The sequence below is a fragment of the Cavia porcellus genome, unplaced genomic scaffold, assembly GCF_034190915.1.
Source record: "Cavia porcellus strain 051 isolate PalLab524CR breed Dunkin Hartley unplaced genomic scaffold, mCavPor4.1 scaffold_6, whole genome shotgun sequence".
NCBI lineage: Eukaryota > Metazoa > Chordata > Mammalia > Rodentia > Caviidae > Cavia > Cavia porcellus.
The window spans coordinates 95876893-96013668 of NW_026947489.1; the positions used below are offsets into that span (position 1 = coordinate 95876893).

The 136776-nt window shown below is 52.8% G+C and overlaps 6 protein-coding genes, 1 long non-coding RNA gene and 1 pseudogene across 40 annotated transcripts; 5 read left to right on the forward strand and 3 right to left on the reverse strand.

Moving 5' to 3' along the window:
* Positions 1-229: 229 nt before the first annotated feature.
* On the reverse strand, positions 230-11712 carry Plcd3 (phospholipase C delta 3). 20 transcript variants are annotated; one of them, XM_003465667.5, is made up of 14 exons: positions 11374-11702; positions 6135-6296; positions 5841-6069; positions 5602-5731; positions 4970-5198; positions 4669-4870; positions 4437-4581; positions 3820-3972; positions 3220-3526; positions 2832-2948; positions 2313-2479; positions 2039-2174; positions 1812-1961; positions 1222-1721 (listed from the first exon to the last, which is right to left on the reverse strand). In XM_003465667.5, exons 1-14 carry the CDS (start codon positions 11513-11515, stop codon positions 1633-1635), a joined length of 2358 nt encoding a protein of 785 aa, XP_003465715.1. In that variant the 5' UTR covers positions 11516-11702; the 3' UTR covers positions 1222-1632. The 20 variants fall into 20 exon arrangements, 16 of the variants coding, with proteins under 16 accessions (XP_063107819.1, XP_003465715.1, XP_063107815.1 ...); XM_063251745.1 differs by adding an exon at positions 8191-8239 and having other exon boundaries at positions 1222-1961; positions 2832-2990; positions 4368-4581; positions 11374-11496; XM_063251738.1 differs by having other exon boundaries at positions 1222-1961; positions 2832-2990; positions 4368-4581; positions 11374-11712.
* Positions 11713-12112: 400 nt separating this feature from the next.
* Positions 12113-19888, forward strand: Acbd4 (acyl-CoA binding domain containing 4). Of its 2 annotated transcripts, XM_023563299.2 has the most exons (9): positions 12113-13005; positions 13153-13273; positions 13345-13429; positions 13643-13763; positions 13883-13954; positions 14147-14362; positions 14956-15095; positions 17744-17864; positions 18392-19888. In XM_023563299.2, exons 1-8 carry the CDS (start codon positions 12807-12809, stop codon positions 17852-17854), a joined length of 1065 nt encoding a protein of 354 aa, XP_023419067.1. In that variant the 5' UTR covers positions 12113-12806; the 3' UTR covers positions 17855-17864; positions 18392-19888. The 2 variants fall into 2 exon arrangements, with proteins under 2 accessions (XP_023419067.1, XP_023419066.1); XM_023563298.2 differs by having other exon boundaries at positions 12114-13005; positions 17744-19888.
* A 1252-nt stretch (positions 19889-21140) lies between these two features.
* Positions 21141-22912, forward strand: Hexim1 (HEXIM P-TEFb complex subunit 1). Its single transcript, XM_063251758.1, has one exon. It carries the CDS (start codon positions 21731-21733, stop codon positions 22637-22639), a length of 909 nt encoding a protein of 302 aa, XP_063107828.1. The 5' UTR covers positions 21141-21730; the 3' UTR covers positions 22640-22912.
* A 12932-nt stretch (positions 22913-35844) lies between these two features.
* On the forward strand, positions 35845-35963 carry LOC111755610 (5S ribosomal RNA; annotated as a pseudogene).
* Positions 35964-52226: 16263 nt separating this feature from the next.
* Positions 52227-69714, forward strand: Fmnl1 (formin like 1). 7 transcript variants are annotated; one of them, XR_010048381.1, is made up of 28 exons: positions 52227-52459; positions 58206-58289; positions 59301-59414; positions 59914-59987; positions 60181-60264; positions 60460-60588; positions 60753-60770; positions 61765-61873; positions 62168-62244; positions 62349-62442; positions 62971-63045; positions 63157-63267; positions 64040-64189; positions 64501-64602; positions 64725-64965; positions 65404-65775; positions 65887-66011; positions 66312-66514; positions 66722-66956; positions 67048-67116; positions 67744-67824; positions 67892-68021; positions 68150-68313; positions 68443-68544; positions 68663-68758; positions 68888-69008; positions 69139-69305; positions 69403-69714. XR_010048381.1 is itself a non-coding variant. In XM_063251728.1 (27 exons), exons 1-27 carry the CDS (start codon positions 52349-52351, stop codon positions 69504-69506), a joined length of 3387 nt encoding a protein of 1128 aa, XP_063107798.1. In that variant the 5' UTR covers positions 52227-52348; the 3' UTR covers positions 69507-69714. The 7 variants fall into 7 exon arrangements, 5 of the variants coding, with proteins under 5 accessions (XP_063107798.1, XP_063107799.1, XP_063107801.1 ...); XM_063251728.1 differs by lacking the exon at positions 69139-69305 and having other exon boundaries at positions 68876-69008; XR_010048380.1 differs by lacking the exon at positions 60753-60770 and having other exon boundaries at positions 52228-52459.
* A 1881-nt stretch (positions 69715-71595) lies between these two features.
* On the reverse strand, positions 71596-80175 carry Spata32 (spermatogenesis associated 32). 4 transcript variants are annotated; one of them, XM_063251754.1, is made up of 5 exons: positions 79861-80175; positions 75810-75864; positions 75029-75071; positions 73923-74797; positions 71596-73521 (listed from the first exon to the last, which is right to left on the reverse strand). In XM_063251754.1, exons 1-5 carry the CDS (start codon positions 79877-79879, stop codon positions 73437-73439), a joined length of 1077 nt encoding a protein of 358 aa, XP_063107824.1. In that variant the 5' UTR covers positions 79880-80175; the 3' UTR covers positions 71596-73436. The 4 variants fall into 4 exon arrangements, with proteins under 4 accessions (XP_063107824.1, XP_063107823.1, XP_063107826.1 ...); XM_063251753.1 differs by having other exon boundaries at positions 73923-74800; XM_063251756.1 differs by having other exon boundaries at positions 75029-75163.
* A 151-nt stretch (positions 80176-80326) lies between these two features.
* On the reverse strand, positions 80327-119289 carry Map3k14 (mitogen-activated protein kinase kinase kinase 14). 5 transcript variants are annotated; one of them, XM_063251733.1, is made up of 17 exons: positions 119171-119263; positions 102024-102194; positions 96840-97111; positions 95961-96030; positions 94278-94488; positions 93593-94207; positions 92269-92406; positions 87462-87591; positions 87205-87336; positions 86746-86850; positions 85133-85296; positions 84635-84785; positions 83300-83629; positions 83048-83151; positions 82627-82849; positions 81775-81875; positions 80327-81546 (listed from the first exon to the last, which is right to left on the reverse strand). In XM_063251733.1, exons 3-17 carry the CDS (start codon positions 97090-97092, stop codon positions 81382-81384), a joined length of 2892 nt encoding a protein of 963 aa, XP_063107803.1. In that variant the 5' UTR covers positions 97093-97111; positions 102024-102194; positions 119171-119263; the 3' UTR covers positions 80327-81381. The 5 variants fall into 5 exon arrangements, with proteins under 5 accessions (XP_063107803.1, XP_003465779.1, XP_063107802.1 ...); XM_003465731.4 differs by lacking the exon at positions 102024-102194 and having other exon boundaries at positions 82627-82771; positions 119171-119289; XM_063251732.1 differs by lacking the exon at positions 102024-102194 and having other exon boundaries at positions 119171-119289.
* LOC134476572 (uncharacterized) lies at positions 111664-113954 on the forward strand. Its single transcript, XR_010048386.1, has 2 exons — positions 111664-112423; positions 112640-113954. It is a non-coding gene; the product is annotated as an uncharacterized LOC134476572 (long non-coding RNA).
* Positions 119290-136776: the final 17487 nt, after the last annotated feature.

Consider the following 136776-nt stretch of genomic DNA (forward strand, 5'->3'; position numbering starts at 1 on the left):
CTACAGTTGCCATCTGGGAGGTGGCACCAGGCCTAGAGAGGGACAGGCTTGTCTAGGGCCTAGAACGGAGGAGACCAAGACTCAGCTTTGCCAGGCAGGCGGCACCTCTGGAGCCAGTGGTGCCAGCCCATCCGGTGCTCTTGGCCACACCCAGGAGCAGTAGACCTTGCTGTCTGGGAGGCTTTCGTGCTGGAATCCATCCATTTCCAGGGTCAAGAGGAAATACCAATTTGTTCTACTCAGTACTTCGCGGTTTTTAATAAAGGCAACAGCTGGACAAGCCCTGCCCCAGCATCCTCTGGTTAGCAGGTGAGTGGGATAGGTGGGGCCTGTCCCCTCTCTCCCGGGACTCTCCCTTGGTGCAGACGCCCTCCATGGGCCTCACAGCTCCTGACAGGTGTGGGCACCATGCAGGCTGATCTGCCAGACACCACACCCTTGAGCCATAGGACACTTTTTGGGTTTTTAGATTTGCTTTTCTTTTTGCATCCCGGGGATGAAGCCCAGGGCCTCACCCAGCCATGCCCAGCTTCCTGGCGTGCTTCTTAGCCAGAAGATTGCTGGGCCCCTGTGGTTCCACTTGGAACCCCCAGTTGTTGTCCTTGGATCTTCTGGCTGCCTGGACCCAGGATCTCTTACAACTCTCATGGCAGTGCCTCCACGCCCTGCAGGGAACCTGGGCCAGAGCTGCACAGAGCACTCTACTCTACCCCTGACACGCACTTTGCCTCACCACCAGGATGTGCAGGCTGGCAGAACCCAAGGAGGACTCAGGATGGGCCTGGCCAACCCTGTGCACATCCAGCAGGACTGGGCCGGCCCATCGGACAGACATCAGGGTTCTGGAACTCTTGAGCACAACAGCCCACTCCCACTCCCAGAGGAGGCTGTTACTTCCTACACAGGAGACTGGGGCTGGTGCCAGGCCTAGCCCAGCTCTGTGGAAACCTGTCCAGTGCTGGCACTGTTCCTAGGGGACCTGAAATGCCAAGTGTTGTCCCTGGAGTCTCTTCAGACTGGTGTGGTCATGCTGTGCTTCCAGGGCTGGGATGGCAAGGCTGGTGGGAAGTAAAAATGGTGTCCTTGAGGTTCCCTTGGAGGTTTTCCCTCCAGGCTACCATGAGACCTTGTAAACTGGTGTCCCCAGCCTAGAAGTTAGAGCAGGTTCAGGGCCAGCCCTAGGAAGAGGCTTCCCCACCCCCAGTCTCAGAGGCACGGGGCGGGGGGGAATAATTAGGCTCCTTTATTGTCAGAATAGATGCTTCTCTGTGGCTTCCCAGGGAAGCTGGGAACCAGCTGGGACCCAGCTGCCACCCCGTGGCCAGGTCTCCAGCTCTACTTGGTGTGCAGGGTGAGCATGAGGGACCAAAGGGCTTGGTACTCCACCAAGATGGGTATGGTGGAGGCCAGGGCGGCTCTGCAGGAACCAGGCTCTCACGGATGTCAGCCTTCAGGCTCTGGGCTGCAGCAGGCCCTGTGTAAGGCACCATGTGGCGTGGGGCTGGGCACAGGGTGTTGCAGCCCAACCACCAGACAGCAGCTGACCAAGCGCCAGGTGCCAGACTAGGGGAGGACCAGGCTTGATTCTGGACATGGCCTGGAGCCCCAGAACCCTGGTAGGGTCTTCAGCCCTCAGGAGTGCTGAATGCAGATGTGGACGAAGAGTGTGGCAGGGGACAGCGGGGCCCCGTCCTTGGAGAGCAGGTGGATGTGGCGGTACCCTGTGGGGCCAACCAGGGTCAGGTCCTCAGTCGTGGCTCCAGTCCGGGCCAGCAGGCAGCTAGGGATGGGGAGCCCGCCCACCTGCCCACCTTGCTTCAGGCTGCTGAAGGGCAGCGTGAACTGGCCCACGAAGTCATTGGGGGAGGCCATGTCGTAGTCCTCCACCACAAAGCGCACCAGGGCCAGGTCTGGGGCCCGCAGCTGGAACTGCAGGGTCTGCCCCCAGTGTGGGTTGAAGCCTAGTGTGGGTGCACAGTCAGGGGGGCCACACTCCCCACCCCCCGCCTCTCCTACTGCTCGCCAGGCTGATGCCCACCGTTGTTGAGCACGTAGCTGGTCTCTTTGCGTGCACAGTCCGCCGGGACTCCATGGATCTCTACACGCACCAGGGGGTCCACAATGGAGCTGGGCTTCTCAGCATTCAGCTTGGGCAGCTGCTGGGCAGTGAGCACCTGGGGGAGGTGGGCAGTTCTGGTCTGCAGCCATGCCCAAATCTGTCCCCTGCAGACACGAATGTCCAGGCCATCCCTGTTCCCTTGTCCTCCACTTAGACCAGTGTGCTTCCCAGAGCAGCCTGAACCCTTGCCAACCTGGACTGTCAACGTGGTGCTGGGGGGCCCTGGGCACCGTGGGTCAAACATTGTGTCTGGCTGCCTCAAGCAGCTGGGCTTCAGGATGTAGCCACACCGCCCGTTGACCAGGAAGCGGCCTGCGTTGAGGTCCATCTCGTAGCCTGGTGTCTGGAAGTTCAGGGCCACTGTGGGCAGTATAGTGAAGTATGACCGTTGGTGGCCACTCCCCAAGGGCCCTTGCTGCTTCACCTGTACCTTCTTCCTTGGGTCCCTCAGGCTGCAGAAGCCCATGGGGCTGAACCACGGTCTGGGGCATCCCTGACCTGACTGTCCCCTCCTGCTGGCCTACTGTCCCAGGGACTTCCTGCTCAGCACCCAGAGGGGCTGGCTGTGGCTGTGCCGACTGGCACAGTTGACTTGCTGGTGCGGGTGGCAAAGTAGCCTGGGCCAACTTCCCCAGCTGTATGATGGAACTACAGAGGCATCTTCCTCCTTTGGGTTCCCACCCAGGCCCAGGGCACCCCAGCCCTGGCTCACCTAGCTGACAGCCTGCGTTCCACATCTCCTGAGGGTTATAGTTGGTGGAGTTGACCCGCAGCCCCAGTGGGTACACGCGGGTCAGTTGGCGGGCATTGTGCCGGACGAAGCTGTTCCCTGTGGCAGAATTGAGCAGGGCTGGAATGGGCCAGTGGCCTCCTGGGGACAAGGACTGAAGGGACTCACCAAGAAGACCAGGCACCCTCCGTGTATCCCAGCCCCATGCTGCTTCCTGCACACAGGTCACCTTTTCCTCCAATGGGAACCCCACCCTCGTCTGCCAGCTGCTTCCTTCAGCTCCTCTGGGTTCCCTCCACCTACCCCACCCCTCTCTCCACAGAGTCCCCTCCACACCTGGTGCCCACCGTGCCCAGCGCCCAGTTCCTACCCGCCTCCCACAGCAGCTTCCTTGCTCTGCGCTCGCTGAGAGAGCCGACCTGGTAGGGCTGGGCTGGGCCAGGGCCAGGGTGCAGGGTCTTCAGGCGGGTGGCACAGCAGTACACGACCAGGGCCGAAAGCTCCGGGGAGACCTGGCCGGCCTGGGGCCTAGCCTCTGGGAGGGTCCTCTGTCGTGCAGCCCTTATGGCCTCCCCATCCTCCTCTTCTTCGTCCTCCCTGTCGGACAGAGGGCGACCGTCCTCGCCCTGCATGGCTGGCAGCTTCCTTCCCTTCACCAGCACCCGGCCCTTCAGCTGCTGTGGAGGCCAATAGGGATAGGTAAAGCCTGCCCCTCCACAGCCTTCAGTCAGTCATTCAACCCCCCCACCCCGGGTAGGGAGAGTGTTGGGGAGGGGTCAGAAGGAGAGATGGGGTACAGGTGCCCAGCAGAGAGGAGAGGGTCCCCCAGAGCTTGGAAGGACCTGAAAGTCCTTAGAGGCCTTGAGTGCCAGGTCAAAGGGGCTCACTATGGGAATGGAGAGCCAGGAGCACTGAGGGACAGATGGGAAGCCCCTTGGACCCTCTGTCCCCAGGCACCAGGAAGCGTCACCTCTGGAGATGGCAGCTCCTTGGGGTTCTGGGTGTCTAGCACCTCTGTCACCAGCATGTCCCCCAGGATGGTCCGCAGGTGGTGAGCCATGACAGCTTGCTGCTGCAGCCCGCAGTGGTTCTCGAGGGACAAGATGACAGGGTAGGGGGACAGCTGCAGGGGAGGCCAGTGCTCAGGACAAGCCCCTGGGTGAGCGGCCACACAGGGACTATGAGAGTCTTATTCACTTAGGTACAGCGCTGGGGACTTAACCAAGGGCCTAGCTCAGCACTGCATCTCCAGCCCCTTTTATTTACTTTCTAAATGTTTGAGACAAGGTCTCCATAAGTTCCCCTCCATAAGTTGCAATCCTCCTGCGTCAGCCTCTCAGGAACTGGCATTACAGGCTGTGCACCTGTGCCTGGTTAGCAATGCTGCGTGTTGTGTGTTAATGACATGGCCTGTGTTGGCTGCACATGCCTGGTCATCTTGGGGGCAGTGATGTCCTGACACCTGGACGGAAGTATAATTTACACAGATGCCACGCTAAGCTCTCAAGATGAACATGCCTTGCCCGCCCGTGGGAGCAGCGCCATCCAGAAGGCTGAAGGCTGTGGCTGTGTGTGAGTCGGGCTCACCATGAAGGCGTGGTCATGCACAACCTGGACCACGTCTCGGAAAAGGATCTTGGAGGTGAGCGTGTGGCCATGGTAGACGACAGGCTCGCCGCCCGGGCCCTCCCAACAATCCAGCTCCACGCAGCGGCAGCCCTGGGTGAAGGCCCTGCACATGGGTAGATGGATGGGTGAGGAGTCGGGACACAGCACAGGCAGCCCATCCCACACTTGGGGTCCCTCGGAGGTGCAGTACCTTATATATGCCTCCGTGCTGCTTAGGCCACCAATCTGGGAGTCAGTCAGGTAGGTATTGTGAGAAGAGGAGATGAAGTAATGTGACAGGGGCTGGCCCATGTCCTGGAACACCGTGGCATGTGTGTGGTCCAGGGCGGCCCCCTCGGGTGACAGTAGATACATCATGAAACCATCCAGGGTCATCAGCTCATGGCTCTTGGCTACGGGAAGGCCAGAGAGGTGTGTAGGCTCGTGGCCTGGCCCGTCCTGAGGCCCCATGGGGTTCCCTGAAACCCCCTGCCCACTCTGTGCCTGCCCACCTGTCTCATGCAGCTCGTAGGTCTGGATGAGCTGTTGTGCGTGTGCCAGCGTGGCACCTGCTTCGCCCTGCACCTCCAGGAACTCCAGCAGCTCGGGGGCACTCAGTACCAGGTCCTCCCCTGAGAACTGGTGGAAGAGCTCCTCTAGCTCAGGTCGCTTCAGCAACTGCCGCACAAACTCCTCAATCTCGGGGCCCTCTAGCCTCTCATCATTGGACCGGTCACACTCCTGGGGTATGGGGAGACATTGGGGGATACCCTGGGAGACAGCCCCACTGACACCTCAAGGCCCACTGCAGCTGGACACCCCTTTTCCACCCTGTCTCTCAGAGGTGAATGCAGGGTTAGGATTCCAGGCAGTCTGTCTGGTCAGCACTGCAGTGTGTCCTGAGAACCTGGATGCAGGTGGGAAGCGTGACCCCTGGGCCAGTGGGAGCCCCATGCATCTCCTGAGTGTGCCGTCACAGCTGACCAGCAAGCAGTGGATGAGGTCACACTTGTGCACAACCAGCGCTTCTGTGGCCAGGCTCACGCTGGTCACGCACTTGGCGTCCATAGGGTCTGTGCCCTGCCCAGGCCGAGGCCTCAGGAAAGAAAGGTCACTCAAGGCCTGGCTGGGCAGCGAGGCTCACCTTGAAGAGCCGGTAGGCATACATGTCGTCCATGTCCACATTGACCATGCGCAGCAGGCCCTTGATCTCCTTGAAGCTCATCTTGCTGTCCTGGTTGGAGTCCGCACGGTGCAGGTAGGAGTGGATCCAAGTGTAGGTGCTCAGGAAGGGGCTGCACAGCATGTGCCCTCCCCACCCTGCCCCACCCCGTCCCACGGCAAGTGGGTGATGGGTGTGCCTCTGCAGGTCTGGAAGGATATTGATCCAGGTGCTCACGCTGGCTCATGGCCTTCAGCCGTGCCCGAAGCTTCTCCAGGCCCCGAACCCAGCACTGTGCCTCCTCTACCGAATGGGCCACCAGGTCCAGGTTTTTGCGGTGGCCTCGGAAAGTGATGGTCAGGCAGCGTGCGGGTGGGAAGGCAGTCCCAAAGCGCTGCAGGCCCTCGGACTGGTGACCCTGGCGTATGGACTCGATGTGCTGCACGAGGACTAAGGGGGGGTTAGGGTCACCCCTGCCCCTCCCCGCCCCCACCCAGTCTGCCCATACTGCTCACAGCTGTGCCGAGAGGGTGCGTGGGGGAAGCGCCGCTGGAACCACACACTAAGCCCGTCCTCCTGCAGCCGGTACAGCCGCTCCTTCTGCCAGGTGCGTGAGCGGATCTCGCACAGCCGTGAGCCTCGCAGCATGGCGAGCACGTCCTTGTCCTCTGTGAGGCCTGTGCAAAGTGGGACACTAGCACCCAGAACCCGGGTCCCGCAGGGCTGTCCTGGCCATCCTGGGGCCAGCGGGCACGCCTCTGTGTCCATGGTCCCCAGCCAGACCAGAACCCAACAGTGAGCCTTTGCCCTCGACAACCCTCTGATGCTGGGTCTGGCTTCATGGCCTCCAGGTCCCTGCCCCTCAACTGTAAACTCTGATCCAGGAAATCCTAGCTAAAGCCCCAGGCTTTTGCTACCGCCCACTCACAACATGTGCAGGGTCCACCTCTTCCAGATGAGTCCCTTAAACCATCGCAACTCTGCCTCCTCCGTTAAGTCTTCCTCAGTTTGTTCTCAGTGGGGGCTCTTCCTCCCTGATAGCCAATGGCACTTTTTGCTTTCATCAAGAAGCCATGCCAGGTATGGTGGCACACACCTGTAACCCTAATACCCTTATTGGAAGCAGGAGGACTGCCACGAGTTCCAGGTCAGCCTTGCTACACAGTGAGTTTAGGGCCAGCCTGAAGTACATAGTGAGACCCTGTCACAACAAAGCAAAACAGAACAGCATTTGGGCACAGTGCTGCATGCCTATCATACTAGCAGTCTTGGAGGCTGAGGCAGGAAGATCACAAGCTCAACACAGCCTGGTCAATTTAGTGACTTAGCAAGACCCTGTCTCAAAATAAAAATCAAGAGGAGGTGGTGCTGGCATGCAGGTCTTCATGAAGGCCCTTTATATAACTCTCAGTAGCAAAGACACAGAAGCAACAGGAGGCCAAGGCAGGAGGATGGTGAGTTCAAGACCCTGACTCAAAATATAAAAGGCCAGGGGTGTAGCTCAGTGGTAGAGTGCTTCTCTACTCTAACCTAGTCCTGAGATTTGCATCCTGAGTTCAAGGCAAAGCCTTGGGCTCAGGATTCTGTCTTAGCTGTGCTAGGAGTCACATATGGGGGCCAGGGTGCTCACCTGGCAGCTGTGGGTGGGGATTGGCATCTGCGTGCTGCTCCTGTGTTTTGTTTTGTTTTTGAGACATGGTCTCACTCAGTAGCTGGCCTGGAACTTACAATCCTCCTGCCTCAGCCTCCTGAGTGCTGAGATCACAGGTGTGTGCCACCATGCCTGGCCAGGGGTATTTTAGATTGTGGCTTTGATAGTGGACACAATCAGAGTCTCAAGGGCAGGAAAAGAACCACACCCCTTGGGGGTCTGTGGTCACTGCTGGAGCCAGGACTGGTTGCTGGCTCAGGCCCAGGGAGGTGGAGCCCCTCTGTCCCAGCAGGAGGGGGTGAGGCTGGATCCTGGTGAGACCTAGGCTCTGCAACCTGCCCCTGCATACTGGGTCACCCTGTTCCATGCCTGCTGTGTGGAGGCCCGGCATGAGAGACCGGAAATGGAGGTGAGTCATTGTGGGTCTGAGTCCTACCTTGGGCAAACATGTGCAGAGAGGGCAGGGGCCACATTCCACCCTCATCCTTGCCATAGCCCCCTCCCCCAGCCTTGCCCCACCCCAAGGGCTGCATGCTGCTAGGTGGCAAGGGCTGAGCTCCCCCAGGCCAGTGGCAACAGGGGGGTTCTGCACTGCACGACAAGCAGGGAAGCTGCTCCTTCCTGCTCACCCTGTGTAGGGGTTGGGGTTGGCCTGCACAGCCACCCCCCAGCAAGTGGGGGAACCCCAAGGGCAGCCAGCCAGGAAACAGGGACCAAGAGGGCCCCATGGGAGGATAGGATGGCAAGGTGTGAATTTCCACGGCAGGCACATCCAGGTGTGGGGAGGGAAACCAAGCCATGCTAACCCAGGAAGCACCAAGGAACTCCAAGAAGCCAGACCCTGAATGAATCCCATGGGATGAGGCACAGCCTAGTGTAGAAGCAGGCCAGACACTGCCAGGCGAGAGGGGGTCGCATACCTGCTCCTGGGACTGGGTCAATTTTGAAAATAGGTAAGGTAATGGCTGCCTACAGGGTAAAATAAATAAATATATATATATATATATATATATATATATATATATTTTTTTTTTTTTTTTTTTTTTTGGTACCAGGGATCGAACTCACGACCGCCTGCTTGTAAGGCAGGTGCTTATGCCACTGAGCTAAATCCCCAGCCCCCTACAGGGTAAAATAGTAGGGCTAGTGAACACCACAGAACAGTCAGAGCCGGGCGTAGTTGTGCATGCCTGTCATCCCCGAACTCAAGGGGCTAAGGCAGGAGGGTCACAGAGTTTGAAGACCACCTAGGCTACAAAGTGACTTTAAGCCAGCCAGAACTGCATAGTAAAACCTTGTCTCAAAAAGATAATTCTGAGTTTGATCCCTGGTACTGATAAAATAGAAAAAGACAAAAAAAAAAAAAAAAAAAGATAATACATTTGTTTAAAAGGTGAGAATGGCCAGTTTTATGTTGTTTTTGTGGTACTGAGGATCAAATCCAGGGCCTTTGTAATGGGCTACAGTCCCAGTTTTATGTTGCATTTCAAAGTATGGTCTTGGCAAACTGTTAAATTGCTAGGCGGGTCAAGGCCAGCCTCAACTGCATAGCAAGACCCTGTCTCAAAAAAAAAAAAAAAAAAAAATTGCCCAGGCAGGGCTCAGATTTGTGATCTTCCTGGCTCAGCCTCCCAGAATGCCAGGATTTCAGGGTGCCATCTCACCCAGCCCAGGATTATTTTTTTTTTTGTCTTTTTCATTTTTTATTGGTACCAGGGATCGAACTCACGACCGCCTGCTTGTAAGGCAGGTGCTTATGCCGCTGAGCTAAATCCCCAGCCCCCCAGCCCAGGATTATTTACCACAATTTAAACATGTAATGATATACCAGAAATCACTGTATGTTATGTTTTGTTTTTCGGTACTGGGGATCAAACTCATGACCTCACACTTACCAAGCAAGCTCTTGAGCTGCTGAGCTAAACCCCTGGCCCCACTGTATACTTTAAATGAATGAATAGCATTGTAGGTGAATTAGTATCTCAAAGGCACTTCAGGGTACACAAGGTGGCCACAGGGTGGCAGGGGCATCTGGGCTAGTGGGATGGGGACAGGGACTGGGCAGGGCTGTGTAACAGAGGAGCAGGTACATAGGGCTGCTGCTGAGCAGAGGGGACGCTGGAGCATTCCTGGTGGTCAGGCCCACAGGGTGCCAGGGAAGCCAGTCTCCCCCAAAGCCATCATGGTAGGCAGCAGCAACACCAGGTTCCTGAAGCCACTATGTGCAGGCTGTGGGGCACACTCAGCCCCACAGTCCACAAGGCTCCTAGTGCCAGATGGGCCATAGGGTCAGGGTGTACGGAGCAGGGCACACACCCCAGTGGGCTCAGGGTCCCTCTGAGGGCCTGGGCTGTGCTCCACCGGGCTGGGGCATTGCTCAAAGGCCGGGTCCGCCCCTGCTCCCCCAAGATACAGACAGACTGGAGAGATTCAAACTTACCTGGGCTTTCTGTATCACATTTGGACCCCAAGGCTGCCAGGGCTCCCTAGCTGAGAACTCTCCCTTCCCTACCCAGGTCAGGAGCTGAGAATGAATCTCAGCTGCATCTGGCATTGCCCTGGGCCGACTACAAACCCCAGTGATGCCGTCTGTAAGGGAGGCTCTACACTACCCAGCCCGTGTGATTGCGCTGGAGGGGCTGGTTCATATGAGCCTGTCATGGTACCCACCACCAACTCTCCTCTGTCCTCAGCCTGTCCTGCTGGCCCCAGGCTAGGGTGGCTCCCAAACCAGTCTGTGCCTTTGGGCATTGGCCAGGTTATATTGGGTGATGGCAGTGGCCACCTGCATGGCTGGCCTGGCCTGCAGGCCTGGACACCTGTGCTGAATCTCTGCCCTGCCAGGCACAGGCTCACATTCCTTTCTCAGTGGTCACTGCGCTGTCACTCAAGGGATGAGCCAGTGGCAGGAGGGAGGGGAGCCAAGGTGCTGCTCCTGACCTGCATAGTTCCCAACAGTGTCACCCTGCCAGGTGCCAGGCAGCCTGACTTGGGCGTCATTGTGTCTCCTGGCCCCCACCCATGGCCCATCTCCTGGGGCCAGGCTCCAGGTCACCCATGGGCTGGAGCTGAGGTAGCCAGACTGTTTCCAGCACTCTGTGCCAGTGCACCCTGTGGGACCTGGCTCCCTGAATTTCATGGGCCCTCTCTCCCGGGGTCTCGTTCCTGAGGTCCGTGAGACCTCCCTAGGGGCTGCTCAGCTCCCCCAGGATTGAACTGTGTGTGTATATCCTGTGTCCTGCAGGAGCCACAGGCCTAGACAGACCAGACAGGGCAGACCTCATGGAGGACAGGCGGAGCTCTCACCTCAGGCATCTGAGTGGCACAATCAGTGCCCAGCACACTCAGGTTCCCTGGGTGAGAGGCGTAGCAAGGTCACCCAGCCCAAGGTCGGAGCAATTCCTGCAGGGCTGTGGTCACCCACGGGCCACTGTCTCAGGTGCAGGGCTCACCCTTCCTGCATTCCACCTTCTCCCTTCCCTTCCTCCTCCCCTTCCTCCTTCCTTCTTTCCCTCTCCACTCCTGAGTTACATCCGTTGACCTTTTTCATTCTTTATTTTGGACAATCTCACCAAGTTGCCCAGACAGGACTCACACTTGCAATCCTCCCACCTCAGCCTCTTCAGCTGCTAGACCAACAGTTGTGCTTTATGTTTTATAAAATGGCCTTGGCACTCTGCCCCTGTGCCCCACTGTGTGGGATTTTGAGGGTCCTTGCCACATGGCATGGCCTGGGTGCCCCACACACAGTTCCCAACCTGAGCCTCCCGCCCTGAGATGGGGTCCAGGCTGCAGGACACTCCAGTGTGAACCTCGGCACTGGGCCTGTTCCAGAAGCTTCCTACCACGCAGCCCATTTGGGACCCTAGGCCTTGTGGCAGTGTCACCAGACTCCAGTCCCTCGCGTGGGGTCGATGCCCTGCTCAGGTCCCCAGGCATGAAGCACAGAGCTCCCACTTCGAGGGCAGGAGCCTTGAACCCGTGACCCCTCTGAGCCCGCGGGCACCTCCTGAGGGGCCTTGGGGCGTCCTGGAGATCCCGGCATGAGCTCCGGGCCACGGACCCTCAGGCTTCCCATCCCGGTCCCCACGGCCCGGACTGACCCATCTTCTTCAGCGCGCGAGACGCCGGCCTTGGGGCGACTCCATCCCGCGACGGCGGGAGCGCAAGGGACTCCACGACTCTGTCTAGTGCCACGGACTCCTCGGGCCGGTGGCGGTCCCTCCTCCAGCAGTCGCACAGCATGGCGGGGATGGGGGACAGGGGGACGGGGAACAGAAGGACAGCGCTCCGGCCAGCCCCAGCTCTGTACGCTGTCGCGAACGCAGACAATTAGCAGGGCCCAGAGAATCCGGAGGAGGGATAAGAGGAGGGGCAGGGGAGGGACAAGGGAGGGGCAGGAGGACAGAAGAAGGGGAAGGGGGAGGGACTGAAGGAGGGGCAGGAGAGAGGGGGAGCGAAAAGGTAGGGTGTGGAGGCAGGAGGACGGCTAGGGGAGGGACTGGGGGAGGGACCGAGGGAGGGGTGGGAGATCAGGAGGAGGAGCAGGGGGAGGGACCAGGGAGGGGAAGGGTAGGGCAGAAGAGGGAGAGGAGAGAAATGGGGAGGGTGGAGGCAGGCAAAAAGGGAAGGGGAGGAGACGGGGGAAGGAAAGGGGGAGGGCAGGAGAGAGGGAGGAGAGGGGCAAGGGCTGGGGACGGATGGGGAAGGGACCTGAGGGAGAGAGAGGAGGGAGGGGGAGGGCAGGGGAAGAGAGAGAAGCAGGGGGAAGGATTGGGCAACGGAGGGGATGGGACAGGGAGGAGTAGCCAGAGAGGTGTGACAAAAGGAGGAGGAACTAATGGGGCAGAGCGATGCTCCTGGGCGGGACAGGAGGAGGGACCTAGCCCGGACCCCCGAGACGCCCCTGTTGAGTCCGCCCTGAGTTTCGCCAGGGACGCAGGCTCCTCCTCCCGCCCAAAGCCTCGGTTGGACGGTGCGACCCCGGGGCGGGCGGTGACCGGGTTGAGTGTGTCTCTGGCCCTGACCTGGGGCCGAAACCTAGGATCGCTGGCGTTGCAGACCGCACTGCGAGCCGCGCCGCGTGTCCAGGGAAAGCCGCGACCTCGGGGGCCTGAGGGGCCCGCTGGACCCTGAGCTCCACACTGACTCTGCGGTCCCTCTCCGGGATGACCGCCCCGCCCCTCACCCGGGTCCCCAAACTCGGTTTGGGCGCTGGGACCGCGGGCCCGCGTCGCCGCCACTAGGGGGCGCGAGCACCGCGCGCTCCCCCGCGTCCGTTGGGGGCGCTACTCGCCGGATCGGCGGCTGCACCGCGAAGGTGTGGCATAATCTTGAAAGAGCCGCACCGAGTGGCTGGAGTATAGAAGCCAACTATGAAACGGTGTTTCTCATTGGCTGAGTTTCGGGACACGGCTCGGCCAGCTCGGACTTGAAGCCCGCGACCAGCGAGACCTAGCTCGTCAGAGTCGCCGCGGGGCGGGGAGGGGCAGGGAAAGGCCGCCTCCTTCGCTTTTCTTGTCCGTGAGCTGGAGATATGCACTTGAGCGACGCTGTCGAGGACACGACTGGCCCTGCGACCCTTGCCGCCTGCCCCCGCGCCAAGTCCCGCAGCCCGGCAGGAGGAGGAAGCCGGGGTACCGTGCGCATGGGCTCCGAGTGCGGCGGCTCCAAGCCCGCCTGCCGCGAGCAGTTCCAGGCGGCGGCCAGCGTCATCCAGAGTCTGCCCCGGACGGGTGAGGCCCCGGCCGCCTGTGGGGTCGCTTGCGGGCTGTCCCGGGTCCAGATGTCCCAGGCAAGAGCCTGCCACCACCTGTCACCATGACTCTTGACCCCCTTCCTTGGGCTCGAATGAAATGGTGTACGGTCCCCACCCTGCGCAGGTTCCTACCGCCCCTCTCATGAGGAGATGCTTCGGTTCTACAGCTATTACAAGCAGGCCACCCTGGGGCCTTGCCTGGTGCCGAGGCCCGGCTTCTGGGATCCCATTGGGCGCTACAAGTGGTGAGCATGCCGTCCCCACTTGTAGCCCTGCACTTGCCGCTGGCGGCTGCCTCACTGCCCTCTGCTTCTAGGGACGCCTGGCATAGCCTGGGTGGGATGAGCAGGGAGGAGGCCATGTCCGCCTATGTCGCAGAGATGAAACTGGTGGCACAGAAGGTGAGGAGGACCAGCCCTGCTGTCTCTGAGCTTCCATGGCGTCCTTCACCCCTCTAGTGCCACTTCCCGTTCCTTAACACTGACTCCCTGGGAATCACCACCTCCCTGCGGCACCCCATCCAGGACTGTCTGATTGCTGAGGCTCCTAGGGGGCATGAGAGGATTACACAGGGACAGGGAAGGACCTCTCCTCATGAGATCCCCTCCCACTAGGTGATTGACACTGTGCCCCTTGGGGAGGTGTCAGAGGACATGTTCAGCTACTTTGTGCCCCTGTACCAAGTGATCCCCGACATGCCAAGGCCCCCAGAAGCCTTCCTGAGAAGGGTCACAGGTAGGGTCCTGGCACCAGGCTGGTGATGCTGCCATTTGGTGGGTGGGGGTTGGGGACAGAATGAGGACCCCAACTGTGCCCCTCCATTAAGACAAGGGACCACTTCTGTATCTGCACAGGTTGGAAAGATGATGACCAGGCTGTACCAGAGCCTCCCTACCAGCCCAAGGAGCCAGTGCCTCTTGGTCCAGGTCAGTGGGTGAGCAGGAGTGGAGACCCAGGCTGGGAGGCTGGAGAGAGGCCTAGGTACCATGCTGTACCCATGTGCTTTGCGTCCCTGAAGGCCAGGGTCAGGCTGAGATCCTTGTGCCCACTGGACTGGGGACACTGCTGCACACCCTCCCCAAGGCCCCTCTTGGCAGTGACCACCTCCTGCTTCCCAGAGTCCCAGATCCCCGTTGACCTGGACCCAGAGGTTTTCTGTGATTCCTTGGAGCAGCTGGAGCCTGAGCCTGTGAGACCCTTGCCTCCCCTGCCCCACCCCAGGAGCTATGGCTGTCCCCCACCTCACTATGTCACTCAAGTCTTGGCTGAGCAGAGGGGAGTGGCAGGAGGAGACCCTGATGCCAAGATGAGCCTTGAGCCTCCTATGGAAAGAGGTGAGCTGTGACCTTTCACTCCTGCTTTCCCAGGCTTCCCTTGGCGCCCTCTTGGGGTGAAGGCAAAAGTCCAGCCCAGGTTCTGGGGGAGCAGCCTGTCCAGACAGGGCTGCCAAGCAGCAGACGTGGCCTGGGCAGACAAAGTCCCTGCCCTGCCCTCCCAAGGCCACCCCAGGAGTCAAGTCCTCTGGTCCTCACATGCTAGGCAGGGGCCATGAGCACCCCTCTTAGTCAGCAGTGAGTCCTGCCCCATCCCCTCTGGAGGGTGCTATGTGCTGAGTCCCAAAGAAACACATTGATACGTGTGAGTTCTCATTCCTCTGAGCAGCAGGCCCGCGAGAAGGATGTCCTCCCTGTTAGTCTTTTGTGGTGCTGGTAGTAAGCCTTAGCCTCAGCCGGCTGAACGAACCTATGTTGCTGGGGCACCCCAACCCCTGAAGTCACAGCATGTGACTGAGTCTCAGACTCATTGGACCACCCCTGGCACTGGCAGCCCATCACCTGGCCTCGCTCCCTGCCCCGCCCCACCCTGCCCCTTCCCTTGCTCTTATAAACTGCCTCTGATGTCCCCTGCCCATGTCTCTGTTCTGCAGAGGAGCTGGAGGGTGGCCGCCCGGGGCCCCAGAACTTGGACTCATTGCTGGTGGGCACCATCTGGGCCCTGCAGGAGAGCATGCGGGACGTTCAGGGGCGGCTGCAGACCCTTGAGAGCAAACCCATGGCCCCTGCACAGGTGAAGCCCACTCACTTCCTAGAGGAGGAGCCATTCTCTCCCTGTCCCCAGGCCTCCTGGTGCCCAGGGCTCTGTGGCTTCTGTGGCAGGCAGGGAGGTTGGGGCTGGTGGCTCCTACCTTGGAGGGAAGGTGGGACGGGGAGGACTCCCTACAGTGGGGGACTGGCTATGTTTGCTCTTTGCATGGGGCTGGAGTCCCTGTCCCCAGGTGTCTTGAGTTACCCCAGCATTGCATCCCTCACCTCTGTCCTGAGGCCTGGGACTTGGTAAAAGCTGCCTTTGCTGTGGCACCGGCAGCCATACAGTGGCCCAGAGATGGCTTCCTCTTCACCTCCCTTTACAGATGGGGAAATTAAGGCACTGCGGAGTTGAACACTTTGCCTGAGGGCAGTGATGTGGAAGGGACTGGATAATGCAGGCTTCCCAGGGCACAGGCCTGGGAGTCCACTGTCTGTTACTGTGATGATCAGGAGTGGATGGGTGGGGTCACCCTTACCCACTGGGCTCTGAGGTTTGTTCTTGAGAATCCGAGGTAGCTGGGGCAGGAGAGGGCTGAGCTGCCAGCTGTGGGGGTTCTCTGGGTGATCTCTGACCTGCTGGGCATCTTGGATGAGCCTTCATGGCGGGGATTTCGACATTGCTTTCCCTCCCCCCAGAGACTTTCTTTGCATTCCTTTTTTTCTTCTCTTTTCTTTTTTTTTTTTTTTGAAACAGGTCTCACTATGTAATTCAGGCTGGACTTGAACTCACTTTGTAGCCCAGGCTGGCCTCGAACTTGAAGTGATCCTTTTGCCTCAACCTCCCAAGTATTGGGATTACAGATGTGCACCACCGTGCCTGGCTTTAAAATGTTTTGGCTAGTAGTCATTGGCTAGGCATGGTGGCACATGCCTGTCATCCCAACACAGGGAAGGCTGAGGCAGGAGGATCACTGAATTTAAGGCCAACCTGGAGTACAGAGTGAGTCCAAGGTGAGCCTGAAGTGAGACCTTGTCTCAAAAACTCAAAACCAAGAAAAATAAAAACTCAAAACAAAACAAAAAACTCCAACAATTTTCTTTCTTTTTTTTTTAGAGGCTCTTGCTGTGTTGTTCAGACTGGCCTTGAACTATGTAGCCCACCCTGGCCCCAAACTCCCAGAGATCCTCCTGTCTCAGCCTCCCAAGGGCTAGGATGACAGGGATGTGCCACCATACCTGGCACCCCAATGTTTATTTATTAGGGTTAATTTTTAAATGTCAGACAATCAGTCCAACTTTTAAATTTCCCCACTTGTCCTGAAATTTCTTTTTCTAGTTCATTTGTCCAATTGGAATGCTGTTCTGTACCTACATCCTGTCTTTAAATGTCTTTTATTGTTGTCCTGTTAGTATGAGGTGTTTCCGGGATCAAACCCAGAGCCTCTGTCCCAGCTGAGCCACCCCCAGCCTGAGGGTCCCTTAAGACACCCTTCCTGTGAACTGGATATCAGATGTGACTGCCAGGCGGGCGGGGTCCAGTTAAGGGCTCTGGACTTGGGAAGTGTCAGAGGTGGTGCTGTTAGGGGTCAGGAATTCCACTGTGCACGGCCTTGAACACAGGGGAATGGGACTCCACCACAGCAACTCATTTGCCACACAGTTTTGACAAGGTAATCCTTGCCTGAATCATTTAATGGTTGCAAAAAATGTTGAGTTTTAAAAATTCTATTATAAGGGGGCTGGGGATTTAGCTCAGTGGCATAAGCACCTGCCTTGCAGGCAGTCGTGAGTTCAATCCCCAGTACTGATAAAAAGGAAAAAGACCAAAAAAAAAAAAAAACAAAATTGTAAGAGACGTTGTCTGAAAAAGAAAAAAAAAAAAATCCTATTACATATTCCTAAAAGAAAAATGCTATTTTTCCTTTAACATTTATTAGCCAACACTTTTCTGTAGTTTCCCTAATCACCTTGGGTTTTCTTGAAATACAGTCCTTTGCTGGGTATGATGCAGCACACCTGAAATCCCAGTGCTTCGGAGACTGAGGCAGGAGGAGTGCTGTGAGTTCAAGGGCAGCCTGGGCACACAATGAGACCTTTCTCTTCATGGAACAGCAGGACAAATGCTTCTTCCTCTTTTTTCCTCTCCTGTATATGGTGCTGGGGATGGAACTGAAGGCCTTGAGCCATGCTGTCCCTGAGCTGTGCCCTGGCCTTTAATTATCTATTTTTCAAGTGAAGAACTGACTTAAAAGCCTGCTGGATGGTGATAACTTTCTAGTTTTATTTGTTGACTTTTGAGAACCTCTGTGGACTCCTTAATTTCAGGTCAAGCAATCTGGTCAACTGTACCATGCTTGTTTCCAGTGTCACAGCTTGGCTATGGGGCTTGGGCTCCTCAGAACATATCCTATCTGGACCTTGCTCAGTGGTACCAGGCACCCGTGTGCCCCAGCCCCCTGGCCCCTGACCTGAAGCACACTGTCCATTGAGAGGTGACCTTCTCCATGCAGGGACACAGGCCCCACCAGCAGGGTCAGGACCTGCCTCAGCCTCCTGGCCCTGAACTGTGAGGCAGGGAGGCCTGGCTGCTGTGGCCAGCACAGGCCTGGGTTCTGCAGCCTAACTTGGAGCAGGTCCTTCCAGGCCTCAGAAGTCAGCGCCAGCCCTGCTTTGTCTCCTCTTGCGCAGGGACCTCGACCCCGGCCCCTCAGGCTCTCTGCAACCACGCTGCTCTTTCTTTTCCTGTGGCCTTTCGTTGCACAGTGGCTCCTGCGACAACTTCGGACCCAGAAGAGGTGATCCAGAAGAGGTGATCACAGGAAAGGTCCCAGCCACAGGCCCTGGCCTGTGAGGCCTGAGCCCGGGGCCCCAGGAGCACTGCCCCAGGGCCTCCCAGGCTGTCCCTTCCCCATGGTCCAGCTCACACCCTCCCCACCCCCACCCAGACCTGCTCCTCCCCAGGCACAGCCGGGCAAGTCTGGGCTTGGAGGTGGCTGGACTGGTGGGATCACCATGCTCAGGACAAAGACTTTAACCAAATAAGACAAAGCCTCAGCTTTGCAGCCAGATCCCAGAGGGTGCAGCAGGGCACAGGTCACAGTCCCCTTTCCTCCCAGGCCCTGTGGACAGAAGCAGTGTTTCCTGTCCCAGCCTCCTGGCAAAGTGGGACAACCTCAGGCTGAGGTGGGGGTGCTGCCCTGAGGCTTTGCCTCCAGACCCAGGAGGTTCCAGGGGTTTGGGGTCCCACCTGAGGGCTGCTATCACCCCACACCCTAGGCCCCAGAAGTGCCCACTGCCCCCTTGCAGCTGCCATTCCCAATGTCCCCCAACTTTTAGGATATGAACCCAACTGGAGCCTCCTGGCCTGCTCTCTGCTGTCCTTGCTGCTCTCACCTGGAATGGGATGAACCCCATTATCCAGGGTTCCACCAAATGCCTGGCTGCTGGAGACCCTCAGACCCCTAGCCTGACCCTTGTTCTGGGTGTGGCCCACGCAGCCCGTTCCTATCCTGGCCAGGAGGGTAGTCCTCAGGATGAACCTGACCAGGTCCTCAGCTGCCCAGGGCTACCACAGAAGTTGAACAAACCCCTTCTGACAGTGACATGTATAGCCCACATGAGTGGGAGAAAGACTTTATCTGTAGAGGGTGCAGGGAGGGGTGGAGCCCACTTCTCAACCTGGGCAAGATTTGGGGTTTTCTTATCTTTTTTTTTCCAGTACTGGGGATTGAATCCAAGACCTTTGAACTAAATTACACCCTCCTTTAAAAATGTGAGACGGGCTGGGGATTTCGCTCAGCAGCATAAGCACCTGCCTTGCAAGTGTGTGGTCCCTGGTACCAGTAAAAACGAAAAAGACAAAAAACACAAACAAAATAAAAATGTGAGACAGAGCCGGGCGTGGTGGCTCATGCCTATAATCCCAGCACTCAGGAGGCTAAGGCAGGAGGATCCTTTCGAGTTCGAGACAGCTTAGGCTACAAAGTGAGCTCAAGGCCAGCCTGAACTGCATAAAGAGACCGTCTTAAAGAGACAAAAAAAAAAAAAAAAGTGAAACAGGGTCGTTAAATTGCTTAGTCTGACATCAAATTTGCAGTCATCCTGCCTCAGCTTCCCAGAATGCTGGGATTCCAGGCCTGTGCCATCATGGGTCTGAATAGGCAAGATTCCTCCCTGGTTCATAGCTCTGAGCTTGGGTTGCTGGGTTTAGGAAGCAGAAACAATTGCTGTACAAGAGCAGTCCTGGGGTTTACCAGCAGCTGAGCATGTAGAATGCCTGCATAGGGCAGAACACAGCTAAGGGTCAAGGGTCTGGTCCCTTGTAGAATTCTAGAATTTCACGGCCTGTTTAGTCCCCTCTCCCTCAGATAACAAGCTGAGCCCCCTGGCTGGTAAAGTGAGGGTGGTTCAGCCACACCTTCCAAGTCCCCGACTGAGAAAACCTGAACCCTGAAACTCAGGCCAAAGTGGAAGGCTTTGACTTCCCTGCAAAGAGCCGCCTCTCCGAGTTCCTGCTTGCTGGGACTTAAGTGAAGGAAGACAAGGCAGGCTTCTCAGAAGAGCCGGACACGGGCTGCATGGTGGTTCCCTCCTGCCTGGTGCACATCCGCCACCCATCACGGCTGCTGCCATCCAAGCTCTCCGGCCTCCTCCCCATCGACGGCCTGGAGCAGGACCCTTTATGGCTGGTCTTGTGAGACACACTCGCATTTTCAGGCCACTCAGGCAGCTGAGGCAGAATGTTGGGACCCAGTATTTTGTGACCAGCCTGGACAAGACGGAGACCCCATCTCAAAAAAACAGAAATAAAAAAATAAAATGCCTTTCTTTGGACACTGTGCCTAAAAACTCTTCATTCTGCAGTCGGTGGGAAGCAGTTTGCTTCTAAGCGCCCCGGCCTGGGGCACTTTTCTGGCTGTCAGTCCTGCTCGGTGGCAGACCACAGTGGCCGACCACCAGCAATCGAGGCCACGGTAACATTTTTATCGCCATTTGTGTTCCCCAGGTGACCGAGGAAGCCGGGACTGCCTCGGGGTGAAGCCCTAATGGGATCATAAAGAACTCAAAGCGTAACCCAGAGGAAACACAGGCCTCGAGTTGGTGACAAGAGCGGCATGGGGTCACCGAGCCTGCGCCAGAGTCCTGTGACCTTGGGCGAATCACTAGGGCTCTGGACAGGGCCGGGGTCCGCCTAGGCAGCGTCGCGGCGGCGGGAAACCGAGGCTGGGGCGAGCGCGGGGGCCTTGAAGTCCCGGGCGGCGTGAGGATCCCAGGACGACTCTCGGTGGAGGCGACCCTGCCAGCGGCCAAGGGTGCACGAGGACCCTGCGGGGTGCTGCAGCTGCCGGGACATGTTCCTCGCGGCCACACAAGACACGCCAGCGGCCAAGGCCTAGGCACCAGCCGGGCACCGAGCGCGACTATACTGCCCCTTTAAGGCGGCACTTTTTAATCTTCATTTGTTTACTTCTACATGCGCCTTGTCTTTTACACGACCGCGTATCCTTCCGCGGCGCCTGCCCGGGCGCGGACGCCTCAGCAGGCTGCACGCAAGCCTCGGCGCTGCACCCAAAACCTCTCTGCAGGCTCGTTCCTCGTTCACACCTCAGGGACTACTTTTTAGGGATGAACTACTTTTGCTCACATTCACCAATGTTTAGGTCCGTCAGAACCCTTCCGCTGAGGAGAAAATACGGCATAATGTTTAAAATACACCTTGCTATGAAAATATTCTGCTTGGGCTCACGCAGGCCGTGGAATTTCCTCGTGTTCTGAAGCAGAATGGTACAGTCCAGGGCCCTCCTCCTCTGTTTTGCGATTGGTTCTCCTCCCTAGCCGTGACGCGCGACTCTCAACCAATGGTCGCCCGCGTTCCTCCAGCTAGGGGCGCGCGGTGGAAGGCGGTGGCCCGGGAGACGCCCCCTACGCGTCCTGAGATTGGTTACGTTGCACGACGCGCGGGGACGACGGGCCTGAAAGATGAAGACTACGACTCCCGGCTTCCCTAAGCCAGGCCTCCATTACACATGCGCAGAGGCGGCGTGAGCGGGCTCCTCTATAAAAGGAGCGCAGAGTGTTAGGAGGCAGCAGTTGGAAGTTGGCAGGTGGAGAGGCAGGTTGGGAGGGAAGTGGGGAGGAGGCGGAAGAGGAGCTGTCTGAGGGGAGGAGGGAGGAGGCAGAGGACTGAGCGGAGCAAGCGTCGAGCCGGGGGATATGAGTTTGTCTGTCCGCAGCTGAGGCTCCGGCCGGGCCTAAGGATCTGGGCGCGCGGGTTGGAGCGACATCCGTGGAAGTGGGAGGAGGAGGCGCCGGGACTTTAACTCCTTGTGCGCGCTGCGGCGGGGAGTTAACCCTTTGTGGGCTCGGCCCTCGGTGCGGCGTCATCGGTGGCGTTAACCCTTTCGGGGCCAGGTCCCGCCGTCCGTCCGACCGACCTAGCCTCCTGCCGCCGCCACCTCGGAGAGCCCGGCGTGACGCCCACACCCACGCCCGCGAGCTTCCCGGCGCTGCCTGGCTCCGCGCCGCCTAACCCCTTCCCGGCGGGAGCGCCCAGGGCGCAGCCGGAGTTGGCAGGCGGAGGACTCTGCGGGACGCTGTGTGGAAGGACAGGACGAGCTTTTGCCCCGTAGCACCTGGGCCCGCGCGCGCCCGCTACTCGAGGAGACGCCGCCGGCCATGGCCGAGCCGCTGCCGTCGGAGCTGCCGCCCGCGGGCGAGCCCGGCGCAGGTGCGAGCGACCCTGGCCCCGCGCGGGCCCCCGCCGCCGACGCGGGCGCGTCCGAGGGCGACGGCAGGTGGCGCTCGCGGGCCTCACCCCCGGGGGGCATGGGCAGCCCGGCGCCCCTGCAGGACCCTGGTGACGGCGACGGCGGCGGGGCAGCGGGCCCAGGTGGGGATGGCGAGCCCAGCCCCGCGCCCCCCGGCCCGGACGCTGAGGCCCCCAGGACAGCGTGGGGCCCACAGCCGCGGCAGCTGGGCAAGAAGAAGCACCGGCGGCGGCCGTCCAAGAAGAAGCGGCACTGGAAGCCTTACTACAAGCTGAGCTGGGAGGAGAAGCGCAAGTTCGACGAGCGGCAGAGCCTGCGCGCCTCCCGCGTGCGGGCCGAGATGTTTGCCAAGGGCCAGCCCGTGGCGCCCTACAACACCACGCAGTTTCTCATGGACGACCACGACCAGGAGGAGCCCGACCTCAAGACCGGCCTGTGCCCGCGCCGCGCCGCTAAGTCCGACAGCAGCGACGAGGACTTCCTAGAGGAGGCTGGCGAGGAGGACGGCGGCAGCGACGGCATGGGCGGCGACGGCGGCGAGTTCCTGCAACGGGACTTCTCGGAGACGTACGAGCGCTACCACGCGGAGAGCTTGCAGAACATGAGCAAGCAGGAGCTCATCCGCGAATACCTGGAGCTGGAGAAGTGCCTGTCGCGCATGGAGGACGAGAACAACCGGCTGAGGCTGGAGAGCCGGCGGCCGGGCGGCGACGAGGCGCGCGTGCGGGAGCTGGAGCTGGAGCTGGACCGGCTGCGCGCTGAGAACCTGAGGCTGCTGCGCCAGAGCGAGCGGCCCCGCGCGCCCGAGCAGGACTAGGGCGCCTCGGAGGGGACCTGGCGCGGCGGGCTGGCCGGCCGACCTCGCGGTGATGTCGCTTGCGTGCTTTCTCCTTAATTATGTGAAACTGAAGGGTTACTTCTCCTGTTTTCTTTTTAGGAAGTATTTTTTTTTAATAGTGTAATTTGACCAAGTTAGAATGCATTTTTCTGTTTTAAAAAATCCCCTCCTTAAACGGAGCTATAAAGTGGCCAAATCTGAGAACCATTAAATTCATTCTAGTTGTAATAAATTTAATATTTGTAAATGTAATGTAGTTTCAGTGTCATTTGTAGAGCTAACTTTTAAAAGCGCTGATTTATGTGAGGACACGTTCCAGGACAGGTATCGGAATTGTTCATGGACAGTTGCAAAGAAACCGTTAAGGAATTTATAATTTGCCTTTTTTCTCCCCCTTGAATGAGCCTTAGTATGCTACAAACGTGCAGTTCAGGCAAAGTACACAAATCGAAATGTCTGGTCTAAGTGTGCTTGTCCTCTGTGGCTTGGGTTTTCTAGAAGCTGGAGAAAGTGTTGGGTGTTTGTGGAGGGAAAAGTGACCATGGGCAGAAGCTTAAGATTCAGTCCCGCCTCTGGATCGCCATTCAAGGCTGTTAAGAATACAAACCCGTTCTGGCCGTTTGGGGGCGTGGACAGCTGAGAGGCGTCCCCAGCAATCCCTTGCCTGCCTCTCCTGAGGTGCAGTACCTGGAGCCTGGGGAGCCCTTTCCCAGCAGCCTGCTGTCTGAGCCCAAGGGGTGGCCGGGATAGGTGGACTTGAGGGGCAGCTCTTCACCTCAAGATTCAGAGCTAGGGAATGTTGGCTGAATGAAGAAAATGGCCCGGGAGTCCGAGGAACGGACCCCCATGGCCCAGTAGAAAGCTACGTAAAGCAACTGTCCTCTTTTCCACGGAGGCTGAGCCCAAATTAGAAGCGCCCTGCCTGCAAGTTAAAGATGAAGCTACTCCTCAAGGCAACAAGAGCTCTGCGCCCTGGGCAAGGACCCTGGGCCTTTGCCTCTGTTCTGAGAATGGCAGGGAGCCCTAAGAACCAGGGCCTGGCCCCCAACCAAAACTGTCAGGTGACGCCTGTCTCTCCGTCAGCTCCGTCCCCCTCCACCTTCCCTGGGCAGCTAGGCTGCTCAGATTGCCAGCACAGGGAGGCCTTAACCTGGGCCTTAGAAACTGAAGGGGCTTCAGGTCGAGGAACCCCATAAAATTACATGTGGTTTTGTATGTCCTGGGCAGAGGGTCAGGAGAATAGATTGTGTACTGAAGGCTAGAGCCCTACATCAGGCAGTTGCTGCTGCAGCTGTGCCCTGCTGAGGATGGGAGTGGAGGTGGGAGGCCAACAGGCACAGATAAGGCTTGCAACAGTGCTGGAAGGTGAAGCCAGGGCCTCCTTGCCTGCTGCTGCCCTACCCCAGGGGTCCCACTGGAAACACTGACCAGATTTTTCTTCGGCCTAAAAATTAAATGACTACTTCGCAATAGTTCCCTTGATGTTTTTGGTTCTCCTCTGTATGACGTCATGCTGTTGGGTGAAGGCGGCAGCAACAGTGCCCTCTGGCTTCGTGGCGCGGCTCTGCAGCCATCTCACTGCTGAGGCAGAGGCACCTCAGATTTTACATCCTCCTAGGGAGGATTTAACTAGGAGGAACTGACTTCTACTGTCAGAAACATGAAATTTCCAAAATGAATCTTGGAAAGACTGTGAATGCATTTGTCATCAGAAAGAAAGTGTATGTGCTATTTCAAGAGACAAAGTCCAGTTTTTTGTTTTTTGTGTTTTTTTTTTTTTTTTTTTGTCTTCAAGGTTTCGCTATGCAGTTCAGGTTGGCCTTAAGCTCACTTTGTAGCCCAGGCTGGTCTCAAACTCGCAACAATCCTCCCACCTCAGCCTCCTGAGTGCTGGGATTACAGGCGTGAGCTACCACGTCTGGCTCCAGTTTTTTAATATTTATATACAAATATTTTTAAAAATACAAATATACTAATATTTAGTTTTGTCAGGTCCGGTGTTGCACACCTGTAATCCCAGCTGAGTCAGGATGGCAAATTTGAGGCCAGCATCGATTATGTAGCAAGACCCTATCTCAAAATGAAAAATTAGCTTTAAATAACGGTAATAGTAAAGTATCAGAATATGGTATGCTAATACAGTAAATGTTAATGGTAAATTTTATGTACCTTGAGTTATGCAAATGTCTGAATCTTGCTTCATAGGTGCTAACATTTTACCATATTGCATTAATGTTATTAGAATGATGAAAGTTATGAAATATCTGTTTCAAAACTTTTTTTAATTTTGATACCAGGGATCAAACTCATGATCTTATACTTGCCAGGTAGGTGCTTATGCCACTGAGCTAAATCTCTAGCTGTTTTGACACTTTTCCCTGAAACATTTAGTGTCCTGCTCCTGGCAGAGAGAAGACTGGGTTGCCAGTGGTAACAGGGGGTTTCAATGACAAATGATCTCCAGCCTCCCAGCCTTTCACCAAAGTTCTCTGCCAAACATTAAACTGAGCTGCTCAAAAGATGGTTTACGAGTTAGCTTCCGGTGGTTCTGTCCCACCCAGACTCAGTGTCCAACCTGGAATCTTCTCCAGCCGCCCAGGACTTTTTCCTTGGAGTGCTGCAGGCCTTTCTGCCCTGGTCCATAACAGAGCTCTCAGAAGACAGCACCCTCTAGATTTCAGGGTTTTAGGGACTAGCCAGAAAGTTCCAGGCTGGCTCATTTCTGAAAAATTGAGTAGGTCTTCTCAGAGGATGCATGTTAACAGTTGGTGGACTATGAGTGCGGAAATCGTCCTGGACCTGTCTTTGACCTAAACTAGCAGCACAGCCCTGGCTAAGGCTCAGATTCCCTGAGCCTACCCCTCATCATCAAGCAGAGTTCCTCCCATCTTGGTGGTGAGGGTTCAGTGAGTAAGAAGGTCTGGGACAAAAATACCGGGCTGGGTGCTGCCAGAATGATTCCTTACAGCTTGAGACCATAGCAGTTACCCATCTGATCAGTGTTTCAATTTCCAACTCATTCAGAATAAAATGAAAATCCTTTCCTTGGGGAAATGTAAATAAATACAGCTTCCACTTGTGATTTCCAAAGTGAAGAGGAGGAGGCTAGGTGTAGGGAAGGGCTGTGATGCCTGCAGCCTGGGGAGGCCGATTCTGGAGACCTTGCCCAGCTTGGGCAATTTAATGATTTAGCAGGATGCTGTTTTGAAAATTTAAAAAGGGCTCAAGATGTAGCCCAGTGTAGAGGCTTTGGATTTGACCCTGTTTATGTATTTTTTTGAGACAGGGTCTCACTGTCTATTTAGTTGAGGATGGCCTCAAGCTCAGTGATGCTCTGCCTCAGCCTCCTGAGTGCTGGGACTGCTGTCATGTGTCACCATGCCTGATATCATTCCCTAATTTAAAAAGGCCTGCAGGGCAAGGTGGCATAAGCCTGTAACTCCAGGTACTTGGCGGCAAAGGGAGGATTGCAAGTTCAAGGCCCTAAAGGGCAATTTAGCAAGATCTCATCCCAAAATGAAATCAAAGGGACAGAGATATAACTGGATGGTAGAGTGCTTGCCTAGCATGTGTGAGAGCCCTGGGTTCAACTCTTAGTATTGCACCGAAAAACAAACACAAAATCCACAACAAATAGTCTGCCCTCAGAAAATCAGGGGCTGCCGGTTGAGGTGGTTCATGCCTGTAATCCCAGTACTCGGAAGGCTGAGGTGGGAGGATCGTTGCAAGTTTGAGACCAGCCTGGGCTACAAAGTGAGCTTTAGGCCAGCCTGAACTGCATAGCGAGACCCTGTCTCAAAAAGACAAAAAAAAAAAAAAAAAAAAAATAAAAAGAAAAAAAGAAGAAAAAGAAAAAAAAAATCAGGAGCTAACTATCTCCAGTCAAACATTAGGTGATACCACAGGTACTTCCCCAGCCAATTACACCTCTGATGCTGACAATGAGCACTCAGCAGCGTAGTGGAAAGCAGGTCCTGCATGAGACAGCACTCAGACCTGTGCATTCAGTGCAGGTGAGCGCGTGGGAACTTGTTTTCTTGGGGCGGGGGCAGCAGCATTTTTAATATTTTAATATTTAAATTTTTAATTTAGATAGGATCATTGTAATAGAAGTTTCACTTCACAGGTGTGGTGGCACATTACTGTAACCCCAGCCACTTGGGACAGTGAAGCAGGAGGATTTCAAATTTGAGGCCAGCCTGGGCAACTTCTACCCTGATGCAGAAAATAAGGTCTGGGGATGTGGTTCAGCACTTCCTGGGTACAATCTCCAGGACCACCAGGAGAAACCATTTTATTCTTCCTGAAAAGTGTAAATGATTGATGTTGGAAATGAAATATTTATATATGTATATATATCATGAGTTTCATATATACAAGAAAAGTTTGGATTGCAACTGTGTTCTGCAAAACAAGCAAACATTTCTAATGAATTTTAAGAGGCTTTTTAAAAATCAGTACTGGGGAATCAAACTACATGCTTCCAAGGCAGGCACTTATGCTACTGAGCTAAATCCTCAGACCAAACCTGTAGTAAATTTTAACTTGATAAACAATTAATGTTTTGTAATACAAGTAGCCTGTCACATGATTACACCTGAGCCAGTGCTCCCCCATCTCTCTCCTCTCTCTGGCTGTGGAATTGTTGGCCATCATCTTCCAACAGCAAGAAGTTATGGAGACTTCATCTGCATAGCCGGAGAGAGAAGTAGAGGAGTCATTCATGTCTTTTTGTTTTTTGTACTGGGAGTCCTACCTAGGACTTTGTGCTCGCCAGGTAGGTGCTATTTGCTGAGCTATATCACCAGCCCAGAATCTTCACCTCATATGATATTAGGAAGATGTAAAAATGTGGGAAACTAAAATTTGTAGAAAAGCACTACCTGAATAAGGCTGTAGCAGTGTGAGCAAAGAATCTGTTTAACAACATTGTAATGTAGCCGCGTGTGGTGACTCACATCTGCAATCCCAGCATCGGGAGGCTGAAGTGGGAGGATCGTAGTGAGTTCGAAACCAGCCTGGGCTACAAAGTGAGCTCAAGGCCAACCTGAACTGCACAGCGAGACCCCATCTCAAAAAAGACAAAAAACAACAACAACATTGTAATGTCATTTCCACAAAATCCTCAAAAGGAGGTAAAAGTGAGCATCACTAGATAGACTCCTGGTTAAATTTGCACAAATTGAGCCAACAGATAGCAGTGATTCTATTAATAATGCTGAAAAGCATCCTACAAAATAATCTTTTTTGTCTCCATACCAGCTATGAAAGTTTTACCTTTTTTTTTTTTTTTTCCTTTTTGGGGTTTTTTTGAGACAGAGTCTCACTGTGTAGTTCAGGCTAGCCTTGAACTTGCATCAACCCTCCTGCCTCAGCCTCCCAAGTGCCAGGACTACAGGTATAACTAGTATATGCAGATTTATTTTTCTTTATATTTTGTATTTTATTATTTTGTATATTACTTTTTTTGAGACAAGATTTCACTATGCAGTACAAGCTGGCCTTGAACTAACTCTGTAGCCCAAGATGGCCTCAAACTCATAGTAATCCCTCTGTCTCAGCCTCCCAAGTGCTGAGATTATAAGCATGCACTGCCACACCTGGTTATGAGTTTCTATTATTTCTTATAGGAAAATTCACTTTATATAAGTGCACTGGTTTACAAACATGTTGCTGGGACAAATTATGTGCTCTTAACAGATTTTTTTTTTGAGATAGAGTGTCATTATGCAATTCAAGCTGGCCTTGAACTCACTTTGTAGCCTAGTCTGGTCTTGAACTCACAGCAATCCTTTTGCCTCAGCCTCCTGAGTGCTGGTATTACAGGCGTGCACCCAGCCACAAACAAAGGTTTTTACAGTTTTGTTGTTGTTTTTTTTTGGTTTGTTTGTTTTTATGGGACTGGGAATAGAATTCAGGACTTTGCAGTGATCTACATCTCCAGCCCTTTAATTTTTATTTATTTTTTGAGACAGACTCCTACTAAATCACTGGAGTCATCAAGAGTGCTATTACAGGGGCTGGGGATTTAGCTCAGCGGCATAAGCGCTTGCCTTGCAAGCAGGCAGTCGTGAGTTCGATCCCTGGAATCGATAAAAAAAGAAAAAGACAAAAAAAAAAAAAAAAAAAAAAGAGTGCTATTACAGGAGCTGGGGGTTTAGCTCAGCGGCATAAGCGCCTGCCTTGCAAGCAGGCAGTCGTGAGTTCGATCCCCGGTACCGATAAAAAAGAAAAAGACAAAAAAAAAAAAAAAAAACCAGAAACAAACAACAAACAAAATGAGTGCTATTACAGGTATGCACCACCACATCCAGGTGAAAAGTATTTTTTTGTGTGAAAAATATATATATTTTTTGTCTTTTTCGTTTTTATGGGCACCAGGAAGAGAACTCACGACTGCCTGCTTGCAAGACAGGCGCTTATGCCACTGAGCTAAATCCCCAGCCCCATGAAAAATATTTTTTAAGGAACTGTATAAAATTTTTAAAATCTTTACCACTGGGCTAAATCACTGGTCAGAAAAGTAATTTTAAAATAAGCAGCTGGAGTGCTGGGAATACAGCTCAGTAGCACAGTACCTACCTGGCAAATGAAGATTCTGAATTTGAATTCTGACAACAACAACGAAAAGCAGCTAGACATCATAGAGTGCACCTGTAGGATCGACGAGTTTGAGGCCTTGCTGGGTTACATAATGCATTCAAGGCCAGCCTGAACTACATACTAAGACCTGTCGCAAAACAAAAGCAAAATAAATAAAGAAGCTGTACTACTGATTTCTCTGAGTTTACTGAAGAGAAAAATTTGTGCTGATATATTCAGAAAAAAAAAGAAGCTGGGTATGGTGGAGCATACCCAGCAGCCTGGGATTCTGAGGTAGGCAGGTCACAAGTTTAGCCCAGCCTGGACAATCAAATGAAATCCTGTCTCAAGAAGAAAAAGTTGGAGGGTGTAAGTCAGTGTAAAAGCCTTGAGTTTAGTCCACCCGCAGTCAGATTCAGACGCTGAACAAGAATTGAGGACCACTTTGCAACTCCAACCAGAGAGGTAGAGAGAATCTTTGGCCAATATTTTCCAGCTGTCTCAAATTCTGGGAAGCTTACCATTCTGCTGCTTGTTGAAAAACACGAGTGTGGAGTTCTAGACAGATCAGAAACTTAGCACTTACGAATCTTCCCAAATAAACTATCTCTTGGGTTGTACTTGAGAGAAGGGTTGGGAACAACAATGATGTAAGCACTTGGGACACTGCAGGAATAACCCTGTAACCCACTAAAGCACTGGCCTGCCAACAGAAGTCAAAGGGCTGAGCTACTGCAGGAAATATCAGTATAGCTAATGAAACCATTCCCTCAGTGCAGTATCAAGAACAGTTACACTGTGGTGGGTGTGATGGTGCATGCCTGTAATCCCAGCATTTGGGAAGCTGAGGCAGGAGGATCATTGCAAATTTAAGACTAGCCTGGACTACAAAGTGAGCTCAAGACCAGCCTGAATTGCATAGTTAGGCCCTGTCTCAAAAAGACAAAAACAAAAAACAAAACAAAGTTACATTACACCTAGTCTTTATCTATTTTCCCTTTTCAAGAAGAGTGAAAACTGCTGGGCAGTGTTGTACACATCTGTAATCCCACAGCTAGGAAGGCTGAGACATCATTAGTTAGAGGCCAGCCTGGGATGCACTGTGAGACTACCTCAGAAGCCAGGAACAAGTAAATCAGACAAACAAAAGCAAGGGTGCAAATTAGGCAGGGAACTGCAAACTCTCTACCCAAAGCTATATACTTGTGGACACATCTACAGACTACATGTGAGGAGGTAAGGGTCCAGATCTGCACTGAGCACAAAGGTTCCCGAAGGAAAAATGCAGGGACTCCAGGTGTTTTTATTTTTTTATTTAAAGAGAGAGAGAGAGAGAAAAAAAAAAAAACACAGCAGTAAAAGAGTAAAGTAGTACAGAATTTCAAGAAAAAAAATATACAGTAAGAAATCACCAGTTAATAGATTACATATTGTCATCTTAGAAACAGCTGTCCAGGGGGCTGGGGATTTAACTCAGCAGCATAAGCACCTGCCTTGCAAGCAGGCAGGCCGCTGTGAGTTCGATCCCTGGTACTGGTAAAAAAAAAAAAAAAAAAAAAAAAAAAAGAAACAGCTGTCCAAATTACAAAATTAAAGCATACAAAGTGGACATTCATACAGTGAAATTGCAGACAGTTCTGTTCAGTGATCCAACAAAAACTCAGTAATATGGGTTTTTATCCTACACACTTAAATATACATGCAATTATAACCTTTAGACCACTTTCTTTTCCTCTCTTTTTTTACATTAACAATTATACTTTTTGGGTTTTATTACTCCCACAGTTCTTATTACTTTTTTTTTGAAGAGAATAAGACCAAATGTGACAAAACAAAACAGTCAGAACAGAAGGATGGACATAGTATATGATGCAAAAATAGAATACCAGGTAATCAAAAATGATTACCATTATGTCTCTTGCTATCTTGAAAAGAGTTGCCTATATCATCAGGTATAATAGAATTGAACAAAACAGTACAGAACAACACCCTCCAGGTGTTTTTAAAACCTGGGGAACTAGGGCTGGGGATTTAGCTCGGCGGCATAAGTGCCTGCCTTGCAAGCGTGTGGTCAGTACCAATAAAAAAACAAACAAAAAACCTGGGGAAATGGCAGCAGCACCTTGTTTGTAAGGTATCTAAGTAAAACTTGTCTTAGCCTCTATAAGAAACTAACTTTGAATTCTGAAGCCTGCTTTACACATATAATTTTTTTTTTTTTTGAGACAAGATATCTCACTATGCAACCCAGGCTGGAATTGAACTTGAGGGTGATCCTCATGCCTCAGCCTCCCAAGTGTTGGGATCACAGCCATGTGTGCCACCACACCAGGCTTTGTAATTCTGCACACCCAGCTAACCACAATACAACTCTCAGGCAAAGGCAATCATGCAAACTTCTGGCTAGGATTATCTAACAGGCTAGTTCAGTCTTCCTATGTGATTTCTCCTAAAAAAGTACCATGCCCAGTATAGAGGTACACGTTTTTTTTTTTTTTCTTTTTATCGGTACCAGGGATTGAACTCACAACTGCCTGCTTGCAAAGCAGGCACTTATGCCGCTGAGCTAAATCCCCAGCCCCTAAGGTACACATGTTAATCTCAGCACTTGGGAAGTCAAGGCAGGAGAATCTCAGGTTCAAGGCCAGCTAGAACTACATGGTGAGACTATCTCAAAAAAACCGAAATAAAGGTGTATCTGACAAAAGTGTGTGACATACATCTGAGTAATTTAAAACAAGGAAAGATAGAGGAGAAGGTGGTAGCTAAACACAGGCAAGTAAAAAATTAATTGGAAGGCCGGGCGTGGTGGCTCATGCCTGTAATCCCAGCACTGGGGAGGCTGAGGTGGGAAGATCGTTGTGAGTTCGAGACCAGCCTAGGCTGCAAAGTGAGCTCAAGGCCAGCCTGAACTGCATAGTGAGACCCTGTCTCAAAAAGACAAAAAAAAAAAAAAAAAAAAATTGGCAACTGAATAGTTCAAAACAAGTTATCTTCACCCTGAAGAAGAGTGTTACAAAGAATCACTCTTGCTAGGTGCAGTGGCACAGGACTACAATACTATGTGGGTGGCTAAAGCAGGACTATCTCAAACATAGAGCCTGGGAAGGTAGTTCAGTGGTAGAACACCCCTGAGTTCACCCCAGTGCCAAAAAAAAATTTTTTTTTAAGGGGCTATAGCCTAGTGGTAGTGGCTAACATGCATGGGTCTGGGTTTGATCCCCAGTACTGGAAAAACAAAACAAAAAAACACAACCCAAAACACCCTTCCAAGCCTGATATGGTGACGTACACCTGTAATCGCAGCAGAGGCAAGAGGATCGCTGTAAGTTCAAGGCCAGCCAGAACTGCATAGCGAGACCCTATTTCAAAAAGACGCCAAAGCACTCCTCCTCTCCATAAAGCCTGCTTACACTGCAGGCCAGAAGGGACCTCCAAGGAAATGCAAATGTGAACATCACCAGCTTGGAGGTACCAGATACCCAGGCCAAGGTCACATGGCCTGCTTGCACTGCCACCTGCTGCCTCCCTACTGCTTTAATACCTTACAGAGGACAAGTTGTAAAGTCCCCAAATGAGGAAGTTAGAGGGAGTAAACGTTTATGAGATATTTATGAAGAGACTGCATGGATACCATTTTCAAATCAGGAATCAGGCAAGTAGAGTTTGAAGAATTTGTCCTAAGGCACAAAGCAACTATGGGCAAGGAGACTGGGCACAAGAAAAGCTGAAGACTGGACAGGAGATGAACGACAGACCCAACTGATGACCAGTCTGGCCGCACTTTTGGGATCTAGTTTCTGGCTAAGCCAACAAAGAGACAGCATCTATAGAACTAGAACTCGGAGCTTCTCATCTCCACTGCCAAACTGGTTTTATCCCTGACTTGTTATCAAGGAATACAATACAAAATCTTACTGGTCAACTTTAAAGACAGAAAGCTTCCACTTACAAATGAGTAACGCATCTCTGAGCCTGGTGTGCTACTGCCAGATAAAGCACCCTAAGGCCTGGCCAGATTGCTTCACAGTGGAGGGTGAATCACTGAGTCAGGACCCTCCAACAATTCTTAACAGAAGAATCACAAAGGTTATCCCTAAACCCCCTTTAGCTCTTATGACTGTTTAACTCATCTCCTACCAAATGAGCTCAGCTTTTCCTAATGCCTGGGAGAAATCTGGGACAGAGCCCAAGGTCTCTATAAACAGTGAGCCGAGGTTTTCATGACTCAATCTAGGTGTCCCAATGTAAAATTGACGTGCCAAAATCAAACTACAGGTTGAATCAAGTCCACCCAAGTTTCGATTAAGAGAAAGAGGTTCAGATTTTGGAGTAAGAACCATATTCCAGCCAGGTGTGGTGGAGGCACATCTGAAATCCCAGCACTTGGGAGACTTGGGAGGCTAGGCTGAAGCAGGAGGATTACTGCCAGTTCAAGGCCAACCTGGGCTACATATGGAATCCAGGCCAGCCTGAATTACACAATGAGGCCTTCTCCAAAGTGGGGTAAAAAGAAGCATTGTTAGGGGCTAGGGATTTAGCTCAGCAGATAAGCACCTGCCTTGCAAGCGGGCGGGCGTGAGTTGGGCGTGAGTTTGATCCCCCGTACCGGTAAGATAACATTTTTCTCTGGGAAAATCTGAAGGGTAAAGAGAAAATGGTCAAAGATTCGGAGTTGCCGCTCAATTTATGAGCACGACATATTAACAGGAAAGGCAGCGCGTCAATTCTAAGGCCCTTGGGATGCTTTGACGTCTGAGGCCAGCATCTAGGTTCGAGGACGGCTGGTCCACTGGGCAGCTCCCGCGGCCGAGGAGCCGGCCTCTTTTCCCCCTTTCCTCCCGGGACCGATCTGGGATTCGCAAGGCCAGGGCCCCTAACCCCTGGCCACCCTCCTGCCTCGCGCCTCTAGGGCTTGGATCTCGAGCAGCCGCACGGAACCGGGGTCACCGCAGCGCAGGGCAGACTCCTCGCTGGCTCCCTGGCCCCGCAGGCGAGGTCGCCGCCGGACCCTGGGAGCTCCCGGGTAGAGGCCGAGGTGCTTGGTGACCGCGCCCGCCGGCTCAGTCTGAGAAGCAGTCTCTGAGCGGGACGGCAGCACAGCCTGCGGCCGCCACTGTTTTGGGAGTTTCGGTAAAAGTTCGGGCTCGGGGTTCGGACTGACACAGGTGTTTGTGAAGCACCCGCTGCGCTTCTCCGGGCCCACTCCGGGGTCGAAGAGGGCAGGGCAGGGGCGGTGCTCAGCGCACTTCACGGAGCCGTACGGACGCGCCGCGTTAGGAGGCTGGCAGCGCTCGGCCTAGGGCCCGCGTGCGGGGAGCAGCCGAGGGGCGTCCAGGTTGCCCCGCCGGTTGCGGACACCGCCCTCGCAGAAGGAAACGGTAGGACTGTGGCGCGGTAGGGCCGTGCCCGGGACCCCTGCTCTGCCCCGGTCCCCCGGGCATGGACCGGGTCTCACAACACAGCGGACTCCCCTAGCCCAAGATGGCGACGACAGGCCTCCTCCTGTCGCCTCCATAGCTGGGATCCCTCCGCGCGCAGGTCCCTCCACCGGGTCTACTTCGTGCTCACGAAATGCGTGTCCCCAACTGGAGGGGCTCCTCCCAGCTAATCGCGGACTAAGTCAGAATATTGGTAGGCGCTATAGTCAATCAAGTCAGGCAACGCGGTAGGGGGGCGGGGGCACCATCCGCGTAAGGACCTGTGGGCTTTGGAGTCCCGGGCTTGTGGTGGCTGAGCTGAGCTTCGAGTCGCTTCCAGGCCGCAAGGACTACAGTTCCCAGCAGGCCGCGCAGTGCTGTCGCTCCGTAGCGGGGTCTAACTTGTTGCCTCTGTAGCCCGAGGACTGGCTCAAGCGAGGGCACTGACCAGGAACGCGGTGTGGAATAGTGGTGTGAGTGCCCTTGACGGCGCCTAAGTCAGTGCTTTGCACAGCCTCCTTGTCCGCTATCTCCCCTCCTGCAGGAAATCCGCCCACCTCAGCCGGCTTCCCGCCCAGCGCCTGGGGTGCGAAGGCTTCTGTTCCCCCTTCCCACTGCTTCCGTTCCTGAGAAAGGAGGGAGGTGGGTGAAGGGCTCGGCCCAGGCTTGGCCTCTCCTGCGAGGGAGGAGGCTGCAGCCCTGGCCTGGGAGAGCCACTGACCCACCTGCCCGGGTCTCTTTTGCAGGCCCCGACCCCTTGGGACAGTGAGGGACAAAGTCAGGTCGACTGTCACCCCCACCCGCGCCTAGGGCTTCCAGGAGGAAAGTGCGGGATACAGAATGGCCCCCAAGTCCTATGGGGTCTTTCTGCTGGAGATGTGGAAACGGGGCTCGGGAATTGGGCTCCCGGGAAGTGAGGGGCGCGGCTCTGCCTGGGGAAAGCGTTCTTGGGCAGGTTTCCTCCTGAGAATGGGCCTTCAAGACTCACGCTTTTGTTGGCGTTTAAAGCAGGTGTCAGGCATCCACCGGAAGATTGAGACAGAGTTCCACGGAGTCTGCACTGGCTCTGGAGGAGGTCAGCGTGGCCACTACGGTCACTGCGTGTCCTGCACGTGGCACCCACCAGCGAGGACTGGGTTCCTGTTGGAGTTGGGAAACTAGCATTTTAAATTAGTTTCTACTGTCTACAGCCATACCGCCTTGAACGCGCCCGATCTCGTCTGATCTCGGAAGCTAAGCAGGGTTGGGCCTGGTTAGTACTTGGATGGGAGACAGCCTAGGAATACCGGCTACTGTAGGCTTAAAAAAAAAAAAAAAAAAAAAAAAAAATTAGTCTCTACTGTGCTGTGGGCAACAGGCCAGATGGTAAATATGTGTCATCTCATGAACTCCAGGTGACCCTTCCAAGTAGCAATAATTTCCACTTCACAGAAGCTCACATTTGAGAACTGAAGTACCTGTCCCAGAATCATGCCACCTGCACACGACCGACCAAGGCTTAAGCTTGAGCACCAGACTCACCTGGATGTCAGCTGCAAGCAACTTGGTTGAATATATTTGTTCAATCTCCAGGTGAGAACCCAGTCTGAAGCAGGGAACTTGGGATGAAGATGGTAGTAGGCTGTAACCCAGGAAAGAGGCTGTCAGGCCCTGGGAATGCTGTCCCACCCCCGCCTCCGAGCCCATTTTCTGGTGCGCACAGCCATGGATGGGGCTGGAGGCCAGAGAAGCTTCTGTACAGCCCCGTCCGGTGTTGCTTGGATTTGATTCATGTGGAGTTCATGGCGTGTCAGAGCTGCAAGGGTCAGAGAAGCAAGTGACTCACCCTGCTTGTGTGTGACAGTGGTGTGGTGGTAGAGGAAGAAGGCCTGGGAACAGAGGCCACAGTGGGTTGGGGGAGGGATCATTGGGGGGTCAGCTCAGGCTGGGAGCAGGGGAGTGATCGTGTACACACAAGCCACCCTGCTTTTGGCATCCCAGAGGCCTTGCCTCTAGGGTTGGGGCAGCAGGCCTGCCTCAGTGGGTTCACACTGCTCACTGCTGGTGGCAAGGTTTGGACTTGTGGTTGGTAATTTTCTCATAGGTGAAATGACACATAAGAGACACTTGTACTCCAAATACCTCCTTTTCCCCAAAGTTTTCCTCTGCACACTCTGCTTGGAGGCCTGTACTCACCTCAGAACTGTGTTGTGTTTGTAAAAGAGAATCCAGTGGTGGAGGTCATTAGAATGCAGAGCTGTTTGCCCCTAGCCCCTACCTGGTCCTGCCACTGTCCTCACTGTAGAGGTGATGTCCTGGTGGATGTCGTGTTGGGTGCTTCCGCCTCTGCAGAGGGGCATCGTTCTTCCTCCTTTGGTGGACCTCTTTCTCCGCTTGTGAAGAGGATTGATACAGCCCCATCTGGCGTGAATGCACCTCACCCTGCAAGCACACATAGAAGAGTTACTCCAGTAACTCTTGGGTCCATCCTGCTTCTGAGCTTTAAGTCCTTTAATAGATGAGCATGACTGGGGACTTGGCCTGCCCTGTGCTGAGGGGTGGAGTGGTGCCTGGGGAAGGAGGGCAGATGGTACATGATGATGCGCTGTGTGCTGTGTGGTGTGTCACCAACATGATGGGGTGGTGACTGAGTCCCTGGAGGGCAGGTAGATGGCTCCCCAGAGGGAGCCCCACAGGATAAGAAAAGCCAGGGAGCAGTTGTATTTTGTCTAGGGGCCCATTGTTCAGAAGCTACTGAGAAGGCCAGGCCAGGACAGCGGAACCCCACCCTGAGAGTGGACCCTGAGTGTGTCTCTGTAGGTTCGCAGTGGTTCGCTGCTTTGTCTGTAAGACCAGTTTTCCATGGAGTAAGTAAAGTAAGCACCACTGAGCTTTTGCTTTGTTTGTTGTTTGGGGTTTGTTTTTGTTTTTGAAACAAACTATATAGTCCAGGCTGGCCTTGAGCTTGCTTGTGTAGCCCAGGCTGGCCTAAAACACAGTTGGTGCTCCTGCCTCAGCCTCCCGAATGCTAGAGATTACAGGTATGCCCCCAGTTTTTTTTTTGTTTACCGGTACCAGGGATCGAACTCACAACCATGCACTTGCAAGGCAGGCACTTATGCTGCTGAGCTAAATTCCCACCCCCTGCTTTTTTTTTTTTTTTTTTTTTTTTTAATAAAGTAAGGTCTCATTATGTAATTAGGTGGACCTTGAACTCTTAAGCCCAAATTGATTTTGAAACTGAGATTCTCCTGTCTCAGCCTCTTAGTACTGGGATTACAGGCCTGTGCCACCCCACTTCACCCATTTGGGCTCCTGATCAAGCATCTGGAGCCATCATTCATCTCAGGTTGTCCTCTCCTCTTCATTTAAATGGTGTTTATAGATAATTAAGCAAATAAATCACCATGGGGTAGGTTCCTCTGTGCCAGTTATTGCCCTGGGCATTGAAATCATCAGTCTGAGCTGATGGCCACAGTGACCCTTCCCCCAGTGGACTACTCAGGTGAAATGCTGCCCTGTTTGTGAGTCTGTCCAGGAAGGACTGGGGGACATGCAGTAGACAGCTTAGTGGTAGCCAGGTGAGCTGGGGGTCAGGGAGGGGTCACCCCCAGGCTCTGTGATCAGTGCCTTTCCCGCTGTACCAATCTCATCTTGCAAGAGACCTGTGACCCACCCCCAGCCTTGGGGCTGTTGCTGTCACCTGCTGCCCATACTCCAAAAGCAGAGCCTGGTAGAGGGTTCAGACCTTGCCCAAGCTGGGAGTGTTGGTCTTGGGCCCCAGCTCTGGGGCTCCTGGCTGAGGCTGTGCTACCTGGAGCTGGGCAGGGCCAAAGGGCAAGGCCTGCTGCCCTGCACCACTGTCGAGTTCTGAGGAACTACCTCTCTGTGCTCCTCGGCTCCAGTGAGGAGAATGAGGTAGGGGACAGGGCCAGGCAGATCCATAGTGAGTTCCATCGGAGACCTCTGAGCAACACCACCCCAAGAGCCTGCAGGGCAGCAGTGAGAAGGAGCTGGTATGGCGGGCTGTACCTGCACCTGGCCAGGTGGGGTTGTTAAGGTGCTGAGGAGCGGGCATGGGGGCTGCCCCCCAGGTCCAGAGGGTGATGGCTTCTGCAAGAGAACAGGTCATGGGGCTGAGACAGCCAATGAGGATGGGCAGATAATTCCTACGTGGATGTGCACGGTCCACAAGATGGGTGACAGAGGACACCACTTGGCACCTAATCCTCCCAGCAGTGTTAGACTCCTCATCATTTTCACCTCTGGGCCTTTGATGTCATCCGACTTGTTTTACAGAGAAATTAGTCACAGTGAGACCCAAGGGGATGGCTAAGATTGCCATAATCAGGGTGTCCCGGGAATCAGAGCCTAGGGCCCCATTGCCCTGATCCTGGGAAGACTTGCCTTGTTGGGGCTGTAGAGGGTCTTCTTGGTGTCCCCTGGATTTTTGAGCCATGGGAGGAGCTCAGGCCACTGCCCCAGTTTTGCTGGATGCTGTTAATGCTGAGTGGCTATGGGGAGCAGGCTGCCTTTGGAGGGAGAGAGGGAGCCGGGGATAGGGCTGTAGGCCCCTTCCTGGGCTCCTGCGCCCTCCACAAGGGGCAGCTGAGGTGCCCTGTGGTGTGTGCTGTGCCTCTGCATCTGGACTACCCCTGAGCCCACTCTCAGCAACCTTGGCCCGGAGGTTGGTCATCCCATTTTCCCTTCACCTGCAGGAAGGACATGGAATGTACTTGGCTGCACCTGGTGGCACATGCCTGTCATTGTAACACTCGGAGGCAGAGGCACGAGGTTCACAAATAGGGGCCCAGCCTGGGCCATTTAGTGGCTTAGCAAAAAATAACAGATAAATGGGTTGGGGAGTGTAGCTCAATGGGACAGCCTGGGTTCCATCCTGATAACACACCCACCCACCCAGCCACCCACCACTCGAGGGCAGGAGGGTTCCAGATGAAAACTGAAGCAAGGAGGAAAGGGAGGCAAGCCTGGGGCCAGTACACCTTGCTCCTCCTGGTCCTTCTGTGCTGGTCGCTGCCCTCTGAGGGCCCCTGTTGTGACATGTTGTAGGGGAGCGGAGGTCTGGGCTTGTGGGCAGCTCTGCTGCCTCTGTTGGTTATCGTGCACAGGCCAGGCAGGAGCACGGGACAGAACTGGATGAGCTCGTGTTGCCAGGACAGCTTTTATCCTGCCTGCCACACCCGGGCCTGGCCAGCACCTCTACCCCCAAGCCAGAGGGTGCGCAGCTCTGAGAAAAGACCAATTTCCAGAGGGTGCTGTCCACCTGGGAAGTCCCTGAGCTCCACCCTACCCTCTGCTCCTTCCTGGGGACCCCAGGCCCTGTCCCCACCCACATAGGGGAAGCCCTAGGCTGAAGAAGCTTAAGGTTGGCCTCCTCGGAGGGTGTGGCCTGCAGCCTGGATTGGATCAGATTGGGTAGGGTAGGGCAGGCTTGTTTATTGGAGGGCAAGTGTGCATGTGTGTGCACATGTGTGTGCAAGAGGGCAGAAGACTCTGAAGGATATGGGGCAGGTTTCAAGGGTTACCAGGAGGGAAGGGGACAGCCTTGGAGCTGTCCTCCTGGAGGGAAAGAAGCCCCTCACGAGCCTGCCTCCCTGTCTTGCTCTGGCTGGAGCCTGGGTGAGCAGTGGGTACCTCCCGTTCCCTGCTAGCTGTGGTCTCATACTCAGGGGGTATGAGACCCAGGTGCTGGCTTTGCTCCCTGCAGTACAGGACACCCCCTCCCTACCCTGGGCTGAGGACTACCTGGTCCTACCACTGTCCAGCCCCTCAGCCATTTGCTCTCCTGGGCCCCTCGCCACCAGTCAACGAGGCAGCCCAGGGTACCACGTGACAGCCCTGTTGGCCAGGACCCCTTCTCCCTGGCAGGGACTCCTCAGCCTAAGAGCCTGCCTGCAGCATGGCCAGGGGACCGGAGAAAGTGGTGGTGGGAATGGGAGAGTCTGGAGGTAGCTGAGCAGGAAGCAGAGGGGTCCAAGGCCCATGCTGGGAGCCAGAGGGTGGCATGAGCACTTTAAGTGGGGATGCCAAGCAGTGCCTTCCCTGCCAGCCCTTTTCGGCCACAACGAGTAGTGGGGTCCCTTCCCCAGAGGGCCTCTTCAGTCTCTGTGTTGCTTCTAGGCCTGGGGCCTCCTGGCTGCAGCTGTTCCTCTGCAGCCACTCCACCCTTCAGCCCTGGCCACCTGCCCTCTCTCTGCAGCCTCCAGCCAAGGTGCTATTATTGCTTCTGCATGGAAGCTTGGCCTCCCAGGAGCAGCTCCACTGTGTTCGCCCCGCCTGTTGGGCTCCCCACATTGGCCCAGAGGAAGCCTGGCCCTGGCCCTGCCCTCTCTCTGTCGGTTGGCCATCCAGTGTGCTCCAGGCTTCATTCAGCAGAGGCGGCAGGCCTGGTGCCTGTGCTCAAAGGTTCCAGGTCCCTGCCAGAGCTGTGTTGAGCACTGGACAGAAGCCCAGGACCTGGGGTTCATCCCTGTCACTCTGGCTCCAGCCCAGATCTTGGAGGGGGAGTGCCTGCCCCACCCGTATTCCTGTTCCTTCAGGCTGGGAAGGTGGCCCCAAGGGAAAGGAGTGAGTCATGGCCTGGGATCAGACCCTGGCGGGGAGTCGTCCTTCCAGATGAGATTGAGAAACCTGCCCAAGGCCATACAGCCTGCTGTGCTTCTCTAGCAGGGCTGCAGAGTCAAATGCAGTTGTGAGGGGAAGTAGCTGGGCCACTGCCCTTATCTCTCAGACTCTGGCTTGTGTGGGGCCGCAGGCAGGGCAGTCCCTTCCCCTCTCAAGAGAGATGGCAAAATAAAAAAAAATTTAAAAATTAAAAGGGGCTGGGGATTTAGCTCAGTGGCTTAAGTGCCTGCCTTGCAAGTGGGCGGTCATGAGTTTGATCCCTGGTACTGATCAAAAATAAAAAAATTTAAAAAATTCAAGAGAGATGGCTTCCTGTCCTTTGCCCTGTCTGTGGCTGGACACCCAGTCCCTGTCCCAAACAGCAAGTCCTTGTGGACCTGAGAGGGGAGGGATTGCCCCACGTCTCGCTGCCCAGCAACTGTACCACCTCCGAACCCACCCCAGGACACCCAGGCTACTGTGCCCTCCTGTCTTCTGGCTCTGAAGGCTTTCTAAGAGGTCAGGGGTGAAAGGAACCCTGAGGCCTGTGTTCTTCCCCTTCCTGTAACCCACCTCTTCTCCTGGGACCTTACCCATCCAGCCCTGGCAGGGGATCCAGAAGGGCTGCCAATGCATCCCTCTCCGAGCTCCATTCAGTGCTGCACCGTCTGGTGGGCCTCGAAGGAAGGGTGCCCTGTCCCTTGTACTCTGAGTGTCCTTACCTATACCCCACCAGCTGTGTCTGCAGCCACCCCTGTCCAAAGCTCCCTTTCCTGCCCCTCATCCTGGCAGAGGCCCCCAGATGGCTCCCTGTCCTCCCTTCCATGGATTTTAAATGTATTCTGAAATTTAAGAATATCCAGAAATTAACTGGCTGTGGTAGTGGACACCTGTAATCCCAGCACTCAGGAGGTTGAGGCAGGAGGATCACTATGAGTTTGAGGCTAGCCTTGGTTACATGGTGAGACCCTGGCTTGCTCCCCGAAAAAGTACCTTGTATAGCTCTGCCCTGAAAGAATAATTTATGTCGCTCTGTAGGTAGGATACATAGAGGTAGGCACACATGTAGTTACAGATCTTTTTACAGACACCTAGGAAGGAGACATCTGATTTTGGTATATGTGCTGCTGCAGGGAGCTCAAGGGGATACAATTCCAGGTGTCAGCTAAATCAATGCCCATCTTCAAGTGGGATTAAGTAGCTTTCAAAGCTAGCATACACCTACAGTCCCAGCTACCTGAGAGACTAAGGCAGGAGGTTTGAGGGCCAGCCTAGACAATTTAGCAAGGTCTGGTGTCAAAATATTAAAAAAGGTCTGGACTCCAACTCAGTGGTAGGTAGAGTGCTTGCCTAGCACTATGTCCCGGGGGCCATTTCATGTAATGCTGAAACCAAAGCACCACAACTCTAACTTTCAGTGGTAATAGGTACGAAACCCAGGGTCTCAAAGTGCTAGGCAAGTGCTCTACCTCGTAACTGTGTTCTCAGCCTCTTCTGTTTTGCAGTGGGTTCTTGCTAAATTGCCCAGGCCAATATGAAACTCGTGACCCTCCTGCCTCAGCCCCTCAGGCAGCTGTGCAGGTCATATCAGCTGTTTGTCAGCGCACAACTGGGTAACATTAAATACACCACACTGTTGGGTGGTCATCAGCACTATCCATTTCCAGAGCTCTTCAAACAACCCTTCAAAACCTCCCCAGGCCCTGTCAAATGCCACTGGGGTTTGTGGAGGCTCTTGATACCACTGTCCTCTGTTGCTGATCCCCTTACTAGAGGCCAGGTCACAGACTCCAGTGTTCCTGTGTCCCATAAGTCCTTGCTCCTCGACCTGGTGGCCCACTGGGAGCAGGGGCTCTGAAAGCCCTGGTATTTGGTGCCCTTGCTGGAGGCTCCTGGAGGCTGAGACAGGAACTTGGAGGAGCGGTTCTCTACCAGCTGACAGGCTGGGGCAGTACGGGGAGCTCCTCCCCACCACCTCTGGGATCAAGTCTCAGGGCTCCAGGCCAGCCCCTGAGTGTGTACAGGAGGGAACTGCTGGGCTTAGGGTGAGGGGGAGGGGATGCCAGCCAGCATGGGCCTGGCCAGCTCTAGATGCCTGGTTCTTCTCACAGGGTTTACTGGACTCCTGAGAAAGGGTAGTGTTGAGACCACAGAGTGGCTGCTCAGGCCCCACCGGCAAGCAGGTTTTGGAATTCTGGTCTCTGAAGCCTTGTTGCTTCATTGCCGAGCAGCACCATGGTTTTGTGTGTGTGTGTGTGTGTGTGTGTGTGTGTGTGTGTGTGTGTGTGTGTGATGATTCTGCACTGGGGTCTCAAGACCATCTTCCAGCGGCACTGGTATAGCAAGTGCTGTCAGGAGTTTGCTAGGAAGTTTGGAGTTAAATACTAGGTGTTGCTCATTTTACATCCCCAACCGTGTTTATTTTTCAGTTTGAGACAGGGTCTTGCTAAGTTGCCCAGCGGAGGCTGGAACTTGCAGTCCCCTGGCCTCAGTCTCCTAAGTGCTAGGATTATAGGTGTGCACCACTGTGCCTGGCTCTGTACTGTAAACTTTTTTTTGGGGGGGGGGGCTACCAGTTATCGAACTCATGACCTTGTGCTTGCTGGGCAGGTGCTGTGCCGCTGAGCTATATCTGTGGCCCTGCAATATAACTTTTTTTTGGTCTTTTTCCTTTTTATCGGTACCGGGGATCGAACTCACGACTCCCTGCTTGCTTGCAAGGCAGGCGCTTATGCCGCTGAGCTAAATCCCCAGCCCCGCACCATAACCTTTTAATTGAAGTGTAACACAAACACAAGCATAAGACAATTCTTTTTTTTTTTTTTTTTTTTGTACTAGGGATCGAACTCACGACCTCACACTTGCCCGGCAGGCGCTTATGCCGTTGAGCTAAATCTCCAGCCTCATAAGGCAACGCTTAATTGGCAGGAAGGGAAGACCCACTTAACACATTCCCATGTCAACTCCACAAGGAAAATTGAAGGGCTCCCTTTCCTCCTTCCCTGGCTTTTCACTGGGGTTTGACCAGATCCTCACGCTGCACCGCCAGCCTACTGGAGGCCTGCTCATACCCCTCGCTGTGGCCTGAGGCCCAGTATGGTGCAGGGGAGGGTCCCACGAGAGTCGCCCTGGGGGGAAGGGCCTGCGCTGGGCGGGAGGGAGGGGGAGCCCGCAGGTAAGGAGGGCGCAGGAGCAGGACGCGAGCGCCATCTCGGGTTCTTGCCAGAGTCGCAGGAGCTGCTAGTATCCAGCGCGCAGCCGCGCTCAGAGAAAGGCTGCGATGGGGGCACGAGAGGAATCGGCGACCTGCTGGCCCTGCCTGGAGCCAAGTCGTGGACAGAACCACCTCCGGGACCGTCGAGTGTGCAGAGCAGCGCTGCAGCCCGTGGGCCGAGACCTGCGCCCAGCCCGAACCTGCGAGGGAAGCCTGGGCCCAGCAGGACACCAGGTCCGGCGAACGCAGGGCCCAGAGAAGGCCCACAGCTGGGTGCGCAAGGCCAACGTTGGCCTCTGAGGGCTGGGTCCCCGTAGCTCCTCTGAGCCGTCTGGCCCCGTCTGCGACCCCGCGCCTGGCCCCATGGCGCCCCCTGCCGGCTACTCGCCGGCCTGGACATCCAGTGTGGCACCCCCCACCCCCTGGCCCCTGTGCCACCTGTGGTCCTAGGTCACCGACCAAAGTCCCTCCTGGAAGAAAGTCCCTAGCTTGGGAGGCACCTGACACACGCTGGACGAGCATTGGTCACCAGCTGGGCCCTATCCCCTTTCCGTTTTGTTTTTTGTCGTTTTGAGACAGGGTCTCACTATGCAGTTCAGGCTGGCCTTGAGTTCACTTTGTAGCCCAGACTGGTCTTGAATCCACAGCAATCCTTCAGCCTCCCAAGTGCTGGGATTACAGGCATGAGCCACAGTGCCCAGCCACTCCTGTTCTGAGATGAGGTCTTGGCAGTTGCTCAGGGCAGCCTGGACCTTGGATTCTCCTACCTCAGCCTCCTGAGGAGCATGCACCACATCTGGCTATCTGGTGTCTGTGCACAGATTCAGGTTATGAATTCTTGATGGGAATTGGGATGGATGGTGGAATTCTCCACTTTGGGGGAGAACTTCTGAACCTCAGGATTAATCTGAGTTGTCAAATACAATCAGAATTTTAGCTGGTGGAGGGGTACTTGCACCACCACTTGGGAGGCTGAGGCAGGAAGATTACAAGTTTGAGGCCAGCCTGTGCAATTTAATGAAACTGTGCCTCAGGCTGGGCCACAGCTCAGTGGTAGCCTGTCTAGCACAGGCAGAGCCTGAGTTCTGTCCCAGTCCCTGGTCAGATCTTCAGTCTGGTTAAGGTCCAACTCTGGTTAAGGTCATTGTTAATTATACTGTGATGGTCTAGGGGCCACCTTTTTCTCTACTCCTCCTCTGGCTCCTGAAACCTGGAAGCCTCCGTGAAAGTATTCTGAGCCATGGGGATGAGGGATGGGGACAGCTGAGCAACTCTGTCCCTCCCACATTCTGCCCTTGTCCTTCTTTCTCCCAGAACACCTGGTCTCTGCTGTCTGTGCAGGAGGGATGCTCTTGGTCCTATCCTTTGATCTCTGTGCCCCAGCAGGGGCCCTGCGTACCCTGTCCTTTTCCTCTGGCAGGAGCTTGCTGGCCCACAGTCTTTGTGGCCTCCACAGCTGTGCTGCTCCTCGATATGTGGGGTGAGACCCCGTGCCCTCCTGCCGCTGACCCAGCAGTGCCTCTGTCCTCTCCCCTCATCCCTGTGTGGCCCACAGTGACCCTATCCTTTCTCCAGCTGGAACCCTTCTATTCCATTCACGCTGCCCAGAAGGTCTCCCCTCTGCTCTTCTTCCCAGGCTGCGGGGCGTCCACTGGCTGTCCGTCTCCCTTCCCTTCCCTTCCCTTCCCTTGTGTGACCCCAAGACGTCTCATGTGCTTCTTGTGTACTACCTCTGCCACTGCTGACCCAACCAGGTGCCCACGGTGCCCCCGGACTCTGAGGTGGCCTGTGATCCTCCAGGCCCTCCCCAGGCCAGCAGGGAGCTCGCTGCAGTAGACAGGGAGCAGCACTGTGGAGGACGCTGTCTCTGCACCTCTGCAGGGGCCAGCTGTGTCTGTAGCTGCCACTCACTTCCTCCTCTGTTGTGTTTGTCCTCAAGGCCAGTGCTCCCTGCACTGATGTGTGACTGAAGCGCTGTCTTTCAATTTTGTTTCCTTTTGGGATGAGGGAGCAGCTCAGGATGGGGGGCGCTTGCTGTTCCCCAATGTGTGCAGGGCTTCAGCTTTCATTGGCAGCACTGAAAAAAATCATAATTAAAGTCTCAGCAACCACTGGGGGAGGCTACTGTATAGGCCCAGGCGGAGTGGGTCCTTCAAGGCTTCTGGCCCAGAGCCCTGCCTGATCCCTGGTTGTTGTTGGCTGTGCTGCCTCTCCCTAGCTCTGTCCTGCACCAGGTACCATCTGTGGGTGGAGGTGCAAGGTACTGGGCGGAGCATCCACTGTCGGGTCGGGTCCCATTATACAGGTAAGAGCCCAGGCGAAGGGACTGTGGGGCCTCTTGCTCAATGGCCCTGTCCGGTGCAGGGCTGTGGTTCTAGAATTTTCATTTGTAGTCAAAAGAAACAAGACACTTTTATTTTACTAATATATTATATTTCACACTAATTTCCCAGAATATCATCTGAAATTTCAGTGTGTAACCAATATAAAACTTCATGGGGTGTGTGATTCTTTATACCGACTCCATAAGTCCCCATGCATATTGCCCTGGCTGCACTTCTCAGTGCTGTGGGGTCAGCACAGGCCGACGCAGGCAGGAAGGAGGCCCAGGATCTCATGAGTTGCTCTCAGGGTGGCGGACTGAGGTGCAGTAAGCACTGGGCTGGGGCAGCTCCTCGAGATGGACTCATCTGGATGGGTCGGGTCCGCGGGGTGATGTTTTTGGCAATGTCAGTCTTTTTTTTTTTGTCTTTTTCTTGGTACCGGGGATTGAACTCACAGCTGCCTGCTTGCAAGGCAGGCGCTTATGCCACTGAGCTAAATCCCCAGCCCCTAAGTGTCAGTCTTCTTAGACTCACACCAAGTTCAAAGCCTGACCAGTTGCCTCTGATCACCAAACATTGGCAGGCTCAGTATTTTAGCTGTTGTTGTGTCCAACTTCAGGTTTGTGGAAGGTTGTGATTCTAGGTACTTGGCAGGTAAAGGGAGGGACCAAGCACAAGTACTTTCCACACACACATCACAACAGCACGCCACTGCCCTGGCCTCCGCTTTAGTGAACTCCTAGAGGTCAGGCTCAAGGTTGGGAGCCTGGTAACTCAGCAGTGGACACTGCCTTGGTGAAGTTTCTACTTACTCATGAGGAAGATACATGGCAGGGTTATCCACATCCCACGTGTAAATGTCAGCCACTCTCCTGCTACCCAGGGCCCAGTCAGTGTGGATTTGGTTGATGAATGAATAAATGAGTGAACTCACTAAATATAATGGATGTTTATTGTGGTGTGTGGTTGTTAAAGACCAACAGATTGAATGGAGTAGCATTTTTTTTTTTTTTTGTCTTTTTCCTTTTTATCGGTACCAGGGATTGAACTCACGACTGCCTGCTTGCAAGGCAGGCACTTATGCCGCTGAGCTAAATCCCCAGCCCCTGGAGTAGCATTTTTTATTTGAACCTGCATTCCTGGGTCCTCTTAAAAGCACATTTGCCAGACTGCAGTCTGTCTGGGAGCCTACCCCATTTCCCCTGCTCAGGTCTTCAAGCTGACCACAGCACCCCTTGATGTTTCTCGAATTCATGAGGGTATCTTAAAAAAATTGATTTTGAGTGTCTGCTTGTGGTAGAAAGTGTGTCTGATTCTTGAATTGAGTGAGATTTGCTTTATGGTCTGATATGTGTTCATTTTGGTAAAGTTCCACATGAACCTGAAGCAAAAGTATGATTTAAAATTGTCCAGAGCAGGGAAGTCACAGTATTCTGTTAGCTGGGTACAGTAGTGCACACCTGTAATCCAGCTACTTGGAAGGCGGAGGTGGGAAGATCCCAAGGTTCAGGCCACCCTGGGTAATTTAGTAAGATACTATCTCAAATGAAGTAAGAAGAGGGCTGAGGATGTGCCTCAGTGGTAGAGCACTTAGTACAGGCTCAATCCCCAATACTATTAAAAATAAAACAAAACAACCCCCACAGCTATATATGTATTTGATCAAAAAATGTATACACACTTTGGGAAAAGGATAACTGAATAAATATTATAGATTAAACTTGTTTATTGTGTTGTTCAAATCCTCTACATTTTACCTTGATTGAATTGATTTTTTGGTGGTGGCGCTAGGGCCTTCACAGTGAGATGACAGGATCTCTAAATTTCCCAGGCTGGGATTAAGTTTGCAGCCTCCTTGTGTCAGCTTCCTAGGGTGCTGGGATCACAAGTGTGAGCTGCCACCTCTGGCTACTAGTAGCATGTTGAGTACTCAGTAGCTACCACACAGCACAGCAAGGCAGAAGGCTTTTTCCCCACTGCAGAACTGGGGTGCTTGGTTGATTTTTTGCCTCTGGCCATTTTAGGGATGATAAGGCCCATCCTGGCTGAGCTGTGTAGTGAGGTCCTGCTTCTAAACGACGACGAGGATGACAATATATCTACTTAGGAGGCAGAGGTGGGAAAGTAGGCCTGGGAACCCAGGGCCTTCCTCAGCTCCTGCTGCAGATGGTCAGCAGTGGCAGGGGCTCTGGGGCTTGGGACAGCACCCCCTCCAGGGCCTGCATAGGTCTGATCCTCACTTCTTCCAGGTTTGCTATTGTCCGAATTGTAGGCCTCTTACCCGCACTTGGTTAGCAAACGCTTCACTACTCCTTGGTCCTGGAGGTTGAAACTTAGCACTGAGCTGCATCTACAGTTTTTAAAACTGCTTATTTTGAGACTATGTCACTAAAGTGCCCAGGCTGGACTTGAACCTGTGACCCTGCTGAGCCTCCAGAGTGCTGGGTCATAGGTGGCATCACCACATCCAGTACAGCAAGCCCTTCCTGACACCGAGCTAGGCATGTAGGGGTGGAAGGACACAGTCCCAGCCCAGCCTCAGAGACCCACAGTCATGGAAGGTCAGACCCCATCACCAGGGCCGCAGAGGCTCACCTGGACCCTGAGGTCTGCCACTCCCATGTCCATGAGCATGCTGGGGGACATGCTGAAAATCACTGGGGATTTTCAGAGGGCAATTCTATGAATATTGAAACTTAGAGTCATATAACCTTCAGCACAGCAGTATCACATTTGTAAATTTATCTTTCAGATGCACAAAAGTGTGGCCAACTACATCAGCCAAGGTACTTCATGTAGGGAGCATAGTTTGTAGTAGCAAAGGCTGACACAACCTAAATGCCCATCAGGACGAGAACAGAGACATGAGCTGTGACACTTGGTGACAGTACAGGCAGGGCAGAAAGTGAGAGCAGCCAGGTGCCATCAGCTGCACACTGCTGGCTTGTACCCAGAACATCTGTAGACACATACACTGACACTAGGACCTTTATTCATTTATTTTATTTACTTTTTTGCTGGTGCTTAGGTTGAACCCAGGTAGTACATCTTCAGCTCCTTTTATTTTGAGAAGGACTCTTGCAAAAATTATCCATGCTGTATCCTTCTGCTTCAGCCTCCTGAGTAGCCAAGATCATAAGAATGTGCCACCAGGACCAGCACTGCTCCCTTCTCCCTGCCTCCCTTTCTTCCTGGAGTTGAACAAGACCCTCTAACTGAACTACATCTCCAGTCCTTTCTAAGAATATGTTTTTATATTGAGACAAATTCTCCGTAAGTTGCCCAGGATCCTCCCTTCTCAGCCTCCCAGAGTACTGGGATTACAAGGCATGTGCTATGCAGGCCCCCCCCTTTTTTGTCTTTTTTGTTTTTATCGGTACCAGGGATCGAACTCATGACTGCCTGCTTGCAAGGCAGGTGCTTATGCTGCTGAGCTAAATCCCCAGCCCCCCTTTTTCATTTTTTATAGACATCGAGTGAGTAATGATCAGGGGGAAGAAGTGAGGCAGATTCCTCACTCGCTGAGGAACCTGCTCAGTGCACAGTCCTTACATTGGAGGCGACGCGCTGACAATGATCAGAATGCCACTACGCTGGCGCCATCCATCCTCATTGGAAGCCAGGCCCTGTCTTGGCTGTCATACCGCTGATTTCCAGGAGAGGACAGCACAGGCCTAAACATCGGTCTGACTGGGCACCAGCCGCCTCCTAGGGTCCCCTGAGGTCCTGCAGGCCGACCTGATTTAACAGGCAATGGTACACCGCGTCCTTTCTGCTAAGCCCGGTCTGCCCAGCTCTGGGCGTGCTGGCGCCACCTCCCTCCTGCCGGCCTTGATGTCGGCCCAGCCCGAGGACCCGCAGGCTGAGACACAGCGGCCCGCACTGAGTCCCGGTGGCTCTGACCTGCAGCTCCAGGGTGCACGGCCATCGTCTCTGTCCTCAGAGACGCGCTCTGGGCCGGAGGATGTGGCGAGCCGGCTCCGGCTGCTCCTCAGAGCCACCGAGCCCTGGGTCGAGCTCCTCCGCACGGAGCCGGCTCTGCATGGTACCATGGCCGGCGCTAGAGTGCGCTGCTGTCGGATTGAAAAAGACGCAGCCGCTGGGGACTCAGAGACTCAGTTCCTAAAATAAGATACCGAAAGGAGGGCCTGGCTGGTCTCAAGGGCAGGGTGTCCCCTTTTAGCAGGCCAAGAAAGTATCTCCTTAACTTCCATCCCGGTCCCTGCTGGGCAGCAAACAGGGGTGTCCCATGTTGTGTGGAATGCAGTGGCCTGGGCATCCGGGCGCCCTCACACTCTGTCCTGAGTTCCCAGCTCTGGCTGAGGCACGAGTGCGCGGTCCTGAACTGGGTCCTCACTGCCGACAGTGGGCAGGGAGGAGCCCCGGGACTCTCGGCTTCCAGCGCCCTATGATGTAGACAGGGGTCCCTCGAGGTCCCCATGGGTGAACTGCAAAGGACAGGAACAGCTGAGCCTCAAACCCGGGACACACAGGCAGAGCCCTGCGGTCTCCTGGCTGGGAGCAAGAGGGCAACCTCGACAGCGGACTCTGCACCCGCGGCCCGAGGAGGGCGCTGCGCCCCAGCATAGCCTCCACGCGCCCGGGGCCTGGTTCCTTCCAGAACAGCAGCACCCCGGCTTCCCTCCGCCGCGTGCGGACAGCAGAGGTCGTTATGCTCCAAGCTGGGGGAGCCCTCGGGCCACCTGTCCGGGAGGAGCCCCCACCCTGCCCTCTGCGCCGCAGTTGGTTTCATCCTAAGGCCTTCGCCCCGCATCTCGCCGGCGGACCTCTTCTCCCACGGGTTTCCGCAGGCCACGGGTGCCGCGGGTGGGACGGGCTCCTGGGGTCTCGCTGGCCCGGCTCCTGCCGCACCTGGGGTCTCCGTCTGCAGATGGCGCCTTTGGAGGAGAGGCTAGCGCGGGGCCGGAAGGGGGTCCTTCCCAAGCCGGGGACGCCGTGCTAGCGAGTGCGGACGCTTCCGCTCGGAGGCCCCTGCCCCGGCCGATCCCGGCCTGGCACGGCCGCACCCCACTCCCTGCTGCCGAGGGGTGCGGTTCTAGGACCCGGGTACGTCCTTGGCCTCGCAGGGTCGCCTCGCCCACGGCAGGTGCAGCGGCGGGGCCTGAGCCTCCTCCCGCCACCGGCGCCATGGATTTGGGGGCCCCTGCCCCACCCACGCCCGCCGCCCCGCGTCCTGCGTCCCGCGTCCCGGTCGCTTCGGCTGGCAGCCTCTGGGCCGGCGCCCTCCGTGCACCGTTGCCTGGCGCCCACTGCACCCTGCTCCGGCCCTGCAACCCTCCTCCATCTGCACCCCTCCCCCACCTGCACGCTGCAACCTGTGCCCCAAGCCCTGTCCCCCGCCCCGCCCCGAAGTCCCCGCCCCCGCCCTCCCGCGCCCCAGCGGCCACAGCCGAAGTTGTGCGCCACCGGGGGGCCCCCTTCCTGCCCCCGCCGGCGCCTGGCCCGGCCGCCCCGACTTCCCCCGCGCCCGGCTTCGCTTCGCCCGACGCTGGCTCTGCGCGGCTGCAGGCGGGCGGGGTCCGCCATGGGCAACGCGGCTGGTAGTGCGGAGCCCCCCTTGGGCCCCGCCGCGCCCCGTGCCCGGCAGCCGATGCCTGCGGCCGGGGAGCTGGAGGAGCGGTTCTCGCGTGCGCTGGTGAGTTCTGGGGGGGCGGCGCGGTCCCCAACTTCCCGAAGCAATCGGGCGGGGTACGGGCGGGGTGCGGGGAGCCTTCGGTGCTGGGTGCGGGGCTGGCGGAGCTGCGGTGTCGCGTGCGGGAGGCCTGTGTCGCTTCCCCGCGCCGGGGGTCGAGGCCGGCAAGAGCGGTCCGGATTTGGTACCTGCGCTCGCAGCGGAGCACAGCCTGGACCCCGCCGCTGCCGCTGTCGCCTGGCTGGAGTTGGGGTCTCTAGTCCAGGCCAGGGGAGGGCGCCTGAAACAGCTGGTTGACCTCCAAGTCAAGGCCTGAGGCTGGAGCAGGGGTCTCTTTTCACTTATCTTCCTAGCCTGCCCCGACCCAGCTGAACGCCCGCTAAGGTTCTGCTGTCTGCTCTCCCTGACTGGAAACGGGAGGTGGCAATGAGACCAGGCTGTCTTCAGGCTGCGCTGGCGTGAGAGTGAGGGGTCATAGGCAGGGAGGGGGTGCCCCTCACCTTCCCTCCCGCCTGCTGGTCGCCGGGTCCACAGTACCTGGGACTGGCCATTGTCCCCTCCAGGAGCGTGTGGGGTAGGACACAGCTGTTGCTGGGAAGGCTCTTGTGTGGTCGGTGGCCTGCTGGCATCCGCATCCGGATGCTGTGGGGGGGCCCCTCTCCACTTGCCCCACTGCACACGGACAAGGACAAGGACAGGAGCCCTGTGAGCAATTCAGATGGGGGCCAGAAGTCCCTCTGCTGTACTGCTGGCTTGTAGGACCTGACTGGGGTGTGGACTGGTCTGCTGTGGGGTGCTCCCTGGGCCCGAGTACCGGGCTGGAGGGGAGGCTCAGCAAGGAGCTTTAGGGGTACATCCTAGAGAGAGGGGTGGACAGCAGCAGCCTGGGCCCCTGAGGAGCATGGCCTGTGGCCACCTGTCTAAGGGCTGGTTCTCAGCACCTCACTCACCCTGGGTGACAGACTGACTTCTGCCCGGGCACCCAGGGCTCCCCATCTCCATGGATCCCAGCCTGGGGCCCGGTGGATCCTGTCCTTCCTCAGGGTCTAAGAGGAGTGGAACTTCAGTGTGCTCAGGGGCCCCCACCTTGGGGATCCCCCAGGCGTGGTGGAAGAAGCACAGTGCTACCCTTGGGATCTCATGACCCAGGGGACCCTTTCTGCCTGGCAGAACAGCACATAGCACTCAGAATGCCTCTCCTCTCCTGGCTATGGATGAGGGAGGTATGGGGAGCCCTCCTCCTGTGTGGGAGCTAAGGTGGGACACCCCTTTTCAAGAAGGCTGTGGGAGGCAGGGTGCCCCTGCTTCAAGTGGAGTGAGAGGAAAGAGGTTGAGACAAGGCTGCTGCCTTGGCAATGTGCAGAGGGATGGCTGGCTGCCGGGGACAGGGAAGCTGCTGGTGGAGCACTTGCCAGCCGGCCCAGCTCTCGCTTTTCAGCCTGGGCTAGGTATTGTCCAGGCTGTACTGCCTTACCTGGGGGACTGGGATGCACCCTCTCTTGGCTGCCTGGATGCAGCTGGGTGTAGGATCCCAGTCCTCTGAAACAAGGGGGTCCAGGGGATGTCCTCAAAGGGTCTGAGCTTTTGGGGGAGCACCCTCCTATTTGTGCTCTTGGTGGGACAGATGGGTGTCACCCTGGGTATCCTGTCCCCATCTCTGGGGTCAGGTGAAGAATAGGGGTGAAGGTTCCTTTGGGCCTGCCTGCATCAGATGTGGCCCTTTGGGCAGCTCCTTGAGGGTATGTGGCTGTGGGGAGCTCAGCTTGGGCCTCCTGCCTCAGTAGTCCCCCAGGAAGGGTGGTGGTGGGTTAGGCTTTGCAGGCAGACCCTGGATGGACAGAGGCAGGACCAGGGATGTGCTGGGTGTGACTCATAGGGGCATCTGGAGCAGCTGACAGTGGGTTGGGCGAGATGAGCAGCAGCAGGTGGGGCTGCGGCAAGGCCATCTCTGCATTTGCTGAGAACACAGAGTCCAGGAAGGTGGTGTGGGCTCTGCCCCTCTCGTGGGGGCTGGTTGCTCAGAGACTCAGAAGGGTTCTGAATTTGAGGGTTATGATTTTGGGGGCTGAGTTTCCTTGCCACTTAATACCACGGTGGCTGTGGGCTGGTTCCTTAACCCACCCGAGCCTTGCTCTGGTCCATGGATGAACATTCTGAGGGACACGCGTAGGGCTATCAGCCCAATGCCTCCTGTGCAGCAAGCGTCAGCAGAACTCTCTGCAGAGAGGAAGGGAGCCAGCCTGGGCCTCTCCATCTTGGGGTCCCTGGCTTATCTCTCTTCATCCCTCAGGAGACCTACAAGGTGGCCTGACATCCCCAGGTCGGCCCCAGGGAGGCCTAGGCCCACTGCTGCCTGGTGGCCGGAAACCACGGGAGCAGCCACCTCTCGGGAGGATGGGGTGTGGTGGCTAACGGCAACTGTGTGCACATGTGGGGGCGGGGAGCCTCTACTTCCCTCTGACACAGGGTATACGGGGGGGGGGGGGCGGCGGCGGTTCCCCAGTGAGTAAGAGCTCAGTGTGGGTAACAACAGGAAGTGTAGGGTGCTGGTGGCAGGAAGTGGTGCTGGCTGGTCCTGGTTCCTCAGATGGGGGCCCTGGGGCTGGACTTTCTGCAGAAGATCCCTGGGGGACTAGGACCCCCACTTCCCATTGTTCTGCTACTCTTTCTTCTGAGGAAGCTGGGCAAGTAACTTACCTGCTCCATGCTTCAGTTTCTCCACTGTGAAATGGGGTTATAGTGGCATTTATGTGGGATGCTGGTCATTGAGGGTTAGAGAAGGCATGAAGCTTTTGAGTGGGCCAAACCCAGAGTAGGCTTGGGAGCACTGATCACTGTCTATCTTGTCCTCTTGCCAGCCTGCATGCTGTGGGCTGGGCCTGGTGTCTCGCTGCCACCCTCCTGGTTCTAGTCACATCTTCCCAAAGCAGGGCCGCCATATGGCATCCCATAATCCTGGGGCTGCTCACAGAGCTCCAGGAAAGTAACTGTTTCTGAAGATATTCTGAGGGCATGAGAGTCTGGGATGCCATCACTGTGCGGGGTGGGGGGCAGTGCCAGCAGCTCGAGGCCTCCAGACCCTGGGATTGGGGTCCAAATTCTGGGCATTCTGGGGCTGGAAGGACTGGGCTTGGGGAGAAGGTGAGCTGTTCCTTTGGGATACAGATTCTGGTGAGACTCAAAGTGAAATTGCAGGGTGTGGCCCTGTCCAGATGTGGCCTCAGGGGTAAACTGGGCTTCCCTCCAAGGAACACAGAGCTGGGTCCCTCTTTGTATCCAGAAGATGGGGCAGGGAGCCAGACCTTTCTCCTGCACGTTCTAGTAGAAAGATTCAGGGTCAGCTCCATCTCTCAGTCTCACCTCAAAATATGCATCTGAGATGCATAGGATCCAAGGGGCTGTCACTGGGACCAAGCCCCAGACATGGGTCTTTCCCATGCCTTGCCTTGGGGTTCTCTGTGGCCCCCACCTCCCCTCTCACTGGGATCCATCTTCCCAGTGCTGGGTCACGGGGACATCCCCCTGTCACAGCACAGCCCCAGGTGTCCCTGGGCCCTGGGAGGTTGAGGCAGACTTAGTGCCCATTTCAAAGGCAGCAGCTGTAGGCCAGGTGAGCCTGGGTCTTTGCACCCTGCTCCAGCTCCTCCCAGTCACAGCTGCTCCCAGAAGGCAGGGCCCCCAACTATCTGTCACTTTCTATCCCCTGGTGCGGTGTCCATGCTGAGGGCTCTGCTCCTGTTTTGTGCCTCACCCCAGTGATGAATAGCATGTGCCATCCCCTCTCCCTGGAGTGCCCATCACCTTGGTGGTCACAGCCACAGCCAGGGAGCAGCTGCTAATTAGTGCTCAGCACTGTCAGAGCTATTTCTGATTTTTGTGCCTAAATTTAGTGTGTCTGGCAGGCTGGCACGTGGACCTGGACTGAGGAGGCCCAGATGGGCATAGGGCAGGGGCTGCCTGGCCCTGTCTGCTGCTGGAAGGTGTGCCAGGCCCATGAGGCCTGGGCTGCTGTGGGCAGGGCTGGGCTGGGCTGTCAATGTCCCAGGCCTTGTAATCTTGGGTAGTCACTGAAGTGACCCAGGCCTGCTCTGTGGGGTGGGCACAATGGATGATGGTGCCAGCCATGGCCGTGAGGATGGCAGGCGTCCAGCAGCTCCTGGCACCATACAGATGCAGGGAAGCTGGCCACTTGATAGCTGGGATCATGGTCATGACCAGAAATGTCCCTGGCCCATCCCAGAGCCAGAGAGGTGTTGGGTAGGTGAGACTAGGAAGTGGCTCAGCTCCAGAAGTGCTGCCCTGAGGGCTCGGGTGCTGGGCCCCATGCTGGATGCAGCTCCCAGGCCTCTCTGCATCTCTGCAGGGGGATGGCTCAGAGGTAGAGGAGAAGTGAGGCCTCCAGGCCTCCTCACACACAGTGCAAAGCGCCCACCACTATGTGCCCCGGGCTGGTGGATGAGGCCCTACTGGTTCGCTTTCATAATGGGAGACAGGGTGACATACTCAGCCTGCTCCCCGCCCAGGCTGGCTGGGAGTTGGGGGTGAGCAGTTTCACCTCGGGAGTGGCTGGGCTAGAAACTTAGGCAAAGAGGGCTGGGACACCAGCTTCCTGTTTTCTGAGCTGGCTCCAGCAGTGATTTTGTGGTGAGGTCTGGTCAGAGCCCCAGATCCAGGCCCAGCACCTACCCGAGAAAGGGTAGGGTGGCTGAGGAGTCGTTGGTGAGTATGGTTGCTTGCTGCTCTGGCTCCAGCTCTGGCTGCGTCCCAGCCACCAAGACCACTGGAGCTGGGGACAGCAGTCTTTCCATCTCTGGGCTGGGGATCTAGTGGGCTCCCACAAACCCCGTGGGGACTAGGGTGAAAATGGGGTCTCTCAAGGTGAGAACTGTGTTTTGGGGCCTCAATAAACTTGGGGTTAGGGGCTGGGGATTTAGCTCAGTGGCATAACTGCCTGCCTTGCAAGCATGTGGTCGTGAGTTCGATCCCTGGTACCGGTAAAAATACAAAAAATACAAAAACAAACAAACAAACAAATAAACTTGGGGTTGACTGAGCTGCGGTAAACTGGCCCTGGATGCGGTGTCTGTTGGAAGGCTTGCTGAGTCTGGGGTTCCAGGGTCTCAAGTACTCGTGGCACCCAATTGACTGCACAGTGTTGAGCTTGCCTGACACTTGCTTTGTGGCAGCAGGGATGTCATGGCCCCTGCAGGGCTCCAGACCTGCCATGACTCCTGAGGGGCCCCAGTCTGGGCCAAGCAGCACAGGTCTCTCACATCCATGGCTGTGCTCCCCATGCCTGGAGCTCCCAGTCCCCACCTGCCGCCCTTGTTTCTTGGAGATGGTGGGGGGACTGGGAGGACCGGAGAGGTTTCTGGTCTTTCCGTACATGTGGTGTCTGGTGGAGGTGCCTGAAGACTTGGGCCTGCCTGGCAAAGGCTCCTGTCAGCTCCCTCCTGGGTCAGGGCAAAGCTGATGCCCCCATATCAAAGATGGGGAGCCTGGAGCCGGAGGGGCCTGGGGTTCCCAGGGAATGAGTGCATCTGCCTCATAGCAGACATGGGGTGACATAGCACTTTGGACTTGGGTTCAAGCCCTGGGTGTTGGGGACTAGGGAAGGTGTTCTGTCCTGGCCTCTGTGGGTATCCCACTTGTCTTCTGTGACACTGAGAAGTGTTGCTGGGCCCCTAAGATGCCCACTCCTCCCCAGGGTTCTGGGCTCCAGGCTCAGGATCCCTACTCTGATCCCCAGAACTGCATGAACTTGCCTCCGGACAAGGTGCAGCTGCTGAGCCAGTATGACGATGAGAAGAAGTGGGAACTCATCTGTGACCAGGTGCGCTGCCCTCCTGCTTGCGCCCGTCCTGACCAGGCAGATGCCAGCATGTTGCCCTTCCATGTTGCCCTTGGCCTCGCCTGGCTGTGGTCTCTCTGGACCTGGGTGTCAGGAGCAGGATGGGGCCAGGGCACCCACTCCCGATGCTACCCTGAACCAGGTGGGGCTGGATGGGAAGGCTCAGCCCTTGGGGAGGAGGCCAGGAAGCCTGTCCTTTTCCTCAGGCGCAGGGAGAGGTAGTCTGGTGACAGCCCTGGACCAGCCAGAGGAGACCCTAACCCTGGAGTCCATCCAGGCCCTGGGTCCATCTGGCTGCCCCTATTGCCCCTGTAGGCAGTGAGGATGCAGCCCCTGGCAGTGCCTGGGGTAGGGGGTGGAAGCTGGTGGCACTGGATTCCAGGGTAGGCAGAGGAGAAGCAAGGCCTCCTCGTGGCCTGGTGGAGCTCTGGTAATGGAAGGGGTGGGATGAGCTGGCCAGGTGGCCACTTGGGCAGAGGCCCATGCTGTGGGAATGGCTTATGGGGCACAGAGGATCTGGGGGAGAGTGGCTGGGCACATCTGAGAGGCTGGGGAGTTGTGGGGGTCCTATCTGAGCCACAGTGCACAGGTGTTCACTGCACAGGTGAGCAGGAGGTTGGGTGCAGCGCCTGGAAGAGGGACTCACCCTACAGGAAGCTGGGTCCATGCGGTCCTGCAGCTAGGTCCAGGGAGGGCGGAGAGAGGGCACCTCCTGCTGGCCGCACTGAAGCCCCCCACCCACCCCGTGAGGTGCAGTGGATGAACCAACTGTCCTATTCCACTCCCAGGCAGGCTTCCAAGGTGTTGGGCAGCAGGTAGCACTGGGCTGGGGTGTTCTCCACTGGGCAGGAAGCTGTAAGGACTGGGCCCTTGGTGCTCAGAGGCTGCTTAGGATGCCTAAAGCCCTGCATTAGAGAAGAGGTATCAGGGGGGCTGGTCTTTATCCCCAGGGCAGCTCTGCCTGGCTCCCCGCCCACCTGTCTACCTCCCCAGGAGCGGTTTCAAGTCAAGAACCCCCCTGAAGCCTACATCCAGAAGCTGAAGAGCTACCTCGATGTTGGGGGGGTCAGCCGCAAGGTCGCAGCAGACTGGATGTCCAACCTGGGGGTATTTCTTTCCTTCATTCTGGGTGTCTCCTCTCCCCTTGGGACTCTGGCAGCTGGAGCTGGAGCCCTGACTTGTGGGTGTGTGGGTGCCCGAGAGTGCGAGGCGCGTGTGCTGTCGGGGCTGAGGGAGCCCTGGTATGCTGGCACAGGGAGAGTGTGGGTCTGCGTCCACATGTACCTGTGTGTGCTGCTGTACCCTTTTCTGTATGTGGATATTTCTGTGGGTGTGTGAGCATCCTCTCTGTACCAGGTGCTGTGTGTGGGCCTGGGATGTTCATGTGTACCCCATGTGTTCATGGGTGTGTGTGCCCTCGATGTGTGTCAGTGCCCAGGGGGCACACACCACTGTGTCATTTGGCTGGGCAGGTGTATGGAGGTGGTGAGGGGGTGGGGTCTTGAAAGGCCATGTTTATGGGTGGGGGATGATGGCTGTGGCCCCAGGATTTGCAGGGTCTGCCAAGGCTGGACTCCACCCACCTGGTTCCCTATTCCATCCCTAGTTTAAGAGGCGTGGTCAAGAGTCCACACAAGTGCTTCGGGAGCTGGAGACCTCCCTGAGAACCAACCACATCGGGTGAGTTCAGGCTCCAATGGCCCCTCTGGGCCATGGGGAGCAGCATGCCTTCCCTAGCCTAGCTGTGCTGTGGGCCCCTGAGCCTGGGCAACCCAGTAGGTTGGAGTCCCTGGGGTGGGATGTGCTGGTGGCCTCCTGGTGCCCACTTGAGCAGGAGTGCATCCCTCTGGACTCACAGTGCCTTGTCCTGCAGGTGGGTGCAGGAGTTCCTTAATGAGGAGAACCGCGGCCTGGACGTGCTCCTTGAATATCTGGCCTTTGCCCAGTGTTCTGTCACGTAAGCCCCCAAACCCCAACCCTTATGCTCCCCCCAGCTGGGATCTGGTCATCGCCCCCTTCTGGGTGCCCAGCCTGGGGGAACCCCTTCCTGCAGGCCTCTCCTTGATGGGAGGGATGGAGCCAGATTGCGGCTCCTCCTGAATCCTGGGGCTGTGCTCCATGCTGGCCTGTGAGTGCTGTGTCCTGTTTCCAGGTATGACATAGAGAGCGCAGACAGTGGGGAGAAGAACCCTGAGAAGGGCAAGCCCCTGGAGCAGTCAGTAGAGGACCTCAGCAAGGGGCCACCCTCTTCTCTGCCCAGGAGCCGCCACCTGACTGTCAAGTATGTGGCCCTGAGGTGTGCTGGGGAGGAGAGTGGAGTCGGGGTTTGCATGGGGCTTAGGAGCCTCTAGGCTGGATCCAGGGAGGGTCAGGGATAAGGAGAGGCTTGGGGGCAGGGTCTTCTCGTACCCATCTAACCCCCTCTTTTCTCCACGCGGCCTCCAGGTGCCCCCCTTCTCCCCGGTACGTAGCCACCTGGGGGCAGGTGCATGCCTGGCAGGCTTCCCTGGTCGGTTGGTGGTGGGTCGGACGAGGCGTGTGGCTGACCCCTGGTTTTGCTGGTGTGGACAGGTCTGGGAGGAGAGGGTATCCTTAAGCACCCTGTGGACCTAAGCCCTGCCTTGGGTCTTGCATGTGAACTACTGTGTTAGATCCTGCCTCTTACAACATGCTTTTTTGTTCATTTATCCAACAAACATGTTTTCGGGTTTGCTGTGTGTTAGATATGTGGCCAGTGCTTCCTCGGGCCACTGTCTGGGGAAGAGTTCAGTGTTGCAGGCTGGTGGCTCTGAAAAGGGATGTGGTGTGGCCTGGGGCTTCGGGAAGGCTCCCAGGAGAGGTGACATTGGATGGGGGTGAGGAAGGTCACCCACTTGGGAAGGGGCGTCTGTACCACACCAGGAAAAGGCCACATGGCAGGGTGGGCCCATTGGTGGGTAAGACCGGGGTCCCAGTGTGTTGGAAATGTGAGCATATCATCAAGGGGACTCATGTCCATAGTCTCAGTTGCCTGTTCTGTAAAAGTAAACATAGCCAACCTTTTTGCCAAGGATCACTGAACACACTCATTCTGTACTTCCTAGGCGCCAGGTCCCACTGACTTTACTTCCTGGTCACAGCGACCCTATCACGAAGGGACTCTTGTCACCAGTTATGTGGGAAAATGGGAAAGTGAGGCATAGGGAGACAAGACCACTTCCTAGGAGCCTGGCTGGCCGTAGTCACCAGGGCCTGGTGGCCACGGGCGCCCCCTGCTGGGGAACCTTGTAGCCTGTGGTGGCCTCTGCTTTGCCTGCCCTCCTGCCCCGCCGCTGGTGACTGTTCCTGATGCCAAGGCCTATGGGTGGCTGCTTCCTTGGTGCCTGAGGAAAGGACCCTTGCACTGTGGGCCATCGTATGTATGGGAGGCAGAAAGCTGCGGCCCGGGGCTGACCCTGCTGCCTCCATGAATATCCAGGCTGACCCCCGCGCACAGCAGGAAAGCACTGCGCAGTTCCCGCATCGTCAGCCAGAAGGATGACGTCCACGTCTGTATCATGTGCCTGCGCGCCATCATGAACTACCAGGTGGGTGATGGGGTGACCTCCTGCATTCCTGTTTCCCTCAGAGCCAGGTCTTGCTGCTAGGTCAGGGCTCCAGCCGGGCTGGGGTAGGATGAGCTTCGTGTGGGCCCATGCAGGGGTGGATGGCCTTGGGCCCTGCTGTTTTCGGGGCCAATGGGTGAAGCTTTTCCTGTCTGCCAGGCACTAGCTCAGAAATGACAGAGTTAAGGAAGGAGGAGCAGAAAGGGCAGGGCTCAACTGTGCTCCAGGTGCTGGGTGCCAGATGCTGGGTCCTGCTGACCTCACCTCTGTCCCCAGTCTGGCTTTAGCCTTGTCATGAACCACCCGGCCTGCGTCAACGAGATCACGCTGAGCCTCAACAACAAGAACCCCAGGTGCGTTTAGGCCCTAGGTTGCATGGCCCTGCTGGCCAGGGTGCCACCTCCTCTGTGCCTTGTGTCACCTGCCTGTGCCCAGCCCCTGGCCCCTCTCCTCCCAGGACCAAGGCTCTGGTGCTGGAGCTCCTGGCGGCTGTGTGCTTGGTGCGTGGAGGGCACGACATCATCCTTGCAGCTTTCGACAACTTCAAAGAGGTAGCATGCCCAGTCCTGCCAAAAGTTCAGAGAACAGGGTGGGGGCTCTGCTAGGGCCAGGCCCAAGCTCAGTGTGGCCCTGGCTAGCAGCAGGGACATGGTTTGGGAGGCTGAATGCACTCATTGCTTTATCAAGTGTTGCCAAGGGCTGCTGGGCATCAGATAGAAAGGTGGAGAAGAGGAGTCATAACGAAGGAAATAAGAAAATGACATTTTAGATAGAAAGTGAGGGGAGAAAAGGAGAGGCTGCCCTGAGAGGGAGCCTATTACAGAGTGGTCAGCGCAGAGCTCAATGAGGAGTGAAGATTGAGCCCAGTTGTGAAGGAGGCAGGGAACCGGTGGGGAGGTAAATGCAAAGGCCCTCAGGCAGGAGTGTAGCTGAGATGTGAGTGTGGGGCTGCGGGAGGAGATGGGAGCTCAGTGTGGGGAAGAGTGACGTGAGCTGATGTAGCTGGGACTGTGCAGGAACCTGTGGAGGCACAGGGGTAAGCAGCCAGGTGGTAGCTCCCGAGGGCGCCCCCTTTGCAGGTGTGTGGGGAGCGGCACCGCTTTGAGAAGCTGATGGAATATTTCCGCAATGAGGACAGCAACATTGACTTCATGGTGAGCTGGGGACACTAAGTGGCCAAGCCGCCCTGCTGGGAGGGAGCCCTGATGCATGGGGAGGCAGTAAGTATGCTGGCCAGAGGACCAGGTGTCTGCGTGCCTGCCCAGGTGGCCTGTGTGCAGTTCATCAACATTGTCGTGCACTCTGTGGAAAACATGAATTTCCGAGTCTTCCTGCAGTATGAGTTTACAAACCTGGGCCTGGACCTGTGCCTGGAGGTGAGCCCTGTGCCCTGTGGCCCCCCCCTCGCCCCCGGGGAGCTGCAGCACAGCAGGACTGCAGCCTGGAGCAACAGCTTCAAATCTTGGCTCTGCTGCTTCCTAGGCCTGAAGGCCTGAAGTCCTGGGTTGGGCAACTCCTTGCGGCTCAGTCTTCCCGGCTGTCAAACAGCATACTTAGAGCTGAGGGTGATTAAAGTGTAGCACTTGACAGGCACCTCGTTCCCCTTAGGGATGCTGCTGCCTGGTATATGATGGGGAGCCAACTCACATTGGGGTCTTTGGCCTGGGATTTCCTGAAGGAGCCTGGCCTTTGGGAGAGGTTTTGGAAGCCAGGTCGAAGCCGAGGAAGAGCAGGCAGGGTTTTTCCACGCAGTGGAAGGAAAAGGCTGGGGCTGAGGCTGAGGCTGGCTGCTCTGTGGGAATGTCTCACTGAATGAAAGGCCATGTGTGGTGGTTTCCTTATCGAAAGTGTCCAGTATGGATGAATCCTGACACAGAAAGAGTATTAGTGATTATCAGGGGCTGGGGAGGAGGGGATGGGTGTCACTGCTGAGTGTGCAGGGTTCTTTACTGGGTGATAAAGACTTCCTGGGATTTGACAGTGGTGACAGCCACACAGCCTATGAATGACAACCTAACCATGTGCCATACAGTGGCAGGCTTCACAGCATGCAAATTACATCTGAATAAAAACAGAGGACGCACGCTGGGCTCAGATTCCTTTCTCTGGGTGCCCATGAGCCTCACCCACTCTTGCTCCCGGGGACAGAGGCTCCGGCTCACAGAGAGTGACAAGCTTCGAGTGCAGATCCAGGCCTACCTGGACAATGTGTTTGATGTGAGCACGCTGCTGGAGGATACGGAGACCAAGAACGCTGTGCTGGAGCACATGGAGGAGCTGCAGGAGCAGACGACACTGGTGAGGCGCAACATGGGGCCTGGGTCTGCTCTGACCGTAAACCTGGAGTCCCTAGGTCTGTCCTAGGGGTCACCACTCCCCCGTGCGCGGAGTTTTAGAGGAATGGGATGGAAGTACCAGCTCCCCATCTCCTGCCCACCTTACTGCGGTGCCCTGGGGTCTGCTCCCCATGGGCTCTGTCCTTGGCCAGTCCTTGGTGTCCCCTCACCGCACCGCGGGCTCGACTTGGCCTTGCTTGGCACCGCTCCGCTCTGGGGCCCTGCGCTCCTGGCCGCCTGCCTCCCCCCCCTTACCCTGAGCCGGTGTCGCAGCTGACAGAGCGGCTGCGGGACGCAGAGAACGAGTCCATGGCTAAGATTGCGGAGCTGGAGAAGCAGCTGAGCCAGGCGCGCAAGGAGCTGGAGACACTGCGGGTGCGCAGCGGGAAGCGGGAGCAGTGGGGAGGGGGAGGGGCGAGGAGAAGAGGGAAGGGAGAGGGGGAGAGAGGGGAGAGGAAGGGGCTCGTCCCAAGTGGTGTTGATCCTCTCCGCCACAGGAGCGTGTGGGAGAGGCGAATCCCTCGAGCGGTGAGGTGTGGACCCTTGCAGACGCGCCCCCGGCCCCAGCGCGGCCCTCGGCGCTGGAGCTGAAGCTAGGGGAGCTGGAGGCGCAGGGGCTGCTGCGTGTGCTGCGCGGTCCCGGGGACGCCATCGCCATCGACATCCTGCCGGTCGCCTCGGCAGCTCCAGGCAGGGACGCAGCGACTCCGGGGGCGCCTGTCGGTTTGCCCTGCCCAGGTGCGTAGGGAGTGGGGGTCGGGACTCGGGAGGGGATCTGGAGGGCATCCGGGACGTGGTGGGGTGGGGCCCTGAGAGCTTCTGGACATAGGAGGTCTGTGGAGGTAAGGGTGGGGACCCAGGAGGAGACCTGGGTGCTTAGGGATCCAAGAGCGAGTCCTGATAGCGTCTTTTGGGGGTCAGGACCTGGGGACATCTGGGGAACCTGGAAGCTTCAGGAATGAGAGACCTGGAAATTGAGGGAGCCGAACCCCAGAAGAGACCTGGGGGTGTCGTTTGGGGGCCTGACCTCAGGAAAGGCGCTGGGGGCGTCTGGGGGGCTCGGGCCTAGGAGGGCTCTCTCGCGCGAGGTCCCGGGGCCAGTGAGCGAACCTAGCTGAGCATGTGCAGGGCGGGAGTGGTGCCAAGGTCAGGGAGATGACTTCCTGGCCCCCACAGAATCGCCGCTGCAAGCCGCGTCGTTGCTGCAGTCGCCGCCAGGCCCCCCCACCTCTCCAGACGCCCCGGAGCCTCCGCCCTCACCACTGCCTCTGGGCGCCCCGGAGCCCCCGCCTGCGCCCCCGCCGCCTCCCGGAACCCGGGGCCAAGTGCCCCCGCCACCCCCGCCGCCGCCGCCGCCTCCCGGAACCGAGGGCCAAGTCCCCCCGCCACCCCCGCCGCCGCCGCCGCCGCCGCCTCCCGGAACCGAGGGCCAAGTGCCCCCGCCGCCGCCGCCCCCTCCTGGAACCGAGGGGCAGGTGCCGCCCCCGCCGCCGCCCCCGGGAGGCTCCCCAGACGCCCCTGGCGGGCCTGGCACAGAGACAGGCCCGGGTGAGAGGACCAGACGCCCTGCCCCCTGATGATCTGTGTCCCGCTCCTCCGCGCCCCGCCCCGCCCCGCCTGCGGCTTCTCCTCGGCCGCTCCTCACCCGTCTCTTCCCAGGCTTGAAGACCAAGAAGCCCATCCAGACCAAGTTCCGGATGCCGCTGCTGAACTGGGTGGCCCTGAAGCCCAGCCAGATCACAGGCACCGTCTTCAACGAGCTCAACGACGAGAAGGTGTTACAGGTTAGTGGCTGTAATGGGGCATGCAGTGAATTCTGTGCATGCTTTTGTGCGTGTGGCCTCCAGAGCTCAGCCTGAGCGCTTGTGTCTCCTCCGTTGGGCCGGCCTAGCTCTCCCAAGTGTTGCTTGGATGTGGGACCTCGGCCGAGTCTTCCTTCTCTCTTCTCCTGGGAGAGGCCTAGAGTCCTGGTCAACAGAGTTGCTGGTTTGTCGTGGCAGGTGGCTATCAGGGACAGGCTAGTGGCTTTGAGCACAGCTCCCAAGAGCTCCCCCCCCCAGCTCTGCCCACCCTGTCTGCCGCAGGAGCTGGACATGAGTGACTTTGAGGAACAGTTCAAGACCAAGTCACAGGGTCCCAGCCTGGACCTCAGCGCCCTCAAGGGCAGGACTGCACAGAAGGGTCCTAGCCAGGCCACGCTCATTGAGGCCAACCGGGCCAAGAACCTGGCCATCACCCTGCGTAAAGGCAACATGAGTGCCGACCGAATCTGCCAGGCTATTGAGACGTGAGTGCTAGAGCTAGCTGTTGTGTGTCCAGCTTGGGATATCCTCCCTCCCTACCTCCCTGTCTGCTTGTCCTGGGCCACAGGCTCCACAGTTGGGCATCTGGTGCTGCCTTAGTGGAAACCTGCTCTGGCCTTTGCTGTCTGAGCGTTGATAACCTTTTGTTCAGTCAGCAGAGCAGCCCCGTGAGGTCTTCTTTATGCCCGCAGGTACGACCTGCAGGCTCTGGGTCTGGACTTCCTGGAGCTGCTGACCCGCTTCCTACCGACAGAGTATGAGCGCAGCCTCATTGCCCGCTTCGAGCAGGAGAGGCAGCCGCTGGAGCAGCTGTCAGAGGAAGACCAGTTCATGCTGCGATTCAGCCGCATTCCGCGCCTGCCTGAGCGCATGGCCACACTCACCTTCCTGGGCAGCTTCCCAGACACAGCCCAGCTGCTCATGCCGGTGCCGTGTGGGCAGCAGTGGGACCTGGTGGCTGGGTGGTCAGGTGGCCATGGGGAAAGAGCTCCCACTCACCTTTCCTCCATTCCCCCAGCAACTGAATGCCATCATTGCAGCCTCCATGTCCATCAAGTCATCTGACAAACTCCGCCAGATTCTGGAGGTGAGTGCCCTGTAAGGGGTTAGGCATTGGCCATTGTGCCTGTCTTGGGGAGTGGCTGGGACCAGGCCCTGCATGCCTGGGGTGCAGCAGAGAGAAGGCTCTCACTTCTGACACAGCAGCTCCTGATGCCTGGCCTGGAGGTGCTGTGTTAGTGGAGGTCAGAGGACATGGAGATGCTGATATTTGTTTGTTTATTAGCTCAAACTTGGGGCCTTGGAGTGTGAGCTACATTTGCAGTCCTTTTAAAGCTTTTATCTTGAGATAGGATGTGGGTAAATCCCTAAACTGTTTACGCTGGGGTCTTATTCTGAGTTCTCCTGCCTCAGCCTCCCAGAGCATTAGACTGACAGGTGTGTACCATACTTGACTAGAGATGGCTGCTAGGAGGGCAGTAACCTCACAGCTTGGAGAAGATGTTAATTCTGGTTTGGACCAGCACAGGAGAAAAGTGGGTGTGCCTCACTGCTCACCCCCCACACCCACGGGACAAGTGCATGTGTCAGGGAAGCGAGGGGTACGCTCTGCACAGTGGGGCTGAGCATGAGACTTGCTGCTTCTATGTGCTGTGCCCTTTTGTGGGCTCCTCCAGCCCTGGTATCCCACTGAGCCTCACCCTGGCCCTTGCAGATCGTCCTGGCCTTTGGTAACTACATGAACAGCAGCAAGCGAGGGGCAGCTTACGGCTTCCGGCTGCAGAGCCTGGATGTGGTGAGGAGGGGTCCAGTCTGGGGTGAGGGGTGGCTGTGGCTGTTGACTGATGCAGACTCTTGCACAGTTGCTGGAGATGAAGTCCACTGACCGAAAGCAGACTCTGCTGCATTACCTGGTGAAAGTCATTGCTGAGAAGTACCCACAGCTATCTGGCTTCCACAGTGACCTGCACTTCCTGGACAAGGCGGGCTCAGGTAACAGGAATTGGGTCTTTGGTGGGTGGAGGATTGGTCCTGGGGCCTTTTGGTGTTGTAGCTTGGGAGAAATGGCACCTAGCATGTCATTGGAAAGAGTTGCCTCCGACTCCATGCTGTTTGCCCAGTGTCTCTGGACAGTGTTCTGGCCGATGTGCGCAGCCTGCAGCGAGGCCTGGAGCTGGTGCAGCGGGAGTTCGTGCGGCAAGACGACTGTGTGGTACTCAAGGAGTTCCTGAGGACCAACTCGCCCACCATGGATAAGCTACTGGCTGACAGCAAGACGGCCCAGGTGGGAGCCTGGGCGCAGAGGCAGGGGTGCAGCCGCACCTCGGGGTGCAGCAGCAGTTTGGAGCCACTTTCCTGGGGGTTGACCAGCACCCAGCAGGCCCTTGCTGGTGGCTGACGGCTATGCTTCCAGGAGGCCTATGACTCTGTGGTGGAGTACTTCGGAGAAAACCCCAAGACTATGTCGCCCTCTGTGTTCTTCTCCCTCTTCAGCAGATTCGTCAAAGCCTACAAGGTGCGTATGGGTCTGAGGATGGTGAGGCACTCAGCCAGCCCTGGGGGACAGCATGGGTGGAGGACCTGGGGGGAAGAGGGCACAGGGCGCTAACCTCACCTGATGGCCTTGCCTTCAGGGCGCAGAGCAGGAGGTGGAGCAGTGGAAGAAAGCAGCAGCTGCCCAGGAGGCGGGCATGGACCCCTCGGGCCAGGGGGAGCCCTCTGTACCCAAGGTAGGCACCTGTCCCACTGGATCCGGGGCACAGGATGTGCAGCACCTTCACTGTTGTGGAGGAGTTGGGGCAGGAGTATCAGGTGAAGGGTGGATGTGTGGGGTGCTGATCCTGCAGCCCGCCTCCAAGTCTTCACCCAGGGCACGGCGCCAGCAGATGGATCTCATCTCAGAGCTAAAGCGGAAGCAGCAGAAGGAGCCACTTATCTATGAGAGTGACCGTGATGGTGCCATCGAGGACATCATCACAGGTGGGACTGTGGAGCTGCGCCGGCCTCCAGTGCTGTGCTGTACTGCCTTCTTCAGGGCTCTGCTTGTCTCACTGTCTCCTGCTTCTGCCTGTTTTTGTGTCCTTTTTTCTGTCTGTGTGTCATGTCTCAGTGCTCAAGACAGTGCCCTTCACGGCCCGCACGGGCAAGCGGACATCCCGGCTCCTCTGTGAGGCCAGCCTGGGGGAGGAGCTACCCCTGTAGCCCAGGTACCAGCTGGCCTAGGAGCAGAATCTGTGCCTGTTCTGGCCAGTGTGCAGCGTGTGCAGGACATACAAGGTTGGCCAACATTACAGTGGTCTCCTGTGTGCATGCAGCCTGGTCCTTGTGGGTGACACTGGCCTGGCATCTCCTGAGCCCATCTTCCCTGCTCCAGATCTACGGAACCAGCCCTACATCCGCGCAGACATGGGTCGACGCAGCGCCCGTCGGCGTCCCCTGGGACCCTCCCTTCAAGTTACCACCGACATGGCCTTGTAGCCACCTGGTGGCAGGTGCATGCTGGGGGCCTGGGACTCGAGGATGACTATGACCCCGAACATTGCTCCAAGCACCTGGTCCCTAAAACAGCTGTACTCGGTGGGAGCCTGGCTTGTGACTTGAGAGCCACCTTGCCATTCCAGGCCTCTGCCCCAGGACTCTCCCTGAGCCTTATTTTTATATGAGAGTAATAAAGATGTTTGCAGAAGACCTGTGTTAGTCCCTGGCTGCCCCTCCTCTATCTGTCCCTGTGTGTGGATCATCTCAGCCCATTCCTGCTCAGCTCCCTGGCTGCTTCTCTCTGCATGGCTCTGTCCCATTGCCTTGGTTTTGCTCCTGCTGTCTGCCTGCCCACTGGTGCTGCCCATCTGTGGTGCTACCTCCACACCATCTGCATGGCGTTGTCCTCAGCGCTTGGGTAGGGAGGGGGCGGAGCCCAGAGAGCAAGCAGAGGCTGGGCCAACTCTGCCTCCTGCCCTCCATGGCCAGCTCCAGGGTGACAGCTTAGAGGAGGAAGGGAGCACTGGGACTACACAGGGTGGCTTCTCCTCCTCTCCTGGATCTACACAGGACAGGAACCCTTTTGTGTTTGGCTTGGGCCCAAGAGAGTGACGTAGAATGCAGGGCTCTCTTTACAGGGAGTTAGCATCCTGGTGCGGAATGGGGTGCCCCAACCCTTTCTGGGAGCTGAGGACAGTCTCCCCCCATGATGTGGAGGACATGTCCTAGCAGCAGCCTGGACAGCATCATGAAGAGTGGTCTGTAGACTGAGTCACACACACTGTGGACACCCCTCCTGCACCAGCCCTGATGGTCACACAGCAAGAACACCCTGGAAGCATCTAACATGGAGGACTCTGTCGCCTGGGAGGAGTAGGAGTAGGAAGTGAGGGTGCTCTGGGTGCCTGCCCCTGAAGGAAGGCTGTCCTGCACACATCTCAGGCCACCTGGCATTGCAGACTCTTTGGCTGCTGGGGCGGTGGGTGAGGCCTGCTCTGGCCTAACTCAGGGAGGATCACTCAGTGGCAGTGTTTAGGGGCTTTGGGGGGTGTCAATCAGTGCTGGTTTCCTGAAAGGGAAGGTTTTAAAAAGGACAGTTGTCATCCCAGCTACTGGGAAGTCTGAGGCAGGAGGATTGCAAGTTCCAGGCCAGCTTGGACAATTTAGACCCTCTTAAAAAATAGAAAGGGTTGGGGGTGTAGTGCAGTGGGGAGCCCTTGCCTCTTGAGAGGTCCTGGGTTCCATCCAGCATGGCAGACAAAAACCAAAAAGCGCCGTGGTTCTTGTGGGCACCAGGACAGTGCCTGGAGGTGGGGGAAGATACAGAGGGCGGGATGGGACCTGCCACCCAGTCTGCCGTGTATGAACACCACCACCCCTGGTGGACCAGCTGGAAGCCTATGCTGTACAAAGCACTTCTTGCTGCATGTGTCCATGGTTTGTGGACCTGGAGGCTGAGAGCAGTGGGGCGGCAGCAACTTGAGCCATGTATGGGACCTGGGATCCTGCCTGATGCAATCCCCGACCAGACGCCAGGACCCAGTCCCAAGGGCAGCAGTGGCTGCTCTCGAGTCATAGATGGCAGCTACTCTGAGCCCCTGCCTCGTGGTAGCAGGTCTTGAGAGCTGCTGGTCATGTAGAAAGTGACCACTCAGCAGGCTCTGACAGTGCTGGGATGTGGTCTTTGGGGACTGGTGATCCCTTCTGCCTGCATGTGATGAGACTGGGAATTCATTCTTTCCCTCTTCGTTCCTCTTCACTATCCTGTCCATTTATCCACACTCCACACCCCTTTGCTCACCGTTTGCTCTGGTACCGCAACTGCACTTCTCGGTATTTACCCAGATGATGAAAGACATGAATACACACACAAACCCGCACCCAGGTCTTTATAGCACCTTTAGTTTCAGTCACCCTGTCTTGGTTACTTTTCTCTCTTTGCTGAGACAAAATACCTGGTACCTAAAATTAAGAGGGGCTGGGGATTTAGCTCAGCGGCATAAGCGCCTGCCTTGCAAGCAGGCAGTTGTGAGTTCAATCCCCGTTACTGATAAAAAGGAAAAAGACTAAATAAATAAATAAATAAATATTAAGGAAGAAAAGATTTATTTATCTCACAGTTCGTGGAGGTTTCAGTCCTGTAATCAGCTGGTTCTAAGGCAGGGTGGTGTGGCACAAGGGCAACCCTTCAAGGTGCAGAAGTCAGCAAAAACAAGAGCAAAAGGGCGGGGGCAGGTAGAACAAGCCTCTTTTCCTTCCTTATATTGTAAGCAGGCTATTGGCCCAGAGCAAGCGTAGCACTCACACCATCTCACTCCCTCTTGCACAGAATGAGAATGTTTACAAAGTAAGGGCCCTGCCTCTCTGCTGAGTGGCTTAAACTTCTACACTTCTCAGATTGATGCAATGTATCAACTGTAAGAGGCCCAAACATTGGATAACTTTAGTAGGTGACCAGATAAATGAACCATGGTACATCTGGGGTAGTGGCTGAGAAGCAATGAGCTGCCCCAACAAGACAGGGCCGGGAAACTAAACTGAACGCTCTTAAGTGAAAGAAGCCAACTGGAAAAGGCAAAACCAGCGCAGAGGGGTTGGGGGAAGGCAGGATTGCTAGGGTGGCAGAGGCATCCTGTGTGACACTGTAGTGACAGATCCCTGTCCCAGTATCACTTTTCAGAGCCCGTGGACACTGTGCCTCTAGGGCAGGAGCCGAGCAGGATGGCGTATAGGCAGGACTGGGAGTTTTGGGGAACTCCACACTTTCAGTTCTGTTTTGCTTCGTACCTAACACTGCCCTAAAACATAAAATTTATTAAAACAACATCATTGAATCCAGACAGTCCAGAGGGCTCACTACCTCTTGGGCCAGCCGTCCCAGGACACTATGTCTCTCCTTCTGGTGCCCCTCCAGCCTCCTGCTCTCTGCCCTCTACCTGAAGCTTCTTCTAAGCCCCACTTCCTGGCCCTGGCACCGCTTGTGCCCTTCCCAGGCTCCTGAAATGCATGAAGCTGGGTGTCGGTCAAAAGCCCACCAGGGCCTTGCGGCCCACTCTTCTCCCTGTTGCTCTGCACCCTCTACACCCCAGGCCCTCTGGAGCTGGATACCTCACGTGGCCTTTCCTCTGGGTGCTATGGGTGACCTGTGCATTTGTGTGTTTGTGTGTGAGACTCTGGTGGGCATGCAAGTGCCCTGGTGTATGAGTAGTGTGCTTCCTGTGTGTGTGTATAGACCGTCTGTACAAAGGCTGATGGTGTGCATGTGTGTGGTTCCAGGAGGGCATGCACCGTTATACACGGGCTCTTTCTGGTTGCAGAGACTGAACCCAGGACCTTGCACTGAGTGAGAGCCCCAGCCCTTTTTATTCATTTTGAGACAAGGTCTCACTAAGTTGCCCAGGCTGACTTTGAACGTGCAGTCTTTCTGCCTCAGCCTCCCAGATAGCTGGAATGACAGGTGTGAGCCACCACACCTGGGCTTTTCCCCTGCATTTTGGGTATCTCTCTGTTCAAGGCTGTGCCCCCTTAGAAGACCTGTCACTAGACCTCTGCTTTCCCTCCTTCACGCCCTCCCCGGTTGGGTCTTTTCCACAGAGGAACAGGAAGGACTCCCTTCAGATGCATGTGATCCTAGTGTGTCCCTGGCTTTGGGCCTAAGAAACAAAGGCTCAGAGAGGCTCTGTGGCCTCCCCAGGTGCGCCCTGTGTCTCTGCAGGTGTCCAGAGATCTGGCTAGATGGCAGTGAAGTGACTGCACAGGGAAATGAACAGGGTGAGACACATGGCCAGGAAAGGGTGGGCTGGGCAGCTGAGAACGGGGCGTTGTCCTAGGAACAGGCTGTCATGGCAGCCAGCCTAGCTCACCGCCCAGGAGCATCTGCACAGAGGGCCAGAGCCGGGCCAGCACTTGAGGCTTTACTGTTTCCTGTAGTCATTTCCCTGGGGTGGGGGAGGATGACATCTTAAAATGGATTTTCAGCAATAGTGGATTCTCTTTCTTGGTTCCTGGCACCGAGCTGCAACACAAAGAGACAGTACTGCCAGAGCTCCCTGAGGGTTGGGGAGAGGTCCTGGGAAGAGTCCCATCTTATGTCTGTCATGGGGCACCGAGAGTCCTGCTCCCTCCTCTCCCGGAGGTGTCCTGGCCCAGCTCAGCAGAGCAGACACTGGCGAAGCAGAGGGTTTTCTGCTTTCCCTTCCGGCCTCCACCTCCCCCAGCCCCTGCCAGGTCCCTGCCCTGGCCCTACAGAATGCACCCTCCTGGCCCCAGGCCTCTGTGACTGCCTGTGCCTTGGGCCTGCACCCCTGTTCCCTTTGCACAGGCTCTGTGAGGTCCAGGCTGGGGGCATCCTATATCCCACCTGGCCCCTCCGTCACCCCCACCCACAGCGACTGGGCCTGAGGCTGCTGCACTCACTCTTGGTTGGCTCTCTGCAGCTGGGGTGACATGGCCCCTGTCTGGAGCAATGTCACTTCTCCTTTGATGGTGGCACAACTGAGCTCTTGGTTGCTGAAGTCCTGGTAAGAGCAGGGCTGATTCTTGTCTTCCTGACCCCTTGCTTTTGGCAGCTTCTCCAGCAGCTCTTCCTTGTCAAAGGTAGGCTGGACGGGCATGGGTGAAGGTTCCACAGCCTCCTGGGATGCAGCACTGATCTTGTGTCCCAGGCTGGGAAGGTCCATGGTACTGGAGGAGGCCACGGCCAGGGCCGTCCCAAAGTGAACCACTTCTATGAGCTCAATGGCTTGCAGCAAGGGTCCTGGCAGTGTGGGGGGACCTGGTGGCGGTGGGGGGCCAGGCGGTGTCGAGGGGTTTGTGGCTGTGAGGGTTGGGCAGGTGCTGGGGGCCTTGGGCTGCTTCTCTGACACCGGCCTGAGGTGTCTGGTGCTCTTGGTGCTGTCTTGGTTGTTCTGCTTGTTTGCTGCTGTCGGCAGACTGTGCTCTGACGTCTGGACAAGCTTGTCAGCCCAGAATAGGTGCTTGGGGGTCTGGGTGTAACAGCTCCTGGGGGTCACTGGGGCCTCCTCCCTGACATGCTGGTGCCTGGGGGCCACCGGCTGTCTGGAACTTTCATGGCACAGCACCACGGTGGTCACCTTCCAGCCTTGATCCTCGATGAGCTTGGGCTCAGGTGCTGGGATAGGAGCTGGATGTGGCAATGACTGCCTCTCCAGGCTCTCCAGCTCAGACTCAGGTGCTGGGACGGGACCTGAATGTGGCGATGGCTCCCTCTCCAGGCTCTCCAGCTCAGGCACTGAGTCTAGATCTGGTTCCTCAGCTAGCAATTCTGTCTCCTGCTGAAAGGTTTCAGCTTAAATGCTGTGGGTGTCAAGTGCGCACCCCTGCCTAGGCCCCGTGGTATCCATGCCCTTCCCACCCCTTGAGCCTCTTTAGGAGCCATCTCCAGGAGGTGGTTTGAGCAGGGTTCCACACTGGCCTGGTCCTAGGGTTCCTGGAATGGGAAACATGGACTCCAAAGGCCCCTTACCTGTCACTGCCCCAGGGTAGGTGATCCAAAAACTCACCTTCGTCTTGCTTTCCTCTTGTGCCCCCTGGGGGTGGAAGTCACTGTGGGCAAAGTCGATCATGAGGCAGAAGATTCAGGGTGGATGTGGGGCTCCATGGGGCAGTAGCTTCAGAGCAGGGGGTCCCATGCAGGGCTGTAAAGATGGCCTGGTTCCCCACTGCCCCAGGGGCTCTAGTGGAGGGCTCCTTTTTCATTCCCTTCATGAAACCTGAGACTCCCTTGCTGGGCTAGTGCTGACCACTGTGCTGCATCCCAGCCCCTGATTTTGAGCCTCACAGAGCTCAGGACCCTGCAGTGGAGTTGGGCAGCTCTGCCCCACCTGCTGAGCTGGGTTCAGGGGCAAAGGTAAGGCCTGGGGCCTCTGTTTTTGTCCAGCACTGGGGGAGCTGGCATAGGGACTGCTGTCTGGGAAGTGGCAATGCTCCCCACACCCAGGTGCCACTGCTGGCTAGAGAGATCCAGAGAGCTGGCAGGGACGTGCAGGTGGAGGTGCCCTCTTCCCTGGCCTCAATGCCCAGGCATGGTGACTCCACTCCTGCCTGGGTGTGCACCACCCCACTTCAGACAGTGGTTCTCCCAGGCTTCTGCTGTCCCTCTATCCCACCCTCCTTCTCATGTCAGGAGCAGAGGTAGAGACGGGAGGGGTGAAGCAGAGCACCCGAGCCTGGGGAGAGTTGGAAATGGGCAAAATGGAGGAGGCTCTAGGTATGGGGTGCAGGCTGCCAGGTCCTGCAGGCGGGGGGGGGGGGGGGGCCCTATGGTGAGGGATTTGTTCTCACTGGGGCTCCAGGATCTCCACTGCTTCCTTGCCACAGCAGGGGAACACGCCGCCACCTGGTGGGAGAAGGAGGTGAGGGCTTGGGGCTTCAGTAGGCCCAGCTTCTCCTTCTCTCCCTAAGCAGCTGTCCTCCACTAGCCCTTAGCTGGCACCTGTCCAGGCTCCCACAGCCACCTGCCCACATGCCCTCTGGGCCTTCTCTAACTCCTGGCACCCACCACCACCATGCTCCAGGGCCACTTGACAGCCCTCTCTCCAGCTGATGGAGGCCACAGAGCACAGCCCAGTACTGCTGAAGTGCCCTGAACTCAAGGTGCAGAGCCTTGGCCCCAACAGCCAGCCTCTCGAGTATGGCGAGACTCGTCATAGCTCTCAGGGTTGAAAGAATAATCTGAGGTTGACTTTGCTTGGGACCTGATTGTACCGCACTTAGGAGTGGTCTAATGTGGGTCTAAATACGAAACAATCCAGTTGTGCCTATGCAGAAGTATATTAATCTTGTATGCCACAACCATGCTAAAATGTTAGTTCTGGTAGCCTTTTTGGGGGGGGAGGAGGATCAAAATTCAGATGTTATATTCAGGAGTTATATTCCTAGTATGTACTTTTTTTTTTTTGGTACTGGGGATCAAACTCACAACTTCACACTAGCCAGGCGGCACTTATGCCGGCTGAGCTAAATTCCTGGCCCTCTTTACCTTTTTTTTGAGAGCATCTTGTTTAGTTTCTTAGGCTGGCCTCAAACTTGTGATTCTGCTGCCTCAATCTCCTGATTGATTACAGGTCTGTATCACTGTGCCTGGCCCTGGTAACTTTCACAAGAATTTACACCACATAGCAACTTCTGCACAAACTTCCCAGTCTGGACTCTTTTCTCCTTTCCTTTCTCTCTTCTCCTCCTCTTGCTTTACTGTACTGGGAGCCTCTTCTGTACAATGGTAACCATTCTTGCTTTCGGGGCAAGTATTTTACCACTGAGCACGGTGTTAACTGCATCCCCCCCACCTTCATAGATACCTGTTATCAGGCTGAGGAAATTCTTTCCTGGTTTCCTTGGGCTGTAGCCAGAGATGTTGGATTTTGTCCAGTATCTTTTTTTTTGCATTTATTTAGACAATCATGTTTTAAAAAAATTATTTTGTTAACATGTTGTATATATACTATAGTACGTTAATGTACAGTCTAATTTTTTTTGTCTTTTTCCTTTTTATTGTACCAGGGATCGAACTCACGACTGCCTGCTTGCAAGGCAGGCACTTATGCCACTGAGCTAAATCCTCAGCCCCAGTTGACAGTTCTTAATGTTTTTCTCCTTTTATTCATTTCTTTAAGTGTGGCATTGAGCCCACGTCCTTGTGTGGACTCTCCCATTTTAACCACTGGAAGTGTGCTCTCGGGGCAGAGAGTCCATTCACGTGGCTGCACAGCTGTCACCATCCATCTCCAGGACTGCTTCATTCTTTTTTATTTTTTGAGATGGTCTCACTAGATAGTTCAGGCTGGCCTCAAACTCATTATATCGCAAAGGCTGGCCTTAAACTCACAGCAATCTTCCTGCTTCAGCCTCCTGTGTGCTGTGATTACAGGTGTGTGCCACCATGCCCAGCAAGAATTGCTCTGTTTTTGAGTGAGGTTTTCAAATTTGTACCTTTTAAGGAATTGATTCGTTTTATATAAACTGTAAAATTTATTCACATAAAATGTTCACAGCATTCCCTTATTATCCATTTCATATTTGTAAAATCTGTAGGGATATTATTCCTTTTGTTCCTGATGAATTTTTTCCTCTTTATTTTTGGTTAGGGATTTTCTAGTTTTATTGATCATAAAGAGCCAGCTTGTTATGGTTTAGATACAATGTCTCCCAAAAGTCTCATATCCAGAGCCAGGCTTGACCAAAAGGGTGGGGCACTGAGGACATGATTTGTTTTTTGTTTTTGAGACAGGCTCTCACTATGCAGTCAGGCTGGCCTTGAACTCATAGTGGTCCTATTGCCTCAGCCTCCTGGTGCAGCATGCCACCATGCCCAGTACCGAGGACGTAACTTGGAGGGGTATATTCTGATCCTGGATCCTTCTTTCTCTCTCTGCTTCTGGGTCTCCATGCAGTGAGAGGCACTGAGGCAGAGTGCCCGTTCCAGGGGCACGGCCTGTTGCTGTGAGGTGCAGTGGGGCTGCATGCGGGCTCCTGGAGAAGGCAGGAAGAAGTGCAGAGCCTCCGCACCAAGCAAGGCACTGCTGTGGGATGACAGCGCAGCCCCCGCCCCATGTTGCTTTCTAGCCTGTCTCCTCTCGCTCTTGCTTAGCTCCAGACCCCACTCCAGCTGCTACCTGCACATTCTTGAGGCAACAAGAATGGGCTGTGCTCCAAATGCGGAGCTTCCTAGGCTAGGTGTTGCTCCTCCAGAGGCCATGCTCCCACAGGTCCCCAGAGCTCTCCGGAACCACTCATCGTGTTGGGTGAGGGGCCACTTGTGGGGTGGCCCCAAGGCCAGCCCCCAGACCTCCCACTGCACCCTTATCCTAACCCTTGGGGGAACACGTAAGGGGCTCATTTCACATTTCTTTCTCTAGCAGGGCATCTGGCCTAAGGGATGCTCAGTAAATGCCTTTGTAGAGAAACAAAATTCCTATCCTTATTCCACCAAATGCTGGGATTCATCCTCCATTTCCTTATTATTTTTAAATTTCGAGACAGGTTCTTACTAAGTTGCTCAGACGAGGCTTGAACTTGTGGTCCTGCTTTACCCTCGGAGTGCTGGGTGTATGGCATCACGTTGGCTTCACATTTCTCACTCAAGTTTATACCCTGTGCATTGAGACTCCAGCAGGGGAACGTAGCTCCACAGGTCAGATGGGTCTCCCTGGACATCTCAAGCACCCTCTCCCAGCTCAGCCTCCGTTCTCACTGAAACTGGGTCTGTGCAGCCTTGACTTTGCAGCCTCTGAACTTCCCAGCTCCGATGCTGACCTTGGATGCAGCCCTTTGCCACTTGCCTGTTTCTCTGTCTCCCAGCACCAGTGCCCACCGGAATCCAGGCCTCCCTCCTTCTGGGGCATGAGGAGGCTGACTTCTGAGAGGAAGCAGGTGCTGCCGCTTAGGGCAGGCCTGGCTGGTTTCAAGCCCTGAAGCTAGTGGCTGTGCTGTCTGAAAGGCTCATGCCTTTGGCCAGAGGGCAGCGGCCAAACCCTTTAGGGTGAAGAGCCTGTCACAGCACTCCTGCTGCCTCTATTCAAGCTTACTCCATGCTGGTGGCCTCAGGGGTGCTGGCACATTCAACTTCTGCCTGCTCTCTCTCTCTGTCGGTACCAGGGATTGAACTCATGACCTTGCACTTGCCAAGCAGGCATGTGTGCCACTGAGCTAATAGCATCCTGCTCCCCTGCTTGAGCTCACACTCTTCTGTGCCTCGGTGTCTTTATCTCTTATAGTTGAAAAAGCAATAACCTACTCGCCTGAAAACCCATGCCTCCTCTTCTGACAAACCCAGCTCTCCAACCTTTGTTTGGACTTGGCTTATCCCACACAAGTTGGCCTCAGGGTGTGCGCTCAAGGCTATGGAAATGGTTTAAGACACCTGTGAACCCTGGGCAGAGGTGCAAAGCTCTCTGGCAGTTGCTGCCTGTTACATATTTAATGCTGGCTCACATCCTTCTGGGAGAGATGGTTCCAAGAAAATCCCATTTCAGTGGTGATCTGCATCCTTCTGGGAAGGGGGGATGCCGGCAGAGGCCCAAACCCACTCGCAAAACACGAGGCACAGAGATGAGTACGCTCCCTGCGCAAAGCTCCACGCACCAGTAAGCACAGCTAGTTGCGACTTCCCGAGATAAGACGCAGTCTGGGATAATTCTCTAGTTGCTTCCGGGTCACAAGACACTGTTTTTGCGCAGGGGACCCAAGAACGCGCTCAATCTAACTGGGGACGAGCACGCGTGTGGTGCGCACTTGTGCCGGTGACACTACAGGGGGTCGACACAGGGAGGGGCCCAGGCAGAGCCGCCTCCCCCCCAACCCACCCTGCGGAATCTGCGCCGCCCCACCCACGCACCTCCACCTGTGCGCCCCATGAGGGCCGAGCTGCGTCGTCAGGGCACGGGTTGGTGGCTGCTGCCCCTTAGCCTCCAGTGTGCTCTTTGGCTTGCGGAGAGGGGTGCTGGTGAAGCTGGAGGCCCTGGTGTTTGTGAGGTTGCTGCGTCTGTGACGTCCAGCTGCGATCCTGCCATCGCTAGGGGTATTTGTGCGTGCTCTAGGCACAGGGCCAGGGCCTGCTGCCCAGGAACCTGCTGCTGGGTGTGGGGCGTGCACACTTGTGGAGAAGAGGCGCACTGCCCTGCCACCCGCTAAAGGTCGCCTGGACCCTGCCCAGTCACTCAGCGGTCAGCTGGTCACTGCCTGCACCCCGTTTTAGCCATGTCTATAGGCCTTGCAGTCCTCCTGGGAATGGCTGCCCCTGTCCCACGGTGGGGACCTTAAGACCCACCACAGGCTCCGGCGGGCCAGAGAAAAGGCCTGGGTTGCAGACTTTCATCAACACAGTTTTATTCCTCATAGTTCTCTGCTCTGCAACTCACACACTGCAGAGCCAAGGCTGCTGCCCCTCTCAGTCAGGTGGGCACTCCCAGAGCAGGCCAGCCCCATGGAGACAGCTGGACATAGGCCACCTTGGCTTGGTGTGGGACGAGCATCTCTAATTCACGGTTGATTTAATGCTACATGAGTGCTGAGTATCTTCCAGAGCAGAAGCGAGGGCGTGGTCTAAAGAGTGGTGAAGCCTGGCAGTCACATGTGCACACTGGTGACTATGGCCTTCTCCACCCTCACGGAGTCACCACTGTGCTGGTGGGCAGCCAGAAAAGTGCTTTGGAGTCATCAGAGTGCAAAGTGTGGCAGGCAGCGGCCCTCCACGCTGGGGAAAGGCACTGTGGTGTGAGGGACACTGGTGGTGAGGAGTGTCTGTCCCTGCTGCTCTCTGTAGCATCCACTGCGCCCAGCTGTAAACCACTCTTGCCACCCTGCACTTATAGATGAGGGAACTGAGTGCAAGGAGCCAAGCACTCTGGGGAGCAGTGGTGGCCAGCAGTAAAGGACACATGCTGAGCTTGGGGACTGAAAACTACTTCCCCTGCCACCTTCTCTGGTCCCTGGCTAAACTGAAGGTTGACTGAGGACCTGCGCTGTGGCAGATCCTGAAGGTGGTGGTTCTGTGAAGGGACCTTCCCAGGCTGCATCCTTTCCTTTCTCCTGCATTCCAAAGGGGGCGATGGTCAGCACAGCCAGGCCAGGGGTTGAGGCTCCCAGGAATCCAAGGCTGGGGACACTGCCGCCCTGGTCCAGTGTGACTTGGGTGTGAGCCCCTGCACTTCTGCCTGGCCCTCTATCTTGTTCCCAGACAGGAATCCTCCTGCCTCTATCTCTTCACATGGAAGGCTGGGCTTGAGGGCTCAGATGAGAAGCATTTCACTTGCTCTCAGGGGACAGCAGACCCCAAACAGGCTAAGCCTCTCTCAGGGCAGCGCTGGGCACCAAGGAGGCTGCTGCTTTATTAGTGAAGTGGCAGTGGCAGTCGGGACTACGGCCTGTTCTCCAGCTGGCCATGCTTCACCCGCCAGTTCCAGGTAAAGCTGCAGTCAGGGGCCAGGGTGCACTGCAGGTCAATGCCTGAGTCTGGTACCTCCATGTCATAGCGAACAGGTTGCCCATCTTTGGTCACCAAACTGAAGGCTGTGGCTGGGATCTGGGGGTGGAGCAAACCAAGGATTGAGATGGCCTAGCAGCCTGGTCCTGTCACACCAGGGGGCGCCTACCTCCAGCCAATGGGCAGCCCTAGACTGTCTTCCTCCCAGGAGGACCTGAAGACCACCCCACCCCAGTCTTGCTGGTCTTGCACTGGGCCACAGTGGGCAGTGGAGGCTGTCTGCTCCCCGGGGTGGCATTTCCGGGGTTCTGAAAGCACCTGCCTCACCTGGCTGCTGATGCCAGTTGCGATGTCTCCTACTTTTGCCCGGTGGAACTCTCGGATGTGCAAGTGCTCGCCATTGAGAGACTGTATTTGGACTTTCACACCTAGAGGCGGGCAAGGCGACAGGAGAGCAGCTGTCATGCCTAGGAGGAGGATCCTGGGTGGGGAGTTTCCTTACAGAGGAGCAGGCTGGCTGTGAGGAAGTGGTGAAGTGAAAGCCAGGCTAGAGTGGCTCAACCTCACCCACATGTGGCTTCCTGGCTGCAGCCTGAGGATCTGCACTGTCTGCTGCTAGCTGGGGCAGCTGCTGGGATATGGAATTCTAGCCCAGTGCAGCAGAAAAGAAACGAATGCAGAGACTCTTGATATCGCTCTCCGAACGAGTGGCTTTGGCCTGGCCCAAGGGCTGCCGGCATGAACCATACTGGCCCAAGGAGGCTGGGAACTAACTGTGAGCCCATGAAGCCCTTGTCTACCAAAGCCACAGCGCAGCACCAAGCATTCAGCTTGGAAACAGCTGTCTTCCCATCTCTGATCTCCACCTGCAGAGGCAGCCAACAGCGTGTTGCCAACTTCTGGTTTACAACACTCAGGGGGATAGGGGTCCTGTTCCTTTCTTTCCTCCTTAGAAGACGTTAACTTTGGGCCAGGAGAGCTGCTCTTCTTCCTAGCACGGGGACCCCTGGGACACCACTGGCAGCCAGTGAGGAGACAATCAGTGGTCCTTTGCTGCCCCACCATCTCCCTGGACAGAGTTCTCACCCTCTGGGCCCCAGGTATCCTCCCTCCCCTCCCCCTCCAGGGAGACACAAACCCTCCGTGACCCCATGGCAGCCATAGGCTGCTGGGCTGTACCGTTGAAGTAGCTAGGGGTGTCGGCAGGCCGCCCCCAGGCCAGCACTGCGTTGCAGCTGGAACTCCGAGCCTCTGCCTGGCTGCCCCATGAGTGTACACCAGAGCTCAGGGTGTCCCTCGAGCTCTGAGAGGCCTTTGATGGGTTCTGAAACAGAGCAGGCTCAGGCTCAGGGACTGTTGCTGTGCTTGTGTCCTTCTGGGGGAAGGGACAGGTGCACCTGGGCTGTGGAGGGAAAAGCCTGTTTCCACAGGGGCCAGAGCAGCTCCCCGATATGCCAGCAGCTGAGTCCCTTCTTCTTCCAAGTGCGTGGTCCCATTCTAAGGAACCACAGTCCCCCTGGCAAGAACCCTGCCCATGGTCCATCTTTCAACCTGTGCCAAGGGCCAGAACCAAGGTGCCCAGCTCTCCTCGGGGACTCACCTCACTGCTCTCTGACAGGGAGAGGCTGTCAATGCTGAGACACGAGAGAATCTGCTCCTGTTCCTCCAGAGAGAAAGGGTGGGACAGGCTGTTCAGAAATAATTCTGCAGCAAGAGGAAGAGTAAGTTAAGAGGCTGGTAGGAGATCGCCACGTGGTGGACCCAGTGGGAGCTGACCTGTAGGCAGGGCTGAGGGGGGATTGGCCAATGCAGGCCAGTGGATGCTTGGGCGGGACCCTTCTGGCCACCCTACCTAGCTCCAGTTGCTGCAGCTCCAGCTCAGGGAGGGTTGCTCTCCGCTCTGGCGGGCCAGAGCTCCTAGCTGGGGCCAGATCCAGGGAGGACAGAGGCAAGGGTTCCCAGGGGCCAGGGTCCTCCTGGCTCAAGTTTAGAGTGGGAGACTCGCTCTGCTCTGGGGGCTCTGGTGGCAGTCGAGGTTGAACCGTTGGGGCCGGGCCTGTGTCGTATGGGGGTGAGCACTTCTGCTGCTGTGCAGGTGAGGTCTGGGGGCAGGTGGGCTGGTCTTGTAGCGGGTATCTTGGCTCCTTGTATTCTCCCCTCCAGGGGCTCCTCAGACCTCCCACTGTAAGAGAGTATGTGGAGATGGCTACAGGGGCACAGAACACAGGCCCTGTGCAACGCAGCGTGGTGGTCTCCTGTCTTACTGTCTGGGGCAAATTCAAACCTACAGAACCAAATCCAGGGGATACTGTTGGAGGGACTGAAGATGGCTTGGGGCTGTAGTGCAGCTGGGGGCAGCAGTGTGCCTCACATGTGCAAAGGGCTGGATCCCAGCACTGCAGAAAGGAAGCCCTGAGAGTCTGTACATAGTGCCTCTCACCCCTGCTGGCAGTTCCAGGTTTCTGCAGTGCTGTCTCCACCCCCACAAGCACTGCTGCGTCTGCTTCCTGCCAGCTCTCTCTTCCCCTTTCACTCCTATGACCACTGCTTGTCCTCTCTCAGGGTACCTTCTGTTGTGTTCCACACATCAGTTTTGATTGACTACATTTGTACAGTGTATCTTCATTGATTGGCTTTTAATTTAAAGCAGCACATTGTGTTCTGGGTCTCCTCCTGTTGGTTCCTCCTTTCCCTCAGCCCCGTGGCTTCAGCTGAGTCTCTGCTGCTCTACAAACACCGAGCAGCTTTAGGTGCTGGTGGTGTCCCACCCCTACCATTTCCCTCTACACTCCTGTGGGGAAAGACCTAATTGCAGCTTAATCCCTGGCAGCAGGGCTGCATGGCCATGTGATGCTCCCTTTGGAGCCGGGATCCTCTGCAGTGCACTGGGAGTGGCAGGGTTGGGCCCCCAGGTCTGCAGCCTGGCACTCTCTCTTCCACAGTGCCCAGGGGTCTGACAGCTCCCACCCTCACCTGTACTTGCTGCACCAAGATTCTGGTTTTTTCTTTAAGTTTCTGGTGGCGCCTGGCTTCATTCTGCATGCTGATCCTTAATGGGTTTGTGCCTCCCTCACTGTGCCCCCTGCCAGCATAGTCCTAGTACCTCCAACTTCTAGCTACCCTAAATCCCAGATGGGGAGCCCTCCTCCTGCCCTGCCCCTGGAAGAGTAGTCTGCCTGGTGCTCACCTTGCTGCAGCGCCCTGCATACCTTCCCCAGAAGTTCTCCAGCTGATGCGCGGTGGGCAGGCTCCTTCATCAGCCCCTCTCGAATGGCCTGGGCTGTGAGAGGGGCACAGGAGGCTGGGATCTCCCTTATAGGCGGAGGCTCACGGGCGATCTGGGGGCCGAAAGACAGCGTTTGGGCCTTGTCTCCTGCTCAGCACCAGGCCTTCTGCTCTGACACTAGACTGGTGGGGCTTCCCCAGCACTACAAGGGTTGAAGGGGTCTGGTGATAGCCAGGGCTTGGCTCATCGTTGAAAGGGGAACAAGGAGCCAGGCAGCAGGACACCCATGTTCTATACCTGGTCGGGGGGACAGGAGGTAGGCCAGGTCACAGGCATGAAAGATTTGGGTGGTGGGCATTTTAATCAGTATCTCGCATTTATGACCAGACTTCCCCTGGCTCAAGCCCTCTCAAGACCCACTGACACTGCAATCCTGTGGTCCTGGGAACTGGCACTGACCTTGAGGCAGAGCGGCCCTCGGAAATATTGGGTCCAGGGATGGCAGCCATTGAGCATGTGCAGCATCATGCAGCAGCTGCTCCAGATGTCCACCTTGGTGTCACAGGGCTTCCCCAGCACTACCTCGGGGGCCATGTGGGTCTCTGTGCCAGGGATGGAGTCACCTGAGACCAGGGTGAGGTGGAAACAGCACTGTGAGCTGCAGCCAAGAGCCTGGGAGGCCATTCTCTTGGCTCCTATGGTCCCTGGACTGGTCACAGAGGACGCACATCACATCAGATCAAGAAAGGAAATCTCCTAGTTGAGCCCACAGGGCTCACTCAGCCAAGCACTCGGGAACAGGAGCAGAGCACACTTCATCTACAACACATGCTGGGCCCTAAGTGGGATGGGCTGGATATTGACAATTAGGTTGAGGAAGACTAATTATTGCTGTGATATTTTGGGAATGTTAGTTGTGTGGAAAAAAAAAAAAAACCACACTAGTAGCAAAAACCTTTATGCATAAAAGACTAGGAGTAACAGCAGATGATAACAATGTAGTTTTCCTAATGATTTGTTTTCAGTTTTTGGTCAGCCCTACTTTCTTCAAAAGAGTAAAACTTATTTTTGTACTAAAACCCTAAAAAACTCACTAAAGTAAGGTGGGAGTTGGGCATCTAGGTTGGTTGGTAACACAACCCCTCAACCACACACTGCACCTCAGACCCTGCACATTCCCTTGCCTCAGTGCTGAGGACCAGAATTTCTCTCGGCTCCAACTCCTTCCATGTGGAATACTCCCAGGTATATAACGATATATCCTGGGTATGCCATGCACAGGACATTTATTTATGCACTTTATTATACACAGCACACGGTGATTTTTACAGTATTTTCAGTGTGCCTGAGCTCTGCCTGTAGCCTCTCTTGAACTGAGGTATGGAATTTTTACTCATGGGATCATGCCAGTGCTCAAAAATTTATGTATTTTGGATTTTCCTGTTAGGGATGCTCAATCTGTATTTCTAAAAGATTGCTTTTCCTGTGGTCAAAATGGGACCATTTTATGCTTAATGCTATACATAAAAAAAAACAGTATGAAGCTGTGTTATAATGGGCTAAACTAAGCACAGAAAAAGCTATGGAATCACATAAATTAGTCATGATTAACTTGCTGGGCAAGAGAAATGTGAGAATTCTTTTTTTTTTACTTTTTTTTTTTTTTTTTGGTCTTTTTCATTTTTATCGGTACCAGGGATCGAACTCACGACCGCCTGCTTCCAAGGCAGGTGCTTACGCCGCTGAGCTAAATCCCCAGCCCCCTTTTTTTTACTTTTATATCACTTTGTACTCTATTACTCAATGGGCAGAGATTGTTTAAATATTTAGAATAATGGAAGTTAAAAAGGCCTTTACTACTATAGTGCCTGCGCTTCAGGAAGCAGAATGCAATGGGGTGCTGATGACTGCATTTATGCCCAGTGAGGGCCTGTTGCTGACTTGGGCAGCTGTCAGCTGGAATCTGCAGGTGTCAGGTGCATAAACCACCAGCTCCACAGTGAAGGCACAGAAGGCATGGCTGATGCCCAGTGAGAGACACTGCTGTCTTCTGGACGGCAGCTGGGCTTTACCTGTGAGCAAGGACTTCCCCAGGCCACTGGGTTGCAGGCACACAGCATGGCCAAAGTCACAGAGGGCCGCACGGTTCCCATCAGTGGACAGGAGCACGTTGTCAGCTGCAGAAGGGCACCCGACATGGGAGGAAGGGGACAGGTGAGTCACATAGGCCCCAGCCCAATTTGGCTCAGTGTGGCCTCCAGTGAGCCAATTTTCTGGCTGATCCTACAAGACAGCTGCTGCTTTCAGTGTTTTATCAGTCACAAAAGTGGGGTGGGGGGTGGGTGCAGGAGCAACATATACCACCACTGTGCTCTGCCACCCCACTGTGCCCAGTGCTCAAACCACAGTCTAGGCAGAGCTGGAGCATGCCATTCCCTTCCCGAAGGCACAGCAGCCTGATTAGGACTTGCGACCAGGACACTGATTGGGTAGGAAGATGCAAAGAGGAGCCACAGGGACCAGAGCCTTACCTTTGACGTCTCCATGAAGAACCCTTCGTGCATGCAGGTACTCCAGCCCCTCTAATGCCTGGCCCAGGTAGAAGAGGGCCCGGTCCTCTGGCAGACAGCCCTTCTGCTTTATGAGCTGACCCAGGGAGCCACCTAGGAAAGACAGGCAGACTGCACGTGGGGCCTTCCCAGCTGCCATGCAAGCTGAGGGCAGGTGGAGGAAAGCAAGTCAGTCTCAGCAAAACTGTGAGGGAGAATGAGTGTCACTGACACCTTACCTTCTAGCAGCTCCATGAAGATGTTGATCCAAGGACCTTCCCTCACTGCACCATACAGAGGGACGATTTGGGGTGAGCTTAGTCCTGCACATGCCATTAGCTCTTCTGCCCGAAATACCTCGACCCGTACCTGAAAGAGCCCAGAAGTGGCTTAAGCCAGGGTAAGAGGTCAGCTGGGTGCCGACCATACTATTAGGACCTCAGAGCTCCATATGCAGACCTGGAATGTCTGGGGATAATGCTCAGGCTGCATGGAGCCCAGGGCTGCTGGCCTCAGGGGCAATGCTTATACTTGAGACGCAGTCATACAAGCCATAATCTTCACAGCCTCCTGGCATACTGCTGCCCTCAGGTGCCCAGTACAGGACCTCCTTCTCCATCTGAGGGTGTACTGTGCAGCTCAACACCCATATCTCCTCAGAAGTAGAGTCTCCCCATCTGCCAGGTGCTTCTGCTCCTCAGCATTCCTTCAGTACTCTTAATTCTTAAAATTAATTCTTTCCCAGAGGACAAAAATGTCCAGACAGGTCTGAGTTTATATTTACTCCTTCTGTAGCTGTTTCCCCAGCATCTGGGGAGGTTTTGCCTGGGTTGTCTGTGCCATGGACTGGCAGGCTAGGGACATCTGTTGCTTTTCACAAGGGCCAGCAGCAATGAGTGGTGGGGGAAGCAGGCGTTGGATACAGGCATCTTGGGTTTAGATCCTAGCTTAGCCTTTAAAATAAGGTTATGTATGTTGCTTCCAATACATTGCCACATGTAAACGGTGGAGACAGTAGCATCTGCTCCAGGGTAACACAGCTGGCATCCTGCTGGCCACCAGTGGGCACAACAGAGCCAACTGCAAGAGATGTGTCAGGACCTGGCAGTCAGTTTGGAGACTTGCTGACTAGGAAACTGGAGCTCTGATGAGAAGCTTTTGGACTTTTGCATATTAGTGGAAAATGTCTCTCTTTGGTTATTTAGAGAATATCTGGTTTATTTAACCAACTAATATGAACTTTGACTTTAATCTGCTTCCAATTCTCAAAGGCACTGAACTGATGGGACTAATTCACCAACAGCATCTGCACTGCCATTGTCTTTAACGTGAAGCACCCTAGTGTCCTGCAGGATAATTCTGCATGGGAAAGAAACCAGCTTGACCTCTGCTGCAGACAGTATCAACCACCTGCTCGACAGTGTTTAGTTCCAGCACCAGTCACGTTGTGCTAACTAGATGGCACATCTTCAGGAAGCTGTGATGGTACTTTGGGGCAATATGGAACAGCAAGTAAAGGTGGCATGGTTTGGTCTGATTTCAAGGCTTGAGAAGCTGTACCTGTAGCTGTCAGCACTTTGGCTGTTTAAGAATGGAAGGAAAATTTTTCTTTTAACTTACATATCTTGATTTTCAAATAGGTGATAAATTTCAGAATAAAGATATTGCTTGGTCTGTTTAAATAAATGGAACTGCTAGAGACTTGGTTTGATCTGAGGTGCCATGAAAAATTCAGACGCTAAAGGCTGGAAACCAAGACAGTACAGGAGACTGTTTTAACATCACAGAGATCTGTGTCTCAGCAGCACTAAGACAGTCCCAGCACCTAGACTGATGAGGACAGAACAGCCCGGGAAACCTCAAACAGTGAGCCCAGGGAAGCAGGAGTAGGGTCCTGAGGAGTCAGGGGGATGGCAGACCTGGCCTGCAGGGTCTCTGGCCTGGAGCTGGGTCTGGACCGGGATAAGTGTGCTGATGGGAACTGGTATTTAAGGCCCACTACCACAGGCCAGGCACTGTTCGAATATTTCTAAGCCTCAGCCTGACAGCCTATGGGGGTAGTTTCATCACTATCTTCTTAGACAAGAAAGTGAAGGCTGGACGTTAATTTGCCCAACGTCACTAAGAATGCAGTGTCTTACCGGGTTTTGGGCTGGAGATGCTGGATTCTAGAACTGCCCACTACTGTGCCTTCAGGACTTTCAGGCTTAGCCACTGCTTGTGGGTGTGTGTACACACATGCAGGAATATCCCTGGTGCATGTGTGGACAGTACTTGGTCCATTGGCAGATCCACAAGCCACCTCCCCAATTCTATCTGCCTGCACGTGTGAGTTGGGACCACTCTCTCTTTGAATTCCTTCTTGTTTTCTTTTGGATTGTTATAGGCTATATTCTATTGGCAAAAAAAGTGATATAAGTAATTGTATCAGTTGAAGAGTTCAGGAACATACATTTCAGGAAAGTGACTAACACCAGCCTAGATGGTCCTCTTAGGTCCATGATTGGTGTTCCCTAGCCCTTGTTCCATTTTCACCCTAAACATGTTCAGGGCTGATATGTTTACACAACTCCCCCTTCGAGCTGAGTAAGTCCAGCTCTGTTACAACTCCAGTTCCTTCAGCTCAGGACTGTGGGATCCACCTGTATTCTTAGACCTACACAGAGCAGGTGCTGTGTGACTGATGGTTTGACTTGGCCAACACCACAGTATCCTGGGACCCAGGGCCCCATGCTTGTGTCAAACACCCTAACATGAGTAGGTTTTCTAAAGATTTTATTTTTTTTGAACCAGGGATTTATGACCTCACACTTGCCAGGCAGGCACTTGTGCCACTGAGCTATATCCTTGGCCCAAACAAGCAGTTCTCAACCCTCTTCTGACCACGGGTCCCTCTGAGACTCTAAGTGGTGTGTGCCTATACTTGCCATGCACATAATCAGGTTCCAGAACCCAGGGGCTCTATGAATTTCCCCAGGGACAGGAATGAGGACCTCCATGCTGGCTGTTAGCTCAAGGGTTGTGTTTGAACTGTTAAGGAACTCTGTCTATGATATACATCATATAAAAAATCATGGTACAGAATGATCTCTAGAGTCTCATTTTTTATAAGAATCGTATCTTTCATCTAAAAAGTCTAGAAAGATTTAAGTCAAATGCCATTTATCTCTGAGAATGGGATTGGAGAGAGGAGAGACTTGTTTTTCTTGAGTATTATTTGATTTGAGCTTATATTTACTTGCAATTTTGAGTTAAGATCAGAGAAAGCCTTAAAAAAACCCAAAAGACCCATCTGCCTTCAACTCTGGTCCTGCTGGCAGTCAGCAAGTGACCCAGGCCAAGGGTTGTCTGGAATGAAGACTGAGGAGTGTGGGCATCAGCACCCAGTGTCATCTGACCTCTGTGGCTCCATACTGGAGGGGCTCATGCCTGCTCTGGCACAGGGGGAGCCTGGCTGCTGCTTCTAGGTCTCACAGGAGCTTGGCAAGTGCTCCACCACGGAAGTCTTTCTCTTGGGGTCTTCCAGCTGAAAAGCTGATAGAATTCTCTGTTCTGCCGATGCTCCTAGAGGAATGACGTGGAGCTGTGTGCATGGACAGCTGGTGCTGGGAAGTCCGTACCTGTGCGGACCTTCCGGCTAGGCATGGGGATGGGAATGGAGTGTGTCCTGCCCATTGCATTGGGGTTGTTTACCTCACTGCCTAAGACAGCAGAGGCATAGCTGAGAGCCAATGACTAAGCTCTGGCATTGGAACCCGACGCCAGGTCCCTGCACATTCACACCCCTTCCAGGAGGGACAGATGAGCCTTTGCCTATGGTTGGGAGGGGAACCACAGCTGACGGGGCCAGGCTTGGGGAAGAGGATGATCCACACTGGCAAGAACTTGATGGGTCTTTGACCACTGAGAAGGTGACACTGTCGTTTGATGCAGTCTGTGTGAAGTCTGGGTAACACACAGGCCACCCCGTCATCCTACCACCCTGAGGGTCAACCTTGAGAAGCCCAAGAGTGCGGCCATACACAGGCTTCTTCACCCTGAGCCGGCATGCTGGGCCTGCACAAACTGGCAAGTTGATCTCTGATTCCTTTTGAGGATCGGTGTCTTTGACATGAGGCATCTGAAACAAGGTCTCTGAGCTTACTCACTATGTCTGTGGGCCAAGACTACCACGCATGAAAATGCTCCTGGAGTGCCAAGCATGCTGGGGACAAGGTGGCTTCTAACCATGGAGCTGGGTTGGGGGAGGAGGTGCTGCAGCAGCAGGGCTGACACTCGCATTTTCAGACCTGCAGCAACTGTGGACCCCTGGCTCTGGGCAAATCATCAAGGAGAGGAAGGAGAGGGGAGGCTCTGCCACTGCCACGACCCAGGACCAGGTGTCCTTCCTTCTTCCTCCTCTGCCACAAGAGTGGCACAAGGCCATACATAGGTTGGACAGATGAGCCTGGGTCTGAAGCCTTAGCTGCTTTTCTTTGTATCACCTGGAGGCAGAGTTTGAACTCAGCATTTCTCAGCTCCTGGCATCCGTCCTCTAACTAATGTGGGTCCAGGTGCAGGGTGCCACACTGAGTAGCCTGAGGGTGACGGCAGAGTGGGTTTTGCAGGGCAGACCCGGAAGCTGGGTGCATACATACACACACTTAGGGGAACGCTAGCATGGGACTACACACTCCCCTGCACTCCAGCCAACTCAGAGTCACCGCCACTCCAGGGCCATTCATTTTTCATTTTTCTTCTTCTTCTTCTTCTTTTTTTTTTTTTTTGAGACTGGATCTTGTTACCCAGTTTAGGCTGGCCTTGACCTCAATTTGTAGCCCAGGCTGGTCTCAAACTTGCAACAATCCTCTTGCCTCTGCCTCTTGATTGCTGGGATTACAGGCATGCACCACCATGCTGGCAGGGCTATTTTGTTTTTAACCGGGAATCGAACTCAGGACCTTGTGCTTGCCAAGCAGGCTTATGCCACTTAGTTATATCCCCAACACCCCAGGACTATTCCTCAAAGAAAGCCACCACCTCCCAGTCCGGTGCCTCCCAGCCCACCTTTTTGACGGCACACTGGAAACCTGTCTGCTTGTCCCTCATCCTGTGGACCTCTCCAAAGGAGCCTCTGCCCAGGCGGGGCTGGTGTGTGGCCCAGTGCACCTCTTCCAGGTACTCGTAATCCACTGGCTTGAGTTTCTGGGTGGCAGAGAGAGGCAGTGTCAGTGGCCAGGCAAGCCTGGGTCTGGGGGCCACAGTGAGGAAGGCCAGGTCAGCAGCTGGTGGCCCTTTCAGGACCGCCAGGCTGAGGCAGGGCTCTGTGTGGTGTGCTGGAGAGTGCACAGGGCCTGCAGGCTGCACTTGGTGACAAAAAAGCCCCTTGGGTTTTTGATTGGGATGGAAATGGAATTGCCAACTTTCATGATGGATAAAGACCTTAGGAGCTACCAGAAGTCAGAATACAGGAATGATAAAGAGGACAGTGTTACAGGAAAGCAATTAGAAGGGAATGGACAACAGCACAGGCTGCACACCTGTAATCCCAGCACTCAGGAGGCTGAGGCAGGAGGGTTATTGTGAGGGAGGCTAGCCTGGGCCACACAGTGAGTTTAAGGCCAGTCTGAACCACATACAAGTAAAGCTGAATAAAACCTTATCTAGGGCAAGAACTGGAGGGAAAATGTAGCAAGATGGCAAAATTGTCATCTTCCCTCAGCCCAAGAAGCTTCCTGTTTCCCAGAATGGATGTTATTCCTGCAGCACACATAACTCAGCTACAGTGGGTCGACTAACTGGTGGAGGAAGTAAGGATGGGGGCAGCTAGGAAGGTTGTGGTGAGGCTGCAGGAAGGGACACAATGGTACCATCCCCTTGGTGGCTGCGTCTTGGATGTCCCCAGGGCCTGTATGCTGAGGGGTCTGGCTGAAGCTTGTGGAGCTGCTGGGGGTGGTGGACCTTTCTGAGGTGCACTGAGTGGGAGGAAGGTGGGTCCCAGGGCTGTGGTATGGAGGAGAAAGGGCATGGGACAGCCTTTTCCTGTTTCTTTCCCACTGGGAGGTGTCGGTCTCCTCCACCAGGAACTCCCACCATAATTGTGTGGTGCCACCACAGGCCCCAGGCATCAGGGCCAAGGACCAGGGGCTGGGACTGATGACTATTTGAGCTAGGGAAACCTTCCCTCCTTACATGTTCAGGTATCTTGCCACAGTGATGGAAGCTGACTAACAGTCCTGATGGACCCTTGGTGGATTGTTGTCAGAGGCATGGCTGACAGGGAGAGAGCCATCCCAAGGCCTGTTGGCTTGGAGGGACACATTTTTTGCCCCACTGTGGCTCCTGGCCTAGATGTTAGTGCTGAAGGGTGGGAGCCTAAGAGATTTCTTACCTCAGTAAGCAGCACCCCCTCATTGTCTTCGGTTTTGGGGCTGGGCCTCTGGGGCCTGAAGCGCTCTGCTGACCAGGTCTTGGCCAGGGTGGCCAGGCTGTGGGCCTGGCCTGAGCTCACACTGCCACACAGGGCGTGCACCAGGTACTCCTCTACAGAACACTTCTCCTGGGCAGGGGCTGGGCAGCTGGGTTCGCCGGGTGGGCCGGGCAGTGGTTTCTGACTGTCCACACATACTGGTCTGCAGAGGGCTGGGCTGGGCAGGGGCTGCTGGCCATCTCTACAGGCCAGTTTGCTCAGGACAAAAGAGTCCAAGGGATGTGGTTTCCAGGGCTGGAGTGGGTGGAAGGGGAAGGGATGTGGCAGTTTGCTGTAGGGGAAGGGGTGGGTGAGACGAGGTAGGGGACCCACGTCCCAGGGATGATGCTGCTTCCACACGTGGTTTAGACATTGCAAGGGGCTGATCAGTTTGTGGAGTTCTGGTCGTGGCAGCACTGGCTGCAGGCCTTCATCGAGTTTCCTAAGGCAGAGGTGGCCGAGGCTTGGTTCCTTCAGAGGCTTGGTGAACTGGGGAACGTTTCTGATATACAGGGTGCCTAGTGGGCACTCATCCTCCTGTGGGGAAACATGGTGTTAGGACACACCGGTCCACAAGCAGTAGCCTGGCCAGGGCTGTGGGTCTCACCTGCACTGGGACTGTGCAGCTCTCCTGTTCGGGGGTTCTGGGCAGGGGCTTGGTCAAGGCCACTCCAGCCTGCACCAGGGACTTCACGCTCTTCTTCCTCCGTTTCTTTCGGGCTTTGCTGTGATGTTTTCCCTTCCGACAGACAGGGGCCATCTTGCCTTCGGTTGCATGGGCCACATTGTTGGGGATTTGATCAAGACTCTCTGAATGGCTGTCAAAAGGGGGACAGGTCCACCTCATGAGCCCAGCAGGCAGGAAGACAGAGGCTTAGATCACTATGTCTGAGGGGAAGCAGACGGGATACCAACCCAGCTTTGTTACTACAGGTGTGCATCACTGAACAGCAGTTGTTCATCCCGAGGAAGCCAATGCTAGGTGTCCTGTTGTGTGACTGGCAGAGCACTCATACTTGAGCAGGAACAGTGCAGTGTCACTAGGGAATATGTCTCATGGGACCACTGTTGTATACACGGCATACTGCTGACCAAGATGTTACTATGTGGCACATGAGTATACTCATGTGGGCCTGCACAGTTTGTACATCCCAAGGGCACCAGCTTTTTCATTTACAAAATGAGTGCAGTATTTCTCCCAGGCAGAGGAGAGCCCCTGGCTCAGTGCCTGTCCCTGTGGGTAGGGGCTGGGGCTCAGTGTTCCTGGGGCAGCTGTTCCCCAGGGGCTGCCCTGGACGGCGGCTGTCCTTGGCTCTCATGGACAAGAATGAGTCTATTTCTGCATTTTCTTCCCCGTGGGGTCCTGGAGCTCTCGACTGTTGCAGGAATGCAGAGCTATCGTGGACAGTCTGCCCATGCCAGGGTATCTGCCTCTCTCTGGCCAGAGACTGAGGAACTGGCCACAGGAGAACCCTGGAAGGGCTGCAGCAAAGCAGCTAAGGAGACCATAGCTCAGTCCCCAGCCTTGCCCTTTTGCTCCACAAAGGAGGCACCCCTCCCCTAACCTGGGGCCACTGAGGCCTGCAGGCTTCTTAGCAGCTCAGCTCAGAATGGGCTCATCGAAAAACCCCTTCTTTGGCTGCAGAGGCAATGTTAAGAATTTGACCAAGTACTAAGCCTTTCCTCTTTCCATGGCAAAGCCTCCCCAGATCCCTTTCTCCCCTTTTATTGTGGTACCAGGAATTGAACCATGGCCTTTGCACTGAGCTGCACTTCTGTCCTTTTTTAGTTTTATTTTGAGACAAGGTCTCGCTAAGTCACTAAGTTGCCCAAGCTGGGCTCAACCTTTTGACCCTCCTGCCTCAGCCTGTCAGAGTGTCAGTATCAGGACTACAGGTCTGAGCCACGGTGTCCAGCTTGCATTTCTAAGAATCTGCCTAGAAGGTAGAGAGAAGACTGTTTCTGGGTTGAGTTCTTTGTTGACAGAAGTCATCTCTGGGGTAGGAGACGCACAGGCTGGTTGGCTGCCCTCTGCCCACTTGTGTGCCTCTTGCAGAGAACACCAGAGTTTGCCCTCTGTGCCTATACTAGTGGCTGCACATCAGCAAGAGGCACTGCCAATCCTGGTGCTCTCCATTTGGATGGAAACTAGGTTGCATCAACAACTTTGGAGGAATGACAGTAACTTGGTATGCAGCTCCTTGAGCTATGAGCTTCAAAAAAGTTTCCCTGCCTGGGAAAGCTGGCAGCCATCAGGAGTGGAATCCTCCTCCCACCCTGACTTGCTTACCTGTACTGCTTGGAGCCTGCGATGAAGATTCGTCCTGAAAAGGTGGGGCTGAACTCCTGGCTGTTCTCACCTTGAAGGCAAAGGAGATGGATCAACAGAAAGGCGTGAAAGTCTTGGCCCTCTCTGCTAGGAGCGTGCTTCCTCTAGCTTACTGTGTGCAGAGAGGGCATCCACAAGCTGGGGTGCCCTCTTCACTTCCTGTGATGTCTCAGGGGCCAGGCTGCCCCGAAGCCGTTTCTCAGTGTCGGCTTGGGCGACAGCGGCCCAAGCATGGAAACTCAGGTACCTGCTGAGGGTACCAACCCTCAGCTCTCTGCAGAAGCCACCAGAGGCGGCGTGGACGGTGGGTGCATCTCCACCAGTCATGTATGCTGGAGAGAGGATCTGGCCCTCTCCGTCTCCTGGGAACTCTGTTACCCCCACTAGTCCTGCAGTTTGGACACAGGGTGCTGCTGCTCTGGGGTGGCCCACTGGTTGGCTGGTGAAGGGCCTGCCTGGTGACTTTTGGAGCCCCTGCCCTGCTGCCTCACAGTGTCTCCCCTTCTCAGGTCACCATGGACAGAAGCCTGCCTGCCACACCTCCCATGGTCCATCCTGGTACTTTTACAGCACCCATTGCACACTGGTCCTGAGCTTAGACCCTCAATTCTCAATTTTTGTTTGGTGGTTCTGGAGATTAAACTCAGGGGCTCTCTACTATTGTTACATCCTCAGCCCTTTTAATTTTTATTCTGAAACAAGGTCTCGCTAGGGTGCAGTCTGTGCTCAAAATTGTGATCCTCCTGCCTCAGCTTTCTATGTCTTATGAGACTCTCATAGAGTTGTCCTGACCTCTGTGCTAAGAGACTGAAGGCTGACCCACAGCGCCCCAGTGCTTACACTCGGCCTGGGCGATAATGGAAATGGCAGCTGGCCCGCTGTCAGAGCCTTCCTTGGCTGTGCCTTTGGTGATCACGTCGTTCAGGATGCCCCATTTGCCACAGAACACAGGGCTCTTGCCCACGGCCTCCAGCTGCATACAACTCTGCTTCTTCCCCAGCACCTGGGGCTTCTCCTTGGTCTTGGTGAGCTCTTTCTGTTGCTCGACCGGTGAGGCAGGGCCGCCCGGACAGGCCACTTCCATCACTGCCATCTCCTAGGCTCACGCTTCCCTGGGAACAGACATAGAGCAGGTCACTCCTGTGCCTAGCAGTGACAGGCCCACAGGCCAGGCTCAGGTTGGAAGGGGATATGGGGGCCGAGGGTCTTGGCTTCTCTGTCACATGTATAGAGAGTATACAGGAACAGCCTCTCACCATGGACACACACGTCTTGTGTAGAGTCCTGGGCCAACCACACTGCACACACAGACTCCGCATAGGCATGGGCCAAACGGGGACGTGAACACTGGGCTGGCTGTTTCTTGCCTTGACAATGGCTGAAGCTTTTGCTGTTGCCTGGCAGACCAGGACAGGTGGTGAATCCCATCTTCCAGAAGTCTCACCTCATCAACCACACATGAGCTCTGTCTTCACAGGGGATATATCTATACTGTTCACAAAGGTCTTTTGCCAAGGCACAGGCTCAGGTTTAGTTTGTCTCCAGCAGGAGGCAGGTCCCCCCCACATCACACATCACTTCACAAGAAACACACTATCGGGCAAGTTCAACATTGTGTGAATACTACAGAAAGTGCTTACATTAACCAAGAGGGCAACATGCCCTTACGGGCTCACTTGCATGTAAGTAAATATATAAGACCTGTCACTGATCATAACACTGTACCAATTGTGCGACTGTGTGTGTGTCTAATGCAGTCTAACGCTCAGCCTGCAAATGGCACTCCCTCCTTGGGTCCTTCCTAAAGATGCTTCCGCTTGTAATACTCCAGAAACAACCAACACGCTTCTTCCTTTAATGTCTAAACTCATTTGCTAAAAACAGATGTTTTTCTCTTTTCTTTTCCTTTTCTTTCCATCCTTTTGTGGCACTGGGAACTGAAGTTAAGAGTCTTCATATGGCGCTAACACTGCCCCCATCCCTTTTTTTTTTTTTTTTTTGGCTTTTTTGTTTTTATCGGTACCAGGGATCGAACTCACGACTGCCTGCTTTCAAGGCAGGTGCTTATGCTGCTGAGCTAAATCCCCAGCCCCTCCCCCATCCCTTTTTAATAAATATTTCTGAGACAGGATCTTGCTAAGTTATAAAATTGCCCAGGTTGGGCTCAAACTTTTGATTCTCCAGTCTTAGCTTATATTGTGCACCATCATATGCCTAGCTGGTAATAGTTTTTATTTCAGGCAGTGTTATAGTGGCACCTACACTGAAAGGCTTAATACCAACAGTACCTCTAGACACCTGAGAACAAAAGACAAAAGTGTCTCTGAGTTGTCTCTAGACCAGCCCTGGGCCTTCTCAGACTGACAGACAGTGACCCTGAGTGGCCAACAATCTGTCCCCACATGTAGATGGGAACTGTCATGAAAAACAGCAGCAGATGAAAGTGTTAACACATGAAAGTTAACAAATAAAGGGCAGGATCCCTGGGGCTGGGGATTTAGCTCAGCAGCATAAGCGCCTGCCTTGCAAGCAGGCAGTCGTGAGTTCGATCCCCAGTACCGATAAAAATGAAAAAGACAAAAAAAAAAAAAAAAAAAAAAAAAAAGGCAGGATCCCTCTGGAGTATAAAACATTTAGGTGGAAAAAACAAAACAAACAAACAAAAATCCTTTTAGGTGGCACCAAACACAGGCAAGTTTTTAACAACTGCTTCTGATGGCAGGTTGGTTTTAAAGGTGTTACTAACACATGCCTTCTTTCCTGATGCAATGCCACGAACCCAGGAGGAGGCTTCTGTTCTCAGGATGGAAGGATCTGAAGCCAGGTCTCTGCAGCCACTGCCCCCCCCCCCCCCCCCGCCTGTCGGGTAAGTGAGACTGGGAATTTGGGGAATATCCAGCCCAAGCCTTTTCCTGCAGAATCTGCTTCATTCAGATTTCTGTCCAAGTTGACTAGAAAGATGATCAGCAGAGGAGTGGGATCTGCTGAGGTGTCAACTGGTCTACTCTCTGCCTTCAAGGCCTCCCAGCTCAACCCAGAGTAGCCTGGCTTCTAGTAGGGATGCACACAGTGATCCTCCTGCTTCAGCCTCTCAAATGCTGGGATTATAGGAATGTGCCACCATGCCTGGTGGACTGTTTTTCTTGTGATAGGTTTTCCCCATCCTGTACTCCTAGCCCTTTCCCCAGAGAACCTACCAAGGCGGACAGCAGACCCTCCCTTTCTCAGCTTCTTTACCAGGGGCAATGTGTCTTAGGAACCAACCTGGCCCTCCTGAGCAAATTTCAAATCCATTCATTTTCATGGGAAGAACTGGGGCCTCATTAAGCACAGACTCTCCAAAGGTCACAAGGGACAAAATGGGGCCAGGCTCGAAGCATTATGTGCCCACTCCCCAGGCCTCCTGGGAAGCTCACAATCCTCAGTCAGAGGCTCCTGAGGGCAGAGAAGCCCTACCCACTGTGGCACCCTAGGACACGTGCACAAACAGGGCAGTCAACGCTGGTTGCAGGAGGGAAGCAAATGATTAAGAGTGCCTTTCTATGACCTTCAGAGATCAAGGATGAAAAGGGAGCGGAGGTGACAGCAAGGCCAGGCTCCTGGGGCACCTGGATGTGCAGGCTTGGTGTATTTGCTTCCAGCAGCCTGTGCCCTGGAAGCTCGTACTGAGCTGAGCTCCTCCAGGAGCTGCTCTGTTGTCTCAGTGGCTGGTTGGCAGCAGGCTGTTCTCAGTGGAACAGCTGAGGCCATGGCCATGGCTATCTCTCATGACTCAGCCAGAGCCTGTCACAGGGACACAGGAGGCTATGGAGAAGCTGACCCAGCAGATGCCAGCTAGATCTCTGAAGGGCACAGGGAACAGGCTAACCCTCACCTCCCAGGGCACCGAGTCACTGGCTGGGAGCAGCAGAGCTGTGGCTGCTTTCCTGTGCCACATGATCATGACTCAGCCCTGCACAACAGCCTCCAAGTTCAGGCGTCTGTTCCTGGACGCCTGGCCCAGTGTTAGCTCTCCATGAACACACACAGGCCTGGTTCCTACCATCCCCTACTCCTTGTGGCCCATATTAACCCCAGGTGGCCCTCACAGCCCTGGCTTTATCAGAAGGCTGTGCCCTTACTTTCTCCTACAGCATGTGAGAAGTGGGGCCTATGTGGGAGCCAGTTCTGGCAAGCAGACTCCACCCCGTAACACAGCCTAGACATTCTCCCCATCCCACTGTGACCTCCAGCACCCTCACACCCTGCTCTCTGTACCACACTGGAGATGAGGGTGTGAGTAATCACAACAGCCACATCACATGTTGCAAAAGCAGGGAAGGGAAAAAGAGTGGAGTTCATTCACCATTCTTTATAGCCTGATCTCCCATGGTGCCTTGATGATCCTGGCAGGAGCCTGGGGCATGGTGACTGGGGCAGTACCAGATCAGCTCTGGGCCATATGTGCAAGAGGAGCTCTTCATCTGGCTTTGAGGGAGGTCTAGAGCCCCAAAAGGACCTGTGATCTGTGCTTTCCCAGGGAAGAGCATACAGGATTGCTTGGGCTCTCGAGGGGCTGCTGCCCTCCAGGAGGCTGCTCTAGATGCCCTAGAAGGTCAATGCCAGGCAAGCACCTCTGTTGCATTGGAAGAGTGAGCTCTCTAATGTTATAGCTGCCAACTAGAGTAGTTAGATGACCATGAGTTCTCAAAATATGCTCTTCCTCAACCTGCTGAATCAGTGTCAGTAGGACTAGAGTCTGGTGGCTAATAGTGCTGGTGGCTGAATCAAGGGCCTTGCATGTGTCAGGCAAGGGTTCTTTCTAGGAGCTAGCCCCTAGCCCCTATTTTTGAGCTAGCCTTTGAGTTCACTAAGTTGCCCACTAAGTTTCACTAAATTGTGATCCTCCTGTTTTAGCCTCTCAAGTAGCTGGGATTATAGGCATGTACCACTGTGCCCTGGCACCAGACTGTGCTATTGACAAGTTCTCTGGACAAGTCTGATGCCAAGCAGCCAGGGACTGCCAGTTAATCTCTGTTCTACTCTCAAAGGCTCCACTGTCCAAAATGGTAGCTGCCAGCAACACATGGCTTTTCACATTTAAATTTAAATAAAATTTGAAATAAACAGTTCTCCTATTATCCTACTGGACAGTGTAGATGGAGAGCATGAAAGGCTGACCAGACAGTGCTAAGGCTTCATAGCAACATCTTGGATAGTGAAATTTCTGCTTTCAGGGGTCTGGGACAGTAATGAGGCATAAACTAAATGAATTTTTCTTTCAATAGAAGGTACAAAATTAATTTTTCTTTTTTTTAAAATTTTTTTTTGTCTTTTTCTTTTTTTATTGGTACCGGGGATCGAACTCACAACCACACACTTGGAAGGCAGGGCGCTTATGTCACTGAGCTAAATCCCCAGCCCGATTTTTCTTTTTTTATGACAGGTTTTGCTACGCAGTTCAGGCTAGCCTTAAACTCACTTTGTAGCCCAAACTGGCCTTGAAGTCATGGAAATCCTCCTGCCTCAGCCTCCTGAGTGCTGGGATTACAGGGGTGCACCACCACACTTGGCCCAAAATTAATGTTTGAAATACAGATCTTTCTAGAATGTATCATATTTCAGTTTCCTCTTTTAGTAAGTACAGTGTAATGAAAATATCAGACTGAAAACCAGAAGTTATGGGTACTAATCTTGGCCATTTAAAAAATACTTTTGTCAAGTGAAATCATAACGCATCCTTCAACATACAAAAGCTAGAGCAACTGCCAGTATACAACTCAATGACAAACAGCTGCCCTAGTTCCACCTGCCCAGTGTCCCTCCCCCAACCAAGGACTCTGCACAATCCTCAGTGTCCAAGGAGATTGTGGAAACCAGTGGACTTATAAATCTTCTGAGGCTCCTTATAGATAAAGGAATGCAACTGATTTGCTCAGATCATTTGAGGACCAATGACTCCAACCCAGAATATCAGATGTGAAGGTATCATGACAGAATGGGCAGAGAGCCTCCCCTGGGAGGCTCTGGGGCTTGTGCACTGACCTCCCAAGGCTACACAGCTCCTCTAAGCTTCTCCAGTGCTGTGCCAAGGGTGGTGGAGGAATAGCACAATATTCGAAATGCTTGTCAGGTGGCTTGGCCAACAAAGGACACTAAATGAATATTCATTCTTCTGCAGTCTCATTTAGTGTTTACTCCTGGATCCTTGGGTCTCTGCACAAAGGGAAATGAAGATCTCTGTCTTACAGGGCCATCTTGAAAATGCCCAGATGGCTTGGAGCCAACCTTCTTCATCTGGAAGTAAAAACTTATCCTTCTTTGAATATCCAGAAGGGATAAATAGCAGAAGCAGAATGACTCAACTTCCTTTTTCAAATACTGGTTGAAAACCAGTGTCATGCTGCTGCTTCCTCTTTCAGCCTTTAGCTTGCCTGGCCATTAGACCACACCAGGCAAGCTTCTGCCCATCAAAAATGAAGGGCTGTACAGCAAGGGGAACTGAGGGCACAGACCAGGCAGAGCAAGGCATGTGCCGGGCAGCCAGGAGCCCCATCAATGCTCAGCCCTGGCTGACCCCTCTTTGAACCCTGCCCAGCCTCTCCAGCCAGCTGTGGGCAAGTCTCCCACCTTTCCCTGACTCACTTGTTCCATCTGCCCAGATCTTCCTGTGCTCTCCTCATTCACTGCGTCTTTTCAGTGTCAGGCACATGGTGACCATGGTCACGACCAACGTCTATGCATGGGGCTCTCTGGTGCAGCTCTGCAAGGGTAGTGTTTTCTGTGCTACAGAGGTTAGTCAGGACAAACGAGGCTGCTTTACTCAACAAAGGCATAGAACATGGGGGAGGGTCCAGATCAGGATGCTCTTGGTTCCCTCTCAGAACAAAGCAACATTACAAGCAGTGTGACTACCACTGTACCCCTTCCACACTCTGGGTCGCTCATCCACTGCTGACAGTCCTAGTTCAGCCTTGTCTGCAGAAAGCACAAGAACTGAGAACGAAGGGCCTTGCCAGTAAGGGCTGCGCCAGCTTCAACACCGCAGGCTGAGTTAGCCAGCACCTGCTTCTGTGGTGCCATCTTTAACCCGACTAGTTTTTACAGATCATTACACTTCCTTTGAACAAAACAAAACTCTACCATAAGATACACACACAAAACAAGAATTGTAGATAATGTAAGCCTTTACCAAAGGATGTGCTTTGGAAAGAAGGTGCCTCTAATCCCAGAACTTGGATCTATGTGAGGTCAAGGCCAGCTTGAACCACATAATGGGTTCAAGGCCACCCCGAACTATACAGTGAGACATTGTCCAGAAACAAAAAAAGAAAAGAAACAGTGATAGGCATGGGAACTAATGTGATATCTTCATCAACTTAATCAATGGTCATGTATAAAAATTAATTTATTTGAATACATTTAAATCTAGACAACAATAATAAGGAAGGGTGGAATGGCACAGTGGTACATACCTGCAATGCCAGCACTCAGGAGGCTGAGGCATAAGGATTACCATGAGTTTAAGGCCAGTCTGGGTTACAAAGTTAGTTCAATACCAGCCTAAATGACACAGCAAAACCTTGTCTCAAACAAAAAATTTACAGTTAGGTATTACGTATGTTAAGAGTATATAAGCAGGGCCAGGGATTTAGCTCAGCAACACAGTGCCTGCCTGGCAGGCACAATGTCCTGAGTTCAACTCCTGGTACCAAAAAGTACTTAAGAACAGAAATATGATTCAGTGCTTCTTAACCCAAAAGGCAAAGAAGAAAAATAAAAACATTGTCCTTCTAACTGAAGACCAGAAAGGGGAATAGAACAATAAATATGAAATGAAAGCATAAGTCTAAGTAGCAGAAATAAGTCAAAATACTAATGCATTAGTAATCAGAATATATATGACTAAGTTAAACAGATAATCAAATAATTTAAAACTATACAGCAAGACGCTGCCTACGATAAAATGAAATTATGCAGAGTAACTGATAATAAAAAGGTGGAAAAAGACATGCTAGGCCAACACCAAACAAAACATGGAGAGTCCCATCAGCGTGTTCCTGCCACAGGCTCAGCACCCACGCACAGGTTCCAAGGAAGGCTCTGAGCAGGCAGGAGCTGGTGACTGAGTTCCAGAGCACTGAGGCCCTAGGCTCAGGGTCTGCGGGGCCTAGCGAGAGCTCAGGAAGACGACTCAGCCCTAGGGGAACTTCTAGTCCATCTGGGAAAAAATAAGCAGTCAGAAAAGTACACACAATACGGGAGTGCAGGGACAGAGACAGACACATAGCAGACATTGTGGGGATGCTTAAAAAGAGGAGGAGGTGTCCTGGATGAGAGAACAGTAAAAGGCGAGGCCCAGAACATGTCTATGTGGAAATAAAGGCTTGCAGCTGTTTGAAGGTAAACCTAAGTCACATCCCTGCCAAGGCAAAGGTGAAGTTCAGGCACCACAGAAATGCAAATGCACTTGGTCCTCACACACCCTGGCTAAGTTCTCAGAAGAGCAAGGGGTCAAATTCTGCATTCCTGCTGGGTTGTGGCTCATGTCTGTAATCCCAGCACTCTCGAAGCTGAGGCAAGAGGATGACTATGAATTCAATGCCAGCCTGAACTGCATACTGAAACCCTGTTGAAAGAGAGGGAGGGGGAGAGGAGGAAGGAAGGAAAGGGAGCGAGGGAGGGAGGGGGGAGAGAGAGAGAGAGAGAGAGAGAGAGAGAGAGAGAGAGAGAGAGAGAGAGAGAGAGAGAAATTGTGTGCTCCTACACGCTCTTGAGGGAAGTTGCTAGTTAGGGGCAGGTGGTGCACGCAAACTGTCACTGGGACAGAACCCCTGGCTAGCCTAGCACCATGACATCACATTATAGGGCTCTGGGAGCCTTCATTCTTTTGCTGGCACAGGGAGACAGAGCAGGCAGTGAGCACAGAGAAGAAAAGAAGGGGCATCTCTGGCTCTCCACTCAGGCACTGTGGTGCAATCCAGTTGGAGGCATCTTGCAACTGGCCTCCCTGCCAGTTTGACTCCTGCTTCCCAGGAGAGCCATTTCTGCACAGGTACTTCCCATCGAGGAGGATATGAAATGTGAACGTTCATGAATCATTAAAATCTCACTGATCAATTATTTTAAAAAGATGGACATGCCCACAGAAAGTCTTGCTGCTAATTCCACAGGTTCAACTGCAGGGCAAATAAAATGGTGTAATTAAACTCATGACCGCCTCCTGATTCCCTCTGTGTGCCTGGTGATGCTGGGCAGCCCCAGTGGGGCAGAAACACTGTGAGACAAGAGCCATCAACCTGTCCTATTAGTGCAGATCTCACCCACTTCCAGCTCTGCCCTGACTGCCCCCACCCAGCCTGTGCCGAGCTCATCCCAAAGCCCTTGCCCTTTAGACAACCTTGGGCACAAAGACGTCTGCTGGCTCACACTCCACATGGGCCTGGTCCCAACTCTGTGGTCTGTAATTCATCTGACATTGCTTGTTGAACCCAGAATTTGGCCCAGGTCCATGTTCTTTTAGTGACTTGACTTGGTAGGCTCCTGGTGGGGCATATTCGTTGTGTGGACCTCTCAACACTTGTTTGTCTTTCATAGACCAAGTCAAGCCAATAGTTTAGCCTCCTTTTCTGAGTACCACCAGCACCGGGCCTCCTTGCTGCTACCCCATCCCGGCCCCTAATCATCTCCTCCCTTTTACTCATCATTGAAACAGTACAGCATGGACTACGAGACCATGGCCACGTCTGTGCACACAACTCTCAGGACTACAACCTCGTATGGAGCAAGGGAAATAGAATCCAAGAGGCTTAGAGTATTCCCATAATAGAAAGAAACTGGAACAAAAATGTCTAACTGCAGGGGAAAGATAATAAATAGACCACAGCACATCCACTAAAATGTTCATCAATAAACTTTAACAACATGAAGACATGCCTGTGGGACACAGTTGTGTCTAAAGTGTGACCCCCGCAGAGCACCACAGACACGCTGCACTGACAAGTGGCAATGTTTTTCTTTTGGTCTTGGGCTTATGGATGTTTCAATATTTGTATTTTCCTAATTCTTTCCACAATTTCTTTTTCAGGGAGCATGTGAGATTTTGTGGGGTGGAAAACAGCTTATCCCAAATTTGTCAACCTCCACTCACAAGCATGACCACAGGCTCCTGCGTTCTCATCCTGAACCAAGAGGGCTTTTTCTAGTTACAGCTTGTTTTCATTACAAGAGTGTACAGTAATACCCTGCAGAGAAATCTGTGGAGGGATCTGTGAGAAGCTGGCACGGGAATCTCCTGAGAGGGATGCAGAATGGATGGGAGGGACTTTGCTGCTTGTGGTGTATCTTTTCTATGTTTTTTCTTAATCACTTGAAAATGCTGTCACTGAGCTCTGGCAGCTGGCCCACAAAAACAGGAAGTTGAAGACAGCAAGTTGGCTCCTCCTGGTTTTGGTTTTCATTTCACTCCTTTTCTTGTTCTCTCTAGGGACTGAGTTGTAATTGCTATGACTCAAGAAGATAGATAGTGTGTGGGGACAGTTCTGCTACCCCTTCAGCCCCGGTGGCCCAGCTTCCTGTGCATGTCTATAGTCACCCCAAACTTGTCCTGGAGGCAAGAGACATTTGTGGGTGCTGGCCCCATATAGAGTGGCAAATGTGGCAGAACTGAGTCTGGCAGGACCATAGTCCCTCCTTGGTGGCTGCATGAAAGGCAGGGCTGGAATGCAGACCCCAGGTCAGCACCCATAGGGGTAAGTTTTTCTAGCTGGTGTTCCCTGCCTTTTTTACATATAATCCTGACTCTACTTGCTTGCTTTCTTTCCTTGGTTTTTGTTTTTTGTCTTTTTGAGACAGGGTCTCACTACGCAGGTCAGACTGGGTTTGAGCTCACTTTGTAGCACATGTTGGTCTTGAACTCACAATGATCTTGCCTCAGCCTCCTGAGGGCTGGGATTATAGGTGTGTGTCACCAAGCCCAACTTTCTGCTTTCTTTAAAAATAAAATCTTTAATTTTTTTCAAATGCAATAGTGTCATAAACCAAAAACAACTCCTCCAGTATTCCCTTTCCCTCCAACATAAGAATCATCTGCATGTGGTGCAAATCCCTCTAGCCCCATCAAACATACTTAGCATAGTGTTTAGATAAATATGGGGCCATACACACATAACACATTATGCCATCTTTCACTTAATAGACTTCACTTTTGATTTCAGCTTACAAAGATCTACTTTATGCTTTTTAAGGGTTTCAGAAGATTCCTTGTACAGATGTACCAACATTCCTCTATGGATGGACTTTGTTTTCAATTTTTCTTTTTTTGTGGTGCTAGGAATTCAACCCAGGGCACTGAATATTCAGGCAAGCACTCTATACTGAGTTACATGCCCAGCCCCTACATGTTTCACTTGTAAGTAATACTACAAAAAAGGCTCATCTTTATCTGCATTTCTGCATACTTGTGCATTAATACTGGCTGGCTACTTGCTGAGATCAGAATTTCTAGGAGACCCTTTTGTTACAGCTCCAAGCTAGTTGCACAATCCCAGCTGCTTGGGAGCGTGAGGCAAAAGGACTACAAGTCAAAGCCAGCCTGAGTGGCTTAGATCCTGCCTCAAATAAAATTTTAAAGGGGCTGCAGGTATAGCTTAGCAATAGAGCACTTGCCCAGATGCCTTGAGGCCTTGAGATCCATGCCTGGTAACCAACACACACACACACACACACACGAACATACACAAGCATGACAGAAAAAGAGGACAACCTCAGAGGATGTCTTTGAAGTACATTCTGCATACCCCATCTGACTTCTGTCTGCCACAGCAGCTCAGCAATGGATGGGCTAAGGGATGGCCCACTGGTGTACAATGAACTTGGACTCGCAGTTCCTTGGTAACAGTGCTGAGCTTAGTTGAACTGTGGTCATCTCTGTGTTTCCAACACCTGTGCTGTTCGCACACACAACTGCACGTGATTGTCAGTGATAACAGACCACTCCTGCAGCTATTATATTTGTTGCTCACTGGATAATCCATGTATTACTCTCAAGTCCTCACAATACTGAGCACTAATACAATGGCCCTTATATGAAGGGAGAAGCTGGGGCTCAAGGGCCAAGTAATTTGTCCAAGGCCACACTGCAGGAAGCACCAGGGGCAAGATATGCACAGGGGCTTTTATGCTAAAGTTCATACTCTCAGCCCCACACTGAATCCCTTTTCAAATGATCTAAGGCCTAAAAATTGGGACTCAAATGTAGATGCTGTCACAAGCCAAAGATTTGTTAGTAAGAAACCCAGGGACTGACCTAAGAGGAAGCATCTTAATTAGGAAGCAGGCACACAGCTGCCTATGTTCTGGAAAAAGTAGAGGCAGAGGCTCCAAGCTGAAATCATTACGTTTAAGGTTAGGGTTTGGGTGAGCTGCGCCCACCCCAAGGACAGATTCTAGGACTACATTCATATCTGCCATTCATATTATAAACTCAGGCTCCAGGCTTCCTGAGTCTAGGTGACTGTTCTTTTGTAACACAGCCTTGAGCATCAGCTGCCACTGTCATTAATCTGATCACTACTTTGTCTCCAGGCCCCTAACACAGAGCATTTGATATACTTTGAAAGAAGTGTCACAAGAGCAATTTGAATCCAACTCTCAAATAGAAAGGAAGCCACAGAAAGTACCACTCCGTTAGAGACCAATGTGGCACTGGAATAAACAACATGGAAAGAAAAATAGTATCAAAAAACTGGTTCTCCATATGCCGAAAACTAAAACTAGACCCATGCCTATCACCATATACTAAATTAAAATCTAAATGGATCAAAGATCTCAATATTAAAACAGAAACACTAAATCTATTGGAAGACAAATAGGGTAAAAACCTTGAAGACATAGGGGCAGGTAGAGAATTCATGAACAGGATTCAAACCACACGGGAAATACTTCCCAGAATCAATAACTGGGATCACCTCTTATTAAAAAGTTTGTGCATGTCAAAAGAAATCTCCAGCATAGTGAAAAGAAAACGCACAAACTGGGAAAAAAATCTTAGTGAACTCTCCCTCAGACAAAGGACTTCTGTCTAAAACATATAAAGAATTAAAAAAAATCAGACCCCCAAAATTCAAAGATCCAATCCAAAGACGGGCATCTGAGATGAATACACACTTCTCAGATGAAGAAATACAAATGACAAATAGATACATGAAAAAATGTTCATCATCATTACTCATTAGAGAAATGCAAATTAAAACCACACTGAGATTCGATCTCACTCCTGAAAGAATGGCCAGGATCAAGAAAACACCAACAATAAATGCTGGAGAGGCTGTGGGGAAAAAGAAACTCTCTTACACTGTTGGTGGGAGTGCAGGCTGGTGCAACCACTGTGGAGGTCAGTCTGGAGATTTCTCAAAAAACTGGGATTGGAAGTCCCATTTGTTCCAGCTATTCTACTTCTAGGCATATCCCAAAAGTTGAAACATATCACACCACAGTGATATATGTGCACCCATGTTTATAGCAGCACAGTTTGTAATAGCCAGATCTTGGAAACCTAAGTTCATCAACTGAGGAATGGATAAAAAAGTTGTGGTATTTTTATACAATAGAGTACTACTCAGCTATAAACAATGATCACATTGAGATATTTATAAATAAATGGGCGTAGCTTGAGACCATACTATAAGTGAAATAAATCAAACTCACATGTATGAATACCAAATAGTTTCCCTAGTGTAAAAAATGATACAAACACATAAAAGTATGTAATAATCATGATTCCCCATTATATAGCTTTGAAGCTTTATAAAGTTTTCACTCATTAATTAGAATGGTTTTATTCTGGGCTGTTTGATATTACTGTCTGTGATGACATGAACAGCTATTTTGAAGAAAACAAGACATCATAATAGCTAATGCTGATTTAATATCATCTTGTTTTAAAGTTCCATTAAACTGTTGTTCTTCTGTCTCCATTGCTTTTATCATGTTGTATCTTATTGGATTTTATTATATGTGATAGTATAAACAAAACTTTTATAAGCAGAGATAATATAAAAACCATTGTTCATTTTCTGTTAGCTGGTTCTAAATACCTTGTAATACTTTCATCCTCTTGAATGGTTTCACACTATCTTGATATGTTTGATACAATAGTATATGAAGTTATACTCAAATATTTCAAGGAAAGAGACACTATGGTAACTACTATTAAGTCGGGTTATCAAACACTATGTTGCTTAAATTGTTCTGTTCTGACCTGTATTGTTACGTTGTTATATCCTCTTTTATCTCAATCTTCCCCCTTTTTAAAAAAAATTATTTTATTATTTTTTTAATTAAGGGAAAAAATTTAAAAAAATTAGCAGGATATACTATACTATAGCAACTTTTTGATTTCCTGTTAACTCGATTTGAAGCCCTGTATTGCTCTCACCATCTTGTTTTGACTGATTTTACTCTATTCTGTTCTGTTTGATAGTATCAAGTTTGAGGGTATAGGTAACTACTTTGAAGGCAATAAGATTCACTATAATGCCCATTTTGGTTTGACTATTATCTTCTTTTGAAGTTCTATAATATCTCCAATGTTTAGGATTTATTGGTTTTGTTCTGTACTGTTTTGTTCAATTTTATTATAACTGATGATATAGGCAATTCTTTTTAAGATAGCAAGAGGCATTATGGTAACCATTGTTGATCACCCTGTATTCTGTTTTTACATCATGTACTATGTCCATCCTTTGTTTTGACTGACTGCTTTGTTTTGTCACATTTGGTTTTATTCTCTTCCCAAAAAAAGTAATAAGAACTGTGGGAGTAATAAAATCCAAAATGTGTAAATGTTATTGTAAAAAAGAGAGGAAAAGAAAGTGCTCTAAAGGACACAACTGTAAGTATGTTTAGGTGTGTAAGATAGATGACCATATTACTAAGCTTTTGTTGGATCACTGAACACAACTGTTTGCAGTCTCACTGTTTGAATGTCTACTTTGTATGCTTTAATTTTGTAACTTGAACAACTATTTCTAAGATGACAATATGTAATCTATTAACTAGTGATTTCTTACTGTATTTTTTTGAAATTCTGTATTACTTGTACCCTTTTACTGTTTTGTTTTTTTTTCTTTAAAAAAAAAAAGAAAAATAGTATTAAGGGGGGGGGGCCCAAAACAAGCACAGGTGTACTTTGTAATAAGCAGCAAGAATTTTTTTATTTGTATACTATATAAAACAGCTTGTGTCATCAAAATCTGCAAGTTGGCTATTTTGTATCACTGAATGTTCAACAATGATACATTTCTGAAGTTTACTGGGCCATCTGTTCCCTCCACACTAGGACAGTGTTTCTTGGATAAGCCAAAGTGCACTTCGGGACCTGCCACACCTTGAGGTCACCATCACAAGCAACTCTATTTAACCTTTTGGCTTGGACTCAGAACAAGAAGCAGTTACTAGGCTACAACACTCCCACTCCAATACAGCCACAGTCTTCTTTCTGGGTTTGTAAATCAAGTTTTCCCAAATGGGACTGGCTTTAGGCAGGGTTTACCTAAATCAAGAGAAGATGAAGAAAGACAGGCTCAGGATCCCCATAGGGAGGAGCATCATTGATGACTGGCTCCGAAATTGAGGAACTGGTTTGCAGAAGTTCAGAATAAACAAGAAACCCCAACAACTTTGCTTTCCACACAAGACTCCAATGCACGGGGGCATGGAAGAAAGCATGTAGTCTGCCCGGCCCTTTGGCAGATGATCCCTGACAGGACCTGTTTCCAGATACCCTTCATGCTCTTGGACACAGCCCTGAGTGACTTGCTGGAGGACACGAGTGCACACTGCTTTCTAATGAAGATTATACTCTGCTCTCTTTTGGGTAGGAAGTAAAGGGCTTAGGCCACAGATATTATGGGGAATTATCTCAGACTGATTCCCTAGTGAAAGAAGAAAATCATGTAACGGCACAGGCTGCTCCTCCTCTCATCCTCTTACACCAGCAGGGCCCCACAAGAGGAGTCTGGATCATGGTATCAAACTTTCACTCAACAAGTACTTGTCCCTTGGCTGCCATGTCCAGGAATTGTGCGGGTCACCTACAGTGTGATGGTGATCACAACAGGTGGGAGCACCTCTGCTGCAGCCCTGAAAGGGCCTCTCGGGATGTGGATCTTTGCTACCCAGCATGTTCACTGGGTCAGCCTTTGATGACCTGCCTAAGTCCAGTCTGAAGACACCAAGCACATGGATTTGCTGATGTGGGCCCTGCCTGCTCTGTCCTAGCCTGTCTTTAGCAGCTGGCCGCTCACTGTCTCTGCCTGACGGTGCCTTTGCTCTGGGGTGCTTCAGTTTCCATACTGCTCTCAAGCTCCAAGCTGTCACAAGGTCTGAGGTCTGGTCTGAGAGAAAGGCCCAGGTTGTTCCTATCCAGATACTGCAGATTCGAGGTGAGTGGGACCTTCCTGCCCTCAAGCTCTGAGCACAATGGTCAGCACTGGTTCAAGGTAGGAACAGGTCTTGGGCTATGGGTCTTCCTTGCTTCTCTTGCCCCCATGGCTGAGGTTCCCACCTTAGAACCTTGCCTGACCTATATCATGCCTGTACCATCTCTGCTATGTTAAGCCCCCTGGAGGGTGGTGCCTCAGTGGTACTTGTTTTTACAGATGTTCCTTGACTTATGATGCTCTTATGTACCAAAACATCCATCAGAAGCTGAAAATATTGTACACTGAAAATGCTTTGGACACCCTAGCCCCAAACCTTTTAGAGTTTTCAATGATACCAACAGCACTTGGTGGCATGTATGCTATGTGTTCACTACCACTGCCCTGACCCATAGCACCACAGCCTCGCCACACAGGACAGCCTGGCATTCATTGTCCTGAGACAAGGGAATGACCTGGAGCTGCAGCTCGTGGCTCTGTCCAGCCTCAGCAGAGAGTTCTGAATCGTATACTGTGGGCCCAGAAAAGATCAAACTTCAAAACTGGAAGTTTCCACTGAATGTGTATTTCTTCTACAATATCAGAAAGCCGAAAAACCTTAACCTGAACCATCATCAGTTAGGGATGCCTGCATATTCGAGCAACTAGCAGAGCCTGCACGACCAACACTCTTGGCAACTATTCTCCAATGGGAGAATAATGGACACAGTCCTGGGGAACCAATGAGGCCATGGATCTGAGAGCCAGCTCTGCTGGGTGTGTGTGTCTGATCTCCGCAGGAGTCACATCACAGTGGCTGTGTCCTGACTCACTCCAGCAAATGAGTGCCCTTCAAGCTGGCTGCTGAGCCACCCACCTACCCCTTTCCTAAGTGTGACCTGGATACTCATTTATTTCCAACCATTGCCTTTTATCTTCTTTTCTGTAGAGGTATTTCTGTCTCTTAAAGTCCAGCACCTGCCAGGGGAGACTGCTGGGCTTGGGCAAAAAAGCTGTGTTCTCCCAAATAACTCCCTGGGCCAAAGGACTCTGGTGTGACTTACTTTGCAATGGCATTCTCATCTAAGGCCCACTGAGCCCCCTTTCCTTTCAAGACTCCCAACCATCCATAGGGAGCATTCGTTCTAACCCAGTGAAAGGAAAGGCCATTGTCAGTGGAAGGTGGGGGGATCTAGGATATAGAGTTCTCGGTAGCTTCAGAGGGACATCACACTTCATTCTCAAGAAAGAGCCTCTTGTTGAGGAACCAGATCAACCAGGTGGGATAATGCCTGTCCTCCCGACTCCTGCACACCACTACTTCCCAGCAAATGACTGCAGAACAGTCTCTCAGTGCTCACTGGTTTGGACTATTGCACCACATGCCCGCTCTGAGAAAGACTCTGCTTGGCAAGATAGGCAAGTACCCAAGAAGTGCCCAGCAGGTGCAGGCAACCTTTGGAACTTCCAGATAACTCTGCCCAGGATTGTATTTTCTTAACAACCTTGGCATTCTTTTGATTACATGAACCTCTTGGTTCAAGAAAGCGTCAAACAGATTACTGTTTACTTTTCCTTAGACCCTAGGCAGCCACTGCTTGGGCACTACCTTCTCCAGGACTGGTGTAACTTGCAGGAAAGCTGGGAATATTAACATTGGTATGGGGAACAAAGAGAGACACTGGCTGACAAAAATTCCCGTTCCAGGAGCAATTCCAGGGTCCAGTGGTACCAGTACCCAGCATACATGGCCTGTGTGTTGTCCAGGCTCTGCCATTAATTAGCTAGGTGGCTCTGGGAAACTGACTTGGCTATCTTGGGCTACCTTCTTGCAAAATAGGAGGATGCAAACACTAACAACCATTTTTAGCCTGTGATTCTAATAGTGTTTTGACACAGCAGTTAAGGTCAGAGGTTACTTAGCCCTGCCAACCCAAAGTGACTAGTGGTTAGCCCAGACTGATGTGGTATGGGTTCTGGGGCTGAGGAGGAATACACAACTGAGAGGAAACTAGACAACTTGAAGGGAATAATTGGTTCACTGCTACAGTTCCATGAAGTCCAGCCCATTTGTGAGTGATCCTAGACCTGCTCCCAGATGTCTGGACACACAGGGGAGCCAGGTATGTGATACATGCCTGTAATCCCAGTACTTGGGAGGCTGATCCAGGACTGCCGTGAGTTTAAGGTCAGCCTGGGCTACACTGAGAGTTCAAGCCCAGCTTGAACTACACAGTGAGACCTGGCCTCAAAAAAATGGTCAGCAGCAGTTGCAAGGCTAGGTCTGGGGAGGGAAAGGCAGTTCAGGTGTTCTCCTTGCTGCAGCTTTCTGACTCCAACACTGGCCTAGGAAGTAAGATAGCTGAGGTGGTGGCAAGCTCAGGATTCCAAAAGCTTCCAGAAATCCAGGGTACAATCTAGGTGTTTCAATCACTAGTGCTGTTGTGAGTCTCCAACCCAGTTAGCTAGGAAGAAGGCAGGGGAGAGGGTTCCCCAAAAGGTCTTTCATACCAAAGTACAGTTTGTCTCTCTCTGCTCTCTGCCAAGGGATTTCCCAGCTCCTGCTGCTGTACTGACTGTCCCTGGAAGAGGGCCATTTTCCACCCTCAAGGTGGCTGGACTCAGGAGTATAGCCACACTGCTGACCCAGGCTCTGTGGCTCGTCCACGTGACCCCTTGTGGGTGGTCGTCTGTCAGTCAGCAAGCACAGGAGCCTCCTGTTGCTTCCTGTTCTCTCCTCTTGGCCTTGTGCTGAGGTGAGGATGATGCTGGCAAAGGGCTCCTCAACAAGGTCTACTCAGGACTTCCTCTTTAACATTCGGGTGACAGATCGCCTGTAACCTAACCCTTGCAAGGGTGACTCACCTTCCAGAGAAAGTGCTCTCTGCTCACCTAAGCAAAGCTCCTTGGAAAATGACTAAAGCACCTACTGAATGTAGGCTGTGGGGCTGCCTGGGGCCTGAGAGGCCTCCAGACGCTGCCTCTCATCTCAGCCTGAAGTCAGAGCAGCCTGCCTCTGTAGGCTGCCACTTTCTTTTTCCTCTGAAGCAAGCTCCACACAGGGCTTGACATCCGGTGATCTATTTTTTCTAAAAACTAGGTTCACTTTAGAAATGACTCTAGCCCTGAAGACAATTTCCTCAAGAGAAAACAAAATGTTATTTAAAGGGAATGCCAGTCAGGTAGGGGCCTATATTTTTGTCTTGTATTAAGGGAGAAAAAAGAATTTAAAATCTAACATGGCCTTTTTTCTTTTCTTGTGAGATTTTAAGGGAAATCTGCAAGTCTTGACTCTAGATCCAGGGCCCTCAGACCTGGGAGGGGAGTTAAGGTGACAAGACCTGGTTATGAGAGAGAAGTTGGGTGAGCTGGGGTGGCAGGTAGTGGTGGGACCCTCCCTGCACAGCACCAACCCTCTTTCGCAGTCCTCCTGACCTGTTGCCTTGTGTTTACACTGCATTGTCCTTCTTCTTCCCCTAGAGGCCATGCTAGGGTTGGTGTATTACTGGTGGGACACGGGGGAGTCCTAGATAGGCCCAGCCTTGCTGTGGCCTGGAGTTCCAGAGGCCTAGAGGGTGCCGGCTGTTCACCGGGTACCAACTCTAACCAGGCAAGGCCTGGCTCTTTATAGACTTACTGAGAATGTGGTCAGGGCAGAATGGAGTGCAGGTTGGGAGAACTTGATGGCTAAAACCTCTAGGCTAGAGAAATGTTTCCCTGCAGGTTCTACTGAGAAAATGACTGTGTTTTGTCAGGCAATCTGAGTGGCGCCCGACACTGTCTCTTTTCTTGATATCATCTTACGGAAGACAGGGGTAGTTACAGTGCGGTGATCAGTAATTACTAGTACTATCACAACTATCACTAACAATAGTAGCAGCAGTAGCAACAGCTGCTATGTGCAACACTTACTATCTCTCATTTCCTTCTACTTAAAATTGCCTCATAAAATATCTCATATTCATTGACAGGAGAGCACACAACACTCAGAGAAGTGAGCAGCTGGCCTGCAGGCACACAGCAGCAGATCTGTCTGAGATGACGCCTTGAATCACCACACTTTGCTCTGAACAGATCAGTTGCCTCAATTGCTGCCTCTGGAAAATGGGAATAAGCAGACCTAACCACATGATAAGCTACTCATCTTTTGGCCTTTCATTAACAATACCCATAATTAACTATTAATATTAATGAATAATTGTTACAATGAGTCGCTAGAGCTGCTTCCTTGGTTTAGTTAAGTCCAAAATTGTTTTGGGGTAACCCCTCCCCCCCATTCTGATCCTTTCTTGAGCATGTTAGTAGAAAAGGCAGTAAACTAGATGTCAAGAAAAGAGGATTTAGAGTCCAGGCACACCAATTTCTTCAGTAATCCTGTCTATTTCTTTTTGATAGGCTTCACTTTTCAGATCTCTGTTCCTGTCTTTCTTCATGTAAGGATTAAGAAAATTCAAAGGGTGGTTATGAAATTACTCCTATTCACAGTTTCAAAGGATTCACATCAGGGAGCTGAAGAATTAAAGGATGTAAAACAGCAAGAAAGGAGGAGGACTATTTAAATACATGGCAGGACATACAGGCACCGAGGAACACATTTCCTGCACTACTGATCAGGTGGCAAGACAGGCCCAGAGCAAAGGGCCCCATCCCGCAGCCCTGCGGCTCCCTACTGTCTGCAGCTCCAGACAGCAGCACAAGGGTTGGCTTTGAACCCCTTTTTCTCCTTTCCTTGATCTCCGCAGAGCTGACTTATCCTAAGGGTTCCCTGAATTTACTTCCCAACTGTTCTACCCCCTTCGATTTCACATGGGTGCCATCAAAAGTGCTCACAAGGCTCAGATGTTTCCAGTTTAACTGAAATACTAAAATGGGGCAAACAGGAAGCATCAGACACAACTGCGGTAGTGACTTATTAATCATGAAAGCAAAATTTTAGTTGCATTTTAACCTTTTGCCAGGAAAAATATAGCAGCTTTGAGATGACGGATGCTTTTGGTAGCAATATGCTGCCTGTGTGAGTATCAAACTGCTTTTGGCTTTTTATTTAGGACTGAATTTGGTTTTATTTAGGACTGGATTTGGTTTTAAGACACCTCCTATCAAGGAGACAGGGAGACTCTATCAGCTCTCTTCACAAGGCAGACAGCGCATCAGGAAAGCCCATGTGCTATCCACAGAAACAGGAAAAATTAGGAAGCTAAAGTGCCTTCACTGGTCAAATGACCTAACACCCTTCTTAGGGACCAATACAGCATACCACTCTGGGAAAGCTTTCATCCCTTCTACACCTCCACAGTTCTCTCAGCTGGCTCTAGCTCAGCAGAATCCTTGTCACAAAGGACTCATGGCAGCTGCCTAGGGCTGCACGCCCAATCAGGGTAAGCTTTCTTTGCAGCATTAAGTGATACACAAACACTCCAGGCAGATCACAAAGGAGCCAGTGTTCATCAGGAGAACCAAAATGCGGAACCAAATCTCCATCTGTTGAGGCGAAACGGCCGACCAGATATTTTTGTTTAACAGATGAAGACTCTTTGGCAGGGTCTGTCGGGGAGCCCCTCCCACAAACCCTAACAGACAACGCCAAAGGCAAAATCCCCCTTCAGAATTGCTCCTTATAATTAGAAAACAATTAAAAGATGACCTACAGCTTGGCAGTTATGGTAGTCTGATTTCACAACCTGTGAGTACCTATTTCTGAGTATACACCTCGGTACAAAGTCAGACACTCACTTTTCTCTTGAGATTTTCTGAGAAGTTCAACATCCTTCCATATAAATGAGGATGTCTTACAGGTGTTTGAAAAATTCAGAAGTCTGGCATCATTCCAATGGAAAGAACTTTGACATCATTTAAAAATATCAAGAAAAAATCCAAACACATTCTAAGCAAGACAAGCACCTTCAAAGTGTCCTCTCATAGCAGGAGTGGAAACACCAGCCTAAACACTCTCCTTCTTTCTCCATCTGACTTATTCTGTGGTCCTGTCAACCCTCCGTCCATCCTAGCCGGGCGTTGTGGGCCTCACCGAATACAGAACCAGCCAGTGCAGTGTCCCACTTCCCAAACGGAGGACCGAGGTTACAGAGATGACACTAGCTAGGTAAGACACACTACTCATGCGCAGCCACTGTTGCTCTCCGATTTTTCAGGAAGCCTGTTTTTAGGGTTCCCTTCGAATAAACTTCGGCCTGCTATCTCGCCCATCACAGTTCCACCCGCATGTCATTTCACTCATTTCAAAAGCATACTTCAAGTAACTGGTGCTGTCTCTGGTTAACAAAAACAACCTTGTCATCGACACCAGTGATTTCTGCACCTTATCTCCAGTCAACTCTCTTCTCCCCGCACTCAAGCTCAGCTCCCTCTCCTCTAGGACTGCGAGCAACATTTCCACCCCAACTCAAAGGCTTTCCGTGAAGCAACTGAACAGCATGGAGGTGCTGGGCAGGAGGGAACCCTCCGTTGCCCAAGTCGCCAAGGGCCACCATGGCTCCAGGGTAGAGGTGACACCCAGCCGCGGCGTGGGTAGGGCGTGGATGGCCGGCTCCGCCCCGCCGCGGGTCCATGGGGCCTCCAGCGACGGGGCCAGGCCGGGCGGAGCGGGCCCGCGAGGGGGCGTGCGGACCCGGGCGCAGGCTCAGGGCGAGTTGGCCCTGTCGGCCCCGACACGCGCGGCAGCCAGGCCGCAGCCCGGCCCCGAGCTGAACGCGACTCAGCCCCGCCGCTCTTCGGCGCTCCATGCGGGCCCCGTACCGCCCAGTCACCTACCGGCCGAGCGCCGACTCCTCCACCGCAAGTATCCGCGCCGGGACCAGCGAAGTACCCCCGCCGCCGACCCCTGCGCTCCGGGCCAGGTCGCTCCGCCCCGCTAGCCACGCCTCCCCCCGCGGCGGCGATTTCGTCTAGCTTCGCTCCTCCTTCTTGGGGGCCGCACCGCCACTTTGTTCCCACCCACTCTTCTAAAATAGCCAATGAGATGGCCCAGTTCGGCGGGCCAGCGTTTCCCTCCCTAGTAACGATTGGCTAACGAGGCCTCGTTTCCAAAAACAGGCACTATTTCCGAGCAAGGTTTGTAGAAGAGATTACTGGGCCCGCCGATTGACAGGAGGCGGAGGCGAGGCTGTTTTGCACATGCGCACTCGGCCCCTGCTGCTCTGGACCGGTGGCATTCTTGAGATTACAGGACGGAAGGGGGACTATACGCATGCGCTGGCACTCCCCGCGCGGGCCCGGTTACCTTGGAGATGGCAGGGCGCAGGGCGCGCGCGCGCGCGAGCGCGTTCCGTCTCTCTTTTTAGTCAGCTTGCAGCTTCCTCTTCACTAGAGTTGGGGCTGTGGGGTTAGGAATGCTGTTTCCGGGCCTGGGATGTAGCTCAGCGGCACAGCGCCTGCCTGGCAAGTGCGAGGCCCAGGGTTCAATTCTTGGTACAAATAAAACAAAACAACGATAACAAAAATACATGTGTATGTCAACAAAGGGAATGCTGTTCGCTGTTCCCGACCACCATAGACCGAGGACAGACCGAGGACCAGGGAGACAGCTACAGTTGCTGTCCCTCGAAAAGTGTCAGGAGTCTGGAATCCACGCGGAGCACAGAGCAGACCTGGGGACACGCACTACTGTCACAGTGCTCCTTCTTGAATGAGGGACAGGGAGCGGTGGCACGGCAGAGAGCATTTTTCTAACTTGCTGAGGTATTTTCTAGTGTTCCCATGATGAGCTTGTGGTTTCATTTGTCATGAAAATTCCAAACGTCATTATTTTTTGAAGTCTCCAGAATAAGAGATGTGCTCCTACTCTGTCTCCTTGATTCCATCAGGAGACGTAGGCAGGGATGGTGAATCTCCAGAGAGGCCATTTGGGACCCCCTGGGAAGGACTTTCCATCCCAGTGCCTCTCTCAGGAGGTCGGCACCCAGTGGATGGACTCTGACCAGGGGCTGGGGAAGCCAACTCAGGGGTTGGGAAACTCAAGCAGGGGTGGGAAACTGACAACCTGAGGTCTTATTTCTCACCTAGGCCACAAATCCATTTTGTTCAGCTGGCCCAATGTCGTTTGCTTTTTCTTCTTTTGAGAAAGGGGCTTGCTATGGAGGCCGTTGGCTGTGAACTCACTGTGTAGCTCTGGCTGTCTTGAACATGGGATCCTCTTGGCTCAGCTTACCGAGTGCTGGGATGACAGGCATGCACCACCTTGTCCTATGTGACCCAATGTTCTTGTTTTTTATTTTTTAACTTAAATTTGAATATCTTAGTGCAGAGCCTGCAGCTCCTCATAGCCCTAATCCCTATTTTATTTGCAGGCAACCTTGTATCTTGGCTCCCCCACCCCCCTCCTGCAGGCAGGGTATGGCACCCACAGAGCCTGTGTTTCAGAGCCAGGCAGATTCTGAGCCAGGCTGCTGATGGCCTGCTTGGAGCACAGTGAGCAAGAAGGGGAGCTGGGACCCCAGACCTAGTTCACTCCAGTGTTCTGTATTTCAGTGATTCAAACAAAGACAGAATTGAGCCAGCTGTACAGGTTGGGTGAGTGTTTGTCCTCCCACCACCTGCTTGCCTCCGGGCACACGACTTCTTAGGAAAGTCGAGGCGTGGGCCAGATTCTACACATGCACTTGGCCTTCTTTTTCAGCCTTCCTTTTTTAGGAGACTTGTGTCCCCAGCTTGAGGGACACTTTTCTAGTCACTCTCCTGCGAGGGGTCTCCTACCTCTACGCACTACTAACACTAATGTGCACAGTGATAGAGGGAACTTGACCCAGCACTGCAGCTCCACAGAAGGAATTTCAGGTCAGGTGATGGGGAGGAACACAACTGCACAGGAGCAAAGAAAGTAGTTGGGAAGAGCAGGGCTTCTTGGTTTTGGCTACTTTTTCCTCAGTTTTTTCCAAGCCCCTATGTGTTTTAGTGAGATGACAAACAGTCCAAACCCCTCTCCCCATGCAAGGGGGCTTTGTGGTGCCTCTGAGCCTTAGAAAACTCACATACCCTGGAAGGAATCTTTTGGGGCAAGCTGGCTTCCTCCCTGCCCAAGTCACAACAGCCCAGGAAGACTTCGAGCCCTGACTCACTTGTGTAGCCTCAGCTCCGATATAAATGAAATCATTGACATTTACAGAGTGACTCACACCTGGAGAGTGGTGAGCTAAGTTCTTAGTACTCAAGTGGTTTCACATCCTATCTGCTTTAGGTCTGGAAAGAGGTGGGGAAGACTGTGCCAGTCCAAAAGAATAGTGGCTTCTGTTTTTCCAGAACTTCAGAAAGTAAGCCAGGCATGTACTCAGTGTTTTGTGCGTAAAACCTCACTGAATATTCACTGTGCCCCAGGGTATCTCAGCCTAGCACTATTGATATTTTGGGTTAGAGAATTCTTTGTTAAAGGGGGAACTTCCTGTGCTTTGTACAGTGTTTAAGAGCATTTCTGGCTTCAGTCCACTAAATACCGATAGCACCCCCTATTTACCCCACATCAAGACAAAAATGTCTCCAGATAGATGCCACCACAGAGCCCAGATGAGAACTGCAGTCTGACTCCTTAGAATAGTAGCAGTAGTATCATTCCCATAGGCAAGCAAACCAAGGCCTGCGTAGCAATGACTGGCCTGAGGTTGCGATGTTGTTGTAAAAGACGACCCAGGGTTCAAAGCAGGGTTGCCCCCAGAGCACCTGCCTCACAGAATGCTGCCCTTGGATTATTTGTTCTTTTGTGTTTGTTTTGGATAAAGAAATTGTGTTCTGGCATTTACTGGCTTAGTCAACTGGTCCATGAGGTGCAGCTGTGTTTAGGGAGAAAGTGGCCAGTCAATCATCTGCGTGTCCTAGGGTCCTGGGACCTATGCTCCTGTGAGACCTTGTGCTTGGGAAGAATACAGATATGGGGCAGGGGTGGTGGTGGTGGACACTCTCAGAAGAGAGGCTGATGCTGCCTTTCTGTGACTGCCATTATGTAGTGGTCTGCAGGAGGGCCAAGGAAGAAGAGGTGAGGATGGATGGACAGAGATGGGCATGGTGTGATGGGCTCTCTTTTTATTCTGTAGAATATCTCTGGGAGTTGGACAGATGAGAGTATTCATACTGTGGAACTTGGACAGCTGTGCCATACAGGGAAACCCATGACCTGGGCCAGCTGGTAACATTTCCACCAGTGACAGTGACAGTTCACCACTGTCAGCCAGCTCCGGCCCCTACTTGTCCCATCTCTCTTACCTACTGTGGAGGTGGTAGTGGGGAGGAATCACAAGCATGGCAGAGCGTGGGGCCTGGGGCACTGGGGAGAAATGCTTTGACCACATCGGAGACTAGACATTCCCTCCTGAGACCCTCCACTCTAGACTTCTTAGGGATGGACCCCTGGCTTGACTCAGCTCTTCTTATTTCCTGATTGGTTTTCCCTTCCTAGGTCACCTCCCTATCTCAGTACCCTTTCCATATCATCCCCAACTCTTCTGAGGATTTAATTACCCCGGGAGACTATTTAGGTCATATTGTCTTCTGGCTCTTCAAACATGTCCCTCCTTTAGTTTTCATTGTTGTTCTTGCCATTGTTGAGACAGGGTCCCACTGTGTAGTACAGGCTGGCCTTGAACTCACTGTGTAGCCCAGAGGGCCTCAAACTTGTGACGACCCACCAGCCTAAACCTCCTGAGTGCTGGGGCCGCAGGCATGTACCATCACACCTGATCTGTCTGTTCCTGCTTTAGTCTCTTCCTTTCCACTTACAAAGGTGGCCAGCTCTGGCTGAGCACAGAACCTCCAACCCACGGCAAGCTTCCAGTCCAGCTAGTTGGCTGACCTGGGGCATGAGACCCATCCTGAGGGTGACAAGGCTGGTATGAAGGGGGCTAGAGTGTATTGGGCCAGGCAGATCCAACCAGAGCAATGGGACCACTCTGAGTTTTCAATAGAACTGCGCCTAGGGTTGGTTCTGTGCCCATGAGAAGGTGCCCAGGTCCCAGCAAGCACAGGCCTGGGCCCACTACTGCCCTCTGGTGGGCCCTTGGAGGGAGGAGCTGGGCACTCCTCCGTCTGCCTCCTGGGATCCTGCCAGAGGCTCCCATATTGGGCAGAGAATGTGGGAAGGCATAGACTGGGCAGAGAATGTGGGAAGGCATAGACTCACACTAGAATGGGGAACAGGGGACCCCCTTAGTGGAGACACCCAGAGAGGGTGTCCCTGGGGAACCAGAAAAGCTGTGAACACACAACGGGTCCTGGGGCCTCCCTCTCTCCTCCCAAGTCACACTGCCTTCATCCTCACATTCCCTTGTCTCTGGGGCTTTCCTTGGTACCCCTTCCTGCTGACGCCTTGTGACAGCTCACTTCCCCTTGCTTGCTGTTGTTCCTTGAGTCCTATCTGCACTGCCTGTCTCTCACTCAGCTCCCAGCAGACCCTCGCAATGCCCGGTGGGAAGTGCTGGCTGGTGGCGATTTGTGCGAAGTCCCTGTGGTCCAGTCCAGCTCACCTCTGTTCAATATGATTCTTCGAGGCTCCTGCCACGCTGCTTAGCCTTGCCCAAGCCACCAGGCCATACGTCTGTCTGCAGGGTGCTCAGCTCTTATTTTTAATTTTGGAGATAGTTAATTGTTTATATATATGTATTTTTTTTTGTCTTTTTCCTTTTTATAGGTACCGGGGATCGAATTCACGACTGCTTGCTTTCAAGGCAGGCACTTATGCCACTGAGCTAAATTCCCAGCCCCGACAGTTAATTGTTAAGCCACTGAATTTCCCAGACTTGACTTGAATTTTCAATTCTGCTTCCACCCCAAGAGTGCTGGGATGATGGATGTGCAACACCATGCCCAGCAAATCACACCCATCTGAAATACCTGGTGCAATGCCTCCACTCCAGGCTCACGTTTCCCAGCTGTTTACTTCCCTATTTTATCTCTCTTGACACGTGGCACACACCTCTGGGCAGTTCATTATCACCAGAGGCCAGGGAACCAGGGGGTAGGAAATAATAGTTTATGTTAGGGACCAGGCTACGTGACTGTAGTCCTGTGGTACGGGTCCAGCTGGTGTGACTTGCCTTGAGGGAAAGGAACATTTGTAAGTAGCTGCTGCTCTCTGGCTGTGTTGGGAAAACTCATATTCATAGACTCTTGAGACAAGATAGCTGCTGTATACAAAATGTAGACATCCAGGGGAAAGGCTTTATATTGTTCTCTTTGAAATGGTAAATTTGGGCTGGGGATTTAGCTCAGTGGCCTAAGCGCCTGCCTGGCAAACACGAGGTTGTGAGTTCAATCCCCAGTATCACACACAAAAAAGAAATGATAAATTTAATCTCCATTCTTATAACTGTCCAGGGAAAGCACACCCCGCCCCCAGCTTCTTGCTGACTAATCTGAATGGGCAGCACTAAGAGACTGGAGGGCCAGTCTAATAGACTCCTCCCTGTTCCCCTTGTACCGAAAAGATACTGTCCTTTCTTTATCCCGACTGTTCCCATTCGGGTATCTGGGTGTCTGATCAGCCACTGGCAGGCCATCTGAGGAATTGGTTTGAAAACCGTTCCTCAGATCCAGAACTTTCTGTGGCTCCTGACTCTCAATCACTTCAGAAACTTTTTCTTAGTGGCTTCTCAGGTTCCATCCTGGGTATCTAATGTCCCTACTGTGCCTGAAGTATGGCCCACATTCACCTTTGACCCTATGCCAGCAGTGGAACAATGTACAAATGAACATGTCTTCTCATTTTCCAAGAGTATGCCAGCTCCCAGGGTAGGGTGCTGTGCAATCTAAGAGCTAACATGGTCAGGGATATAGCTCAGCAGGTACAAGTGCCTGCCTGGCAACGCAAGGCCCTGAGTTCAATTCCTAGTTTTAAAAAAAAGGCTAGGGGCTGGGGATTTAGCTCAGTGGCGTAAGTGCCTGCCTGCTAAGTGAGCTCAATCCCTGGGACCCCGCCCCCCCTCCCCAAAAAGGTTAACGCAATGTGAACTTAAAATAACATCTGCTCACAGGACATCTGGTCTCTTCTATACGGGCAGATCTGACTTTGTCAGTGATAACTTGCTTGACTTGAAATGCATCTCTGGCTCCCCGGCACCTTGGGCAATTGTAGGACACAGTTTTGTCAGGGTCAGATGGACAAGGATGCTTCTGGGTCAGTCCCCTGTGAGGTCACCCCAGCTGCCACAGCCCACCCTTGCTCTGTGCCCTTCTTCTGTCTGCCACATGGACCCAGCATCTGAGCCTAAGCATGAGCCGTGGTGAGGAACCTGAGCACTGTCCTGACAAAGATGGCTCTGCCTGCCCCTAGCCCAGCTCTGAGTGATTCATGACACTGTCGGCTCTGCTGTTGACAGCAGCCACCCCTCCCTGCACAACCCTAAGCCTCATCCTTGGGCAGCTGCCGCCCTTTCACACACCTTGCTCTCAGCAGGCAGCCACGACCACCTTTCACTGTCACTCCTCCGTAGCCCTATGGAAGACCCCATATCCTGTAGAAGAGGATCCGATCTCAGCGCCAGAGCAGTCCCTCTCAGGTTTGTTCTGAAGCAAACCTGTCCTCTGGAGCTCAGACCTTTGTTTTTTTTCCTTTTTTCCTAACACATGGAATGGCAGACCCCAGAGTCCCTGCTAGACACATGGATCCAGCATACAATCAAAGACATCCACTCCTTGGGAACTGCCAGCTGTCCACTTCTGGCAACAAGATAAAGCCCATGAGCTGAGTTTCAGGGACCTGCAACACTGGGCAGTGCCAGGAAGCTAGAGGGATTAAGCCAACTTGAGAATTCCCAGCAGTGAAAAGTAGCCCTGAGCTGAAATACACTGTGGCAAGGCCTGAAAGTATCTCCAGTGACTACTGCTGAGGATTGGGCAATGTGGGCTGGGAGAGTGAGCCAGGCCTGCAGCCTATGCTCTGGGAGCACCCCTCCTGCTTTACAGAAGGGAACTGGCCCACAGCTTGGGCGGGGCGGCCCTAGGAGTGTCAGGCAAGGATCTGACTTCTGTGATGGGTCGGTGGCTAAGCAGGAGCGGCTTCGCTCACTTTTCGGGGAAGGAAAGTCCAGGGTTAGAGAGAGACACCTCTGTGGCTACAGGAACAGGATCCATCTCTGTGTGCCACGGCCTTCCTGGAAATCCTCGTGCTCACGCTGGGCTAGCTTTCTTTCCAGTTCCACTCATGTGTGTCCATTTTTTGAAGAGCTGATGTGTGTGCTCTGTACAAATTCCAGAGGAACACATTTTTCCTATCTCCAGCCTCACATTCCCCTCTTTTGTGCTTTTCCCCTCAGTACTGGGGATTGAACCCATGATCTCACACATGCTAAGCAAGTGCTCCTGCTCTCTGAGCTACATCCTCAGTCCTTTTTATTTGATTTTGAGACAGGGTCTCAAAATGTTGTCCAGGCTGGCTCTAAACTTGTGTTGTCTGTGCCTCAATTTCCCATGTAGCTGAGACTACAGGTATATGTCTACTAGGCTTTCCTCTATTGAACCAAGAATTCTTGCTTATCTCTGTTTTTTTTTCAGAGATATTTAATGTTTCTGTAAACACATACATTCCTGTAGCCTCTTCTCTCGTGTTTTTTGTGACAGGGTTTTGATATGTAGTTCAAGCTGGTCTTGAACTCACTATGTAGCCTATGCTAACCTCCAACTCTCAGTGGTCCTCCTCCTTCAGCCTCTGCGCATACCTTGTTTATTTCACTTGGCATGCTGGTGAGCACACACTACACCTGAAGCAGTCCTATTCCTTTTTTAAAAAAAATTTATTTAAAGAAAGACTAAACAAAACAGAAAACTGGTAGAAATAATACATACTTTCTCAGAAAAACATAAACAGTAAGAAATCATTAGCTGATGATTACAGATTGTCCTCTTACAAATAATTATTCAGGATACTAAAGTGGAGCATATAAAGTGGGGATTCAAACAGTGAGACTGCAACCATTCTGTTCAACTATCCAACAAAACTTAGAAATATGGTTATAAATCCTATGCACTTAAACATACATGCAGTTATCCATATCTTCAGTTATGTTGAGATTGAACCAACCCAAGGAGTCTAATATCACTCTGAACAAAGAATAATATTATTGCTGGGTTTCACATTATGACACTCCAGGATCAGCTCTGGGTACGTTAGTGCCTCTTCTTCTTCAAAGTATTTGTTCATTTCATCATGTATCATAAGATCAGTTCTCATAAACTATTTATAGATTCTACACATGCATGAGTCTTAACATGTATTTCTATCCTTTCTATATTAGAGGGAGAAACAAAACAAAGCAAGACAAAACAAAACATATTCCTATAAATACATGAAATGAAAAAGACATATAAGACCGTTGTACAAGGAGTTCTACCATAGTTCCTGTGTTGTCTCTTGTTATCTTCGATAGAATTGGCTATATCATCAGGCATAGTATAATTAAATACATCAGTACATAACAGTATTAATAAAACACAACTTTGTATATAGTATAAAACTTCAAAAGCAGGCAGTTATCAAGTCAGAATGTGTATTGCAGAGTCTTGTCATCTTCAGTGTAGTTGCCTATACTCTCAGACTTGACACTATCAATCATATCAGTTTTGAATAAAATCTGTTGATACCAAACAGCAATCAAACCAACCAGATTTAACTAAGATCAGTCATGATAAAACAGTATAAGTCATACAGGGCTCCAGATTAAGATAATAGGAAATTAAAGATGATTACTGTGCTATCCTGATGTTTTTGAGATAGCTGTCTGTGCCCTCAAATCTAATGCAAGTAGACAAACTGGGACAGAATAACATCTATCAAAAAAGAATAAAATCTATCTAAGCAAAGTGGTGCAAGAAATGTGGGTTTTAAATCCTGATACACTATTAACAATATCTTCTGCCATCTTTTTAAAGACTCTCCTTCCCCTTTTTCTTCTCCAGGGTACACTGTGCATTTTTGGGTCTGACCAAAACCCTTGGTTTTAAATTGGAGGGGGGGGGGCGCAACCTGCTATTTACCTAAGTGGTTCCAAACTTTCTCTCTCCTGGACTTGATCTCTAATTGTATTCCTTTACCTATTAAAGCCTGTCTTTCTAACCTATCCACAAATACTGGTCTAGTTGCCCCTATTACTCTCTGGTTCTCTGTCACATAGAGCATTGTTTTCTCATATTTGATTTTCAGTTCATGTACTCTTTTTCATGTTAATTATATTTCCTATAAATAGCATCTTGGTGGACCCTGCCTCCTGATCTACTCCACATGTGGTTCTTTTTTTTTTTTAAATTTAGTGTATCAAGGCCATCTATATTAGAGATTATAATCAACCTTCTCTGCCTCATTTCTGTTATGCTCTTTTTTTTGCCATCAGTTGTCTGCTTATCTTCTTCATTCTGTTTTCTGCTCCATTCATTGAGGCCTCTCTGCCACTGTTCCTGGAATCCTAGTACTTTTTTCTCTCTCTAGAATGCCCTGGAGTATTCTCTGTAGAGTTGGATTGGTGGTTGTGAATTTCCCAAGTTCCTCTTTATCTTGGAAGCATATTGTTTCTCCATTAATTTCTAGAGACAGTTTATCAGGGTATGTCAATCTGGGATGGAGGTTATTTTCTTTCAGGGCTTGGAATATTTCGCTCCAAGCTCTTCTTGACTTGATGGTTTGTGCTGAGAAGTCTGCCATTGTTCTGATGGGCCTTCCTTTATAGGTTATCTGTTTCTTGTCTCTAGCAGCTTTTAATATTCTGCTCTTCTATTGAATTTCTGGGATCTTGATTATTATATGCCTGTGTGTAGCTCTGTTTTGGTTGTAGGTGGCTGGAGATCTGTATGCCTCATACATCAGAATATCATTTCCTTTTCCTATGTTTGGGAAGTTTTCCTTAATTATTTCTGTGAATAGCCCTTGTAGTTCCTTTGTTCATACCCCTGCTTCTTCATTCACATTCTTTATTCTCAAGTTGTAGATCCTCTTGTCATCGTCTAGCCTTTGTATTGTTACTGCTTGTTTCATTGCTACTTTTAAAAAGTTTTTCCTTTCATACTTCCACCTTGCAAAAACTGTCCTCCAGTTTGGATAATCTATCCTTAGTTTCTTTCAAGCAGATTTGCCATCTTTCCATAGAGTTTTTAATTTCCTGGTAATCTCTTTGAATATGTTTTATGTATTCTATATTTTCTTTATATTCTTCATCAAATGGTTCTCTCCTTTGTTTGAGTTCCTCCCTTCTTCCGTTTGTGTCTGCTTAAGGGGTGCTTAGCGTCTCTTTTATTAATCTTCTTATATCTTGCTTTACTTGGCTAAATATTTCCCTTTTGAACTTGTCTATGAGGTCCCGAAGGTATCTCTTTATGTCCACTGGTGCCGTGTCTGATATTGCATGTTTGCTGTCCCCATTCTCCTTTGTATTTACCTGTCCTGGGTCAGTGTTCTCAGTGTTGGGACCTGGAGACTTTTTGTTGTTGCTTCCTCATCCCATCTTTTTTGTTTCTTCCAGGGGGCCCCAGTCTCTTTCTTTGTTGGTTACAATTCTTCTGAAGCATGCTGGCTAGGTGATCCTTCCCACTGCAGTGTGCTAATGAGTTGCAGACTGGGGCAGTGTATGCTGGCCCCTCCCTTCTGGATCAGTCAAGCTGCTGAGGCCTGCACTGTATTACTGTGTGTCACCTCCCATCCAGGTCAGTCCAACTTCTGAAGCTTCATTGCGTTAGTGTGCACTGCTTCGTAGGGAATTGATTTCAAATAACCTGTTGGGTCTCAGCCAGGTCATGTGACCCAGGCCAAGCTCACTCCACCAATCCTGTTCGGGAAGAGAACAACAGACTGAAGTCACTGCTGCCCCCTGTATTTGCCAGTCCTTCCCAGTCCCAGAATATCATCTGCCAGAGCCCCCCTTTTGTGTGGAATGACTCCACGCCTGTCACTCACCACAGGTCAATGCAGGCTCTCCTCCAGCTCAGCTCTCAGTTGAGCTGGCGGACCCCTGACCTTAGTGTGACTGCACATCCAGTGAGACAAAGTGGTGGGACCTCAGACAGCTTGGCAAGTCGCCCGCTGCCATGGGAGCACTGAACCTTTAGCTGTTCCAATAATAGCACCAGGACTGTATGTTTGATTGGTTCTTCTCTCCTTAGTTTCTTCTTGAGACGAGAGAATTCATCTCTCTCTATTCAAGGCTCCCCACTCTGTATTATGTTTAATTCTAAGTTGACTATCTCAGGGAGCCTCTGTAGCCAGCTGTTATCTATCTGCCATCTTTTCTGTTTATTTTTTTATATGACCTCTTTAATTATGACTTCAGTATGTATTTCAAAATTTGGCTGGCTTCAGGAAAAGGAATTCAGGCAATGACATAGAAGTGTCCATTCCACTGAGAGGCTGTGGAAGAAGGATTATGAGTTCCAGGATAGTGTCACTGCTCAGAAAACCAAAACCAGCCAAACAAAAAACTCATCTACTCCTCTGCACTGAAGATCGCCTGTCAGCAGTCTTATTCCTTATAAAGACTGCACACTGTTCTGTTTATGGCAGAATAGACTTTATCTGCTCCCCTATTCATGGATGCACCTGTTTCCGCCATCTAGTGTAAGGTTGGTTGCAGTAAAAGTCCCTGTGCATATTTTCATTTTGTGTATCAGTTGATTGTTGGAGTCAGCCATTGTTGCTGAGAACTGTGCACACTGGATTGACACTAGGCACTGGCAGAGCAGTGAACACAGAAGGGGAACTCAATCCCTGAGAGGTGCTGTGGGACACGTTCCTAGAAGTGGTCCATACTTTCTTTTAATTCTTCAAATCAAGAAGGCAATCTCCTTTGAAGGTGAGAAGGTTCACTTTGGTGCCATTATTGTCTCTGTGATGCTAATTTCTTACAGTTAGGGTGGGAGGGGGCTGCAGAGTCCAGTTGGAGTTTAGAAACAGTGATTGATTCTTATTGAATCCCCCCCCCCCCCCCAGGTTCTGGGAATTGAACCCAAGGAGCGCTGAGCTACATCTCCAGCCCTTAAAAATTGTTTTGTGCTTGAGACAGTGTTTAGCTGAACTGCACAGGCTGGCCTTGAATTCCTGATCCTCCCACCTCAGCCTTCAGTGATCATGGATGTGTGCCCCTCTACCGGGCTATAACTGGATTTATTTTTACACAGCAAGTAACACTAATTTTCCATCTACATACACAGTACTAAGATTTCTTTAAAATATAAAGATTCCTTTCAAAATACTTTGTTACTCAAAAAAGGTGAGACAGCTTAGAAAAAAACATTAAGTGGATAGCAGAGGTAGAAATCACATATGATACACCAAATGAGTGGGTGCAGGGAATCAGAGGGAGGGGTGAGAGCCCTTATGTTTTTTATTTTATTTTATATTTTTTTTACACTTTTTTTTTCTTTTTATCGGTATCAGGGATCAAACTCATGACCGCCTGCTTGCAAGGCAGATGCTTATGCCACTGAGCTAAATCCCCAGCCCCTGAGAGTCCTTATCTTGAGTTAGGTATTTACTTTGTACCTTGTGAAGGTGATCTCACCTCCATCTTTTCCCAGGCAGCTTCTTTGCTTGTCTTTGTTACTGCACATTTAATTGAGCTTCTGATCATGAAAGTCTTTTGTCTTGTTTAACATTTAATTAACTGTGTCAATTATATTGTTCTAGAAAATCTCTTTAGCTGAGTATGAGGGGATGATGTGGTTGGGGCATTATGGGAGGCTGAGGCAGGAGGATCACAAATTAAGGGTCAGCTTGGGAAAACTAGAGACTTGGCAAGACCCTGTCTAAAAATAAGATATAAAAAAGGACTAGGAATTAGCTCAGCATGAAGGCCCTAGGTTCCATCCCATGTACCTTCCTGGCTCGGGGAAGTTTCTGTCACATTCACGTACTCTGGCAGAGGCTTGCCTGCTGATTCTCTAAACATAATGTGGTCAAACAGCCAAACTCAAATCAGCCTTCAAAGAGAGCTAAAGGCCAGCATGCTTGGAACTAAGTCCGTGACCACAGTGGGTCACAGTAACCCACAGCTTGTTACCTAACAACACGAACAATTAGCTTTGTGACTGGCAATGTAAAAGAGTATTCCTCATAGAGTTGCTTTCTTGGCAGGGCCTACAGCCCTGGCAGTTAGGGCTCTGGGGCTCAGGTCCTAAGAAGCAACATGAAGGGTTCGGCAGTGGGTGAGTCCTGGAGCTTTGCATTTGTGAGTAGCTCCAGTGAATGGGAGGACCCACTCTGAAAGCGTGTCCTAAATTTGCTGGCTCTTGGCTCCTGAAGTTTTCTGTGGATGCAAGGAGCTTTTGTTTATGCAGATTATACCTGGTGCAGTGGTAGTAAACGCTGATTTGCAGCACTTGCCAATACTTCCACTGTGGCACATTTCAGGTACCACCCCAGGTACCATTGCATGTTAAGTGGGGAATGTATACAGCTTTCCAAAACCAGCAAAATGTACTTATTATCATGACATTTATTCACTTATTTTAAATATGGTACTGGGGATTGAACCCATGCCCTTTGAACTGAGTTATACTAGTAGCCCTTTTAAAAAATTTTTTGAATCTGGGTCTTACAAGTAGTGAAATTTCCCAGACTTAGCACAACTTTAGGATCCTCCTGCCTCAGCTTTTCAGAGTGCTGGGGTTACCACTAAGCCTGGAGTAAGCCACTGCAAATTGATTCCAGCCTACTGTTGAAAAGTTTATTGATATTTAAGATACTTAAATTATAATTGAGACACGTTTAAAGTATGACTTCATCAAAACACTAATAACAAATCTATTACACGCAAATGTCAATAACATTCCTTGTGAAAGGAATATATTTTGAAAAATAAAAAATAATGGAAATGGTATTATTTAATGGTATAAAGATAGCTGGCTCCACATGTCTGCTGCCAGTTTTCTGAGGCTTGACACGTCATGTAGTCTCTGGAAGACTCCATTGGACACCCCATGAAGCAAACAGACTTCCCCTCATATGATAACCAAGTTCCAGTCCTGTGACAAGTTGTTCAATGAATTGGTTGCTAAAGGAGAAGTTGTATACACTATGCACATTGCAATATTCAGAACAAAGAAATGGTCAAAGGAAACTCCCCCTTGATGACTTTTGCTTTTATTTGCATAACTCTTACATGCTGTGCTGTGCTGCATAACTGAACATAAAACCACAGTACTGTACTGTGCCATACCATTAGCAAGCGTTACAGTGCTGTGCTGGAGGAGAAGCATTGTGAGGCTGTGCTGCCGTCAATGCTCCTGTGTCATGAGTTAGGGCAGCTGCTAAGCAGGCAGGTGGTTAGACGAGTGGGGCTATAAAGTCTTTCTATTGCTGTGCAAATAGCTTTGACTTCAAGACCCTAAAAGAGTCTTAGGGGCTTCCGGAGTTGCCCAGGACTGTACTTAACAAGGACTGCTACACTAACACACTTGATTTTTCCATGTAGCCCAGGCAGGCTTCCTCAAGACCCATTTCACAGGTGAAGAAAGCAAGGCACAGGGCAGTCAGTAGTTCACCCAGCACACTTAGCTGGGAAGTAGCAGAGGCAGGGCTCACGCACAGTCGGTCCACATGGATGAGGTGCAGAGTTGGTGCCTGTGACTGACTGGATGCATTGTCCTGGGGAACTGCTCTAACATGGTGGTGTCCTCTGACTGACCCATTGTCCCTGCCCCAGGCCAGGCTGGCCTTGAGTGCCCCCACCCCTGTACTCTGGTCTCACTGATGGGTCCTTGTCTGCCCTGTTGGCATTTTTTCTTTTCTGCTCACTGTATCGCACTCTAGTGTCCCCTTTGGACCTGCACCCAGAGGGCAGCTGCCACATTTACATTGCTTGTTGTACCTCTCAGCTCTGAAACAGCTGCTCAGTAATCTTTTGTGGGTTGAGTGCAGTGGCCTATGCCTGTAATCCTAACTACTTAGGAGGCTGAGGCAAGAGAATGGCAAGTTCAAGGCCAGCCTGGGCCACTTAGTGAAACCTGCCTCAAAATGAAATGGGTTAGGTATATAGCTCAGTGGTGCAGCACCCACTTAGCATGCAAGTGTTCAGTCCTGGAACCATAAGAAGTGTTTGCTGGAGAAGGAAATAAATGAAGTAGTGAAACAAAGAAAGTCACAGTGCTCCTGGCTCAGGGCTCTCTTCTGTCGCTTCAGGGAGGGAAGGAGAACAAGGCTGAGGAGAAAGGGGTTAGAATGATCCGTCCCCAGACTATACTTACACGAGCTTGGCAAGCCTGTCAAGCCATACTTCTAGGACAAACTATAGGCTGCATCTCCTAAATTCCTTGAAGATGCCATTCTTTGGATCCAGAGTCACCCCTACTGGCCATCCCTGGGTGGCCAGACAGTTCAGACGCCTCAGGATTCACCTTTCTAGAACTTTGGTGGCTGCTAGAGGAAGAGTGGAGTGGGCTCCTTTCCTTTCCTTCCTCTGTTAGGTTATATGTTACCAGCAGGCCCTAGCCTCACTTTTCTGAAAATTTAACCTAGTTATTATTCCTAGTTATGGAGAAAGGGGGAGTGCCACACACCAACTAGTACCTGGCTTTACTTGGGCTGAATTCTGGAGGCTGGGGAAGGGCAGGTGGGGGTGGTGAGCTGGGCCATGGCCTCTGAGTTTCCTCTTTTGCTGTCAGTGGGTCCTTTCCAGCAGTGACCTTCTAGGATTCTCAGAAGGCCAAGAAGGAGAAGTGTAACTGGGGGGTGGAGGGAGCAGCATAGAGAGCCAGGACTGCTGGGAAGGTCACGGGCTGGGCTTGGCACCCAAGACCTTTAAGGAGCAGAAGGCAATTAAAAAGGCTGAGAAGCTGCTCTGCAATTCCTGGAATCCTGCCCTATGGGACAGCTTCCCGGGCAGGAAGCCAGGTCCATCCAACTCACTGGAGCTGAGAGCAGGAAGTGAGAGGTGGCTGGGCTGCAAGTTCTCCTGGGCTCTGCCAGCTCTTGGGCTGGCTCCAGGTCTCCTTGGCCCCTGGCTCACCCACGTGGGTGATGGCTGCAGCTAAATGTGTGCAGCATTTAGAACTCCTGCTCCTCACTAGCTGCCACCAAGCTAGTGTTGTCACCTCCCCAGGGGCCATGTTTAAACACTGTCTTTATTGAACTAGGGGCATGTGAGCCGAAGCTGCTACCTTACAAGGCATCATTTTAGTGGGGCGTGGGATAAGGGGTGCAGGGAGGTTGAGGAAGCCCCACAGGGTTGGCTCCTTAGGGACCATGGCATTCCTGAGGCTGCAGACAAACACAGGGGTTCTTTTTCCACTTTCTGCCCAATTCAGTGCAGGTGAAACCTTGCTAAAGTAAAGAAAAGGGCTGCATGGTGTTGCAGGGGTCGGCGCACATCTCCTCCTCTCATTGTGGCTGCACTCACTGTGTCCTGCCTGTGCACAGAATGACTGGACTTCATTCCATGAGTCAGTTTGCAAATCCACAGCATTGCAGTTCAGGAACCACAGACAGGGTGGGATGTCATTAGAGGGAGGCCAGACAGCTGAGAGCTAAAACAGAGGCAATCTAATAAATGGTGCTGGAGGGCTGGGGACATAGTTCATCAGTGTAAGCACCTGCCCGGCAAGTGCAAGGTTGTGAGTATGAGTTAGGTTCGATCCCCTGTACGAGAGCGAGAGAGAGCGAGAGAGAGTGAGAGAGAGAGAGAGAGAGAGAGAGAGAGAGAGAGAGAGAGAGAGAGAACCAACAAAATGAGGAGATAAACCACGGTGTGGGAAAAATTTTTGTCAGCTTCCCCTTAGACAAAGGATTACTAGCCAGAATATATAAAGAACTCAAAAGTTAGACCTCCCAAATTAAAAAATCCAATTCAAAAATGCACATCTGAAATGCACAGACACTTCTTAGACAAAGAAGTACAAACAGAAAATAAATACGTGAAAAATGTTCAACATCACTGGTCATTCCAGAAGTGCAAATTACAACAATGCTGAGATTTCATCTCGCTCCAGAAAGAATGGCTGTTATCAAGAAATCAACCAATAACAAATGCTTGTGGGGCTTTCAGGGGGAGAAAAGAATCCTTCTCCATTCTTGGTGGGAGTATAGACTAGTGCAACCACTGTGGAGATCAGTGTGGAGAGTCCTCAAAAAACTAAGACTAGAGATTCCATTTGACCTAGCTCTTCCCCTTCTTGGAATCTTCCCAAAAGAACTAAAAGCATCATACCACAGCAATATATGTGTACCCATGACACAGTGGCATAGTGTGTAATAGCTATTTTTTCAAATTCATTTGATTTCAAAGTTAAAAAAATAAGAAAAAAAAAGCAAAATTCAAAACATGACAACATTGGTAAATACATTGTGCACTATCATCCCCAAATCATTCATCCAGTGCACAAGACATCTGCCTTCAACTGTCTGAACAACACCAGCACAAATCTTTTTTCTTCAGTGAACTCAGAGAAATCAGTAGTATAATTATCTT

Excerpts from the sequence above, each read along its gene's own strand:
- Acbd4 (XM_023563299.2), top strand. The coding sequence starts at position 12,807 with ATGCACTTGAGCGACGCTGTCGAGGACACGACTGGCCCTGCGACCCTT. Across the intron at positions 13,430-13,642 it reads TGAAACTGGTGGCACAGAAG|GTGATTGACACTGTGCCCCT; the intron begins GTGAGGAGGACC and ends CCCTCCCACTAG. Across the intron at positions 14,363-14,955 it reads TGAGCCTCCTATGGAAAGAG|AGGAGCTGGAGGGTGGCCGC; the intron begins GTGAGCTGTGAC and ends TCTGTTCTGCAG.
- Hexim1 (XM_063251758.1), top strand. The coding sequence starts at position 21,731 with ATGGCCGAGCCGCTGCCGTCGGAGCTGCCGCCCGCGGGCGAGCCCGGC.
- Map3k14 (XM_063251732.1), bottom strand. The coding sequence starts at position 97,092 with ATGGCAGTGATGGAAGTGGCCTGTCCGGGCGGCCCTGCCTCACCGGTC. Across the intron at positions 94,489-95,960 it reads GCAGGCTCCAAGCAGTACAG|CCATTCAGAGAGTCTTGATC; the intron begins GTAAGCAAGTCA and ends CCCTTTTGACAG. Across the intron at positions 94,208-94,277 it reads GCTGCACAGTCCCAGTGCAG|GAGGATGAGTGCCCACTAGG; the intron begins GTGAGACCCACA and ends GTTTCCCCACAG.
- Plcd3 (XM_063251736.1), bottom strand. The coding sequence starts at position 6,461 with ATGAAGCCAGACCCAGCATCAGAGGGTTGTCGAGGGCAAAGGCTCACT. Across the intron at positions 4,582-4,668 it reads AGCACGGAGGCATATATAAG|GGCCTTCACCCAGGGCTGCC; the intron begins GTACTGCACCTC and ends ACCCATGTGCAG. Across the intron at positions 1,962-2,038 it reads CAGCTACGTGCTCAACAACG|GCTTCAACCCACACTGGGGG; the intron begins GTGGGCATCAGC and ends CACCCACACTAG.
- Spata32 (XM_063251753.1), bottom strand. Across the intron at positions 75,072-75,809 it reads GTGGAGATCCTGGAGCCCCA|TGACTTCCACCCCCAGGGGG; the intron begins GTGAGAACAAAT and ends CTTTGCCCACAG. Across the intron at positions 73,522-73,922 it reads CTGCAGAGAGCCAACCAAGA|CTCGGTGCCAGGAACCAAGA; the intron begins GTGAGTGCAGCA and ends TTTGTGTTGCAG.
- Fmnl1 (XM_063251728.1), top strand. The coding sequence starts at position 52,349 with ATGGGCAACGCGGCTGGTAGTGCGGAGCCCCCCTTGGGCCCCGCCGCG. Across the intron at positions 60,265-60,459 it reads TTTGCCCAGTGTTCTGTCAC|GTATGACATAGAGAGCGCAG; the intron begins GTAAGCCCCCAA and ends TCCTGTTTCCAG. Across the intron at positions 69,009-69,402 it reads CATCGAGGACATCATCACAG|ATCTACGGAACCAGCCCTAC; the intron begins GTGGGACTGTGG and ends TCCCTGCTCCAG.